We start from the raw sequence: 107,444 nt of genomic DNA, 5'->3' as shown, positions 1-107,444 counted from the left end.
ACTCCAGCTTACAGCTTTGGCTCTTTAGCCTTTTAGTAGTTTTTACCAAGTGGAAGCGACAGTCACATCAGTCTTCCCATCCACCTCCAATCAAAATATCAAACTCTTTAAACAATAATTTGCATAACCTGTGCTGTAGTGCAAGTCAATCCTGTTCCTTTAAATCAATAATACCAAGAAGGAAAATCCATTGTGTGAATATTTTCAGTGTTTGATGTAGGAAATTTAGAAAACAAATGACAAATACATGTATCTCTGCAATTACGTGTAGTTAATAAAAGAAATGCTTCAAGATCCAAATTGTCAAAGTTTGGCTGTGATAGAAAAACAAACCGAAGTTTAACACACTCTGTGTTTGACTTGTAGCTTCCTGACAGTAACTCTGCCATTCAGTCATTTAAATAGCTGATGTCTCTTTCTTCACTGGATAAAAAAATGATACTGTTAAGTTGAAAATGCTGCTGTACCTCGAGGGCCACTGCCAAGATGGCAAACACGAGTTCCTTCACTCCTCTTCTGACTGATACCTCAGGGAGGTGAAGCTGGCAGAGCTGTGTCTGTTTGACAAGCTGAGATTGGTGCGAGTTGTATGGAGTAAATAAGGCGATGCGGGAATGCAGAAACAAACAAAGTGTGCGTGCTTTATTTATTTATGCATCCTGTCAGTCTCATGAGCAGGCAGCTCCTCAAAAAACTACAATAAAACTACTCCAACTATTTACAAGAAGCAAATTCTTCTAAGCAGTACCAAACCATGAAACATTACATAGAACAGTTGATGAAAAAATAAAATCACAATATTTGCTCCAATAGTAGGGGTGGGGGAAAAAATCGATACTGTGTAGTATCGTGATATTTTGTTTGCTAATAATGTATCGATACAGGGACAGCAGAAATCGATATTTTGTTACAAACAATTTTTTCTCTGAAGTCAACATGCTCTGGAGTCAGAGCATGTTGACTTCAGAGCATGTTGATCCTTTTTCTGAGCAAGAATCCTGACATTCCTTCACTGTCCAAATGTGTTTAACTTTTTTTTGGCAGCAATAAACATGACAGTTTACTTATTTTAATTTAAGACATGTTTAATTTTAATTAAGTTTAGAACTTTTTTATTTAATGTAAAATTATATATTTTTTTAATTTACTTTCAAATTCTTCAGTTGCTGAATGGGCTGCATAGTTTTCATATTGCATAGTTCAGAATAGCTATAATTGTACCAGATGGTTGCATTCAGTTAAGTTGGACTAGACTGTAATACAAACCGTTCAGTTTGTCAACAATAAAACTGACTGAAATGAGAGAAAGACTGAGTGTGAGACTTTGATATTAGATAAAATGAATATTGATAAAGTTTACCTTTATGTGCAGAATTTAAATATCGCAAAATATTTTTAAAAATCGCAATAATATCGTATCGTGCGTTAAGTATTGTGATAATATCGTATCGCGAGTTGTATGGTGATTCCCACCTCTATCCAATAGTAGAGAAAGCAGTGACAGTTTGCTCAGCTAAATAACACAGAAACAAGATATCTCAAGAGGATGGAATTTTGTAGGGTCTATATTTTGAATTTACAAATTGTTTCTGTTTTTTCTAAGGTAGCCACAAAATATGTCAAACATGTCAGTCCAGACGGAACTGATATTCATGATCCTTATAGATCACTAACTTTTCTATGTGAGGCAGATTCTCCATTTACATGCACACATTGAAATCTTTGAGACTGATACAATTAAAACCACGGCGGCAGAGTTATTATTTGAATTTTGAATTTTTGCTTTTTTACTCTAAACTATTACTTTGTATGGCATGACTGTGCAGTCGTTACCTCTCTTTAGAGAAACATTCAAGCCTGATGATTGGCTGAGGCATTATGTGTCTACGTGTCCAATGCCGATGTTCCATGTTTGCTCCCAGAAGTAACCTAGAACAGGTGAGGTAACACTACGACGGGTCAGTTGTCACTGCCGCCACTCTGCGCCCTCTCGTGCTGTAATTTGATAGTATGAACAAAATACCACTGAAAAGAGTGACCACAAAAAGACACACAGAAACAATCCTGCTTCTTCAGATTCATAATGGGACCTTTATTCTTAGATACATATCTACTTCATCTGCATGAAACTGAACTATGTTTTTGTGTCTGTACTCACACAGTGGCCTACTTGTGAGTGGAAGAGGCTCATTGGTATGATGTAGATTATCTTCTGTTGTTAAACTCTGACCTAAGCGCACAATTATCCCCATGCATATTTCATAGACTGCCAGCAACAACATATCTGTTACTGGCCTGACTGCTGCAGCCTCGCCTGCTCTGTCTAGAGGAAAAACCTGAGTTGGAGAAGTAGGAAGAGGAGAGGAAGGAGAAGGAGAAAGGTGCTGAAGGGTGTGACACAATGAAAGGATTAAGTGGGAGGACGAGGTGAGCTGCAGAATCACAAGAGCGCGAGTGACAAACTGTAACCTGCCTGAGCTGAAGAGGATGGATTCACAGTAGGAGAGCAGATATCTTTGGATTAAAGATGCACAGGAGCCAGCAGGCACCTGAGTCTTGTCACTAACGGTGATGCATTTCTTTTCCTGGCTGTGGTACAAGCCGGTTTAATAAGTGGAGGAGGCGCGTGGATAAATAATCCCATGCATACAAATGAAGCCAATACATGCAAATCTCCATGGGTGACCTTCAGGTGAGCGCTCTTGAAAATGTTGATGAGACTGACACACAAGGAAGTCACAGAAGTTGTTGTGTTATGAACAATGCGGGTAACGGGTGTCTTTTCTTGCACACGTTTATCACAGAAAAGTTGTATCCACTCATATTTTTTAATATAACTAATTTTTGAGAGTGCTATTATCTTACTTTGCATTTTGAATAACTTTGAATAACTTTTCCATGGATTCATTAGTATTTTTCTCGCACCATGCCTGCATTTTGGTAGTTCTTAGGTCAATAATTGCCCATTGTAAACTTAATATACGTTATATTATGTGTCAATTCTAGCAGTCAAAATCCATCAGAATGTCAGAGTATTTCTTACAGATGCATTGTTGGAAGCTCACGTTTTGTCATAACTTTGTTAATTTTGCAGGTTCTAGCCAAGGTTTCTGTGTTTGTTGGCAACAAAACCTAAAAAGTATGGCTCAGAAAGACAGCACCAGCTCTTGTCATCAAGCAAACGCACCAAACTTTTTATCGCCTCAGCACTGGGCATCAACATCTTTTCAAAGTCCAATCAGTCATGATGTATTGAGTATATCGTCTTTGGTTCCTTCTACAGTCCTCACATTCATACCCCAGTATAAACCCACAACTAATGGAAACCCACATCCAGAAGATCTGCCCTTTTCTGATGAGACCCCAAAGCTGCAACCTCTTGAAGCATCACTTTCTAGTTCAGTGTCCTCAGAAGCCCAAGATCAAAAAAATGTGACGTCAGCGGCTCCTTGTAGTGATAATCCTCAAGAAGTTCAGCAGAGGATTCAAACAGATGGAGGTCCACTGCAGGACACATCAATAGGTATCATGTTTCCAAAAGAGCTACATGATGGAGTCCCAGGTATGGTAATAATTGAAGGTGTTACTTCAATGTACAGTTTTGATAATGTGCCAGGAAAAATCACACTTTGAAACATGGGGCCAACATGCTTTGCTCATAAATAACATTTCTATAAGTGCGAACCGTTGGAGTTACATGCAGTCTATAAACTTGGGGTGCAGCAGGCTTTATCTGTTGCTGTAACAGCCTCTCCTTTTCTGAGAAAGCATTTCATAAGATCTTTGAGCCCAGCTGACACAGGATCAGAAGTACACTTATAGTGAAATGTATGTGGTTGTATCAGGAATCGGGGTTCTGTGTAGGCCAGTGTATTCCTTCCACAAGCTTAAAAAAAATTACTTTATGGAGTTTCTTTTGTTCACAGGAGGCTGTAAATTGGCAACAAACTGTTCCAAAAATCCTGAAAGCATTTTAGAAAAATTTACACAAAGATTTTACAAAAATACCACCATGTCAGATACGGAAAGGTTTGGCATTTTAGAAGTACCCATTTATACTGTACCCATTTAGATTAGATGAAACTTTATTAATCCCTTCGGTGGGTTCCTCCGGGAAATTCAGTTTCCAGTAGCAGAAGTTGCATGTTACAGATACAATAAAGGGGAATGAGAGTAAGGATATAAGCATAAATATGCCATATATACACATATACACATATATAAATACAGAATATATAATAGGGATAAATAGGAATACCAGTGGATTGCACATTTGAGTGAGTCTATTGCAGGGTGATTATTGCACAGTCGAATATAAGAAAAAATATAGCGAATATTGCACAGTGAAAAAAAGCACTACAGCTCAGTTTCCCCTCCCTCTCTCCCCCCAACGAGGAGTTAAACAGTGTGATGGCATGTGGGACAAAGGAGTTTTTAGGTCTGTTGGTTCTTGACTTTGGGAGAAGCAACCTGTCCCTGAGTAGGCTCCTCTGATTATTTACGACCGTGTGCAGAGGATGTCCAGCATTGTCCATAACCTCCAGCAGTTAGCGTTAAACCTAAAAGTTAGATAAGCATATATTTTCAAAATGAAACTGAATGATCCAGCTTTACATTGATGCAATCAACAGTACTTGTGTTACAGGTGAGGTGTAACTTTTTGTTTTATGGGAGAAAACTGATTTAAATCAAATATTATTAGCAAAGTGTGTGAATCCCAAAAGATGACTTAGTCATTGTAATTGAGATATTTAATTACCAGTGCACTGGTAATTAATTAATGTTTAATCAATCTTCACTTATATTTCTGTGGTAAATAGTCAAATCTCTTAGCCTTTGAGGATTGATTGAAGACAAACACATCTGAAATTTCTTCTTGCATACTCTGAACCCCTCCTGAGGAAGCAGCCTTAATGTGATTTTGAAAAATAGCACATATGTTTCTCACTTCAGCACCCGCTTCTATCCACAGTCATTTGGCAATTTACTATAACTTTGATGAGATACATAGATTTTCTAACACACAGACTGCTGAGGCAGCTGTTTAGATCCTCAGTAATAACATGTGAGCTATTGCTCCTGTGCAATCTTTTTTCTTTATCACTTTTTGACCTCAAAGTTGCCTTGGTGCCGTTGTGCATGAAACAGTTTAAAGGTCTCCTACTGCGGTGACTGGAACTTTTCTCTTGGACTGCCTTTGGCAAATAGAAAGCAGGACAAGAAAAGAAAAGAAAAAAAAAAAGCAAAGAAAATAATAAAAGAAATAATAAGAATAAACATAAAAGAAAATTCATTTGTAATTTTAAATCTGCTTCATATTTGTCACTGATACTGTCAGTTGTATCGATGACTAATTATTTCTGCATCTATGCTATCTGTCATTAGCGTTTGGCAAGGCTGTAAATATATAATGCAACAAGTTCTTGCAATTAAACTTTAGAAATAAAAATGACATATCAGAGTACCATGCAGCATGTTAAACAGCTCGTTGCCTCTTTTTCCTACTCCATCAGCTGATCCTTTTATCTGATCATGATTCGCAAAGAATTATAAAGAATTCATCGCTTTGGTTTCAGTTTCTCATTTGTCTCACCTTCAGGCAGGCATAGTTGAAGATAAGCTCAGCTTATCAGCTTCTCCATTCTCTTCCATTTTAATTTAAGCGAAAAAACTTGTGGCAGACTTTTTCAGTCTCTATTTTTTACACTGTGCCGTCATCATAGTATTACAAATACACCACAGTAGGCAGCATTGCAGTGTTATATAGATGAAACAAGAAAATAGTTCCTTTGGAGAAAAAGCATAAATTATCTACTGGAGTTCATGATTTTGTTGCCAAAACGTTACCATTTGTTCCCCTGTCGATGCGAACGCAGCTTAGAGGTTTTCACATTTCACTAGTAGTAATCCATCTTGACTGTATCAGTGAAACACAAAATTGATTTCAAAGTTGTTGGGGTTTTTTTGCCTTACTTATATTTCATGCAACTCACGCTATACATATTATGGATGTGTTCTGTCCTCAGGATTTTGTCTGAGCAGAACTTTTGTCCCAGAGATGCATATTCACCTTCACACTGATCGCCCTTGACAACTGGTTTAAGGTTTATATCACACTTAAATAATAAACTATAAATAGTTTAACTGCTAAATACTGTAAATGTAGCCAAAACATATGGTTACACCACCTGTTTGCCGTATGTTCAAACCTATAATCACAGCTTTGAGCACAAGTGTTTTCTATCCTCGACCTTTATGCATCACTACATTAAGTTACACACAGAAGAATTTACACATGTAAGACAAGTAAAACAAATTCGACTGGCTGAACCAACATTTCAATAAATGTTTAATGATGATGGTTGTTTGTTCACAATAACAATACAACTCAAATTACAGAGAGTAGTTTTGCATAATAACCAAATGGCACCAGATAGCTTATTAACATATGGTGGCACTGTTGCCTCACAGCAAAAAGATCCTGCATTTGAATCCACTGGCAGGTTCTGGGTGGAGTTTGCGCGTTCTCCCTGTGGCTGCATGGGTTTCCTCCAGCTGCCTCTTACAGTCCAAACACTTCCAAAGCTAACTGGTGTTTCTTAAATCGTATTTCTGAGTTAACCCTGTGATAGACTGGTGGCCTGCCTTTCACCCTGTGATAGCTAATATAGACTCCAGCCCCCTACAGCTCTCATTTGGATAAATTGTTAAGAAAATGTGCACGGTTATCATCTTTGGCTTGTTCTCACCTAAACTGCACCTATCTAAAATCTAAAAGGGATCTCCAAAATTCACACATTTGTCAAAGTATGATGATATGATAAAACCTCACAGTTAGTTTGGTTTACTACAACTGTCCCAGTCAATTAATAAAGATGATGAAGACAGGATGTCTTGGAGCTCAGAGCTCCTTGCAAAGTTTTAATATTTCTTGTTATTTCTTGTTTGTTTGCAGATGCAAGATCCCATGCCTGTACATCTCGTGACCTGTTAATGTTTGTGGGAATCTTTGTCACTATAAAAGTGATTATCGCTTCTGCTCTTTTAGGTAACCCACTCTGAAAAGCAAGGTACCTCCAGTACATCAATAGCACGTTGAATTCTAGTGTTTAACCTCCTAGGACCTGACGTCCACATATGTGGACATCACATTTTGGGTTATTTAGACTAAAATACTCAATTTTGCTCTACAAGGGCCTGATATCCTTTTACGAGGACATTATACTGCTACTGTTCTATCAAAATTTTAAACGAATATCCTCATATGTGGCTCTTATTTTTCTTAAAAACAAAAATAAGATTGAAAAAAATCTGGTAATTTTTTGTTTTTACATTCATCGGGCTCCAATATACCCAAATATCAAAGAGAAATTAAAAATGCATGCAGTAGAATATTTTGGGTCTTAGGAGGTTAAGAAACAAACCTTCTCATCATGCAGTTACCACTAATATTGCAAAAAGAAAATCTAAGTCTGCAGACTTTTTGCCAGATGCAAAAAGAATCAAAAACTTAGAATGTTCTACATCATAATATGCCACTTTAGTATAATAATTGTAATAAAACACCCAGTTATGTCATTCAGCCTTACTGCTTTCTGTAACACATCAGTGAGCATACATAATAGGTGTCTCTGATTACGATTAAATACAAATGAAATGAGAAAAAAAACCCAAGTTAATTAGTTCTGAACATTCACTATGCCAGTTATTAAATCCTCTATGAAGCCTCCTTCTGGGAAATAAATTACATTGTTGGAAAAAGTGAAACCAAAATGCAAAGATAGAGTAAAATGGTTTGCTGAGGTTCCAAATTTGAAACCAGCAGCTATTAAGACTGATCTCAGTGTGAGGAGTTTTTAATGTTAATGTTTCACTACCCACTTGAGACATTGTACTGTGTCATCTGAATGTTTTTTCTCTCTCTTCAAATTAGTTAAGTTCTTGCTGTTTCCCTCTGAGGTGGGTGAATCACCTCCTCTCTGTGGTGGGAAAGGGAGCTGCACTGTCCCAACCCAGAGGCCCGTTCTGTCCAAGAATCCAGTGAACCAGACAGGAAATATGACTGCAGGTAAAGAATTTAAATTTCATAGTAACTAATGCATTTTGTCTCCAAAGCTCCAAGGATGGCAATCTTCACTGCCACTCCAATTTACTGCTCATCTCTCAAACAAAAGATGTTACTTACATATCCATCAAGCATCTGGCAATTATGGCTGTGCTTTTCTAAGTCTTTTCATGGAAAAGGTTTTAGTAGAATATTACCATAATAATTTCTCACATTAAACACCTTATATTCTTAAAATTAATTAAACCACCTTTATGGTCATCTTATTTTTTTTTCAAAAAGAGCTTTTGCATTTTTTTTTTGCACTCATTGTCTGTTTGCTTGATTTCGTGTTCTTCATCTCATATCCAGACTGCTCAGTTCTGGTCAGCAATGGTCAGCGTATTGTTGGAGGAACCTTAGCTACAAAGAACGAGTGGGCCTGGCAAGTCAGCATGCAGTGGAGGGGAAGACACGTCTGTGGTGGTGCCATCATCTCTCCTCGTTGGGTGATCACTGCAGCACACTGCTTTGTTGAGTAAGAGAGACACGAGGAATGACAAGAAAGAAGTGTTTACGAGTTCAGTTACTGGTACAGTCAGTTAGCAAAGGCTGTAGTCACGACCACCTGCTCAGTCCGAGGTAACACCGTGTTCCTGTTATGTTCAAGTCAAAAGCAGGTAAAGGGTGAAGTAAAATCTTTTTGCACCTTTTTGCACCTGATGTGATCACATCACAGATGGAGCTCTCTGTTCCCCGTGAGTGTTCATCTTGGATTATGAGCAATGGGTGCGGATTTTTTGAGCACAACTACAAACCAAAAGCAGCTCCTAATGTTTGCAAGGCTAAAGTGAAAATAGAAATACATGTAATTTGGCGATGGCTGAGGCCTAAACCGTGATTGTAATAATGCTGGAGGTTGTATGATATTATGAAAAACCATTGAAAAACAAAACTGTGAAAATTAGTGGGCACACACACCGCTTCTTAAACCGAACTCTATCTACTAACTTTTCTGTCACTCTTCTGCAGTAATAACATGCTTCAAGTAGCTGACTGGACGGTTGTGGCAGGCACTGTAAGCATTGCACACAACTCTCTGGGGCAACACTACAGGGCACTGCAGATCCTCTACCACCCTGGCTTTAAAGTTATGCACAATGACTATGACGTGGGACTGCTGCGCACCATAATTGACATGGACATGACGAGTAAGTAAGAGACGGATTGCGCTATCATTCATCAGGGCAACGAAAACCACATCATTTGTTTTTCTTTACGCTGAATGAATGCTGGAGTCTAGTAACTTGTTGAATGTATGTAAACTAGCCAAATTTATGTCACACAAGACAAACAGACAATGTTTCACTGTCTCTTTTTATAACTGTATTTACTTACATTTGAATCATGAAAAGAACTTAATGTGACTTGATGCACATTTAAATTTTATTATGATTAAGATCAGGACAGATCAAGAAGTGTAATCCCTTTTGGGCTTGAGGGGGAGATTAGGGGCACTTACATCACTGCACTAATCATTGCAATCGCTGTCATATTGCCAAAACAAATATTTAATTTTTACCAAAACTTAAAACAATAAAGAAAGAACGAACTAAACACCTAACAAAATCAAAATCGTCAGAAGTGAAACTTACTTTTAAGTCAAGAGAAAAACATGTATTACAATCATAAACGTGGGTGGGAGGAAAAAGGAAATATGTGATTTCATAACCACGAGAGAGAGCTAACCTTTATCACTTTACTGCTGCTCTTTGTAGGTGGGGTCCGACCGGTCTGTTTACCCAGTCCAACCGAGTCCTTTCCTGATGGATCAGACTGCTGGATCACAGGCTGGGGATACGTAAATGAAAACACAGGTGCACTGCACTGAAAGACAGATACTTTTGCTACAGTTTGTGATCTTAACAACTGAGCTAAAAGAAAGTGATTTGATAACGCAAGTATAATTTAAGTTGGAGCTTCAAATAGCTTCAAAAACTCACAATCATAGTTTCAGAGTTGGAAACTGTAGGGCAAAAACTTTTTAAAGAGCCATATTTGTCAGTACAGTATCCTCATTGAAGCTAAGACGTTAGACTTAATTACTAGATAAAAAAAAAAATATAAGTGTAATCATTCATTATCTTTTGAACTGTGTAACATTTCCACTAGTCACCTTCAAGTAACCCTTTCTACTTATTTTCATTCACTTTTTGCTGCTGATTTTTTCATTTCATTTTCTGTCAGGCTATGTGTCAGAAGAGTTAAGGCAGGCTCATGTTAAGGTAATAGCTCAATCCATCTGCTACGACTTGAGTGTCTATGGTCTCTTCATAACTCCTCGAATGATTTGCGCTGGGAGCATGGATGGAGGGGTTGACTCTTGCCAGGTACACACCCACAGAGATGAAATCTCCTCTCCACAAACCTAGCACAGGTTCATGAAGAATATAAAATATATTTTACAATCTATATACTTTTACAATATACTTTACAATCTATCAAGAGTTGTGTTTCTCCCATTTGATGTTCACAAATTTTGTTTGTGAAATGATTTTCTCTTAAGGGAGACAGTGGTGGACCACTTGTGTGTAAGACATCTAAAGGGGATTGGAAGCTGGCAGGCGTGGTGAGTTGGGGAGAGGGATGCGCACGGCCTAATAAACCAGGCGTCTACAGCAGAGTAACTGAATTGCTTCAGTGGATTGAACGTTACATAGACATACAGGTATGGGAAGCACTTTTCCTCACCGCTTGTAAATGTAAAACCTATCTTTATCTGTCGCTCTGTTTCGGAGTCAAAGTTCTGTTAGTTTATTTACTGCATCTGTGTCACAGTCTATCTAAAAATGCTTTTCTATTTTCATTTTGAACTACAACCCTTGACAGATAAGCAGTTTGGCTATATAGCAGATAATAAAACTTCAGCAGTAAAGAAGAAAAAAACTTAACGGTTAAATGTTAAATCCTGTTGAAGGTTATAGAACCAACATTTCAATACATATTAGTTCTTTAAAGGATGGAGGCAAACTAGATGCATTAGTAAAAGAATACATCAGTAAAATGCAGGAAATGTGATTACTTTTAATACCCTGCAGGACTTTTCATAGCCAAAATGCACTATAACACATTAATGTCATTTGCGAAATATACAATAAAGTTTTTAAATTGTCCTTGTTTTAATATTTTTTGTTGCAGTATAAAGCAGAGGATTCGGCCGAGACCACCACAGCTGTTTCTGCAACACCTTAAAATCTGACAATGAGATAACTGACAATAAAGATCGACTTGCATCTATCTGCCTATCAGTGTTGTTCATTCTACGATAGCGTGCACTGTCACTGTTGTCAGTTATAGAAATATAGAAACACTATTATCTGTAGTAGAAATTTTATCTGTAGTAGAAATTTACTGCCAGTAATGATACATTTGTAAACGTTTATCAGGACTGACATGAAAGTATAGCTGACAAAACAACAAATAAATCAAAGTGAAAATGGGATTGTATTCCTGTCTGATCGCGGCTGCTGACCACAAATTTTAACAGTTATTACAGCGCATGGCGCCTCTTTAGTGTCTAAGTGCGCCAATTTAAGTGCTGGTGTATAGATTACTGTGACTTGACAGGTTCAAGGTACACTAGATGAAAATGACCTGATAACCTATGTTAGCTAAATTTGAAGTACTGATAAACTGTGGAACCAAGCAGTTTCTGATATTTTTCCTTTGATTGTATAAAATAAATATTAGTACTAAATACTAGTATGACTAGTAAGACTAGATGAACAAGATATTATAAATAAAACCAATTATTCATTATTTCAAAACAAATGAATATTAATTAAGTTTTGAAAACCTATATTATGTTTTCAATGGGTTTCTCACACTCTTTAAGTGTGTTCAGTGGCCTTATAACAGGAGTCGCAAACTCATTAGAGTCTATGGGCCATATGTAGCCAACTACTTGCCAAAATTAATCCAAAAGTACATCAGCAGCTCGTTCGGGAGTTCAGGAGTTTGCCTCAGTTAAGGTCAATGATTGATCGTTCATCAAGTGGGAAAAAGAGTTCCGAGGCAAAAACCACAGCTGACCAAAAACCCTCCCAAAAAACATCTTGAATATCTCCAAGACTTTTGTGAAAATGTTCTGTCAACCGTTGAGACAAATTTGGAGTTTTTGGAAGGTTCAAATCCCATTACATCTGACAGAAACCTCAACAACATTTCATAAAAACAACATCATAGCAACAGTCATACGTGGTGGTGGTGGTGGTAGCTTGATGATATGGGACTGTTTTACTACTTTAGCACCTGGAGAACTTCCAGTATTCATGAACAATGAATTCTGCTCTCTCCCAAAAGATCCTAAAGGAATCATTTCGTGCCCTGAAGATCAAAGACATTTGAGTTATGATCGGGCAATAATCGGAAACAGCAAGTCTGATTGGCCTAGTCACTGTCTGGACTTTGATGCTTTGATATGACTTTGAACCAGCCCTTCATGCTTAAGCACTTTCTGCAGCAATTCTTTAAAGAGAGGGCCAAAACTCCTCTATGGTGATATAAAAGAGTCATTTCCAGTTATCATAAACGCTTGATTGCATTTCTTGCTGCCAATGAAATCATCAGTTAAACATGCATTTTGTATTTACTTGCATGGTCTTAGTATCAAAATGTGTTTGAGGATCTGAAACATGCAAGTTAGACTTTAAAAAAAACGACAAAGGGAGCAAATACTGTTTTCATGTAGCTCATCACAAAGCTTTTATTTGGTTGTTTGTTTTCCATCCGTATTACTCCACTAAAGCGGATGACTGAGCGTTTTATACAAGGTTGTGTTTGGACGATGTTTACTTGCCTGACAGCGTAAATGTCACGTAGGCCGCTGCTACGTTGTTGTGTACATTGCCAGGCCCCTCATTCCAGGGCGCATGCGTCTCACTGAGGACGGCGAAGACGGTACTCAGCTGTGCAGGAAGTTAGCCGGCAGCTTCACTTACCCATAAACCCATATTTACCGCTTAATAAGAAACAAGTTGGCACGGCTCCAGCCCGTAAAAGCAGCTGGTGACAGTGGAGCTTCCAAACGACACTGAAGTCCTTGTGTTGTTTTTTCCAAGGACTGATTGACAGTCAGTGTGATAAGCGGCAGGTAACACAGAGTTCATAGTGCTACTACCCACGGTCTCTCTTTGCGGAACCTACGCGTACGTGCGGTAGTGTTGTCCGCTATCAAGAGGTTCAAATCAGGACACATCGGCGACTATGTGTTCGGTAATAAGCAGAGTGAAGCCCGTTCAGCGGGCCCTGGCTTCGACGCTACGGCTCAGGACAAACGCTGACGGCTTGAATTACGCGGCAGCCCAGAGCAGGCGCTTCTGCCCCGGCTTTATCACTGGAGCTCAGCCGCTATGGGTAACCAGCAGATCCTACTGCGCCAGGATAGCAACGACGGATGGACTCCTCTTCAGACAGGTAGGTTATAGATGATTGCCATTTTGCGCCCGTTTGGATCCTCCTGCCTTCAGGAAGAAAACGACATTTTCTTTAGGATTTTTTGCAACCGTCTTTACGGCGTTAAGTAGGAAGTGAGTTAGCATTTAGCTCATTGTTATATTTCTGATAAGGAGCATTTAATTTTAGTTCTTTTAATGCGCAACCAAGTTAGGTTGTTGGATGAATTATGTGGATCATTTTCGAGTCAAACAACCCTTTAAGTTGATCTATGCGCAGTTTTGTTTCGGATACTAAAACTTGACAGCTAATCTTTCAGGGGCATTTGTATGACCCCTGAATGCTTCCTGACACAGTTGATAAGGATGTTTTTATATGATAACAAGTTGCCCTATATTATAATCTGTTCTTTCTTTCAGTTTTTTGGTCTCTTACAAACATTGTCTATGAATGAGTGTGTAACCCTTGTTACCCTTGCGCTATTGTTTTTATTTATTACTGAGTCACACCTGTGTACTCACCTTTTTTTTCCCTCCTCCCCCCTTTAGTTGTTTGAAGTGGAGAGCAGCACGTACACCTACCTGCTGGCAGACGCAGACACCAAGGAGGCTGTCATCATTGATCCTGTGCTGGAGACCATTGACAGGGACCTGAAATTCGTAAGCGAACTTGGACTCAAACTGACAGTGGCAGGTATCTACCTTCCCAAAGTTGAGTTAAAACATAACAACCTAAGAAAATGTGCTCCATCTTCCTAACCCTGACACTAAGATGCATTTTCAGATCAGCCCTACTTAAAGCTTGAATGAACTTTATGAAAACATACTTCATTATTACCCTTGGGGCCAAAATAAATATAGTACTGGACTTGTTTGTTTGTATTTCCCTTTTTAAACGTCTGTTTTCTGGGGGAAATTGAAATTGAGTCTCTGTCCCTGAGCCAATATACGTTAATGTGTATTTATATACATACATATATACATGCACGTATGTATGTATATATTATATTATATTATAATAATACCTAAGAGTAAATATTATGAAATGATTTTGCAGTGATCTGTGTTCCACTGACTCTTCTTATATGCAGATTAAAATATACAGTAATCTTGACTCGCATTCAAACTTTCTTTTTATTTTTTTAAGTTAACACCCACTGCCATGCAGACCACATAACAAGTACTGGCCTAATGAAGAAAAGACTTGCTGGTCTGAAGAGTGCCATCTCCAAATTCAGTGGTGCATCTGCTGATATCCACCTAAAAGAGGGAGACAAGATCCCCTTTGGAAGACACGTATGGTGAAAAAAAAGTTCTTTTTTTATGATGGAGTGTTTGTAAGTGTTGCATACCTGTTTGGTTATGTTTGCTTTATAAAACTAATTTAACATGACACTTGTCTTTTCTCTTCTTTAGTCTCTGACTGTGAGAGAGACACCAGGACACACTGATGGGTGTATAACGCTGGTAACTGGGGATCAGACTATGGCTTTCACTGGTGACGCTCTTCTCATTAGAGGCTGTGGCAGGACAGACTTCCAGCAGGGTACGCATGCTCTTTTGGCTTTATGCTTGTTTTTGTTCATTTTCATTTGTAGTGTTTCTGTATGAACACAAGGGGGCAGTATTACAGCCATTGCCTTTAGCAGTTTTCTAAGTTTTCTCTCATTTCTTAAGGTTGTGCCAAAAGGCTCTACCAGTCAATCCAGGAGAAAATCTACACCCTGCCTGACCACTGCCTCATCTACCCAGCACATGACTACTTAGGTTGGCTGAAACACATGCAGACACACATTTATGTATTTTATAGAGTCATTAGTGTGAATGTTTTTATGTAATACAGATTTTCAGCTTGTGCTTAAAAGCACTGAAAATGTAAAGCTATTAATTTCCCACTAATGGGAGCTGGAACAGATGTTGTATACATGTTGTTTTTATAGTGCATCTTTTGTGTGTCAGAAGCATGTTTCTGTATAAATGTTTTCATTGACCAGATTTAACATGTGACAAAAATCAGGACCACGAAGACTAAAGATGTCACACTGGTCTGCATCTGTTTTTGTGTTTCAGGTCAGACGGTTTCTACAGTGGGCGAGGAGCGCAAGTTTAACCCACGCTTGACTAAGAGCATGGAGGAGTTTGTGAAGATCATGAACAACCTGAACCTCCCTAAGCCTAATAAAATAGGTATTTAACAATAGTATCTACAGCCTTTCACTATCCATGTCATCTCCACATTTCTAGTTCTCGTGCCTATGAGACGTCACCACAGGTTTTACGTGCTGGGCGTCACATTTACTATAAACATTTTTTCCTTGTTCTGTTGCAGATATTTCAGTGCCTGCCAATCTGGTTTGTGGACTGCACCATGTTTGAATGTTCTGCACGAAAGACGATACTAATGACATCATTGCCCAGTGATAGACATTTTGTGTCTGTTTAGCAGAATTAATCAAACTACTTGCCATAAAGTGCTTTATTGTGGTTCTGTGTCTAAATCTAAATGGTATATTTTAATTGCTGTTATCATTTATAGTGCAGCTACTGATCAATTGTACTTGGAATAAATCTGCTTCTATTTTGGATATTCAAAATAATTGATATCTGTATTTGAGGAGAGAACAGTAATGGTACCCTTTGTTAACTGTGTAAAGTTAAAAGTAAGTTGACCTTATTCAGATTTGTTATTATGTGTAAATTTGGGGAGGAAGAGGAAAGCTTGGATAGGATTGTTACACTGAAGGTTCAGTTTAGTATTTGTGAATGCTTAAAAGGTACAATTGTGTCGTGTAGTCAAGGCCTCACACACTCACAGTACCACAAGCAGTGGCCTCTTTTAATAGCAGGAAAATAAAACTTATGCTGTTTGCATTTAAAATCAATAACAGCTAAGATGTTACTGCACAACATGTCATAGCATTATGAGCTCACATGTTCCTTTTATATGTTGAAAATGATGATTATTATTTACTCTCTAGCTCTAAAAGAAGGAATCAGACTGCAGTGACCCATGCATGCTGTTCTTGTATTTAACAGATCCTCAGCCAGTAAGACGGGTTTGTTTTAGAGTGCTTCCCTTTGACTCAGCCACACAAATTTGCAGCTGTGTGACAATTTGAGCCTGAGGTTTTTGGAGGCCAGAATCAAAATGTTCATAAGCAAGTGATTTCATGTGAATATAACTTTTTACTATTGCCTTTTATTAAGAGAGCACCACATCAGTTGCATGTATCAATTCTGGTTCTCTCCTCATGGGGGAACACTACCTGCCAGGTTAACTCAGACTTTTTATGTCTTTTGCTGCTATGGATGAAGCCCTGTGGTGATGATGGTTTGAGCCTGAAAACCCGAGTGAATATGGATGTCTCATGTTCACCAAAGACTGTCATTAAATAAATTCCAAGTTGAATGAACATGGTGTAGAGCTGTATTTCAATCCTCAAACAGCCTGCTCAGTAAACGCCTCTCTCTACTGTACATTCAAAGTGTCTTGAATGCAACATTGCACGTGCTTTTGAGTACCGGTAGCATATTGTAAAATCTAGGATTCAGTATTGTGTCTGTGTAATCTAAAATAAAAGTCACATTATCTCTGCTTGACCCAGAGCATGCTATTTGTGGTCAAGTTCACAATCAGTGAATAGCTAAAAAAAACAAGATGTACTGATACGAGCATTATTAAATGGATGGTTGTGGTTGTTCCCAATAAAACGGCGAGCCGCAGTGGTCTGTGACCTTGAGTGACTTTGCATTAAAATTAGTTTAATTAGAGAGCCATTATAAGGAGAAGTGTGACTGAAAAATGTATATGGGGAAAAAGCTGTAACAGCAAAGATACTTCTCTAAGTCTAACTTTTATAAAAGTAAAACACTTAAAAGTGTTTAAATTCTTCTTCATCTTATTATCAGTAATATTATTAACAATAATTTTATTGATGATGATCATAAAGATAGTGTGCAGTACGTGATGTTCTTCCTTTTTATCATGATGACTTCTGAAAATTATTCTAATTTGGGGGCGTTACCAAGGCAGGTAGGTGTGGTTAGGGTTTTAAATAGTCATGCTTTACACAGCAACCCAGAGTTTGTGTTTCTGTCCCGATTAAAACGCTGCCGGTTACCAGCTGCTCATACTGTGCAAGGATGGCAATGGTAAAGGGACTCCTCTTCAGACAGGTATGTTCACATCATATTTGGATGTTCTGCACTTGTTTAAAACGATCTGTCCTGAAAAAAGAAATATTGTTCAAAATTGTTGAGTTTAGATTAACCAGTTTACATAATGGTGGAAGATGTGTTTATATATTCTACTAAAGTGGAAGTAGGAGTGCAGAAAACAAAATATAAAAAGTTTGTTTGTCTAAAAAGCAATAGCATCACTATAAAGTACCTTAAGTGAAAGAAAACCTGCTCAAATTACCCACTTCAGAGATGCATATCATATTGTTAATATGTTTGATATTTTAAGTTGATGAAAGAACAAATCTGAATTACTTGATGCTCTGCATCTTAATCTAAAATAGAAATTATTTGTTGATTAATAATTTATATCCCTGCCATATAACTAATGCTAATAGCTTCTGAATAAATGTGGTGGAGTACAAAGTGCAATACTTTATTTCAAGCTTTGTATGAAAATGTCTCTCTTTGGCTACCGTAGACACACAAAGCACACGTTATCTATAAACACAAGTGAGGAGAAATGATAATAATGTAACCTTTACTACCGCTCCCATTTACTGTTAGTTATTGCTGTTTACTGCTTTGTGCTTCCCCTCCAACATTTAGCTGTTTGAGTCTGAGAGCTCCACATATACCTACCTGCTGGCAGACGCAGACACCAAGGAGGCTGTCATCATTGATCCTGTGCTGGAGACCATTGACAGGGACCTGAAATTCGTAAGCGAACTTGGACTCAAACTGACAGTGGCAGGTAACTACATAAATTAACACAGAATCCCATCTTTCTCAGCCTGTAAATACAAATTAGGAGCAGCATAAATATTTTACCTGGTTCAGAAATGATTGTTTATTTCTGACCCAAAAACGTTGTTAAGTGTAGGTAATGCTATTTGTATGAAAGGACTCCTGCTAGTGTAATACATATATCTTTCCGAATTGGAAATACACTTACCAGCCACTTCATTGGATACACCTATTTAATACACATATTTAAAAACAGTGCATTTACGCATGTAGACATCATTAAGATATCCTCCTGAAGTTCAGTCCAAGCATCAGAAAAGAGGAAAGGTGATTCAAAGAAACTTGACGCATATGGGCTTCGGCAGCAGACGAGCACACTGTGTGCCAGTCCTGTCAGCTAAGAACATAAACCAAGACTATAATTTGCACCAAAATTGGACAATGGAAAACTGGAACAAACCTTGCTGTGGCATTTGAGTGTTTAGTTCAGGATTCGGCATAAACGACATGAATCAAACGACCTATTATTATTATTATTATGAAAAGACCTGTTATTAAAAGTTCAGGCTGCTGGTGATGGTGGTATAGTAGTGTGGGTGATATTTTCTTGACACACTTTCGGCCCGTTACTACCAACTAAGCATCGTTTATACCCCACAGCCTACCTGAGTTACTGATGTCGATCTTTTTGTGATCACAGTGTACCTATTTTCTGATGGCTGCTTCAATCACCATAATAACGCAAGTCACAAAGTCTGGTTTCTGTACTCAAATGGCCTCCAGAGTCACACAGCCTTAATTCAATAGACTGTGGTGAAAGGGAGATTAGCGTCATGGATGTGTAGCTGACAAATCTGCAGTAACAGTGGGATGTTGTCATGCCTACATGCTACATGGACCAAAATCTCTAACACTTAGTTGAATCTGTGTGACGAGGAATCAAAGGTGTTCTGAAAAGGAAAAAAGTGTCCAACCCCCTACTCGCTAAACTGATTGGAGGGTGTACCACAAGTCTCAATTATATTCCAGCTTTATATTGACCTACATTATCTTTATTTTGCTGATAGTTAACACCCACTGCCATGCAGACCACATAACAAGCACAGGACCAATGAAGAAAAGAGTACCTGGACTGAAGAGTGCCATTTCCAAACTTAGTGGTGCATCTGCTGATATCCACTTAACAGAGGGAGACAAGATCCCCTTTGGAAGACACGTAAGAAGAAAAAAACATTATTTGTTCGCAATATCGTGTGCGTACAGTTATTTTGTAAATACCTAAAACCTTTTGTTGCATTTGCTTGATAAAACCTATTTAATTATCATGCCTTGACATTCTTCTTTTCCTTCCTTTAGTGCCTGATTGTGAGAGAGACACCAGGACACACTGATGGGTGTATAACGCTGGTAACTGGGGATCAGACTATGGCTTTCACTGGTGATGCTCTCCTCATTAGAGGCTGTGGCAGGACAGACTTCCAGCAGGGTACACATACTCTTTTGGCTTTATGCTTGTGTTTTTGTTCATTTTGCGTTTCTATGATTTTTATTCTTGTTGGAAAAGGGGGGAGTACAGTATCAGTTTTCCTTTGCAGTTGTCTAACCTTTGCCTTATTTTCTTAAGGTTGTGCCAAAAGGCTTTACAAGTCAGTCCATGAGAAGATCTTCACCCTGCCTGATGAGTGCCTCCTCTACCCAGCACATGACTACTTAGGTTGGCTGAAAACACATCCCCAAATATTTATACATGTTACAAAGTCACTGAAGGGAATGGTTTATATAGTACTATTGTGTAGCAGTATGCATTACATCATATATAAAAGCATAGCAAAATTAAATTCATTAGTTTTCTGCTGACAGGAGTCGGTACAGGTGCTCTGCAATCTGTATAGTATGTTCTGTTTTTAGGTTTTTACAGGGCAGTTGTTGTGCGCCAGCTCCATTTTTTCTAGCTCTGAAATGGACTGGAAACATGTCCAGGGTGTAGCATCTGGCTGATACACTGGTCTCCATCTGTTTTGTGTTTCAGGTCGGATGGCTTCGTCAGTCGGCGAGGAGCGCAAGTTTAATCCACGCCTAACAAAGACCATGGAGGAGTTTGCAGATATCATGAACAACCTGAACCTGCCCAATCCCAAAAAAATGGGTAAGAAAAAAATAAACTATCATATTTACAGTTCTGCAACCAACTATGTTTTCCAGTAAAAAGCACTTTATTTATGTTTTTATTTTTTTGCAGCAACTGCAGTGCCTGCTAATCTGGTTTGTGGACTGCAAGACTAAATGTGTAGACTGAATGTGCTCCACAAGAGGATAATAATGAAAACACATAATTGTAATAATTGTAGAGTAATTAACATTTGCATCTCTATTTTGTGGGACATTAGTCAAAATGTTTACTATAAAGTGATTTTTAATGATTCTGTATGGTATATATATAAGGTATATACTTGAATTGCTATTTCAATACATTTTAAATGTATCTATGTAAGAAAAAGTTTCTTGAATGTAAGCAAATTTTTCAGATGATTTGTTATGAATTACTTATGAGCAGGAAAGTTCATATACGAACATTCTCCTCAAGGTTAGGTTAGTAATCATGAAAGCTTCTGTGCAGGAAAAGGCTTTTTTGCATAGCAGGACATAAAAGCTTACTATAAAAACTTTGTAACTTGGTTTAGATTCTGTTAAATAAATAATGACACTGAATCAGTCGTGTTGTGTTGATCATCTGAGGTTATATTTCATCTACTTTCATGAACTGTTAGAGATCAGATAATTATAATGTGATATGTAAAAGCTTAGAATTGAAAGGTGGTGTACTTTTTCATGTATTTCAGTTGGATTCCAATCATTAAGTAATTTAGGAAAAAAAACTATATTAATGTTATTTTTTAGTTACTATCATTTTGTTTTTCATAGCAACCGTTCCCCACAGATATGTGGTGATGCCACACTTTCTCAGTTTAATGCTCATGATGGCTCATCCAATGGGTGTGTGTGAAGGAGTTTTAAAACAAAGTTGTTATTGTGTAAATGGCACCACATTTTATAGACCTTTAAAATAAAATCACATAAATATTAAAATCAGCCTTCAACAAATGTTTTAGAGTCTCTTTCATGCAAACTTGCTGATAGGCACACATATCTACAATACTAAAAGAAAACGACTCTCTTGGACTTTCTGGATTTAATGAACTATTCCGTGGCTACCTTACTGGTTCCTGTTATGACTACTATTGTGTCTATACTATTAACAGGGTCTGTTAAAGTCTTTTAAAATAAAATCCATTTAATTATTATTATTAATATTATTTCAGGGCAGCACGGTGGCTAGCACTGTTGCCGCACAGCAAGAGGTCCTGAGTTCAATTCAGTTTGCATGTTCTCCCCGTGTTTGCGTGGGTTCTCTCCGGGTACTCCGGTTTCCCCCCGCCGTCCCGCCCCTCTCCTTCCTGTGCAGCTGGCAGCAGCCGCACCTCGTAAATGGAGGGCACCTCGTCGCAAATGGGCAATGCAAGACCGATCGGTGCCCATGCAATCCCCAAAATGCGCTGACATAATGTCGGGGCAGCGTGGGTGCGAGCAACTTTTTTTTGCCGATGCTATGATGCCGCCCCCACCACGCTTCCGCCCTGGGCAATGGCCCATGTCGCCCATATCGAAACCAGCCAATGTTAGGGAAGTAGGTAAGTAGGTAGGTGGGTGTGGTCACTGATCCACGATTGTTGTTGGGTGTGGCTTGTTGACATTCCTGGGACGACTCAGGACAAATGCAGGGGACTCGAATTAGGAAACAAAACAGATGCGTCTGTCCCGGTTGAAGCACTGTTTTTCAGACGCTACGGGTTACCAGCAGATCGCACTGAGCCAGGATGGCAAAGACGGAAGGGCTCCTCTTCAGACAGGTAGTCTGTCGGCATATTTTGATGGCTTGCTCCTGTTTGTTTACAACCATACGTGGTAACGAAGAGGCAAGAGTACTTGTAGTTTTTTTGTACCACCGGTTGTGGGAAGTGAGCTCGGTAGCTTTAGCCGTTAGCATCTTGTTTTCTGTCTATGAAGTTCCTTTCTGCATTAGTTCCTTTAAAGTTCAGGTGGGTTTTTGTGCTCAGCTGTCTATCCAAACAAATTTTGGATTTTCAGACTCTTGTGTGGTGTCCTGCATCCTGATAAAAGTGGTATTACAAGGAAATGACGGCTGAGCAAAAGTCCCAAAAGTTTTGAAGTTTCTTTTTCATAATTGCTAAACGAAATGCGTTAGATGTACTTAAATAAAAGTAGCGCAGCTACAGTGTAAAGTATACATGAGATATATAAATCACTTAATGACCCCTTTAAAAACCACATTTACTATTGCTTTATGTTACTGTTTCTGGTCCTGCTTTGAAGCAGTGTGATCTGAATGACTTTATAAACCGCTTTTAATCTGTAGTAAGTGACAAAAATTAGTAGCAGGTTTATGATTCATATAGCTACACTATTACTACTACCTATATCTGCAAAACAGCAAAGTATGTGTCTTCAAAAAAGTAGCTTTGCATGGGAATGCTTAATGAAGTATACCTCATGTGCATGCATCATGTGATGAAAATTGCTGTGTTACATGACCCTACATTTTTTTCATTCTAATATTTGAAACCAGCTGATAAATTGATCACATGCCATCTTTAAAAAAAGGCATTTCAAGAAAGAAAACTCCTGCTTGTTTAACAATTGTTCAAGTTGTTGTGTGATATGCCCAGACACATCACAATGAGGAAGTATATCAGTAAGTGATTCTGTCGCCAACTGCAATTTCCTTTTGAGGTGGTCATAAACGCAGAATTAATGGGTAACTTGGTAAATGTTTAAGAAGTAAACATTTTGCATTGATTACTGAGATACTCACCAGACCCTATACGGAGGCCTGCTTGTTGAACAAACACAAATATCTAATTGGCTAATCACATGGCAGCAGCTCAGTGCATTTAGGTATGTAGATCGTCAAGATGACCTGCTTAAGTTAAAACCGAGCATTAAAATGTGGAAGAAAGGTGATTTAAGTGTCTTTAAATGTGGCAGACAAGCTTATGTGAAAGTTACAGAAACGGCTGATTTAAATGGATTGCCCTACAAAACCATCGATTAAAAGAATTTGTTAAACACCACAGCCTGCCTGAGTTATGTTGCTGATCATTATCCATCCATCTTTGACGACAGCATACCCATACTTGGATGGTTGCCTTCAGCAGGATAACGCTGCATGTCACAAAGTTCATATCATCTTAAACTGGTTTCTTGAACATGAAAATCAGCTTACTGTACTCAGGTAAACTCCATAGTCACCAGATGTCAATGCAGTAGAGCACCTTTGGGATAGGAGATTCGAATCTCAGATGTGCAGCCAACAAATCTGCAGTAATTATGTGATGATATCATGTCAGTGTGGTGCAATATATCTCTAACACCTTACTGAGTCTATGCCAGAAAGGATTCAGGCAGTTTTTAAGCCAAAAGGGGGTGTTACTAGCAAGATATACCTAATAAAGTGACTGTTGACTGTAGTTCATACCGTGATCTGTTCTGTCTCTTATTATCTTTTGTTGTGTCAGACACACCCTGTCTAAGTATGGTGAGGACACGATGTTTACTGTGCCTTTCCTGTTATTATTTATTGCTGAATCACACCTGTGCTTTGTTCACTGTTCTGTTTTCTTTTTCATTTAGCTGTTTGAGTCAGAGAGCAGCACGTACACCTACCTGCTTGCAGACACGAACACCAAGGAGGCTGTCATCATTGATCCTGTGCTGGAGACCATTGACCGGGACCTGAAGCTCATAAAGGAACTTGGACTCAGTCTAACAGTGGCAGGTATCTACCTTCCCAGGGTAGAGTTAAACGATAAATTATGACAGTTGTATGAAATGTTTGTCCTATCTTCTCCATGTTGTAAATACATTTACATTAGGGGCAACATAAATGTAATATTAGACTAATCTGTATGGCAGTGAGCAAGAAATAACTGTGTGTCCGTTCCTTGCCCCGTGACCGTTGTTTAGTGTAGACAATAGTAGACAAGGCTGCGGGGATATGTCTAAAAATAATAATTAAAAAAGGCCGAATTTAAAGCATACACTGACTGGACAGTTTATTAGATACACATTGCTAGTACTATGTCTGAATCCTTTTAGCTTTCAGAACTGCCTTAATTCTTCATGGGATAGATTCAACAAGGTGCTGAAAACATACCTCAGAGATGTTAATCTGTATTTACATGATAAGATCACGCAGTTGCTGCAGATTTGTCAGCGGTACATCCATGATCTCCACCACATCTTCCACATAACTTGCTTGTAATGAGTGGTGGACAAGCCCATGTGACACGATCAACCGTATTGCATTCAAAGTCACCTAAATCACCTTTGGTCGTCACTGTGATGCTCAGTCTGAATTCCAGTAAGTTGGCTTGAATATGCCTAGATATCGAAACACATTAATTTTCTACCATGTGATTGGCTGCTTGGGTATTAGCGATAACGAGCGATGAAACCAGTGTGCTTAATAAACTGGACATTGACTGTCTCGCCTATATACACATTGCATAAGTTTATACCAAGAATCAATATTAAATCTTTCAATTGGTGATAAATGCAGTGATTTTTCTGGTAGTTAACACCCACTGCCACGCAGACCACATAACAAGCACTGGCCTGATGAAGCAAAGAGTGGCTGGACTGAAGAGTGCCATCTCCAAGTTCAGTGGTGCCACTGCTGACATCCACTTAACAGAGGGAGACAATATCCCCTTTGGAAGACACGTAAGAAGAAAACCACTCTTTGTTTATAATAGTGTTTGTAGGTGTTGTATACAGTTGCTTGATAAAACTGATTTGACATGCTTTGATTTGATACCTGTTTGGTTTTGTTTGCTTGATAAAACTGATTTAACATGACACTTGTCTTTTCTCTTCTTTAGTCTCTGACTGTGAAAGAGACACCAGGACACACTGATGGGTGTATAACCCTGGTAACTGGGGATCAGAGCATGGCTTTCACTGGTGACGCTCTCCTCATTAGAGGCTGTGGAAGGACAGACTTCCAGCAGGGTATGCATGCACTCTTTTGTGGTTCTTCTAAATGAACACAAGGGGGCAGTGTTTCATATGTTTTCCATTGCAATTGTCTGATTTATAGCTATTCTTCTAAAGGTTGTGCCAAAAAGCTCTACCATTCAGTCCATGAGAAGATCTTCACCCTGCCTGATGAGTGCCTCATCTACCCAGCACATGATTACTTAGGTTGGCTAAAAACACACATTCACACGCAAATGTTTGTAAATGTGTATTGCGTATCTTAAGAGTCACTGATGTGAATAATTTCGAACAGCACAGATTTGAAGCTCAGCCACATCGGCCATTAGTTTCCCACTCATAGGAACTGGTACAGATGTAGTATATATATTGTTTTTACAGTGCATGTGTTGTGTGTCAGAAGCATGTTGTTTCTTTGTAAATATTTTAATTGTTCAGATTTAACATCTGGCAGAATTTAGAACTACAAAAACTAAAACTGTCATGCTGGTCTGTATCTAATTTTGCATTTTAGGTCAGACGGTTTCTACAGTGGGCGAGGAGCGCAAGTATAACCCACGCTTGACTAAGAGCATGGAGGAGTTTGTGGAGATCATGAACAACCTGAACCTCCCTAAGCCTAAAAAAATAGGTATGAAAGACAGTGGCATCAGGATTTCAGCCAACAACCACCTCTGTCTGCTAGTAAACACAATTCTTAAGTCATGTCCTAAAGAAGATGGTTTTGCACTGGTTTGGCTACATCAAATGTCACATTTACTAAAAACACATTTTCCATCTACTTTTGCAGATATTTCAGTGCCTGCTAATCTAGTTTGTGGAGTGCACAGCATTTGAATGGATGAAAAAGGCTTCTACTAAAGTCCTGAGCACCACCACAAAATGATTGATATTTACATTTTAATCGAAATTGCTTATCTCAGAGTGCTCTATTGTGGTTCCCTGTGTAAATGTAAAAGTTAATTTTTGAACTGTTGTGATCATTTTTTGTTAAGCTACTTACAGTATATTTAAAAATTTATATTTATATTTATTTTAGCTGTTTATGAATGCATTTTAAAAACGGTAATAGTATACTTTGTTAATGGTGTAAAGTTGTTTACATTTTTATGTAAGTAGTTCATTCAGCTGTGTTATTGTGAATTGGGAAGGAAATTTATGAGCAGGAAAACTGGGGTAGGAATGTTCCATTCAAGGTTTGATTTAGTATTCATGAATGCTTAACTGGGACAAATGAGTTCTTCCACATGGCCTTTTCAGTGGTTCCGGTCTCCCCTAGCCAAGGATACGCAGGCATGCACACACACTCTTTCAGTCTTGTGTAGGCAATGGCTTTTTTGCATAGCAGGGAACTAAAACTACACTATTTGCATTCACAATCAATAAAGGCAAGTTTTCCTTGCACAATGTGCCATTGCAATCTGTTTGTGATCTCATAAGTTCCTTTAGATGTCCAACAGGAATTTGATTTTTTTTTAATGTTTCTTATGATCAAAGGAAGGTACAAAAAAGTGAGCTCATGCCAGGATTCAGAACTGCTTCCAGATTTTCCAATGACTGTGCAAGCTGTTCTCACAGTTAACAGATCATCAGCCCGCAAGACAGGTTTGTTTGGGCGTGCTGCCCTCTGACTCAGTCACAGAAACTTCTACATGTGGGAGTTAGCTGTGTGATCATCTGAGGATTGATCCTGAGCCTCTGGGGGCCTGAGTCAAAATGTTTGTTTTCAAGTGCCCGCACTTGTTTGAGGAACTTCCACAATTAACAGATTATTTGTAAAGATGAATCATTATTGTTGATACATCTGGCATTTCTAAGTGGTTTGGCACTTTTAATCTCCAGTAGTCTGAAAAACATACGAATGCTCCATACTCAAAGACCGTCATTAAACAAAACAGAGTTCAAGATAAATGAAAATTGTGTTCTACTGTATTTGTATTCTCAAATAGCCTGCTAAAAAAAGACACAACCATCCTGGTAAAATGAACAATTGGAATCTACCATGTTTCCCAAGTCTCTTGTATACAACATTATACATGCTTTGAGTAGCATTATGGAAAATTTAGTCACATCTGCAGGGAATAATAGTCAAAATGTATGTCTGACCATTTTTAAATACCTCTACATTATGTAAGTGCAATTAAATCACATGAATAGCCCTTAAACTTTTCTTAATAATACAACAATAATATCCCAAAGAGCACTATTTCTAGTCCAGCATGATTCTGCAGAGCCATCTGTTTACAAAGAGATAACCTAAACAAGATGCACTGATATAGAATTATGAAGCATGTGTGATGTTTAAGGTTGTGCCATCAATCCAGATTAAATGCTATAGTAGCCTGTTACTAACACAGTAAAAACTATCTGATGAGTTGAACCAGAGACATATAGAGGTATAAGAAGAGGAGACATGGCACTCAAGTTAAATCTAAAAGAAGTTAAACTGCCACTTTTGTATAGTTTTCATGGTGATTAATGACATTAAGATGAATTTAAACCAGTGCTTCAAAATAAGCATCCAGGTAAGTTACTAAAAGTTCTTTGGTTGTACACAGTGAATTGCACAGGTCTAAAACATGAGGACAACAGTGCACTCCTATCAGCAGGAAACTGAAAAATCTAAACAGCAAATGGATTATTATTTATTAGGGGTGCAACAATACTCGTATCGATATTGAACCGTTTGATACAGTGCTTTCGGTTCGGTACGCATATGTATCGAACAATACAATTTTCTTTATTTATTTTATCAACTTTTCTTCTGACGATGCTGTCTGTGTTGAGCGCTCAGTGGATCTGCGTTTGACTACTCCGCCTAGGCTGCACTGTCGAGTGCAGAGCCACTCAGCGCAGTGCAAGCTAGCAAGACAGAAGCTAAGCTCGTTGCAACATGGTAACTACCTCAACGCTAGCCGAAATTGAACCTCTCCCACCCTCATTCAGATCTGGCCTTTGGGACTATCTTGGTTTTCATGTGAAGCATGACCCTGATGGTAAGCGTGTCATGGACAAAAGCAAAACAGTATATCGGATGTGCCACGCAATGCGCAATTGGTGGGAAGTAGTGCGTTAGCACAGTTAGCTTGTTAACATGTTGCCGTCCAGCCCCACGCACGGGGTGATCCGCGGTAACTTGTTAACGGAGATTTGCTGCGTTATGGCGTTAACGTCATTTCAACGAGATTAACGCTGACAGCACTAGTGGGAACACAAAGAATATGACTGCACATTTACACCGACATCATCCTAGTGCAAAGACAAGTGGAAGCAGACAAAAACAACAAGCACGCATGTTACAAACTTTACCGAGTCATTTAGACAGCCGTTAGCACATGATTCTCCTTATGGGGACCTGATATGTTTAATATGCTGCTGAGAATATAGCCCAGAAGAAGCATATGGTATAGCTTTTATTTTGGAAAGACCCATTTCTCTGTAATAAACTCTTTTCCAAAGATGAGTGATTTCTTGATCAGATAGATTTCTTTTTTTTGTTATTTTGTTGTTTCAGCAACATTAAATTTAAAAACTGTACTTTTGAGTTAAAATATATTTATAATTTTAATAAATGACAAATTGAAAAGGCATGAACATTTTTTTGTATCGAAAAAATATCGAACCGTGACACCAAAGTATCGAACTGAACCGTGATTTTTGTGTATCGTTGCAGTCCGATTATTTATAGAACAATTTTCTGATTTTACTAAGCAAACAAATACTTGTTAATGAAACAGTACTGGAATAGTGAGTTCTATCTAATGATAAGAGTCCAATATGGTCCTGTTACACTATACTGGTCTGACGTATATTGGATCCAATTCCTACTGATGTTCCTACTAATATTAAAGGAAAACATGTAAGTTACAGAAAACTTTGCTTTTGCTGGGTGTTGCTTTATTTCATGCAAGTTAACACTGTTAAGCACCATCTAGCAGCTGTCTCTGTCTGCCTTCCAGACAAACAGCATTATTATTATTCCACCTCACCTCGTATACTCGCTGACAGACACCTGCATTGTTCTTTATTCAAAGCAGGAGGTGTATGTGACTATTGTTGCCATCAGGCTGAAGATATGTTACTTTGCAACGTAAAATGTTGTCTTTGCTCTTTTACTGCTAGGAATCAATGTGCCAGCTGTCCTTTCACCCACTCTTTCTCACCCATCTGCCAGCCAGTGTTTTTTTTTTTAACCGCTCCCTCTCAATCCACTTACACTATGTCACTATTAACCTGCTGCCCATTCTTTCTCACACAGCCACATGTCACTGGAAAGAATCTATTACACTATCGGCTCATTCACAAGAAGATGTGTAAAGAGGCCAGTCAGGGTGATAAAGCCCTCAGAGTGAAGGGAGTGGATTTTGCCTCTGGGAAAAGTCACTATTTAACATGCGGAAGTAAATTTGTGGTCCAGAGTTCAGTGTGCTATTTTATGTTCTATAAGTAACTAGAGTTTTAGCATTTTCTGCTCACCAAGTAGCATACTGAATCACAGTAACATGTCAGAGATTTAATATTTCATGGTATTTCAGTCTCTACAAGGATGAGTAGAAATCTGCCAGAAAGCAGACATAGATATGCTCTTACAGTACTACATATGTTTTTGCATATGCACAGTGATTTAGGTCAATGGGTTATTTTTTGTAGCACAAGCTTAAGTTTCTGAGCCTTTGTGTCTTGATGGTCATCATTTGTATATGTATGACTATTTTCAGGAACCTTTTTAGGAATTTAAAGTGTGAACATGTAGTTTTAAACTGTTTATGTGTTAGTGTTTTATGATTCCTGTGTTCCACACACCCCAAAATCTGGTGAACATATTGGCATCCCAAGGCCCCTGTTTTTAATCAACTTTAATAAAAGAATAACTTTTACGAGATCATGTAGAACCCTGTGGTCTGTTGACATGCTTCTGATGACACTTTATGGAGGTTTTATGTCTTTGTTCTATATTATAACAAAACGAAGCCTTCCTTTCCTACCCTGCAAGGGTAGGCTACCAAAATGTAGAGATGACCAGAGACCCCTCCTTATGATTTGGGTTTAAATAATTTGATTAATTTTTTGGAAATATGTATCAAATGAAGCAAAATTACTTAGCTATCATACCCCATGAAGTATCTATTATCTGTGTGCAGGTTCAAGAAAGTCTCAAAACAATAATGGAAAAGCAATCTGTTTATTCGTGTACATGCACATAAACTGCCACTTTTATTTTTCATTACATTAAGCACAACTTTGAGACTAATGTACTTAAGTATGAAATGTCTTGCCTGCTGCAGTGGTCTAGTGTCACCCTGGCAACCAAGAAAATAAACCTTTCAAAAGAAAAAACTGCAACTGTTGCATTTTTACCCAAACCACGACCTCTTTTCTGAACCTAACCAAGTATCACAAGATCATACCGAGGTTTTTAAATGTACAAAACCCAACCATGTAGTTTTATTAAGAGGGTGTAAAAAATCTTTTCAAAAGGGGAAATTCTTCACCCTGTATACCTGGACACCATAGATATTAAACTTGTGTTCAGTTAAATTAAACTATGGGGGTCAAGTTTGGACAACTTTTGTTCAGAAGCACAAATTATTAGATTAAACTGGCTGTTTCATGAATTTGGTGACAAATTTGGACAAATCTGTCACAAAATTAGGCCCCCCCTAGGGAGTTAATCCGACCATGCTTCTCAGAACTAAATTGGAGCCTGTGCAGTTGTTTCAGCCTCTTCTGTATCAGTATATTATTATATTATTCCCACAGGAGCATGTCATCAAATGTATTTAAGTAGTCTCTTCGCAGAGTATGGCAGCATGCCCAGATCACTCCACAATGAGAAAACCCGGTCAGTTCCCAGAATAGAAATCCCATTTCAGTGCCAGACTTGAACGAAACTCTCCCTGAGGTCTCCACAGCGAAGAAACCGGGTGTGAGGTCTGTCGAGAAAAAAGGTATGCATACTGGTTTGTGACTACCGCTAGCCTTAACACTTTAATTAGTCGGCATCCGCCTTCTCTGTCGTCGCCCTCCTCCGCGTGCTTTCACCTGTTGGTGCCGACAAACCGCTCGCGCTCAACTGTCATTATTTTTCTTTTTGCTGGGAAGGGACTGAATCAAACCAGGTGAGGATTAAACACCAGAAAAAATGCGATAAAGTGAGCGTCGGTTTAACAGAGACAGCAGCTGGCGAGGTCAAAGTAACGCTGACAGTACCTGAAAGTGAAACAGCGTTCAAAAAAAGTTTACTGAAGTGACTCTTCGCTGTTTTTTTCCCCCCTCTCGTGTTTTCCCTTCTGACTTAGTCCGGCTTTGTCACTATGCTATGACTCGTCAGAGGACCCGCATGTCTTGCTGAAGTTGGACCACGTTTATCAGGTAAGAGCCGTATTTTTGTTTTTGAATCGGTTTTGTTGTTTAGCAGCAAGTCAGCAGACCTCTCCAGCACACAGTTTTTGCTCTTGGCAGAGAGCCTTAAGCAGGCTGTGTTTAAACCTCAATCTTGACATTACTGTGCTGTTACCAACTTACCAGCGACCATCTCTAGAGTATATAATCTCTCCACTCAGAACAAAAGAGAAATTAACACAGTTTCCTCAAAGCAAAACTGTCCTCTTGCTTGAAACCTGGGCTGCGTTAATAAAATGATAGTGTTTCGTAATGTTTCATCCCACGCTTTGACTCACGTCTTATCTTTAAAAATATCCAAAGCAATGTCCTCTGAGATAAATTTCACAGAGTTTATATAAATTTCCCCTTTTTGTTTACAACGACCCGGGGATACCTCCCCTTTTATCGTTCCATCAGCACTCAAAGTAAACAGTGGGTGGGAGAGCGGGCTGAGGTGGGATTGTGAGGATTTGTTGTCTGGAGTCTTCTGCCTTTGGCTTTTACTCCCCAGTCTCAATCACACATGTTTTGTCTGAATGCACATTTGACAAATCTGTGTCTGAGCCCAGTGTCCCGGGTAGTCATTAAAGGATAACTCCTTGCATCACAGTTCCCACAGGTTTACTCAGACCAAAGTACTGCTGTGAATACAGTTGAACTTGCCTTGATGCCAGGAACTGAAACACAGTAGCAGATAAATCACAAGGGCCTTGAGAGATTTTCTCACATTATACCTTAATGCCTGCATTTGCTTTATACTTTGACTTTCTAATGTGTGGGTCTTATTTAAGGCAACAGTTAGATGGCTGTGTGGCTAAGAGAAAGCGTGCTTTCTGTTTGTGATATACAGTATTTTAGTTTGAGTGCAGATGTGAACTTGCGACAAAGCTCAGGTGTTACTAGTAACGTCTTCTAATACACTGTGTGACAGTGATCACAAAATCAGGATTTTGAAAATGAGGATTCTTGCCATCATGACACGTGGGTTTCAAAATCCAAAATCTGTTTTTTTAAAGTCTGGCTAAAAGAAATGTAACATGACAATCATAATTTCATCAGTTTCTGCAGTAAAGTTTTAGTCTTACGAACACTCTAAAAACCGAGAAGAGTGGAAAATCCACATTTTGTTGGACACATGAGTTTTACTTTCCTTTTGTTTACTTATTGTAAATTATCAAAGCTTAGAACCAACTGATTGCCCAACTAACGGTTGCAGCACTACATTGAAGATGATGCATCAATATATTTTTCAACTTTTTATAATGTGCTCTCTCCTTCTCCTGATTTCAGCTGTTGTGTTTCAGTAAACAGAGGTTGACTTGTTGAAACTATCTTTAAGTGAGAAGAATAATGTTGACCTCTGAATAATATCCTGATTTAAAATAATTCACCATGTTTCTGCTCAGTTAGGGCTCATTACAAGCAGAAAAAACCCATATGAAAGTTCAGAAAACAAAACAATATTGGCTAAAAAAGCTAAATGGAAAGTTCATAATCTTGTCTGTTTATTTCTCATATTAGATAGATTCCTTTATTGTTTAGAGAGCTTATATTAGATATCTTTTATCCCTCAAACACAGTATTTGAAGTACTCGCAACAATACTTTGTCATAGTGTTGGCACTGGATTAAAGCATTTAAAATTGAGCCCATACTTGGCTACAGAAACCACTTATCTGTTTGTTCTACTTTGTTTTTTTCTGATCTCGAAGCCAAGTTCTGAAGAAGAGCCTTGCATTTTCATTCTCTAGGATGCCTCGCACAATCTGGAAAGTACGAATGACAACTGAAACTAATTTTAAAAAAGCTTCATCTTGTCAAGTTCCCATTGCCATCACTAAAAAATATCTAAACCTGACATTAGCTGGTCAAGAAATTTTCCACTGGAATGTGTAAACAACAGTGGTTCTGCAGTGAGATTTCCAGTAACAGTTGCTTTTCCCAGTTTTTTTTTCTTCTCTAGTCAGCCCATTTTTCATAAGTGAAATACATAATTCAGATGCAGAAGTCTATGTTGTTGTTTTTTTTTTTGCTGCATCACTGCTTTTGTTATATGCGTTGCCAACCCAGGTGTCAGGCAGGATAGACCGCTCCACACTTAACAGCTGGGTGACAGCCAGGACTGCTTTCACCTGCTCTTCCTGCTCAGAAACTTGTGTGGCGATGACAGCTTTCGGGTCCTCTGTGCTGAGCCAGCAGGAGCCATATGCAGCAGATCCAGAGATTGCTGCAGTCATCCACAGGATTCACTCTGTTAAATTTCAGTAGGCTTTTGGCCCAAATGTCCACAAATACTTTTTCCTCTGCTTCATGAAGGCTAATGAGTGTGCATAAACATTTAAAATGTGCATTGCACACATATAAAGCAGTACCTATTGCACTCTGGCTGAAGCCAGCACTGGAACACTAAACAAAAGATTTTCCAACCAAAATTCATTCTTCTAAAATGAGACCATCACTTTAAGTGTTTTTTTTGTTGTTGTTTTTTCCTTTGCTGCGAGCCAGAGAGTGTAGCAGGGCCAGTGCGAGTAAGTGGTAAAAAGTGGGACTTCTGTGCTTACATTTTTGACAATAAAATAGGAAATTTATTTTTGTTCTCTGGAAACCTTCTATGAATAAGATAGTGATGTAATGATGTCAGGCTTGCCATTGAGCAGAACCCTATAAGGTCTGGTGATTTGGACTGTGTGATCGAAGCCACAGCCTGTAATTGTGGCTAATAAAAAGAATATGTGACTTGTCCTAATAGGTCGCAAGGCTTAATGGCTGGTTTTGATGTTTTTCCTTCGAAAGATGAGAGACAGCAACTAACTGGAGAAGCCTTTTATGATGGCCATTGAACATGCACTTCTGATTTGTGTCATGCCAATGTACAAGACGCTACCATGCAGTGTAAAGTCACAGTGTATGTATATTTTGGAAAGCCAAACTGATTTTATAACTTACAGATCCTTTAAATGGACAGAATTAATGATGTTTTTGAGTTTAAATTTTAAAAGTATTGCTTCTTCTTAATTGTTCTGCTCTAAAAACTTGCACAGGTAGGTGTTTTGATCATACCCAGTTTAGTATATAAAATCCTATAAATTCCCTACAGTTGTTGTTTGCCTGGGCAAATATTAACTGCTGAAAATCAAACTGTCACTGTATAAGCTGGGTCAGCTCCTACTCATTCAAAAGGATCTGGCTTCTCAGTTTTTTTTAATTGTGTCTGTAAAATTAGTTTGAAGCTGATGCACTTTTATCGCTCAGACCTGCATTGTTATACTATTATGAATGAACTGAGTGAGTTCACCTCTAAGCCTTCCTCGTGTGGATTAATTTGGCATTGTAAGCTACCCTGCTCTATACGAGGCACTTTAGCTCACATGCTGCTCATGTGACGTTTTAAACTATAGTTCTCCTGCATTGAACACACAGTGACAGGCTGTAATCAGCATTCACACCCACACAGGGCATGCCATGGTCAGAGCTCTTTTGTCCTGAACAGCTAGTGGAATATTGCTCTTGTCAGTGTTGACTTTATGGTTTTGTGCACACTGTGGTTATCCCCATACTTTTCGTTAGCCACTTACTAATGAGGGGTCCGGATGAGGACAAGGTCATTTTGGATTGTTATTGGAATGAATTGTAAACCTGTCACAGGCAGCTCTGAGTTTAGAGTCAAAATGAACAAATGGTTTTCCTCCACACTATGTACTGTATTCAGTTCCTTAGAACCATCAAAAAGGAATCAAACTCCTATTACCTCTGTGCTCCGTGTTCCTCCTGCAGTTGATGGATGCACAGCTTTTGTGCTGTTCCTGGCCAGACTCCATAGGCTAAGGCCTGACAACCACTCCCCTGCAAGCACCCACCCTTGAACCAAGTCCATGAAGCTCTGGGGTGGAGCAATGATAACCCTATGGCAGGCCGATTAGTAGTTGACCTTGACTACTTCTTCCTAAGGTTGTTTTTTTTTTTCCCCCCCTGAATGCCTCTTAGTCTGGGCACATCTAAGACCAATTTAGACCTTACTGGGGGGCAAATTGCCCCAGAAAACATAGCTCCTGGGATCAAGCAAGTACGCCAACCCCTCCCCCACGATAAGATGGCAATTAACGGATGGAGCTTAATCATTAGGAAAGGGTAAAGTTGCTACTACTCCATGTCAAAAGGAGCTAGTTGAGGTAATTCAAACATCTGACTTGGATGCCTGCTGGACACCTCCTATATGTGGTGTTTTGGGCATGTGTCTGTTCCAGGCAGAAGGCCCTGGAACAGACACAGACATAATCTCTCCACACAAGATATGGTGGGGTAATTATGTGTCTCAGCATGCTTGGGAATGCCTCAGTGTACCCTAGAATGAGTTAAAGGAGGTGGCTGCTTATACACCTGAACCCCGATAAGGAGGAGAGGGAGGAATAGCGTCATTCAGTTTCTTTTCAATTGTTACATTCAGTTTTAACCATAAAGCTCCACTTCATAATGACAGTCACTTAGGGCACTTTACATGTCAGATAAATCTTACATTATTATTATGGAGAGAAATCCAGCAAACCTACTAAATATGATCCAAAGCTGAAACAGAAAACATACAAGCCAGTCATTTTGTTGCACTGACACATGCACATAGTAGAAGGTCTTACTGACAGACATAGCTCTCCCTGTTTTATTAAGCTGTTGGTATTACAGTTCTTAAAGGTTCAGTTTATGTCGTGACTCTGATTGAGCCAATAATAAAGTAGCACATGTGTGTAAAATGTGTGTATACGTAGTGAACGTGTAACTTCCAAGGGGAGGTGTGGGGATCTTTTCAGTCCCTGTTTTGGTGGTGGGGTTGGGAGGATCCCTTTACAGGAAGAAATCTTGAGCAGAACCCTGGGTGGCCTCCAGTCTCGGCTGAATTGAAGAATAAGCAAAAGAAAAAATATTCCAGTTTCAGGAACAGATTATTTGAATTTAGATAAGGTTAGCTTTTGTTTGTTAAACCAGTGGGTCAGAGGCATACATTTTATTCTTCAATTTACACGTCACGTGGAGCATTATTGATTTCAACATTATATAATATCAACTTTGACTCATTTACAGTTTGATTAAAACAGCACTTATGACATCATCAGGTTACCTTGGCTCCGGCTTTCAGACTTAATGAGAAACTCCACAGATTGTTACAAGCAAAGTCTCCTACAACTCGCTGGGAGTGCTTCTGCATACACGGACAAGTTGTATAAAAGCTTTTGTGGCTCCAGAGGGAGCTGTGCAAAGTCTGATAAATATCTTCAAGTAATGTGCTGTGAGTCAGCATTGGTTGGGATTGAAGGAGTGCAGGATTGGAAAGGTGTGAGCTCACCAGTTTTCCGTGACCTCCTTATCTCCGCTTAAGTCTTGTAGCTCAAGGCTGTGTTAGCTGCTTCCAGCATACAGGAGCACACACATACCAAAACTGCTATAAGTTCTTGAAATTACAGGCAGTGGCAGCAAATGAAATGTTCCAGAAAAAATCCAATTTGCTGGTTAGTCATGAATCGGGACACAAACCCACATACTGACTCACTTCTGTTTGGATAAGCTGGGATCAAACGAAGTGAGAAGCATCACAGTAAAAGAGCAAGATAAAACTTTTCTGAAGTGAACACACATGCTGTGTGAGATAAAGTGACACGAGTAGCATTTTTCTCATGTCTGCTTGATATGTTGTCGAACAGGCATAACCCCTTCACACTGTTTGTGTTGTGGTGAATCAGATATTGGCTATAAATGATCTGTGACTGATACTTTGCACCGATAGAAGTTAACGTATATGATCAGGCCGATTTCTGAGGGTTACGTTTTTGTTTTTGCTCTGGGGATTCCTTACATAACACGCACGCACACACACACTCACACATACACACACGATCCCACTTGATCCTGAACTGCATCTCCGGTCATTCTCTCTTTCTCTGGCATCTTATTCTCCAGAGGCGCTCCCCTCCCCGTAATCAAGTCCAATTATTTTGGGCACAAAACTCTGCTTTGTTCTTTGATCTGCCTTTCAGGCAGAGCTTTGCTCCCCCTTTTTTTTACTGTCTCGCTCCATCTTGTTTCATTAGTGTTTCTTTTGCCTTTTTGATTGTTTTATTTACACAAACCACCGTGTTAATATGGAGGCCTGGACTTTACTCCTGTATGTCTTGGCTCTAGCATTGATAGGGTATCTTGCTGGACTTTAGTTAGAGGTCAAACACTTGCACTAATGTTTGTTTGGATTATGATGTAATTCACTGTGACGCTCTCCCTGTCCTGTTTTCCCTGAAATTGACAGCTTTCACTGAATATCAGAGGATCAGAGAGCGAGGACCCAACTTTTTACACATTAACTTTCTCTCTTTGTGTGTTACTGTAATTGCCCGAACTATGATACAAAGCATACTGTCTTAATTCTTTTTGCTTGCATTTTTACTCCTGTTTACTCCTATTTAGTGGCCAAATAATTTATGTAGTCCAGTCTAATATAGGATACATATTTCTTTTATGGTGCCTCTAATGTTCAGGGTTTTGTTTTGTTTTTTTTACATTTAATCAATCTGGGGCCTGTTCTTCGTACCGCGCTAAGTGAGTTAGCTGGATGAGATTGTTGACGATTTCGCGTGATCCTGGATCGTTCGGTTCCCCGAAGCCCATCCGGGACTTGCTGTCATAGCAACAGAGCCGTAAGCGTAAACCTGCTGGGGAGCAGGTTTACTTTATGTAAACAGGATTAGATCGCGGCCATGCAGGTATGTCCGCGTCATTCATACGAAAGCAACAGCGATATTCCACCACTGTTTCACCATAAATAAATAACATCAATGTAACTAAAGATAATGCAGCACTTGATCCTTTTATTGATTTCACACAGATACATACAGGTCATTCCCTAAAAAAGGGAAATGTACTATTAATCATTCTATTACATGTATGTGATTATTACAGATGTAATTCATATTTCAGAGTAGTAATTGTAAATTACTTCGTGTAATCAAGATGAGAGACCACGGCTATAAAAGCGAAGGTGGATTTGGGAAGTCTGTCGCAGTCATATCCTGTCCGTTTACGCGAGCAACCCATTGCGGAAGGTGCAAGATTGATAAGGAGAGTCCTCAGAATTCAGCGCATATTGCGGGACAGACAGGATCCTTTAGCTCAGCGCGACAGTGTGCTCATAGAGAGATATCGATTTTCCCGTGAGGGTATTATTCACTTAACCAACTTGTTGACGAGGGGGTGCAGGACCACCACCTGTCTTTTTTTTTGCTCTGCCCTTTTCTTGGTTGCTGTTATGAACAAACAAACAGAGTATTCCAGGGTCTCTTTCCAAGAGACGACAAGCAATATAAGTGATAAATATTACCATTCTGTAGAATATTCTTATATTTCACTTTTACTTGTTCCCATGTTCTAGTGGGTCCTGTTGTGGCTCTAATGTGAAAGGGGATATATTATAATATAATATAATGTAATATAATATTGGATAATATGGTGTGATATGATAAATCTACCCTACCGCCTACTGGTGTTGGCCAGAGGGGCCGATGGCGCAATATGGCAGCCTGGCTTCTGTCAGTCTGCCCCAGGGCAGCTGTGGCTACAACCGTAGCTGCCTCCACCAGTGTGTGAATGTGAGAGTGAATGAATAGTGGCATTGTAAAGCGCTTTGGGTGCCTTGAAAAGCGCTATATCAATCCACTCCATTATTATTGTTATTATTGAATTACTTACGAGTTTGATTTGTCAGCAACTTTCTGCCAGCCCTCTCTCCTTGCTTTTGCAGCCTTTGCAGTGTTCCCTTGCGTTTTAATTAAACTCTGAAACTCCTGAAATCCCTCACTCAAGAGTTCTTGCTCTGCTGCCGAAGAATACTGAGCGCGCTCCTTCGACATTTTCGCCGACCAATCAAAGGGTTGCCGATCAATGTTTCTACTATCAATGCGTAGCCCCTGTTGGGCCACCCAGTGATCTCACATTACTTCATCCAGCTATACTAATCGTCAACAACAGGTGTGTTCGGGGAACCGGAATAGCGAGCTCAGAGTTAGCGCGATGATTTGGTCTTGGATGTTTCATTTGATCTTGGATGCGACGTACGAAGCACAGGGCCCAGGTCTTGAATGAGGTGTTGTGCAAGACTCATTATGGTGACAGGTGCTTGTAGGTATTCTAGGCTGATACGTATGTTTAAAGCAACAATTTGAACAAAATCTAAAACTAATATGTTTTTAAATTATTATTATATTTCTGTTATTTAATACTGTACCATTTCAGGAAATGTTTAAAATAACTTAAGTGTGTTAAATTGTTTTAGCTCTTCACAACAGCTAATTGTCAGCCACTGACACCAGCATATTCCGCCTGATTTGATTACAGACCAGTGTCAGCCAAAAAAGATATGTCGGTGGATCTTTGGGTGTTTGTAATACTCTTGCCCACCCTTGTCCTGGGGTTATCAGGACATAGTTATCCTGTCCTGACAAATGCTGAATCACTATCTTAATAGATGACTTCATTAGTGAATAAACTGTTTAATTATTCAATATTGTTACATAAAATTAATTAGAAATGTTTGTGTAATCAAGCATATGCACATAATATTACAAAAATATTAATATTAATTAACTTTCAATCTATGTCAAAGTTTTGTTACTTTGCTTAGTTGTCTGGACCTCCTTTCATTGGGCTGCTGGTTCTTGGTGTTTTTATTTGTTTGTTTTTCTGTTTTCATGTAAAATGTATGTTGTTATTATTATTTTTTAATAGCTTCTGTCTCGTGGGAGCCTATATATCAGTGTCATACTGTAAACTGTGACTGCACAGGAAAAATAACACACGTCACAGACCATTAATAGTCCTCAGTCACATTTCTCCTTTAGGTACCAGACGTGGTAAAATATCACTCCTGAAACGGAAAGTGCAGTTTCAGCTTGTTTTAGGGAAATACCCTGTATACATACCCCATCAAAAGATAACGCTCACATTTATTTGTGTTTCCTCCACAGACCACTCTACATTCTTAAAAAGGTAGATGAGTCACAGTGATCCAGTCTTTATTTTAAAGGTGCAAATTCTACTCTTTCACTGTCAAGACGTAACATGTTTGTTGTATGAACATTATTGTAATCTATAGCCACATGTAGGACACATCAGCTTTTTTCCCATCCATTATATCACTAGAAATGAGATGTGCCACCCCCTTGCTGTTCTCTGCTGCTCTCTGTCCATGCCTTTTCATCCCTCCCCAGTGCCCCCCCCCCCCCCCCCCCCCCCCCCCCCCCCCTCTCTGGATGTCAGTGTGCCAGTGGTTGTTTGGAAGCTCTCGCTCATATCTTGGCTTAAATTTATCTCTACTTTTGCTCAGCGTGCATTCCCTGCAACCTAATAAGGTCTGCATGGAGGGAAAGGAAGAGGGCACAGAGGGCGAGAGAAGATGGTGGGAAAAGGTTGGACAATAGTAATCAAAAGTATTTTCCCACAAATTTGTTTTGGCCTGTGCACACATGGGTGTTTCTGCTAGGGTTTGTTTGTGCGTGTGTGTAGAGAGAGAGAGACCACAAAGATGAGGGTGAAAGCACAAAACATAATGAAGAGATTAGGATATTGTAGGCTGACATGTTCCTAAGCTCTTTGATGTAGCACATCATATGCTCTGTACGTAACAATATTTTCTTCAGTAAATCCACATGAATGTGACAGAGAAGATAAAGTACAATATAACAGTACTTCAAAGCCTTTTCTGATCTTGCTCCTTTCAAATTGTAATTGATGACCATTGAAGCTACAGCAGAACATACTGTTGTTTATCACGCTTGTGTCTACACACGCTGATAGTCCTTCGCTAAGAGAGAGATCCTGAAACCCAACCACAAACCACCACGCATATAGGATATTAACTCCGCTCTTTCACTTCCACTCTTCAAAGCAAGGTGTTTTCACAGACTGTTTTCTGGAAGCTGGAGGGGATTTCTCTGCTTATGCTGCTTTATTCAACCATCCTATCCCCTCAGCAAACTGTCACCTGATCCCTCACACACCTTCAGCCATGCAGCATATTAGATTACTACAATACTCACTAAAGTCAACCAGACACCCCTCCAACCCCACACTCTCCAGCTCTCATTTACTCCCTCCTCTGTTTCAGACTATAGAAATGCCCCAACACAATATGGAAAACTCCAGGAGTCAGTGGCAGCAGGGTCTGCGGCCTCCGTGGATCACCAGAATGACTGATGGTCAGAGTCCCGCCTCCTCAGGGGCAGAGTCTGACACAGAAAGTAGCAGCGCAGAGAACGAGAAGGTGAGGGAGAGGAAGCTGTCTATGGTGGTGATGTAGTCATTTGTTAGACCTTTTAATTCTGGTTAAAACAATGAATCATCATTGCTGGTCTGAGCCCTTCCCAGCCTAACAGCCTGCATGTGGTCACTCTGTCTGCTCATTCTTTTTCCTGCTTTCTGTCAGACCTCCATTAAAAAGTTGGAGGTTTGTTCACTGAGGGTCCTGCCATCACCCTCCGTGCTCCAACAGCGAATCACAGAGATCGAACAGCAGAAGGAAGAGCTAAACATTGAGGTGAGCATGTCACATGATCTGGACAAAAACGTTATGTCACCGTGCAAAAAAAAACTGCTGGATAAAGTCGCTGAAGAGCTGATAGGGTTAACATGTTATTCCAGTTATTTGATTGAGAAAATTGACTTGGAATTATCAGATCAATTGCGAAACTTGTAAAAGTGGTTTTGATGTTTCTGCTGATGCATGCACATTGAAATTGCAGTGCCGTTTCCAAACTCCACTACAGTCACGATAAAGGAATGCTTAACTCTGACTTGCATAAGGTCAGGTCAGTATGATTCACCTCGGTCGCGTCTTCTACCCTCTTAGCTGCAGCTGGAGATTGCTTTGCTACAAGGAGAGCTGCAGACAGAGAAGGACCGGCTGCACAAACACACGCAGAAGCTGAAGGATCTACAGGAGGAGGCCGGGCAAAGAGAGAAGCACAAACACACAGACAGACAAAAGGTAAAAGATACATGTGATATTATCTAATACAGTTTTAGTATTTTTTTTTCTTTTTAAATACTTAAAACTTGGCAGATGTTATGGGGTTTTTTTTTAACCCCTAACCTCCAATGCCACACCTTCATATTTCAAGCCCTCCTAGACTTCGAGTGTCTTAGTGTAGGACTTACACCCCCAGAAGAAACTGGCATGTAGGCTCAGTAATGTGCAGCTAAAGTCAACACAAGATCGTGTCAGTGATAAGTCAGCTCCCATGCATTAACCGTTAGATGTCAAACATGTGACATGTTTTCAAGATAAATATATCCAGCCCTCATTGTAAACAAAGGTTAATAGACCTGTTGCTCTTGTTTCTTTTCAGGCAGAGTTTTTGTTTTGCATTTCAGTTTTTTGCTCGCTCTTTTCTAACTCTCTGTAAATGCAGGAACGAGAGAATCTGGAAGAGGAGCGACGCAGGGTGGAGGAGCTGAAGAGTAGGTGCAAAGAAAAAGAGAAACTGATCCCAAGTCAGCCAGAAAGTCAGCGAGAACAGCTAATGCTGCAGCTACAGAAGGCGAGTAGGACATTTTCAGCATGGGTGGAGGATGACAGTTACAGTTAGTCATTTGGGTGATCCACAGTGTTCTTTTTTTTTTTTTCTTTCTTCAATCAAAACATCTGCAAAACCAACAGAGCCAGCATCATTGTCATTTCATCTACAATGATGATTCTTCAAAATATGTTAAACACAAACACAAAACTGACCAGCGGGCTTTAGCCAGATAAGATTCCTTGAAGTTGTGGTAATCAAACGTCTGTTTCCTACTTTAGGGTGTGGGCTGTAAATCATTTTTAAAAACTGTATGCTCAAGATTTCCAGTACCACCCAAAAACACATCTGGGTCTTTTCTGTTTTCTGTTTTTAAACATCTAATCCTGCCTTTTTTTAAATATAGAGAGACACAAAAACATCCCAATGGTTGTGTCTCGATGGCAGTTATCTAGATAAAACATAACTGCAGCTAATGCTTGGTGTGCTGTTTTGATATATCACAGTGTCTCAGATACAAGGTGTGTTGACAGCGCTGAGTCTTGCACATAATATTGTCTTGAATACAGTGAGTGATTGTTCAGTACCTGTTCAACCTGAAGTGCTAATGTTTACCCACACCTAAACAAAACACAGGATGTGTGTTTTGCCTGTGAATGCAACAGAACAAGATGAGAAACCTTTTTGTTTAAATCGCATTGTTTAATGACAGGTTTAGTGTTGTCCGGTAGCTGGTTCCTTTCTGTGGTAACTTGTCGGATTTATTTGGAAAGGGCTTCTAGAAAACAGGTTTTTCACAAGTTGCTTCACAGAAAAAAAGCTGCATACATGCACACAAACAGGACCTAAGTACGTGTTGCACAGCACTAAGAGAGCAGGCATTCCAGTGAGGCCGTTGAGTGTTTCAATAGGCAGTGAAGCATTGAATTTTGTGCTTATACTGGAAGTGTGCCTCCGGTTGCCAAACCTTGAGAATAATGAACCTCTTAAGTTCACTTAACTTTTTGTCCACATAAGTACGTACTCAAGTCTTTTGATTGTACACTAAAAAGTTTGAGTCACAACAAGATGTTTGAGAAGTATTGTGAGATCATGATAATAAAGAAATACAAATAACCTGGAGATTATAAATAAGCTAATTTGGCATTTGTGAGTAGCAGCATTGTGCCAGCAATTGTCAGTTTGATATTACTAGCTGTGTAATAAAAGGTGTTAAACTACTTCTCAAAGGAAGTGTAGCATTGTCGATTGATTTCTCTCTAGTAAACTCTTTTGTCATGTAAAGTGACGATGGAACGAGGCTTGCCAAACTTTAAAAAGTTCTGCACAAAGTTAAAAATATCTCTGTAAGAGCATGAATCAACCTTTAAAGGTGACCATACTCATACATGGATCTGCACTAAAAAAATCCAGTAAAGAGTTCACTCTTATTTATGTTATTATTATTATTATAATCTTGATTGGTGTATTAAATAAGGGTGCTAACAGTGCTAACATCTGGATGTGTGGGGGGTTATTGTTTTAAGCATATAAGTAGAAAAACCAGTGATTGGACTGCATAAAACAGAACGATGGAATGTTTCCATCAATCAACCAGTCAATTCATTCAGTAGTTATTGTTGTACTAGAGTGCCAAAGGCATTGTTTTGTATCTTCCCTCCATCCATTCACTTTTGATTTTCCCACATAAATTTCTTGGGGATGTTACATTCATAAACCTTCTCTTAGGCTCCAGAACAAGACACATTTTAGCAAGCAGTTCACAATAAAAAAGCACCTTTATTTACACAATATTTTTTTTTTGTCTTCATTGCAGGAGAAGGAGGCGATGGAGGCATCAGTTCGGGCCTTTGAGGATTGGGAGTTTAATTTTCTGGAGCGAGAGACCGGCATTGTTGAAGAGGATGAGAGCAAATGCAAGGAGAGAGAGAGTGAAGGAGAGCTTGAAAAGGAAATCTCATGCCAGAAGCTTTTGGTCAACGTTGCACAGGTAAACAGCGCGTCTTTGAGATAGTTTTTGAGACAGTTACACAGCTGCTCCTTGAAGTGTTATCAGGGTCACATGCTTTTTTTTCAGTGTTTACTCTCACATAAATTCCGCATCAGTGCAGACATGTGATGTCATACTTGTGCATACAATAAGTGGATGAAATGATAGGAACAGCTAACACTTGAATATATACCAGTACAACAGTTTTCCAAAAGATCTATAGAAACAGGACCCAGTTCTTTTTGATCACAGTCTGGACAGTCTCCATGCTTCTTTTAGAGACACATAAAGATTGTGGGGTTTTTTTTCTAAAATGTGTTGCACCATGCTCCTAGCTTTTGCTGAAATCTGTTTTCCTCTTTTTGAGAGTTAAAATGAGGAGAAGACCGACCAGAAAGTGAACAGAAGAACCACAAACCTCCAACAATAATCACAGAGTTGTTGGCATCAAACAACAAAGTGATAAATCTGATTCGGATAGCATTTCAGGGCTGTTGCACTTTAAAAGTGAAATTAATCACATTAATCACCACATTAGATGGGTTGTTCTGCTGTTCTGTTGTTCAACTGACACGTTGGGTGTGCATACTCTTATTTATGGACTGGGGTGACCGTGGCTCAGGGGGATGGGAAGCGTCCTGCAGGTTTTAGAATCACATGATTAGTTCGTTACCAGGCCTCTGGAGAACTTCAGGACATGTCGAGGAGCTAATTTAGCCATTTAAATCAGCTGTGTTGGTTCAAGGACACATCTAAAACCTGCAGGGACACCGGCCCTCGAGGCCTGGAGTTGCCCACCCCTGCCTTAATTCCTAGTGCAATTTTTTTTCTGTGTTGTCAGGTCATTTTTCTATCATGGTTGGGTGCTGCTTATTCTGAGCTAAATGTTCAGACCCCAGTAATGATCTCATGCTGATTTTAGCAGGCAGCATGTGCTTCGTAATATAACCTGATGATGACACTAACTGAAAACTCATCCTGACTAGCCAAACTGTGTGCCAGAGTGGAGTTAACGTGATTAACGATCTTATGCCTCATTTAGAAGTCTTCTATACTCTGAATAGTCTCACTCTCTCACAGATTATGTCCAATATTTATTTTATAAAAGGAAAGAAACGCACCAATTACACAGAATGACACAAAAACAACATTGCTGACATTCTAAGTCAGAGGATCACCAAAGAGGGATTAATGCTCTTGGGAAATTTTTTTTTTTGCATGTCAGTAATTGCTGAGATATTTCAAAGTGAACCAACCAAACATGACATGCTAGGATAGCTAAAAGAACTAAACTTAAATTCTTAATAGTTTGTTACTTTGTACACCGGTAGTCTTGACTTACATTTCAATGCTGGCTGTTCCAAAAAGCTGTTCTTCCTTCCAACATTTACAATTCCATAAACATAGATGATGAAAATAATGTTCAGTTGTTTCTCAATTAGCTTCAGAATGTAGGAGGAGGAGCGCAGCCCCGGAGATGAAGGCTGGGATTGTGTGAGAGGGATGCTAGTTGACTCAGCTGCACTGTGGCCTCGATGCACATGACATCTCTCACTCTTACTGCCCTAAAGTGGTGATTTTATATCAGCCATATATTCATTGAAGTTGCTTCTCCAGTCCTGCTCTCCTGTGTCAGTCTTGTGCCTCTCATTAACTTGCAAAATGGCCATTTGATTTGCATTGTGTCTCGGCTGAAGAGATGGACTCAGCTTAGTGACCTGTATTTACTCACAGCGACATACGCACTGTCACATCGGGGGATATTTACTCAATATTACATCACAGCATAATGAAAAGATAAGGTAAACTCAGAACAGCTACATGAATCAGCTACAGCACGTGATATTATCTCGGAGGACAGGAAGCCATATCCAGTCCGCACTGATGGGAATGATTGTCTGAATTTTCAGGAGCAAGTCCAACGGTTAGAGAGACAGCTGCGGGACATGGAAAAGGAGAAAGAGAGAGAGATGAATGCCTTGAGGAAAGAGAAGAGGGAGCTCATACACACCCAAATGGTATGTGGGATTTGTCATACTGTGGGTTTTACTAACTTTTGGTCTTTATTTAACTGGTGTAGTTTCTATTGCGATGGCCACATTTGTTAGTTCTGTTACTTTTCTGTTTTACCAATCTGTTTATTTCTTTTTTGTGTTGTCTGTTCTTGATGTTTCATATGCTGGAAGCAGTATTTGATTATTTGGTTAAGGCACAGCAGGCAGCTAGCTCCTCCTAATGACGGTGGCTGTATTTGAATTTTTTACATTTGACATCGTCATGCCTCTAATTCTTGGTGGCATAGATTCCACAACGTGCTTGAAACACCCCATATAGAGATGGCATCATCATACAGCTACAGCAGATTTTACACTATTACAGTACCAGCAGCCTGAGCCACTGATACAATGCAGGATGGATCCATGCTTTCATGTTATTTACACCAAATTTTGATCCCACCATCCCACAATCTCAGCAGAAATCAAGACCCAGCAGGCCAGCAACAGTTTTCTAATTTTCTGAAATTTTCTAATTAAGAATCTTATGATGAGTGTTTGTTATACAAAGTATAGTGAACGAGGTAAACCGGGAAGTGAGTTCAGATATGAGTTAAATGGTTTTTTAAGCAGCACAGAATCTGTCTGCAGATTTCAGTTCATAGTGACAAACCTGCAGAGGGCTATCATATGACCCTACAGATCCCCTCATTGCTTTAATATCTTTCAACTGCTGCAAATGAACAGGTTATTCATTCTAACGTACTTGTCTACATAAAGCCAATAAGCATTATCTGTCTGAAAAGGTCTAAAAATAACTTTAAAACCTGTTCGGGGGGGAAGCCCTGAGCTGGTGTCCCACTACTACTACTGAATTTGTATAACATTTGTATAGGTTACCACATTGGCATTCACTTGACTTGTATGGATGGTGGGCCAACTGCCAAACCTCCCAGACTTGTTAAAGGGTAGAAATTCAAACCCACATCTACTCCTGACAGTTTCTACAAATTCACCTTAACAGTTGGGCTTCCACCTCGTACAGACAAAGCCTACACTTTTCAGGCAGTTTTTGGTTCACTTGCACCATTCTCATCAGCCTTATTTCAAGCCCCAGCAGGCACTAAATAAAGCCTAGGCAAACTGTGGATTAACTGCTTAGAACCAAGCAGCAGAGAAAGTTGGTGGCTAGTTAATGATTGAAGTAGAGCATTTAACAGATTAAAGAAAACATATTAACACCGTGAGGCAATAAAGAGAAAAACAAAGTTACACGAGAGTCAATATTATTGTACAGAGAAGATTGACTCCAGATAAATGCTGCTGTTGCAGTAGCATAAACCTATATATTAAGTTAGGTATTAAAAACCTGAAACAAATTAACCAACCTCTATTACTGGTTACAGTTCCTTAAGTGCATAAATATGTTTTTATTCAATCTGAGCACAACTTAACAAAGATCAAAAGAGTTGCACTGCTAGCAAAACTAAAGCTGGATCCAAATCTCTAAATCACTTGTGAGTAGTGAAAGATTTCCGAAAGTCTAACATGTGTCCATGACCCGTTTCTTTCTTTTCAGTTCAGTTTCGTGAAACATCTATCCAGCTCTGAGTATAGTCCACGCTGTCATGTGTTATGTGTTTTCATTGTCAGTCAGTGGCTTCCATTTAATCGGAGTTATGATTGCACCAGTAAAAAAAAAAAAAAAAAAAGAGCAGGAGACAAGATCTGGATGAGTAAAAGGGAAAATGAGACAAGCAGAGGGAGGAGGCGAGAGTGAGCGAGGAAGGGAGAGAGAAAGAGAGAGCGCAAGAGAGAGCGAGATTAACTCAGACTAAAAGGAGGGAGGGAAAGGGGTAGAGAGGGAGGAGTAAGCAACGTGAGGGATGGTGCTGCAGTTGTGAATGTGTGGATGTCTGAGAGAGAGAGAAGGCAAGCTGGGAGAAGTTTCACATCCTTGCAGCGATTGGTAAGTAAAATGACTGCACTCGAGTTGATTTGTGTGACTGAGGGTCTTTAAAATAGCGTCCGTCATGAAACTGGATTAATGTGAAGTTCATCAGCTGTTGTAAATAAGAGAGGGGACTGAAAAAGGGAGGGCAGAAGGGAGTGGCAGTACAGAGGAGGAGAGAGGGAGAAGCAGTGTCAGACAACATGGCCAAGTGTGTATGACTTTAATATGACTGCATGCAGGATGTGGTTTGCTTGTCACAGATGTGTTGGGAATTTTAGTGCTCTGAGCTGTTTGTGTATTTGTATATTTATTTGTGAAAACAGTTGGATTGTATTGTGTCAAGAAAGCTTTTGAATATTTATCAAATCCCTTAGAAAACAACACTGATGTATGTGCAGCAGATGTTTAACAGCCACACTTCTGCTGCCAGCATGTGCTGTTGTGCTGAGTAGTGAAAGAGGCGGACAAGGGTTAAACAGTGGACTGCATGTAGTGACTGAATTGCTCATGTGTTTGTGAGTCAAGCAGGGAGAGGGAGGGATAGAGGGGAAGATAGTGGAGCTGTGATAATTTTTTAACTCATTACAATCCCTCCTGGAAGTTTTAATTCTCAGGCAGATGTGGTATGTTGCGAATGTGTTTTGCTTTACGGTTACAGTTGGTGAAAATGAACAGATTGTATTTGTACCCTGTAGCCAGTGTTGATCACAGATGCTTTACTGAGGTTTGGAATTTAAACCTGGCTTTCAAACAGGTTCGCAAAGACAAGAAGCCGCTCACCGACTGGTCTGACATCACCAGCTCAGCTCCCTGCATGATGTCTCTTTCTCCTCTGACGGTTCACAAGCCTCCGCAGGTATGCAGCTTGTCACACAGGTTTGGTTTTTTGTTTCTGCAACAGTTAATGTCATCATTTGGTCTAATGTCATAATTGACATTTGTGCTTTAATTCAATTACTGATTTCCAAAACATGTGCTGATAGCTAACAGAAAGATCTGAGATGACAGTGTCTGTGTTTTGAATGTACTTTAAGCACACTGTCTTTTTATTTTTTAGGATCCAAGCAAAGAAGGTGTCAGTCTGCCCAGGAGACGAAGCTCGCATCGCAATAACAGACTAAACGACAGGCCGGTGTCAGCACAAGGTGAGTCCAATTTTTCTACCTCACTTTGTCCTCCTGATTGCTCAGGCTGAGATGTTTGTGATATAGAACAATAAACATGTTCTCTCTGCACCCTTGTGCTCATTTTGTCTGGTCTGTTTGCTCAGTTCCCTCCCTTTTAGTCAAATCAAAGGCGTGTCAGTAGAGTTGGCAGGTCGTTATTACATTGGTTTTGCCTGTGCGGACCAGATGAGCCTGAGAATCATCCATATACTTAAGCCTTAAATCTCCCCAGTAGTATCTGTTTTTCACATGCCCATCTATCTGTCATTAAATAGTAGCCGGATCTTCAGGGTCATGTCACGTCTTGTCAGGAGTTTGCTCTTCTTCTTAATCCTCTAAGTCTCTTCCTGAAAATCATATCTGACTCTTCTTGTATGTAAAATATAAAATGAGTGAGTTAACATTTTGATACCACATGACAGATTTCTCTCATGCCGAATCTTATAAAAAGCTATTTATGCTGACCAATGCATGTTGTTCTCACATGTCTCTTTTTATTTCCTTCCACTTTCAGTGCTGGTAAGGATGCATCCTGACAGCCAGGCCCCAGAGGCTTTCACATCCCCTGTCCTGTCCCATAGACTGAGCAATGGGCACAGCAGTGGGCACGGCAATGGGGACAGACCTGGGGCCAGCAATGGTGGTGGAGTCCTAACTCCATGTAATAGTACAACAAGCTCTCGTGCTGCCAGGTCAGTGTCTTCACTTTTTAAAAAGCAAATGGGGTTCTTTAATGCATTTTTCAACGTTCATGTACTAGGTAATTATATTCACATGCAACCAGAATGGATTTTAATTGCTATTCTTTTGGCCCACTGAGTGGAGAAATGTAGCATGTGAAGGGTTTTTGCGCCATAATTCACATTTTTAATACAAAAAATATGTATATATAATTTGACACTATTAATTAGTGGGTCCTGATTTGTGGTCATCAAGTATATTTTCAGACACACAAGGCACTATAACCACTTGGCATCAGGTTGCTCCATGACCACAGTTTCTGTTTGTTATGTCTTTACTATAGCAGATAAAACCATTTTTGATAAATTAGGATACTTTCAAACACATTGTGGCAGCAAAGTGCAACAAGAAACCCTCTTAATTAGGCCAAAATTGCACGAACACACAATATAAACCACGTTGGGTGTAAAATCAAAGTGGGAGCAACCACATTTTGCTATTAACTATTTTCCCACGGCTGTTGTTTTGTTTTCTATCCATATTAGATTCAGTAATTGGTTGAGCAGTTTTACTATATTGCATTATAAATTTTTCCAGTTGGAATAATGGTCAAAGGATGGATTTCAGATTGGGCCAAAATGACCAGATTATTTTATGTTTTTTGGCTTATTAACAAACGACGTTAGCAACACACGTTGTGAACTTGCATACAACAGCAGCAACAGTTGAAGGCGTACTTTGTTGTGTTACTGGAAGTAAACGGGTGTAGAGCTGTCTGTTAATGATAAAACATTTGCAAATGAACATGGGGCTTGCGCAGCAGGAGAAGATAAGGTTAGGTGTCGGTTGAGGTGATTGCACTGGTGTTACAAGTCTGTTCATTGAATAGTATTGGACATACTACATGATGGGTTTCAGGAATACTTCATGATGTAGCACATGTCATGATTTGGCCTTTTGCATTGTCGCATCCTGTTAAACACTAGCTCAATCTTTGCTGATGATAAGCTTGAGTCTGATTGATTATGCTTCATATGTCCATTTAATTCTACTGATAACTTGTTAAACAAATACAGCTAATTGGATTATTTTCTAAAGAATTTTTTTTTTCATTTAAACTAACTGTATAAAGCTTTTGTACTCAATTATATTATTACTTTTTTCTTACAGTCCATGCCTTTTGGATCTCATTGAGATTGAGAAGAAACTGAGGGAAGCCAAAGCAGAGAGAGAGAGGCTGCTCAGAGAGCGGGTGAGTCACCTGCTGTGGGAAACACTCGCTGACACCTCTAATCATCAGCGACACACTGAATTAGATACGCCTGTCTGATTACTGACACCCACTCAGCTCCAGGAAAGTAGACAGCAGATGTTTGGAGTTTTGTAATGCATGTTTGTAGCACTGGCAGTTGGAGAGACTAAAAAAATGTGCATGCATATGAGAGTTTCAGAGAATTTCAAAAAAGGAATGGGAGGATTTAGAGTGTAACTCTGATTTCAGTTTCCTTTATGCTTTTGCATGCATACCTCGAGCTGGGTTAAACCAGTGTCGCTTCCGTCTTACTGTGTTACCTTGGAAATGGTTTGGATAATAATTTGTTTTGATGTGCGTGTGAACTCAGGAAGATCAGCAACGGTTGCTGTTGGAGGAGAGAAGACAAAGAGAGCTTAATTCTTCCAGAACAGAACCACCAGAACCAGAGACCCCACAAAGACCAGAGCCAGAACCTGAAGAGCAACAACGGGTCATCTCTTCCCCAAACGCCTCTGAGGTATGAATGAAATTCAAACTACAAGTTAGTGAAAAATATTTTGTTTTCCTTGTAAAACGATTAAACCTAATGCAACAGACACGCATATGTAGTCCTTTTAATCCATGTATTCTCGATGTTCTTGTCGAGACCTGATGCTGACATTACCCACAATACAAGGAGTTTCCACGAAACTCTAACGCGGGATTGTTAGATTAGTTTTGGGAATTGTTGCCTCACAGTAAGAGGTTAGAATCCACCAGCTGGCTGCAGCCTTTCTGTGTGCAGTTTGAATGTTTTCCCCGTGTTTGCGTGTGTTCTCTCCGGGTACCCTGACTCCTTCCCTGATAAGGAGAAGCAGAAGCGAATGGATAAAATGTTTCTATGGCGGTACCAAAAGACAATGCAAGCTTTGACGCTTATGTCACCTGTTTTGTTGTTATTCTGTTTCATTTTTCATGATTTTATAACTAACTGACTTCCAGCATCTTTAACCAAGACATTCACATTTTTATCATCTCATCCTTGGGGTTTGGGGACCCAAAACAAGTGTAACCACTATAAACTCCAATAGGAACTGGTCAGTTTATCATGGTAAATTGACTGTTTGTTTTTTTCAAGCTTCTTTAAAGTCCATTTGTCTTCCAGCAGCGTAGCCTGCCCCTCTTCCTCTCTCCAAACTTTGACCTGAGGGCCCATGTGGAGTCTCTGGGTCATGGAGTGACTGGCTGCACGGAACTGCGGCTGACGTCTCGACGCTGTGCGGGCTTCCTGACCAAACGAGGGGGGAGGGTCAAAACCTGGAAGAAGAGATGGTTCCTGTTTGACATGGACCACAGACGACTAGCCTACTATACAGGTTAGACTGGTTGGAGGGGTGTGCTCGCTGACTCTGTGTTTGCCTCTTTGTTTGAATGAACCTTTCTCTGTCACGCTAGGAGGTGGTCAGACTTATTATAAGATTACATCACATCAAAGTTTTTATTCTAAACATTTTTTTAAATTTTTTTCTTACGTTTTATTGTGCTTTGAAGAAAGAACAAGGAATAATTTTTTTTTTTTAATTCACATTGACTTAAATATTCAATATTAATGTTCTAAAATTCCTTTTTTGCCTTTGCTGCAGACTGTGATGAAAGGAAGCTAAAGGGAGTCATTTATTTCCAAGCAATAGAGGAAGTTTACTACGACCATCTACGAACAGGCACCTCTGTGAGTTCTCATATTTTACACAACTGGACTTTAAATAAATCTGTGAAGTTTTTCATGTGTTCCTGAGCACAGACCTTGGATCAGAAGGGCAACAGTTTGTAAATGTAGCTTAAACTGCACTGGACTCATTTTGTAGAGGTTCTAAAGTCATTTCTTGACATGTCATCCAGTCATAAATCCACCAAAACACTTTCAAAAAATATTTCTAGAATCTCTTTACAGAATGTTTTCAGGACCAATATTTATAATGATTATTAAATATATTACAATAGCGCAGAGAGGAAGTCCAATAAATATTTTCTTTCTCCTGAAACGTACAGTTAACACAAACAAAACAACTCAAGTAGAATTAAGATGACTATCACAGGTACACACATGTGCGTTTGAGTTTATTGTAGTATGTAAACCAGTTACAAAATTTGTTTTGCTACCTTATATTTCCAAATAGTTTTGTTTATATGATATGACCTGATACATGTACCATCATATTTGAATAGACTAGAAATCAAAGGTAGGTTGTTGGTAACAGTACTGCTTAGTAAGACTTTTATTTGGTGCTCACAGGCATCTTCTAAGAAAGTAATAGTGTCAACCCTCTTACTTACAGTGACCTTATTCACCATGTAGGAATAAATGAGGAAAAGAAAATCCTCAGGGAAATAGTTTGTGGTCAGAAGATCCTGTTCTTTTCTTAGTTGTGTGAAACAGGTGATTATCAGTCTGCACTTATACAACAAATAGAGGCTAAGTTAATGCTGCAAGACAGAAATGAGAAAGATGGTTAAAAAGTACAAACATTATTGTAACATTAATCTCTTATTACCAGACTTTTGTTCTGCTGGGCAGCGGTTTTACTCGGATATACACTACCAGTGAAAAGTTTGGACACACCTTCTCATTTAATGGTATCTATCTATACAGATAGAGAGATAGATCTAGCAAAGAAAAAAAATGATAAATAACTCTAAATATACCTTGCATTTTAGATTCTTGATAGAAGCCACTGTTTGCTTTGTTGACAGTGCTGAAAACCCTTGACCTTCTCTCATTGAGCTTCATGATCACCTGGAATGGTTTTCAGTTCACAGGTGTGCCTTGTCAGGGTTCATTTGTGGAATTTCTTGCCTTCTTAATAGGCTTGTGTTGTGCAGAAATTAGGTTGGTACACAGCTGACAGCCCTATTTGGTTCTTGCCATGATTCTAATAGTTGTCAATCAGCTAAGTAAAGGGAAACAACAGGAAGATAGGAAGACTAAGAGTCACCTCTGCTGCTGAGGATAAATTCATCTGAGTCACCAGCCTCAGAAATCGCAAGTTAATGAAAAGCAATGAGCACAAGATATTTTTTTGGACCAAGAAACACAAGGAATGGACATTAGACCAGTGAAAATCTGTGCTTTGGTCTGATGAGTCCAAATTTGAGATCTTTGGTTCCACCCGCTGTGTCTTTGTGCAACGCAGAAAAGCTGAACGGATGTTCTCTACATGCATGGTTCCCACCATGAAGCTTGGAGGAGGTGGTGTGATGGTGTGGGTATGTTTTGCTGGTGGCACTGTTGGGAATTTATTCAAAATTGAAGGCACACTGAAACGGCATGGCAACCACAGCGTCCTGCAGTGACATGCCATCACATCCAGTCTGCGTTTAGTTGGACCATCATTTATTTTTCATCAGAACAATGACCCCAAAAACACCTTTGGGCTGTGTAAAGACTATTTGACAAAGAAGGAGAGTGATGGAGTGCTGCGCCACATGGCCTGGTCTCCACAGTCACCTGATATAAAGCCAATCGAGATGGTTCAGAATGAGATGTACCACAGAGTGAAAGCAAAATGACCAACAAGTGCTCAGCATGTCTGGGAACTCCTTCAAGACTGTTGGAAAATCATTTCAGATGACTTATGAAGCTCATCGAGAGAATGCCAAACATGTGCAAAGCAGCAATCAAAGCAAAGGGGGGCTGTTTTGGAGAATATATAATTCTTTTTTTGCTTGCTACATAATTCCACGTGTTCATTCATAGTTTTGATGCCTTCAGTGAGAATCTACAATGCAAATAGTCATGAAAATAAAGAAGAACGATTAAACTAGAAGGTGTGTCCAAAATGACTGGTATATCTTAACAAACAAAACAAAAAAAACATTACCACTAAGCAAAAAAAAGCTGCTTCTTCATCAGCTGATGACGGTTTCATTGTCTGTGCCTTCTTTTTAGTCACCACGGCCCAGTCTGACGTTCTGTGTGAAGACATATGACCGTCTGTTCTTTCTGGTGGCTTCCAGTGCAGTGTCCATGCGGATTTGGATGGATGTTATTGTCACAGCAACAGACGAGCATAGTCGTTATTAACTTTTGAATTTACAATCCTTGCTTCTAGGCAGGCAGCGCAAGAGGGCTGTGTTTCCCTCTCTGCTGTCTAAGGTCTGATTTTGTTGAAGATCCACCTCAGGAGCTCATTCTATACCTGGACTCATGAATATGTGAATAAAGTGCATGAGATACAGATGTGGTTAAACTGAGTTGTGGAAACTGTTACTGACAGAGTGATTGATGGCGACAGAGGTTCACCAGCTGCAATCCACAAGCAGCTTCACTCAGCAGCTTGCACAATGGGTGTCTGTTACTGGGAGGTGTTAAGCTGAGTTTTACCTCCCTCTCCTGGTCACAATCCAGCATTACAAGAATGATGTACACTACGCAATAATACACTACAGCAGGTGGTGAACATAATAACAACTCCTGTGCAATACTATGCATTCCACTGTAACAGTCCAAAAATAAGTGCACTTAAATTAGACTGTCAGAGGCACGTCGAGGTTAAACACTGTGACCGTTTTGTGTTGTAATATGTTTTGGATTGCTTTATATTGTCAGATGTTCCCATTAAAATGTCCAAATTTCTCTCAGTTTTTATTGAAGATGCATTGTAAATGACATTTTTTAAATTATTTATTATTCAGAAATTTTTATGGGTTTGATTTTCATATAAATGAAGACATACACTGTTATGCACTATTAAAATTTTATTCATAAAAAAAGTTTTATCTGCATTTATTCATAATAAACTTTTTATTGTAAGATGGTTGCAATAATAAATAATTCTGACGAATGAATGTGGAAGTTACAGATATGATCCAGTTTGTCATCTTCTTGTCATCATCTTCTTTCGGCTGCTCCCTTTAATGGCTGCCACAGCAGATCATCTGGCTCCATGTCACCCTGTCCCTGGCATCCTCCCGTGTTACTCCAACCCTCTGCATGTCCTCCTTCACTACATCAACAACATCCTTTGTCTGTTATCAACTGTTGCTTCTCTGCAAGATTGAAATGTCTATGCCAGGGGTGCCCAATCCCGGTCCTCGAGAGCTACCGTCCTGCAGCTTTTGGTGCATCCTTGTTCCCACACACCCAAATCAAATGAATGGCTTGTTATCAGGCCTTTGCCAAACATGATGGCATGCTGAAGAGGTAATCAAACCATTTGATTCAGCTGTGTTGGAGTAGGGATGCATCTAAAAGCTGCAGGATAGTAGCTCTCGAGGACTGGGATTGGGCAGCCCTGGTCTATGCTATCTCTAACTTTGTCCCCAAACTGCTCAACCTGAGTTGTCACTGATTTTTAGTTGTGTCCATTCTGGTCACTCCCAGTGAAAATCTTGGCATTTTCAATTCTGCCACCTCCAGCAAAGCCTGCTGTCTTTTCATCAGTGTCACCATCTCCAAACCACACAGCGGGTCTCGCTATCATCTTGTAAACCTTCCCTTTGCCTTGTCACCTGACACTGAACTCAACCAACTCCACCCCACCTTACCTTCACCCTCTCTTCTTCACCTCTCCTGTGCATTGTCAGTTACTTTGGATGGTTGACCCCAGATACTTAAAACTCATTCACCGTCATTACCTCGTACGTAACATGTTCAGCTTTCCACGTGTCTCCCTTGCCCACACACGTCTTGCTTCTGCTGACTTTTGTAGTTACTGCAGTTCTGTATATCACCCTTGCTCCTGAAAAACATAACATTGAAAATCAGTTTAGTGTCGAGCTATTTCCAAGTACATCACTGTGTACACTCACCAGGCACTTTATTAGGTACACGTTGCTGGTACAAGGTACCAGAACTGTCTTTATTCTGTCTTTATTGTGTCATAGAATATTAACATCAGCTCATAATTCACCTTTCTTTCCCATTTCAAGCTCTCAGTGGGATCAAATGCATTATACAAATAATGCATTATTATGCACAATTCTGCACTTGGTTAAAACAGCTGAAATACAGAGAGAGTATCAAAACCTTGTTGTTCTGCTACACGCCACTCCCCGGACACATCTGACAAGAGCTGTGTGCGACATCCAGACACACTACCAGTCTGACATGACTCACTTGTTGGATTACTACTACTGATGCTTTAATGCTTGTAAACCCTTCATTTTAACTTTATTAATATTATTTTTATGATTGTATACTTTAAAATGATCTCAGGATTTGTGACCTCAAATTATTTTTTTTAAAACTTTTTTTTTTCTTTCCAGAAAAGACACTGTATGCTGAACACTTCTGTTGGCTTTTAAGGTAAGACTGTTACCTTAATAAAAGTACTAAATATTATATGAAATACTGTTGAGGATAAAGAATAAGATCATGGATGATTTTTATATTGCTTCCTCTTTTTCATCATTTACCATTTACCATTTTAGTTAATTATTACCTTCAAAAAGGGGAATAATTACATAAACAATGAAGCAAACAAAGTCTCACAGGCTTAAAACAATATTTCAGTTATTTTCAGCAAAACATCAACATTTTGTAAAATGGAAATAGTGTGACTCTCAGCTTGTCCTAAAGACTATGTTTGAATGTTAGCCATACAATAACATTTATAGCAAGCAATAAAAGTGTCCTGTTTCCAGTACCTCACTCGGATCATCAGACGAATATGACGGTTGCAATAAAGGTTTTCTTTATATGCAGTCTACTTCAAGGTATGTTATTTTAATTTCAGTCATGTTGCTAGGGACTTATCTGTCTTTCCACATATGTAGATGCAAATGCAGAACCTTTACATTGGCAGTAATTAGAATGTTTACCATACCTAATGTCATGTTTCTGCTGCTTCAACTCAGGTAGCTTATGCCAAAACTGGGCAGTCTTCTTGCCTCAGACTGTAGAAGCACTGAGTGGATCCTGCGTGTTGATCCGCTGCAGATTCACCTTGCCCCCAGAATGGGAGGAATTCCTGGATGATTCATGTAAAGCTATCTGGAAGAAAGGCTGGAGTAGAACTCCGGTGTTTGATTCCAGCCTCACTGGTGCAAGTGGAAGCTTAAATATCCAGCAAGGAAACCTGACTGGAATCCTGCGTGACAAAGACTGCACCACCATCTTCAACAACATGCCACCACGCCATTATGACAACTATTACTTCAGACTGCAGTGTGACAATGATTTGAAGTTTAACTTTCCTTCAAGTGTCCTCATATCCACTCAAAGTTTGTCCCCTCCTCTTGCTATTCTACACATAAAGCCACATCTTTACTACATTTTAGGTCATTATGTCATTTTTGTATTGTTCTACTTTTCAGATTCACTGCCTAAACCTACCATAACTCCATTGAACCTGGAGGTAGAAGAAGGAACTGCAGTGACATTGACCTGCTCCGCTGTTTCTCACTGTCCCATTCTTCCTCCACTTCTGACATGGTCGCCCGCTTTAGGTGACACAGAGGAGGAAGTGGAAGCTAATCCTGCGACCTCTGTGATGAACTTCACTGCTTCTCACCTTCACAATGAACAAAAAGTTTCTTGCACTGCCGTCTATAACCGACAAGCTGGGAAAAGTGACCTTCTGTATGAAAAAATTCTGACGCTAAGTGTTCTTTGTGAGTATATTTTATCACCTTTTCTTTTATTGTTTGCATTCATACCATAACATGATTTTATTTATGGTCTGATATTATCTGATTTGGTCTTCTCCAGGATAATAAAAAACCTATAAAAGAACATCTAATCAGATGGTTTAGGTTTTTTTTTGTATAGTTTCAAAAGTCACTCTGTTTCAATGAGCTTCAGTTTTGCCATTCAGTCAAGTTGCAATCAAGCGCTACAGCTGGGATAGACCCTTGGTTACATTGTAAACATTTGGCAGGTCTCCAGAAACACAAATCCAGTTTTGCTGATGTGAAAAGACAAATGTTTATCATTCCAGTTGTAGGCTTGACACTGGTTATGAGTGGCCCAAAAAATCTGTCTGTGCAGATAGATTGTGTATTAACAATTTCATATTTCTCTTACAGATCCTCCAAATAACACATCCGTTAGTTACTCTGGTCCTGTAAAAGAAGGCAGCTCAGTGACCGTGACCTGCAACACTAATGCAAATCCAGCCGTGGACAGCTACAGCTGGTACAAAGTGAATGGAGATCAGGTGTCAGTGGTGGGATCAAAGAAGAGGTTTTCAGCCACAGTGTCAGAAGTTGACAGTCAGTTTTTTTGTGGAGTCAGTAACAGTTATGGAAGCCAGAATTCTTCTATCACTCAGATTGACGTACAGTGTAAGTGAGCCTGAAACAAAAAGACAGATTATAAATGTTGGATCACAGCATAGACTGAACCCATGCTTGTTTATTTTTCCAGTTTCCCCGAGGGAAACAACAGTAATCGTCGATCCCACTGGTCCAGTTCTGGAGGGCAGCTCTGTTTCTCTGATCTGTAAGAGCCGCTCTAACCCACCAGTGACCAACTACACCTGGTACAGAGATAATGAGATGGATAAGGAGCCCGGACCAGTCTTGGTCATAGACGGTGCCGACACCAGCCACAGCGGTGATTACCACTGTACAGCCAAAAATGATCTGGGAGAGGAAACGTCAGCAGCAATTCAGCTGGACATTCAGTGTGAGTTAATTTAACACAGTAAAGACATTGATTTACACCGAAAACAAACAACAGAACTGTATTTCTCCAGTGTGCTCACGTCCTGAACATGGCTCTACTGTATATCCAGCTGTGCTCAACCCAACATGATCTGGGGCCAAGACTTGTTAACAGGGCAACACTAGTGTCTGAGCTATGGACAGTAACACATTGTCATATTGCGTGACAACCTCAAAACCTTCTGAGTCCATCATGACTGAGCTCCACTGTGTCCACATGTGTGCCAGTGTCTGAATGTATGTGTAGCTGTTTTGTTTAATTTGTGTCCTCATCAAGCTGTAAGAGTACAGAAAAGTATGATTAAAGCCCCCCCAAAGCAAAACACATTTAATTCTATCAAAAAGGAATAATATGAATCACAATGAAAAAGAAAAAAGTATTATGCATATCAATTAATAACTTTCTGCCCTAAAACTTGCACCAGAACATCCTAATTTATATATTTTCTGAAAGGCTGAATATGCATTCCCAAACAAGTAAAAAAAAGTCTTTGGATGCAATACTAACAAGGAACATTATTTTCCTTTCAGATCCTCCTAAAAATACTTCAGTGTCTGTTGACCCTTCTGGTCCTGTGCTGGATGGCAGCTCTGTGACTCTGACTTGCACAAGCATCGCCAATCCAGCAGCGGTGAACTTCACCTGGTTCCAGGTGGCAGGAAGGAAAAAGGAAGCGGTGGGCTTTGAGCAACACTTCACCTTCAATGTGACCAAACTCTCAGATGATCAATATCATTGTGAAGCTCTTAATGTCCATGGAGCTGAATGCTCAGAGCCTGTCAGCATTGATGTCACATGTAAGACTCTTATTCTTGCTTTCATTCCTTTGAAGCCTTTATGTTTCCCCAAGAAAAAGCACCCATAAGCCTAGTTAACCCATTACCTTCTTTGTCTCAGTTGCTCCAGAGATCCTATTTTCTTCCCGCTGTGTGAAGATTTTGTCCCAGATCCGATGTACCTGTAACACTCAGGGGAACCCGCTTCCCTCCCTGGTTTGGCAGCTGGCTGGCGAGCTTGTCAATCACTCTGCTGATATCCCAATTCGGGAAGTAAATCTGGGGAGCACGAGCGTGAGGAGCATCATCACTCTGTACTACCTGGGCCAAGACATGCCCTCTCTGGTCTGTCTGAGCAGCAACTCCCTGGGGTCTGATAGTATAGCTTTCAATATATCCTCCAGTGAAACTCAGCTAGGTGAAGAAATCTCTAGGAAGCTTCATTTTATATCTGGCTTTTCTGTTGTGTCATTTGCATCTTTTAGTGATTGATATGACTGTTTTGTTTTTTTTAAGTCCTCCATACTCTTTCTTTGCTGATTGGTTCTGGAGTGGGAGCACTGGGGATGTTGCTGGTTTTCATACCGCTACTGATATGCCTTTACAGGTGAGGAACGCAGAACACTGGTACCAGATATTTTCAAAGTAGGTTACGATTATCATGTATAATCAAAAATGCATATAACAGACATATTTCAAGGTTCCTTTTGTAAGCTGACTAATTATAGAGCAACCACAGCTGCCACAAATCATTACTAACAAGGCAGCCTTCTGATGAAACTTTATCTGCCCACCTTGAAGCTGAAAACACACACGTGTAATACACGAATTGTGACAAAATCAAAACATTATCAGGGGGATAACGACTTTTAGAGTTTTTAACCTTGTGGCAAGGAATTTTCAAGGAGAAAGTATTTTTCCTAAAGCATATTTCAATGTAAAATTTTTAATGTGAATTAAACCTTTCACCTTTCTGTGATGGTTGCAGGAAAAGGAAGGGCAATGTTTCACTTGACAAGGGACTTGTGGATATTTCAGACTGTTTAGTCACCAATGAGGTGAGTTTATGTTGATGCATATATATGAGTTAGATGAAGAAAAAAATCCCACCTGTGGTAGAATGAGTTTGCCTCCAGCTCTTCCTGTGTACTTGCCAATGTGTTAGTGTGATTTAAACACCAAAACATATTGTCTGTGAAGGTTCTCAGTCATCCAGGTCATCGTAGTCTAAAGACCAAGTCTAAAGAGCTTGGAAAGAGGAAGAAGCTTCTCGGCTGAGAGAAGAAACGTCTTCAAGAAACTTCCAGACGTCTTTCTTTCCAAGCTCTTTAGATTCCAAAACATATTCTGACTCTCTGAGCTAATGGTGTGTCCTGTTTGAATGATAAAATGAACGTTTTCTTGCATAGTAAATGTGAATATAGTATGCCAAAACATATGCTCTTAAAAAAACACAGTTAAAGTGAACCTCATTATTGAAATAGAAAAAAACACATCTTTTCTGTGTTACTGAAACACACTGTTGTGGTTTCTCTGTAGACTAACTCTTCAAAGGCAGATGTGATTTATGTCAATAAAGCCATTCTTGAGGCAGAAGCAGCAGAATACAAGGATGACTCTCTCCATTATGCTGATGTGGACTTTGCTCAACTTCAGGCCAGGTCAGAGGGCAAGCTCGGGGAAGGTGAGATCAAAGGCCTGGTCTCTAAGACTGGTGTGGATTCTGAGATCCATCGAGAAGCACCAAGCAATGGAGGAGATGCAAAGTAGGAAGAAACACTTGCAGATGCTCATTTTGGAAGAAAGAAAGATGCTAAGGGACTTACATGAAGGGTTGATGAGAAAGTGGTCACTTAGCTTTAGAGGAATTGACAGCAGAAGCCCAGGAGTTTGGACATTCCCTCCGGCCCTGGTTTTGATCCTCGTCTGTAAATTCTTCTCCTGTCTTACTAGTAAAAATAGCATGACAGAAAAAAAAGACATATCTGTATGCTGAGGTTGAATCTTTAACTATATGCATATGACTAACCTTTGTCTAATTCTAAAAAAAGCTTTGTGGAGTGTGTAAGAAGCAGGTACAACCTAAAACTTGTTAGGCACTTGTTTTTATTGACAACTTTGTAATGCATAATTATTATGTGATTAAAAGAGTAACTGGCCCTGCAGCCAAGTTTGCCATCAAACAACAGCTTGTGTCAAAGCAGGTTATGAAATGGAACTATGCATACAGTAAAGTACTTTAATTTCAAGACAGATATATATACATTAAAAAACTCAGCAGGAGGATGGGAGCACAATTTTACAACAGCAGTCATTTCATTTTATCACTTATCCATATACACTTCCCCAACAGTCTTACATCTATGATAAAAAGATAGGTTTGTGTACTTGTGGGGACTTATTACTATACATAAAGGGAAGCTAAAATTATATCCCAGGAAGGAAAAAAGAAACAATGAGGTAATACAAGCCTTGTTCAGTATAGTTAGCCTGGCAAATATATTTCAGAACGTCCATGGCACAAACTGGCAGAGATGTCTGAATAGGATCAAAGCATTTTTAGTCAAATTTTGACCTGAGAGTACTGCGTTTCATCTTCGCTGCTGCTGCTGCTGCTGGAGTCTCGCTGGTGGCCAGACTTTGGCTTAATGTTCACATGAGCATAGTTGACCTCCACCTCATCTTCACTGGTATCTGTCTCTGAGTCAAAGTTATATGTATATGGAGGTTTGGGTGGAAGCTCTTCGCCGATGTTCTCATAGTCCTCCTGCACTTCTTGTTCTGTCTAGATGACAAAAAGTGACAAAACGGTGTCATAATTTCTGACAGTGTCTGGATTTGATGTACAAAAATAACCCTTGTTGAAGATCATTTTCATTCTTTACTTTGCCTTAACTTAATTTTCCTTGCTACAATGATTTTTATTTGTATTTGTATATCATATACAATGAGTATATGATATACAAATACAATGAAATAAGCTAATAAACTGAATGAGATACAGGGGGAAAAAGGCATTTTGAGCTTTCTTACCACTTTTGACTTCTTAGGCTTTGACACCACAGAGTACTCAGCATCCTCCTCTGAATCCCTGGGGAAAACATATAGTCATAAAAGAAGTCATGTAATAACATATCATTTAGGCTCCTTTTATATACAGAACTGAATTCTCACTTTTTTCTATTCTCAAAGAACACAGAAGCGTAGTTGAGAGAATCATTTCCCATGTTTCCACCATGTCCTTTGATTGGGTTTTGTGCAGAGGCAGCCTGAGCAAATGCAGAGAGAACTTGTCAATGAATGTAGAGTAGCAACTGAATCAGTTCATTCATGCCTTACATGAAGGATAATTAATAACTATACTGACAGATATATATTAACAGTAAGGGACAGCATAAGCACAAGGCTGGATTAGTGGAGATAAAACTTTACAAACTACTCTTGACTTTTATTATTTTCTACAGAGCCCCTAAAGTACTGAAACATTTTAAATGGATTTGTCTTTGTTGAGCTTGCACTGATATGATTGGATCACCTGTTTGCTTTTGGGCAGATTCACAGCAGAGTAAACAGTGTTCACGTTGGATGCAGTCCTGTGGAAAAATAATGATGTTAAAAATAAAAAATGCACATTCAGAATCAGAACCATTCAAAAGCTGAGCAGACTCTGGGTGTGCCATTCATAACTGAATGATGTTAAATGGGTGCTTTGACGAAAGAGTGAGCAGCAGCACCCAGCTCCCCTGCCAACAATGAGTCCCTTGTTCTGAGCTGGACAGTGCGAGCTGCTGCAGACTTACGTGCTGTCTGGATGACGCTGGGGTCGTTGGGCATTTGGTTGACATGGATGGTTTAGCAAGAGGTCATCTCTGCTCCTGAACGGCTCTGCCAAACCACTCTGATTCCCACTGCTCCTGCTGACTCCATTCCAGGAACCCTGATTCAGTTTACAGATGGAAATGCATCATTTTTGTTTCATTTCACTAACAATTCAAAAGATTTAACATATGAGTTAATACCAGAAAACTACTCCAGGACCACACATTTGTAGTTCTTTGTTGAATTAAATTGTTCCTTCTGCATCTGTAAACAAAGGGGCAGAAGAGCAGTCATACAGGCCAATCACCCGAACACGTTTCTCTAATGGAAACTATTTGTTATTTACTTTGTATATTACCTGTACAAAAAGATGAGTATGCATACAATTAGAAAAATAAGACAAAGCGAGAAGACCGCCACAATCTTCATAACTGTGTCTGTGGTTAGAAGAGAGAGAACATCAGTATATAGAGAGATTTGTGAACAGGTAGCACAGAAAAACAAAAAGCACCCAAAGAGCACAAACCTCCACCAAGACAGTTCAATGGGCAGTGTTACTTTTAAGGGCATACACACATTGTGTGTATGATTTTTTTTTTCTTTGTTCTGTTTAAATGTACTTTTCAAATAAGGGTAACCTGACACATGTTTACTTTGAGTACACAGACATTATGCAGGAGTAGGTGATGGATAATAGGCACTGAGTTGTAAATACCTGGACATGAATAAGTTGAGCTTATTAAATAATGTAATATTGTTAAAACAAATGTTGATGGCTTGTTAACATGACCCCACTCTACACTGCCACAAAGTTTTATGTACGTATTTAAAAAAGGAAAATATAATTTAAATGTATTATTATATAAAAACAATGCACAGTAGAGATAAAGGTCAATGCCTTTGGAATTCACTCACCGTCAAATAGCTTGATTGGCTCAGATGATTTTTCACCAATTTCGTTTTTTGCGACGCAGTAGTACTCCCCAGGCTGGTCTGATCTCACAAAAATATCCGTACCGTTTGCTACATTTTTGCTCTCTTTTTTGTTTATCCTCTGGTACCATGAATATTGCGTGACTTCAGGATAGCACTGACTGATGCACCTCAGTTTCACTCCTGTCAGTTCATCATGCTGCTCATCCTTTTCTTTTTCAATCTTTGTGAATTTTGGACCATCTAAACAGAGGAACAGAGAAGAAAAGGAAACGCAAAATAATGACTTCAAAAAAAGACAGAATAGCTAAATATGGAAAGTTTTAAAATGACAATGTACAGTTGCTCTATTCAAAGCTGTTTCATGTAGAGTTAGAAATGTTCCTTTCTCATATCCCTTAGTTGCTGGTCCAAAGTGCACATGCGGCACAACCTGAATGACCTTTCTAAAGCATTTTACTTATCCCAGAATGAAAAACTAAAACCAGTAAAATCAACCACTTGTTAGAGTCCATGTCATATTTGAAGTTTAGATGAAATGAGTAAATAATTACAAAGCAAAGTATTAGACGTGTGGATACTCTGTTGTTGGTGAGAAACAATGACTGAAATATTCAAGTGTACTCACGCTTAACTTTAACTTCAACTTGCACTGATTTCCCCGTTCCAATTTTATTTGTGGCCGTACAGCGGTACTTCCCGCTGTCAGAGACACTGGCAGAATCCACAATGAACGGTGTCCCAGTGCTTATAGTGGTTTCCATCGTCCCATCGATCATCTTCATCCAGGTGAAGGAGCTTACTGATGGGTACGAGTTGGCACTGCAATCCAGTGTTAATGACTCATTCTCTTTTACAATAAGATCAGGATGACCTGTTATTTTCACCTCTCTGGGGCTATCTGTATTTAACGCAAATTATAAACAAAGAAATGAGATGATATTTTTATTTGTTTGTTTTTAATCACAAGATCTTTCTGTAAAATCATAACCTTAATATTTAAATTATTTACAACTCAAATTCTATTATAGCTGAAATTCAGCAGTAAAATAATCTAATCTGTTAATCAAGAAAAACAACAGTAGTTAATATATTGCAACAATGCCTCATGTTTCTTGAACCTCGTTTCCTGAGCTGATGATGTGTCTTTTGTAAAAAAACAAAAAATAGGAGCTTGAAAGTATGGAACAGCTAAACTTTACTGCCTGAGAAATTGTACTAAAACCACATTTTAGTTTAAGATATTGTCTAGTTATTAGATGATTGAATATTATCAGAATATAATTGTGTTGGATGTAACATATATATGACAAAGACATGCATCACTCAATTGCTTACAATTCACCACCAGTTGCTTTTTTGAGCTCCACTGGTTTCCTTCGCTGTTTGAGGCCTTGCAGGTGTAAACGCCTGCGTCTGTTGAATTTGCCTTAAATTTGTAGGAGTTGTCTAAAGTTAAACTCCATTCTGGAGTCTGAGAATTTGATTTAGAATATCTTGCCAGAGTGAAAGTTGGCAGTGGGAAACTTTCAGCAGTGCAGTTGACTTCGACAGGGTCGCCTTCAGTGACCAACTCAGTCATGTACAGATTGGTATGATTGGGAGGAACTGTGGAGAGGAAGCACCTGTGAGCATCATTTTTAACATGCTGAATGATATTACAAGATCAGTCCTTAAACAGAATGTCAGCTCTATGCTGAACCAGCATTCACTAAATGACGCAGCATGTTTTTATTTTCTTTGTATAAAAGTTGCAGTTTAAGTCAAATTTGAGCTTTTACTTGGGTTAAAATATCTAATTTGACACAGACTAGTTTGCTTGACAGTTAACATACTAATTAATTATCATTAGGCAAGTGCAGCTTCATCTAACGCTATGCTACAACAGTAATAATCACATTAATCTGAAAAAGCATGAATGCATTTTTTTCTCTGTGATGGTACTGATTGATAAAGGGAATCAGTTCTAAAACAAAGTGCAGAGAAACTTTAATATGTCAGCAGAGTACTTACACAATACTTCTATGCACACTGGCTCACTAGTGTCCCCTGTGTCAATGCTGTTGCTCGCGTTGCATATGTAACATCCTTCATTTGCTCTTTTTACTTTTTCTAAGTGAAGAGTTTCTATGAAAACCATGAGCATCTTCTTCTGGGGGATGTCAGTCTGCTTATAATGGAACCAGGAATAGCTTGAAGGGGCTGGATATGCATCAGTTAAACAAGTGAATTTTGCGGTTGTATTAATTTTCACACTTGTTTGATGGATAGAAATGTTAGTTTTCCTTGGTTTGTCTGGAAAACAGTAAATAACTTTCAGAATACTTTTGATACTGAAACAGTCAATACAGCATCAACACTAATTTATTTTTATTTTCTCTGTTATGTTCATAGACATATGGAACACAGAGGTTTAAAACTTACATTGAACCGTAAGTTGAAGAGTTTTTGATCCAGAGCCCGCAGTGTTCTCGGCACTACATGTGTATTTACCTCTGTCTTCTGGCTGTATGTTTTCAACAACAATTCTCTGTTTTGAATCAATATGTGTTTTGTCTTTCTGCCAAGTAAAAGAGTCTGGTGGTGGGTTGCTTCTCTTTACAGAACATGTAAAAATGACTTTATCTCCTTGTATAATCGTTTTTGGACTTCTTTCAGACTTCTGTGAAATCTCTATGTCAACATCAGGGGCATCTATAACAGAAGATGTCAGTATTTGGTAAAGTTGATTCATTGTAATAATCAGCGCTGAAAATACTGGGCTGATGAATCAGAACTAAAAAAATGCTAAAATACAGGATTCTCATAAAAAATAAAGGCTTATGCCAAATACAACGACAATATCTTAAACTGCACCAACATAAGTTTAAACCACTGAGATACAAACCCATTAAAAGGCATTCAGACATTTGCTAAAAATTTGTAAGAATAGATCAATATAATTAATGTGAAACAATACTCACAAATAACCCCGACAGTCACCACTAATTCTTTACTCCCATATTTGTTTACAGCTTTACAGATATATGATCCATTCTGTGATGCAGTAATTGATGAAATCATCCAATTGGCCTTTGAGTCAAGATCTCGACCATCTTTAGTCCATGTAAAAGTGGGCTCAGGTTGTCCTTTAGCAGAGCAAGTGAAACTGACAGACTCTCCTTCCTTTACAACTTTAGAGCTTATATTTGCAGACATGTCTTTGGGAGCATCTGTTCAAAAGGCAAATCAATACAGATTAGCAAATAGTGTGCATACAGGTACACCGTGTGTTGATTGTTTACTCAAATGAAATAGACAGAATAGAACAAGTATTGGATTTCAGATACATCCATATATTTACAAATGCAGCAAGGTGAAAATAGCTAATCACATTTATTACAACGCAGGTGTCACACTGTACCAATTCAGGTTTTCTGAAATGAGTTAGAAAAAATAGAAACACACTACTTTTCTATTTTTCATCTTGCAGCAGAACAAGATCATTTTCTGGTGGCAGATCTGTTTAAATCAATTTTTTTTATCACTTTCTTCTAATCTGACTCTGACACAGTAGTAACAGATGTTTCACAGATTCATTTTTATCAGAGAAATAATGGCAGCTAACAAAATGTTCAAATTTTTATTATTTAATAATCTAATTTTTGTAATAAAGTAATGTAATAATTTTACTCCCTTAGTCCTCAGACTCTTTAACATCATTCATATCTTTTACAAAAGTAGTAATTAGGTCCACACTTCAGTAGAAATTACATTAATAAACTTTCAGTTATGAACTTACATCCTACAGTGAGGCTGATATTCCGAATCAAACATGGATCTGTATTGTTCTCTGTTTGGCATGAAAACATCCTCCCATCATCCTCCCAAGTGACTTTAAAACTCAGTGTGGTCTTTTTAGGGTTCTCTGGTTTGCTTTGGGAAAGTGATGCCGAAGGACCTTCAATTTTTAGGCCTGAAGTACAGGAGCTTAATGTGGAGCATGTAAGTGTTACATTGCCATTTTCAGTCACGTTTTTTGGTTCCTCAAAAGTGAGCAGACATGGATTTTCTGCAAATGTAAAGGTAGAGACAACAGGAATGTGATAAAATCTAAAAGTATAGCATACAAGCCCTACAAATATGTTTGTTTTAGGAACAAATAATATAAGGCTGCTCCCTGAAGATTTAAAAAACTGTTGCAGGATCATACATTGATGTTACTAGCTTAGTTAAAACTCATGAGGATTGGAATATCAGGTGTTAGCTAAATATGGCTAGTATGCATATAGCTGTATTGTTTATCTGTACTATGTTCCATTAAATGAAACCTAAGGGATCACTTTACTTATATTTCCAAGGGGAATGCAAATAAGGTGCCGAAAATGGAGTTCTCACACAAGAAATAGTTCATTATTATCATCTTAATGAAATAAAATATGTGAAATGACTTTTTTCTGACCAAATTTTATGTATGAATTCTATGTTGCAATTTCTTCAGTTTAAAAAAGGCATTGTTTTTTTTTTTTTATCTATCAAATTATTTTAACCAATCAGATTTTTTCTGTAACCACAGCAGCTCAGTTCAGTGTTTTGTACTCTAAAATATAAAACATGAAAACAGTATATCTTTCAGCACTCTGATCTTTGCTCTTACCTGTGACTGTGAGGTTCGTAAATGGTTGTGTAGTCCAAATATCACTTGAAGATGTTCCTACATATCTAAAAGAATAGTTTCCAGTGTCAGTTTTATTCAGGTCGCGAATTAATATACTACACAGTGAGGAAGGAGGATTTTTCCAACTTCTAGGTGGAGAGCCGACATATTTCACCCTTTTTGCAAAGTGTGCATTGACAGGATGTTTTGACTCAGAAGAACTGAAAATAGTAGTGGCACTAAAACTGCCATTTATCCAAACTGCATCCTTCATCCAAAACCAGGACGCCGGACCATCACTGACAGATTTTATGGTTTGACATTTGATTTCAATGCAGGACCCCTCTGTAGCTGTCAAGTTAGAGTCTTGTAATTTGAAGGGATTTTTAGGATGAATTTCACAAGAAAACCCTATAGCGATGACAAAAACCAGTGAGAAAGTTCGTTAATAAATGTGACCCTAATCAGATGTTAAAAGGAAACAATGCACTAATTATGGAGTAATGAAACACCTACTTTGTATTAGAAACAGCAAAATCAACCACCAAAGGGTGTGACCTGTCATTATCACATAGAACTAAAGCTTGATTTCTGCAACAAAAAACAAAGAATATTTTTTTATGGAACTGAGTCATACTGTAAGCTTTACAACTTATAACAAGGTAGCTTTTTGTTTTCAGTGCAAATACGTGACTGTCAGGATTTTCCTTCTTCCTGTTTGCTACAGCTTTCAGAAAGCTGTTGCTTCTTGAAACCTTATAGTTAATTAAATGGTTACACTTGGGTCATTTTTATCACACATCTACAGCAGTGCAATTTAAATTTTGTTCTTTGGAGAAAAAAATTGTTTTTAACGCATCACTATAGTGCTGTTGGTTTATTGATAGAGTACTTTTGCGTCACTTATGCATTTAACAATTCATTACACACACATAAGAAGAAAGAAGAATGAAAGAATACATTGTTCTGTGGATATAAGGGTAATGTTTCAAAGGAAAACTGGAATCCAGATCAGAAATAATTCAACTCAAAACTTCAGGTTTTCTATAAAAAAAAAAGAAGACAATAACCATTGCAGCGGTGATGAATCAGTACAGACAGAGATTACATACTTACTGACAACTTGAAATAGGCAGTAAAAGGAACAAGGAAGAGGTTTTCAGACCAAAGCTTATTCTTACCTTAGAGGATCCAGTTAGGGTATGTAGAATGCATGACCCCCTCCTAAAGTAGCAGAAAGGAAGTTTTCACAGTTGACTTAAAACCTTGAATATATTTGCATGCCCAGTCAAGCTAGAGGAGAATGTGAAGATGAAGTTTTCAACAAGCTTGTTACAGTACACATTCAGTTCCTCCCACTTCATCTATTTAAAGCATGGTTATTAAAAGTGAAAGCTTCTGTTTTGTGAGTATTTACAGTGGCTTGCAAAAGTATTCGGCCCCCTTGAACTTTTTCACATTTTGTCACATTACAGCCACAAACATGAATCAATTTTATTGAAATTCCACGTGAAAGACCAATACAAAGTGGTGTACACGTGAGAAGTGGAACAAAAATCATACATGATTCCAAACATTTTTTACAAATAAATAACTTCTCACGTGTACACCACTGTATTGACAAGCACAGAGAATCTTAAAGTGCTTGGCATTTATTTGCAGAATTTATGCTCACATGGTGTTAACAGTGTACTTTTGTATTATAAATGAAAAATATACACTTTTGAACATTACATGAAGAAAAAAAAATTGACTTCATTTCCCCTTTGCATGAGCAGCCGCTAGTATGTTTTGAGCATCAGCTGCCATCTCATCAATAGCACTGTTTAAAGCCTGCAGCATAGCAGCAAAGGAGCGGCTGACCGAACGGGCATTTCTAGGCATCGCCATCTCCAGCAGCTTCGACGAAACAGTGGCCAAGTCCTTCTCTGCTGCCGCCAACCTCCTTTTCACTTCACCCTTGCTAACCTCTACTGACAACACACAGTTTCGTAACTCTTTGAGTTTTGTAGGTTCCATGCCTCTCTGTCGGGCTAATCGCTCCACGGACTCATTATCCAGGCAAAGAGATAACCGTGCTTTGGTCAAGATTCGCACTCCTATACTTGAATCCACCATAGATGCAACAAGGGGAACAGGAATTGCGGATACCCCACCTGACAGTGAGGCAGCTGCCCATACTAGTGCTTTAAATGCTTCCTTTTTTTGAGTGACCAGAGCTGAGGTGAGTGTTGGTAGAGCTAAGACAAGGGCGTGTGCCTTGATCTCTGGAAGATCATTACTCATATCTGCTAACAGAGTAGGGAAGTCAAACCTCTCCAGGGTGGCTGGTGCAACCAGGTAGACTTTAGGCTGTGCCATACCATTTGATTTCAGCACTTCCAGACTGGCTTTCTTTTTTTCTTCCAGGATCTTTTCTGAATCTTTAACTGAAGCTAAGAGAATGAAATACACAGTTTGTCGCTGCAGGGAAAGGGCCTCCAAGAAAACATCTACACTGTTGGGTTGGACTGTCTGTGTGGATGTCATAAAGACTGCATTGTAGCGGAGGAACTTGTATCTATCCATGTATCCCTCTGGTTCAAATGGAGATATGTCTGGAACAGGTGGCAGGTCCCACAGGCGAAAGTCAGGGTGTTTGGGGTCAGGGTAGCCTGCTAAACCATCTGGAGGAACAGAGGCTGGAGAAGGAGCTGCTCCATCATCGCCAGCCCCAAGACCATGGAGGGAGTTCATGAAGGAGGCTTTTTCTTCCCCACGGTCCCCCACCACACCCAAATTGATCCTGCTGATAAGGAGGTCTTCCACTGCATCCTTAACATCTGATAACCTATTGCTCTCAATAGATTCCTTAAGGGTTTCAAGGAGGTTTAGGCCTCTGAAGACATCAGCCATCGCTAAGGAAAGACAAAAAGTACAATTATTTAAAAATGTCAAGGCTCTGTGTGCGGGCAGGCAGAGATGAGGATCCAAATGCAGGACTCGGAAAATGGAATGTAACTCAAAAAACCTCAGCTTTATTGCTGGCAGGAAAACAAACATAAAGTGAGGACGGAACACTGAGCCCAAGAACACACAGGCATAAACTGATGGTACGACGCGACACTGAGCATGGGAAAACACAGGGCTTATACACACAGGGTAGTAACGGGGAAATCGGCAACAGGAGGGAGACACAGCTGGGAGAGATCAGGGCTAACGAGACAGGGGGAACAAAGCTGCACATACTAACATCAGACAGGAACAAGAACCTTCAAAGTAAAACAGGAAACAAAACACACTTTACTAAGACACAGACTAGACAGAGACAGACTTGACACTGACCAAAGGCTACTAAATGATAATCATAATCACAACAGTATCAGATCATAAATCATAATATAGAAAAACTCCAAGATAACTGAAACACCAAGTACCAGAGAAACATAAAGGAAAATCCATGATGCAAAAGTACCAAAACATAATGAACTCAAAATACTGGGTCCAACGGACCCAGAACCGTGACAAAAAAGGCCTTAAAAATGTTTGGGATAGAAAGTTAATGTAAACCCCCCCAGCTCTAAAACACTTTATTATCTTTCTGAAGTATAAAAATAGAGATTATTACAGCTGGCAAATTGATAAAGGGTAGCTTTAAAAACAATAACTTTGGGCTAACAGAAAGGAGGAGAAAACGACTTACTAAAGAGCTGTACCCAGTACTTTTTCATGATTTAAAAACATCAGTTTTCTGTTTTCTTCTATCTGCTCTACAGTGTTAATTTAAGGTATAATCAATAAATAAATCTTCTGTTGTTTTCTGATGGTTCAATATACAAACATGCAGGAAATTGTTTTCACTGACAGGAAATGTCCTCTCTAATATTCTCATCTGTTTTTATAGATAGTTTGAAGCCCACAGAGGCAAAAAAAAAAGAAAAAAGATAAAGACTTAACACAATAAAATTGATGAAGACAAATGCTGAAATGTTAAAAAAAACATTGCTGTTAACTCCAGTCAACAATACTACACCTACCTGCACATCTGGAACAGAAATGATCCTATCGCTGAAATATTTTGCCGTCAAACAGCAATTCTCCCACAGCTCTGAAGCACTGACAGCTTCAGGTTGTTCTATTTAAGGCTCCATCCAGCTAGTGGAAAGTTCTAATCCTATAAACTCAGCCCTAATCCAAAATCACTTTAAGCACATACATGATTAAACAGAATGTGCAAAGCTAGTGGCTAACATGTTAGCCTGCTAGAAGACAAAGGCATTTGCCAGAATATAAATAAGATACAGCTGTAGAACTTACTTTGTAATAGCATTTTATTTAAGGTGTAATATATACTTTTTCAAAATAAGCAAAATGTCACAAACAGTTACTGTTATCTGGCCAAGAATTTCATTATTACATCTTAATATTTTATACATACATATATATATATGAGATATATCTATAGGAACTATTTCAGAATTCTTTTAAAAAAAAAAAGGATAAAACTTTCTACATACTAAAGAGGACAATCAACCTTGTTATTAGTGCTCATACCCATTAGTGGTATGGCGGTACATCATTGCCTGCGGAATTGGCAGCTTGTACATCTAGAAAAGTACCGCCAGTGCTGAAATGTATATACAGGTTTTAGAGCAATAAATGCTCCCATGTATGTAATGTTTTGTTCAGGGAAAGCTGTGCATATTTTAGCAAGACAATGCTAAACTACTAAAGACTCTGCCTACAGTCCAGATGTTTCACCAGCTACAAACATGTCAGCGTTCGACTTTGTCGAATTCACTCGCTCGCTCTTTGTCAACTGATCCTTTCCTTTCAGTTGTGCATCATAATATGAAAAAAAAAATCTAGCAAACAAGACCCAGCACTGTTGAGCAGCTATAATCCTATGTCAGGCAAAAATAGGACGACATTATACCACCAAAAGTTCAGTGATTGCCATAAATTTTAAAATGAGAAGCTTCAATTTACAACCTAACTATATATTTATATAGGGATTGTATCTTTTGCACTGTAACTGGGTTTATGACCTTCACTAAAGTAAATCATCATTATACAAAACACAGTTTGAACCTACACTTAGTAAACGAATAATAAAGATTATGAATATTCCCCGATAGCTGTCTATAATTCAGATTACAAGATCTGACTGGAAATTACACTTGAGGTTAAGCCCTAAACCAGCAGATTTATTTAGGGTATATAGAACAACACCTGAATGATATGGAGATGTCCTCATGGTAGTGCTACAATTCAGCATCTGTTTCTGTACCTCTGCTTCTTTCTTTATTAGTGCTGACACAGTGAAAGAGCAACCTGACAGTTTTGTTTTTCTTTCATTTATTAAATTCCTTTTTGGCATTACTAATAAAGAGGAACAACCATTAAAACTGTTAGAGCTATGCAGTACTGCATGTTCAAAAGTCATGAAAAATACAGAGTTTCCCCCTTCTTATTTTTAGAGGAACCCTGTATGCAAAATAACTAGCACCTGCTAAGCGTCAGATGTTATTTTAGGTTCCATCTGTGAGTAACTCCTCATCTATTTGACAGCAGGGGACAATTGTTTTACTTCTATACCAGATTTTCTCAACCATAGCTTACTGTCACAGCTGGGTGACACCTTGACATTAGAACCAAGTTGCTAGGAAACCTGTGGGCAAGATGTAGTTAATGTGTTACAGTTTGTTTTTTTGTTTTTTACATGTCTGTTTCTGTGTGGATCAAAAAAACAAAATGTATGGTTATAGTCCTGAACTTTGGGCAGACAGACAGAGCAATAGCTTTCGTCTTTGCAATACCACATGTAAGCTGCGAACCTGTGTCTGTGGTATTGATCGTATCTATTAAAAGCAAAGTTCTCAAAATAGCCCACCACACGAATAGTGCATGAACATGAACTTTGATGTTCACTTTAATTAAGCATACATTTCTTAGTCAAGCTTAAAGTCTTTTTAACCCTTTCATGCATGCATATGACAACCTCAATCAGGTTTTTTTAAAATTATTTTTATTCATCTTTAGGCATCCAAACAAGATTTTTGAACTTCATTTTTTTAAAAAATATTTAGTTATCTACATGTCCACTTAGGTGGACAACATATGTTTTGACTGGGTGGCAGGGTATGGAGTGACACATCAGTGTCCAATGTAGTGGTTTATATGCAAGTGTGCTGGAATACAAATCACTATGCGTGAAAGGGTTAAAGCCACAGTATGATCTTAGCTAGTTGTACATGCTACTTATTTCTTCACATGATATGCCAGCTCATGCAGCCCTGTACAGTATACACTAGTCCATCTTAATGCAAAAATCAGAACGGCAAATATGCAGCAAAATGAAATTCTACATTATATATTCACAGCTTTTTATTGTCTTTGTACTTGATCAAAAAGACGTACAGGGTGGTGCTGTCAGTAGCACTGTTGTCGCCCAGCAAAAACGTCCTAGGTTTGAAACCAGCCTGGGGCCTTTCTGTGTGGTGTTTGCACGTTCTCTGCTGGTTCCCTCTGAACATTCTGACTTCCTCCTACAGTCCAAAGTCATGCAGGGCTTTAGGTTAATTGGTGGTTCTAAATTGGTCATAGATGTGGAAGTAGAAGAAAATGGATTGCTGACTGATGTCTTCTCCATCTAAATTAAAAAATGTTCTGAAAATAGACTTTTAAATAGCTGGACACTTTCTTTTTCGCAACCACACAAGTCGCCCCCTGTTGCCCATTTGAAATAATTCAGGTTTAAGACATTTAACATGGACTTTGTGTGCTTTTTTTTTTATATAGACCCTGATAGAGTGTGACCATCCTGTGTAAACTGTGTAGGCAGAAACAGAATGAGATTTGAAATTGAAAGCTTTGAGGTGACTAACTTTGTCCTCACCTCACTTTACTGCTGCTTTTCTAAATTTCACCATTGCCCTTCTCTTTGGCCCATTTTCTTTTTCCTGTATGCTGCTTTGCTTATCAACAAGGAGACTCACTTTTTGAGAAGTCCGCAAATGATTTGTTCATTCACCTCTCATTTGAATCAGCCGTTCACCTGAGAGGTGACAAATAGTGAGCCATTCATCACCTGTACGGTACACCTGATACATTTAAAACCGCTCACATAGGCTCCTGCACTGCTGTAAACAACAGTTTCCTAATAAAACCACTAGATGTCAACATAGAGTAAAATACCACAGCAGCCTTTAATAACACGGAACACATTTTGCTGCACAAACTAGAATACTAGTCAATCTTCTTGACAAAAGTCATCAGTTTGTTTATTTCTGTCTTTACAGTTCATTCCTTTATTAAGCTACACTATAGCAACAACTGCTAAAATACAACATAGGTGTAACATTTCTTAATTATTGTCACACTTGACTTACGGAGCCCTTTTTTAATCACCCTCTTCCTCTTCGTTTGAAGTGCTTCTCCTTTTACGTACAATAGGTTTGTTACTCTATAAAGATATAGATTTTAAAAACTGTCAAACTAATGTCAAGAAACAGTGGTGGTAAAAAAAGAAGAAGAAGATATAATTAGAAATGATGATGAGGGACTGCCTTCTTCTACTTTTTTGTGGTGAGGTTCCCTTTTATTTCTCCCTTTTTCATTTCCACTCACACATGCAGCAGAAGTTCTGCTTTAATCTTTTACAGTAAGGATGACGGTGCTGTTGACCTCGTGGTTCATGGACAGAAATGACAGCAGATTTAGTGCAGTTCCTTAATAGTGGCATTTTGATGAAAAAGGTCAGGCCTTCGCAGTGCAAACACGCTGAATCACAACATCAACGGCAGAGGTAGCCATAAGTCTCCTTTCAAGAGACATTTCCATGCATAGATCTGGGTTGTGATATATTGCTTTAGAGCTACGTATGTTGTGCAGGTCACTATTAGAGTGACTGCTGAGGTTTCATTCTTCCAGTCAGTTTTATCTCCATTTGAAATCGTCCTTGTTCATAGTCTTTACTCTTACTGCATATCTCTAATGCAATATTTTGAATTATATGAATTTGAAAAACAGTTTTTCTGCTTTGAAAATTTTACTTTTATATAATGTTACGTAAACACCCTGGCTGCTTTCAGTGGGCTTGTAACAGATCAGATTAAATTGTTAAATACAGCTTGAAACCGAAGAAGGAAATAAAACCTCAAAAGCAGACCTGTGATGCTTTTCCTTGTTTTTGGTCATGTAGAATGACTGACAATGGTGAATGTTCAAAATAGATATCAGACATGATCAATATTAAATAATGAGGCCAGCTTATCTGCAAGCAATCCTTGTGAGCCGAAATGTCAGGCTAAACACACATTAGTTTTTTTTCTCTAGTCTTGATCATATATAATGATATAAATGCAACAGAGCTCTGTTGCTAAGAGTCCTGACGTACTATTAAAAGCTGTTGTTGATGAAAAGGTTACGGTAAATGGCAGGTAGTCTTAAAGGGAAAGGAGCTGAAAAGGTTTGCTCCAAAAACTGCATCAAAGCTCATTATATGACAAACAGTGATTATGTTATAGTATGATTCCTGCTAATAGACTGCAAGAATAAATATGTGGAGTTGTAATGGAGCAGAATAGGTGACCACAATATTATTTATTTAAAGTAAAAGTAACTTGTATATTTAAATGCGGCGCTAAGGCTACATGATGAAAAATATTAGGTTTTGCTGGCAGATGCACAGTCCAGACTACTTTTGCTGTCACATTGTGTAGCTGTTTGAGTGCCATTTGTGTTGTGTCAAAGCCATTAAAAGTCAGACCTGTTGTTCCAGAAAGCACGTTTAGGTCAAACTGAGTCAAACTGTGAAATAAGGTAACTGTGGGTTTTCTGACGCAGAAATAGAGCAAACGTCTGAGTCACTTGTTGGGGTGGCGCACTCTGTGAACTAAACGTGCTCGCTGACAGGTTTCCTCCGCAAGTTTGGCTTTTACTCCTCGTAAATAGAAATATAAAGACAGCATTAAGACAGTTGTAAGAATCATAGTTTTCTAGTTATGAGGCTTGTTATCAATTTTCATCCATGTTGAAGACAAATTTCAATTTATGGTTAACATAACCCCACCCTACACCCCTACAAAGTTATCTATCTTTATAATTTACTTATTCAGCATTTTTTTTTTAAAGGACGGTCCTGATTGAATTGTGCTATTTATAGTCTTTAATGTTTACAGAAAGATCTATGAAATTGGTCTCAAAAAGAGAAAATATCCAGAAAGTGGCTAAAAACGTCCTTGCCTGATGTCAGAGCTCAATGATTGCGCTCTTTTGAGCTAATAGAAAGGCAACAGAGGCTCAAATAACTGCTCTTTATACCCAGTATGCAGAAGAACATCTCTGAATGTACAACACTTCAAAATCAAAAGATTGATCCAAGGTGCAAAAGCAACGTGTACTTCATGAAGTGGCCAGTAATATCATAATGCAGTTCAACAACACTGCACACTGCTGCCTCCAGAGAAGCCATGCACTGAACTCAACAAAAAGGCCAATGTTCAAGAAGAAGGATACCTTAGGGACAGAAGACTTGAAAATGTTATTAATATATCATGAAATAGATTTACTATTGAAGACAGACTTCATCAAATCTAAGTTTGCAAGGCTTCTACCTAAGCCCTGAAAGAGGAAATGCTATTTGCAGCAGAGTTTAAGAAATATGTCATTCTTACATATGCTAAAGAGGAAAGTGTTGCACTTTAATGAACTGTATAACTAAATAGCAGTTAATTAAAGTGCTATAGTTAATAGAAAAAACAAGAAAAAGAAAATAAACACTGCAATTTTTAAGAAAATTTAGTGTGTTACATATTTCTGAAAACGGTGCTGATGAGGTTAAAATTATACTGAAAGATAAATAAACTTTCAAGTGAGGACCAACAACATAAACTCAGTTACTGTGTTGTTTGTTGCGCCTAATTTTAAAGAGGAGGCTCATCTGTATGTTGAGAAATCTTCTCAGGAAAGACAAGAGGCAGTTTTTTTTTTTTTGTTCTTTAAAAATTCAGTAGTTTTATTAACAGAAGAATGCTCAATAAAAATGTACAGGAAGCAAACTGCACAGGAAACAGGTTTAACACAGATGCCACTACAGGATGTTGCAAATTCATATTTTCCATACTCATGTGACTACATTTTACTACCGCAGTCCCCCTGGGAATCAATTTTGGATCCCCCAAACCCAAAACATGTTTAACGGCAGGTCTGAAAAAACTTATGAGCATTTGCTTCCATTTATTCAAACAAACAAAACAAAACAAAACCTGCACAACTTCTCCTCACACTACAGTAATTCCTCAATCTCAGGCTATCACAGTAGTAGTAAAATAAATGTAACAAAGAGCACAAAAAGGTATTTTCATTGTAGCAATGACTATAAGTGACATAAATCATAAAAAAAAGGAAGTACACAACAGTTGCTAAAAACAGGAGAAACAATGTGTTGTCATGCTAACCAACCAACCAACAACAACTTTATCTTCACTTATCTTGCCTCATCACCACTTTAAACTGTGAAATAGCTGACACAGTGCATACTGTTTAAAGTATGATGGTGTGCGATTACTGATATATGAAAACCATATTAAAAAATATATGATTAAAACAATATTATTTAAAAGATGCTTTAGATTCAAACACAAAGATTGAGCATGCATCTACTTACAACTGTCATCTGTACACATGCACAGTATTCATGAACTAGTTATTGTTCTCACAAGAGTCACAGACGAATATATATATATATATATATATATATATATATATATATATACTTCCTTATTAGGCATCACTCTATTATCGGTGGATCTAATCTTCCTGTTCTCACATTTTGACACAGTAAGATACTATAACGGTCAATTTTAAGCTGTAAAAGAAACCTGAAATCTAAATATTATGACCCCCTTAGTCCAGTGTTTGTGGAGCTGGGAAGTAGCCTGAAAGGTGGAGCTGGACTTTTGCAGTTGCACTATTTACAGCAGTTCAGCAGAACACAGACAACCCTCGTCTGAGAGGCGTCAAACTAGAAAATGCCATGCGTGGTCTGAATTTGTACAAAAGCTTTACCAGGGTGTGCTTTCCTTTAGCTTTTTATGGTTTAAAACAAAGCAAAGGTGTTCTCTCCCCTCCTGCATAAACTCAATAATGTAACTGAATAAATTCTCACTCTGAGCTTGAATTTGATTTCAGTTGCATTCACCTTATTTATGACTGAATTTTATTAACATGATGAAATGTTTGACTGCTACATGAAGCTGCTAATTCTACCTGATGTATCATACAGAGATATGCAAAATGTAAAGAATATTGTTTGCATACAAAAACTTTTTCACAAAGATTTAACATTTATATTCATGTTTTAAACCACAGGTGTCAAACTCCAGTCCTCGAGGGTCGGCGTTCTGAAACTTTTCTATGTGTCCCTGCTGCTACACACCTGAATAACATTAGTAGGTCATTAGCATGCTGAGATGGGGAATTCAGCCATTTGATTCACAGCAGCTCATACGTGAATGAACACAGTGCAATAAAAGTACTTTTACACGTACATTTTCCACTTCATTTATTTAAATTTACTTGACTTGGGTTAGGGGTTGCCATCTCAGCAGACAGTCAAACTCTACAGAATTTTGCAAATGACATACTAAGGTTATCTAGGTGTGTTGCAGCAGGGACACATGGAAACGTTTCAGGACACCGGCCCTTGAGGACTGGAGTTTGACACCCCTAATTTAAACAGTTTCACCTTATGTTCTTGTGGAACAGTCTTTTGAAGGTGAAGTAAATAAGAAGATTTATTACAATATTTACATAGTATGGCTGACATCTGAATATTTCCTTGTATTAAATAAGTGGAGTCTCCACTAATGACTGCCACTTACATACCAAAGAAAGAAGTTATAACATGAGAGGATATTTCATGAAAACCTTTTTGTCAGCACCTGGATCTGATTAGTCGACCCACTATTTTTCTGTTTAGACCACATTAAACACCACAGCCTGATATTTTTACCATTTTTGTAAGTCCTGTGGAAACGTGTTTATCCTTTTATATTACATACATGCTTATATTTTTCGTAATTGAAAAATCCCAGAAATTCTATCTCATCTAACAAAGCACACACAATTCTCAACGCACACGTTGATTGCAGCATGCATATATCTTCTGTTTGTAATGTTAATTTCTCCAAATGTGATATATCTCACAGCTCTCATAATTAACCCATTAATTCCTCCACACTGGAATACAGCGCCACATCCTCACCTTCCTCATTGTCCTTTTTACTCATGAACTCATTCTCTTCATTGGCCTCCAACATTTCACTGTCCCCTTGGGCATCTTCTTGTCTCACTTCTTCTCTTTTAATTTCAGCATACTCTGTGTCTCTGGCATCCTGTGTGTTTGCTGCCTCTTCAGGGTTCTTGGGTCTTAGTGCAGAGAAGTTAATGTCGGAGTACTCCACCTCTGTTGTGCAGTTTCCATTGGATGGTAATTGTGCAACAGACTCAGCTTCTCCTTCAGCGTCCTCTGGCTCACGGATCCCATCATATGTTGCTGCTTGATCAGCATCCATCTGTCAAGCACAAGGCAGCAATTACAGGTAATTTGACAGCTTATAAAAAACAATAATGACGTAATAACATGACAGAAACCAAACTAGCTTAATATTTGACCAAAAATATAATTAAAATCAAACTAATATCATAAAATAAATATCATATTCAGATATGTTATCAAAGGCTAAGTACTTATTTAAGTTACCATTAGACCAGCTTCAGTAGTCACCATCTCCAGGTTTTCAGACAGATTTTCTGACCTCTTCCACTTTTTTCTGGGAAGAAATTAATTAATAGAAATGAAGCTTAGTGAAGGTCTCACAGCAGACCAGAAGTGTTGTGTCGTGGCAAAAAAAACCCCCATATAGTTCACATAATCTGATTATTTTCTGTGCTCAATCTGGTTTTTCTCATGTTAAAAGCCGAAAAAATATCTTGGATCAAAAAATGCACTTTATCTTTACATATAAATATGATGGCATGTGTCTCAGTTTTAATTTTCGGAAGCTGATGACGTAAGATAAGCCAAAACTGCATGAAAACTCACAAAAAGTAAATAATGATTGCAGCATGATAATGGTGACAATACAATATCTGACAATTTTGATATTTTACAATATGTGTTTCAGTTCTTTCCCATATATAATGGTATTTATATGTGGAAAGTTCTGGTATAAAAATTTAAGTCACCATTTAGGACCTCTAACAGTATATAATAAACTTTATATAAAAATGACCTAATAGAAATTTACATGTGTGCAAACAGAAATCGTTCGAATATACCAGGAAGATGGTGAGCATTAATATGAACAATTCAGAAAATATAATATTCCTTTTTATAAAATAAAATATACAAAAACACTGATGTCAAAAATAGAATAGTAATATTACCTGCGACATTTTGTTACCAAACAAGAAATGGCTGTTGAAAGGATTATCCCAATCACAAACCCGGTCAACAATGCAATGTAGACTTTCTTCTCTAGAATAATCGTTAAAAACTCTGTGAATATATCTGAAATCAAATGAGATAAACCGTGCTGATTACCTAAAGCTGAAAACAGGTATTGAAATGTCTTAAATTTGAGTATAGGGGAAATGTTTAACTCGTAAATACTTACAGTTATTTCCTGTATTGTTTAATGATGATGAATTAGCATTGAACTCATTTATTATAAGGCTGACACTTGATGAGGTATTTCCAATACTATTACTGCTGACACATTCAATAGTGGAGTTGTGATAGTGATCTTGGGACACAGTGATGGTGCTGGTGACTCTGGTGTTTGACACATTGGTTGTTACAGAGTACTCAGTGTGGCTCTCCAAGTGTGGCCATTTGATGGTGGGTGAAGGAAACCCCTCACTGACACACACACAGGTCAAAACCTTTGACTGAGCGACACAAGCAGAGTTATTCAAGATTCTTGCTGCATCTGCAAAAACAGAATAAGAAGCTCAGCATCAAGATTACAGTAAACTCATAGGAACATAAATTGTCTTAACACATTGCTTCAATATAAGAATATCTGATACTGACGAACACAACAATGTAATTAATATTACATTTACTTTCCAGATTTGAATGAAAACTGCTTTTTTAGGTAAAAAATGCAAAAAATAAGAGCAGACAAAATATAATGTCAGTCATGAAAGTTTTACACTTACAGTAATTACAACATTATTATAATTACTGCTACTACTACTAATACTGTAATAATGATAAAATATACTTTTGCCAAGAGTAATACTCACACTTGACATTAAGAGTTTTTGTCTCATTTGTTTTGACATTTTTGAAGGTGACCTTACAGGTGACGTTACAGGTGACCTTACAGGTGACCTGACCACCGTTGTGTTTTGTTGAAGCGTTAAAGGTCAGAGTTGACTTGAAGGCAGGCATATTCTCAGACTGGAATTCAGTGTTGTTTTCTTTGATTTCATAGAGGTTTTGTCCTGATCCACTCCATATCCAGGTGATATTAGGAGTGGATCCAGAGCAGAGACCAGGAGCGCTGCAGGTCAGTGTAGTCTGCTCTCCCTCTGTTATTTCAGGAATCTCCAGTGTGGGCTTTTCACTCAGCTCTAATAGGAAAGTAAATGAAACAAGACATTATAATCAGCATAAAAACCACTACTAATTTAAAGTAGACGTATGATCACTCTGTTAAGTAACTTAAATTGTAAAAAGTACAAGATAAGGCTGAAAAGTTCCAAGACAGATGCAAGCTCTGTGAGGTATACCCAAACATCAGTTTATGTCTGACCAAAGGAATAGACTAAAGGACATTCAGCAGTTTCTGTTTTTGTTTTTCACTTTAGCTGACATATATGATGAATGGAGACACAGGACCTGCATTACAGGAAGTCGTTGTGCCTTTGTGTTAATCTGAGCATTATGTTTATTCACAAAAATCTTTGGAGTGGTAATGATTTAACAACTCTTAAACTCACGTTAAACAAACATGTGCTAGTGCCATAATGCAGCTGTAGTTAATACAACTCATTGTAATTTAGTTGAGCTAACTCATTTAAATCAAACATGATAACGTGGTCACTGTGCAGGGAGTATTTGTGGTAGGTTTTGATACCTGTAACTGTGACTGTGATGTTTGCAATCAGTGTGCAGTGAGTCTTTGTCTTAGCGACAGCGTGATATGATCCAGAGTCCGACTTGGTGAGGTCATTGATAATGATGCTGCAGTTCTTTTTCAGGTCAGCCTCCAACAGTGACACCCTCCCTTTAAACTCAGGTTCAGTTTTCGTATTGTTACTGGAGCCAAATATTGTTTTAGTTATGTTTCCATCATGTTTATACCAAGTTATATTTTCAACATGACCATCCTCTGTAGTAAAAGAACATGCTAGAAAAACACACAGTCCAGCCTGTGCTGATACATTTTTACCACTTTGTGTGATTCTGCTGTTGCTCTTTGGACGCTCAGGAGTCCCAGAACCTGAACATGCAAAAACAAAAGAGCACAAACCAGAAGAGAAGAAGCTGAGTTCATGAAAATAAAAAATGATGGTAACCAACACCATCAGTTTACATCATTTACAATGTTTATATTTAAAGATGCCTCTTTTACTTTACTTCTGCTGTTAACTGATATGACTTATATAAGCGATGCAGTTCACAGCTGTTGCTTCCCATTTTTAACTTAGTAAATGACATTTTCAAACACGGCTGTCTTTGAAACTGCAGTTTTCCTTCTTTTTGTAGTTTCCTTAAATTCATATATTGATGAAGATTTAAATAAAATTTCCTTCTGTACCTGTGTCAGCGAAGAGCAGAATCACCCAGATGAGAGTTAACATTCTGATTTGAATGACAGCACAGCTTCTCTCCACAGGATAGACGCTTTCTTTTCAAAGCACAAACACACAAAAGGTGCAGTAAAAATATAGAAAGTTCAGTGGCTGATAGAATCACATACGGGATATTACACTTACATATTTACTGTTTTAATATATTTTTTCATGTGACCAATAAACTTGGCTGAGATCTTGAAATATCAAAGTTTAAAGCATCATATTAAAGCATTTCTTGATATCTGTGCCATCGAGAAGCTAAAAATTATGAATGGAAATCTCTCAGCCTCAGACTTCTTCAGTTAGGTATTCACCAATCATTTACAATCATTTTTTATGAAATTACTGAAGCAAGAATACTACAGAGAAAAATGGATGAAAGTGTTTTACCCTCACTCTGTGTGAGCCTCCAGCTTTTGTTTCCACACACTGATCTCTGCAGACTGTCTGCTTTCAACTGACTCTTCTTCCTCCTCCTCCTCCTTTGTTACTTCTCTTTGCACTTCAGCAAGTTTACAGGAAGTTTAGCTTTACTCTGCTGGCCATTATTTCCTCTTAGACTGCCACCACACTTACAGCTAAAACCTCCTATCACATTATGATGTTAATGTGAAACTTTAACAGCAGTGAAATCAGAGATAATCTTGAACATGAGGTGCTAAGCTTTCAAATATTTGGATGTTCAAAACGGTTCAATTGTTTTAAAAACAATCGTCTGACAATTATGCATTGTAATGCATTGTAATATATAGATGCATGTTAATGCTCCGCTTTATGGTGTCACTTTGATCTTTGAAATAACTTCTGTATTTGCAAGAGGAAGATTTGCTGTTTTATAAAATGTTTGTACTAAAGAAGTCGTTTAGATGAGTGATGAAATGTTTCTCCTACTGAAAACTGAAGGAGAAGCTGAACAGAATAAACTCTCTGGGATTTACACATTCTTATTAACATTATTAATAATGTTAATAATGATCACTTTGTTCTCTCTAAGTTCCTGTTTAGACTTTACTGCTTTAAGGTTACAATAATTTCTGTCTAAATACAATTTGTCCTAATCAGTTACTGACAGCACAAACTAATGAAACCTTTAGACAGCACCACAGTGTGACAGAGGTAAGAAAGATGTTGTAACTAACATGCTTTCTGTTTCAAAGAGTGACATATTGCTCACTGCGATACTGTATGTCAAGAGTATTCATGCAGCACATTTCTAAAAGGGGAAGTAACCTCTGACATATAGAACAACATTAACAGAATCATAAAGGCAAACTCAACCTAAAACATTTATTATGCAAAAGAAATATCACTAAATACTATAAACTATTATATCTGAAGTGTTTTTTTTTTCATCATTACATTTGCATATCACCTCATCTTTCCACTGTAATAAAGAAAAAAAAAATAGGAAGATGGAAAGCCTAACTTTGAAAAATATAGTCCCTCAGCTTCTCCAGCTCATGTATTAGCTTTGGCAGGTTGTACAAGCCTGCACCTAAGAAATAACCCGACAGATAATTCGTGCAAGCAGCTACCTTTGACCTATGCAGTGGTGAAGTTTTGCAACCTCTAGTAAATGTGTGAATAGCTTAATGTACTATATGAGCTGGTGTCATCACGTTTAATTGGGTAGAATTTGTCAGCCTCTGATATTGAAAATTAAGCGAACATTTTGACAACGATAAATTGTCTATTTTAACACACAAGTATATTTTTCTCACTCATTGCCAATGTGGGTTCATTTATGCATAGTATTAACTCTTGTAATTGTATTACATGAGGTTGTATAATAGTATACAACCTGTCTGTGCAGACGCTCCAGGCTTGGACCACACCATATGACTACTGTGCTGTAGAGGGTTTACTCTGTCCCCTACAGGTGAGTGGAAGAATGTACATACGAAACAAAATAGTGCACTCCCTGTATTACTGTAATAAGTAATACAGGGAGTGCAGAATTATTAGGCAAGTTGTATTTTTGAGGAATAATTTTATTATTGAACAACAACCATGTTCTCAATGAACCCAAAAAACTCATTAATATCAAAGCTGAATGTAGTTGAAGTAGTTTTTAGTTTTAGCTATTTTAGGGGGACATCTGTGTGTGCAGGTGACTATTACTGTGCATAATTATTAGGCAACTTAACAAAAAACAAATATATACCCATTTCAATTATTTATTTTTACCAGTGAAACCAATATAACATCTCCACATTCACAAATATACATTTCTGACATTCAAAAACAAAACAAAAACAAATCAGCGACCAATATAGCCACCTTTCTTTGCAAGGACACTCAAAAGCCTGCCATCCATGGATTCTGTCAGTGTTTTGATCTGTTCACCATCAACATTGCGTGCAGCAGCAACCACAGCCTCCCAGACACTGTTCAGAGAGGTGTACTGTTTTCCCTCCTTGTAAATCTCACATTTGATGATGGACCACAGGTTCTCAATGGGGTTCAGATCAGGTGAACAAGGAGGCCATGTCATTAGTTTTTCTTCTTTTATACCCTTTCTTGCCAGCCACGCTGTGGAGTACTTGGACGCGTGTGATGGAGCATTGTCCTGCATGAAAATCATGTTTTTCTTGAAGGATGCAGACTTCTTCCTGTACCACTGCTTGAAGAAGGTGTCTTCCAGAAACTGGCAGTAGGACTGGGAGTTGAGCTTGACTCCATCCTCAACCCGAAAAAGCCCCACAAGCTCATCTTTGATGATACCAGCCCAAACCAGTACTCCACCTCCACCTTGCTGGCGTCTGAGTCGGACTGGAGCTCTCTGCCCTTTACCAATCCAGCCACGGGCCCATCCATCTGGCCCATCAAGACTCACTCTCATGTCACCAGTCCAAAAAACCTTAGAAAAACCAGTCTTGAGATATTTCTTGGCCCAGTCTTGACGTTTCAGCTTGTGTGTCTTGTTCAGTGGTGGTCGTCTTTCAGCCTTTCTTACCTTGGCCATGTCTCTGAGTATTGCACACCTTGTTCTTTTGGGCACTCCAGTGATGTTGCAGCTCTGAAATATGGCCAAACTGGTGGCAAGTGGCATCTTGGCAGCTGCAGGCTTGACTTTTCTCAGTTCATGGGCAGGTATTTTGCGCCTTGGTTTTTCCACACGCTTCTTGCGACGCTGTTGACTATTTTGAATGAAACGCTTGATTGTTCGATGATCACGCTTCAGAAGCTTTGCAATTTTGAGACTGCTGCATCCCTCTGCAAGATATCTCACTATTTTTGACTTTTCTGAGCCTGTCAAGTCCTTCTTTTGACCCATTTTGCCAAAGGAAAGGACGTTGCCTAATAATTATGCACACCTGATATAGGGTGTTGATGTCATTAGACCACACCCCTTCTCATTACAGAGATGCACATCACCTAATATGCTTAATTGGTAGTAGGCTTTCGAGCCTATACAGCTTGGAGTAAGACAACATGCATGAAGAGGATGATGTGGACAAAATACTCATTTGCCTAATAATTCTGCACTCCCTGTATAAACAAAGAGTAATATACAGGAAAATAAAGAAGATACCATTTTAAAAACATATGTGCCATACCTGTGCGAATGTATTGAACAAAAAGCTTTTGCTGCTTTTTCACTTTGTAATTAACTAATATCGCTTCTGACCACTCTTAAATGCTATTTGACAAAAAAGTCAAATATTGTGCACAATTAATGAGTATATTGTAAGTAAATTGTGGAAAACATAAAGCTGTTTATAACAGGAACGGAAAGGAAACACATTTCACAGCAATAACGGAATAGAGCAATCATCAACCACCTCTTCTACATGGATGACATCAACCAATCGGATATGGTAGTGGTGGACAAGCAGAGGAAGATGGCATGGAAGAGCTCCAACAACTTGCTGGGCACATTAAAGCAGCTGGGCTTCGTTAGAAAGTAGAATCTGCTCATCCCCTTATACACAGCATCATTTTTGTTCCTCCAGTCCATCGGTCAGGTGAATGTCCAAGTATAGTGGTGTGAAAAAGTGTTTGCCACTTTCCTGGTTTCCAATTTTATCTGTATTTTTGTCACACTTAAATGATTCAGATCATCAAACAAATTTAATAAGAGTTGTATTGTTCAATTCATGCTCCCACCGTCTCCGTGGAACGCAAAGACTGCTGTTCGCAGCCCAGAAAAATCTAATACTGTTTATTGTGAACCCGTGCTGGACTATCAGAAGAAGGTTCATTATCAGCCTGCTTCCATAACAATTGTTCCGTACTCTGAGGTTCTCATCAAGGACTTTTATGTTCCTGAAAATGATTTCTTTTTCTCGCTTGTGATCATCCGAGAACCTGTCTCTCTTCCCGCACCTGCTCCTGCTTCCAGGGCGGTTCAGACCCAGCATTCCTCTGCATTTGTTCCAGTTTTGAAGGTGGCTAGGGCCCCCTGTGAATCCTGCTCTGTCTAAGCCCCAGCATCCAGAGCCTGCTGCAAGGTTTCGGCACTGCTCTGCTGTTTTTCTGTATGTCAGGGATTACTTCCTCTTTCAGAAATGTACTATATGAATATTCTTGACTTACAGTGTTAGAATAAGCAATGTGTCACTCTTTGAAACAGAAAGCATGTTTGAGGGACATGTCAGTTACAACATCGTTCTTCTCTCTGTCACACTGTGGTGCTGTCTAAAGGTTACATTAGTTAGTGCTGTCAATGACTGATTAGGACAAATTGTATTTACACAGAAATAATTGTAATATTAAAATACTACAGTGTAAACAGGAACTTAGAGAGAACAAAGTGATCATTATTAACATTCTTAATAATGTTAATAAGAATGCGTAAATCCCAGAGAGTTTATTCTGTTCAGCTTCTCCTTCCATTTTCAGTAGGAGAAACATTTCATCACTCATCTAAATGACTTCTTTAGTACAAACATTTTACAAAGCAGCAAATCTTCCTCTTGCAAATACAGAAGTTATTTCAAAGATCAAAGTGACACCATAAAGCAGAGCATTAACATGCATCTATATATTACAATGCATTACAATGCATAATTGTCAGACGATTGTTTTTAAAACAATTGAACCGTTTTGAACATCCAAATATTTGAAAGCTTAGGACCTCATGTTCGAGATTATCTCCGATTTCACTGCTGTTAAAGTTTCACATTAACATCATAATGTGATAGGAGGTTTTAGCTGTAAGTGTGGTGGCAGTCTAAGAGGAAATAATGGCCAGCAGAGTAAAGCTAAACTTCCTGTAAACTTGCTGAAGTGCAAAGAGAAGTAACAAAGGAGGAGGAGGAGGAAGAAGAGTCAGTTGAAAGCAGACAGTCTGCAGAGATCAGTGTGTGGAAACAAAAGCTGGAGGCTCACACAGAGTGAGGGTAAAACACTTTCATCCATTTTTCTCTGTAGTATTCTTGCTTCAGTAATTTCATAAAAAATGATTGTAAATGATTGGTGAATACCTAACTGAAGAAGTCTGAGGCTGAGAGATTTCCATTCATAATTTTTAGCTTCTCGATGGCACAGATATCAAGAAATGCTTTAATATGATGCTTTAAACTTTGATATTTCAAGATCTCAGCCAAGTTTATTGGTCACATGAAAAAATATATTAAAACAGTAAATATGTAAGTGTAATATCCCGTATGTGATTCTATCAGCCACTGAACTTTCTATATTTTTACTGCACCTTTTGTGTGTTTGTGCTTTGAAAAGAAAGCGTCTATCCTGTGGAGAGAAGCCGTGCTGTCATTCAAATCAGAATGTTAACTCTCATCTGGGTGATTCTGCTCTTCGCTGACACAGGTACAGAAGGAAATTTTATTTAAATCTTCATCAATATATGAATTTAAGGAAACTACAAAAAGAAGGAAAACTGCAGTTTCAAAGACAGCCGTGTTTGAAAATGTCATTTACTAAGTTAAAAATGGGAAGCAACAGCTGTGAACTGCATCGCTTATATAAGTCATATCAGTTAACAGCAGAAGTAAAGTAAAAGAGGCATCTTTAAATATAAACATTGTAAATGATGTAAACTGATGGTGTTGGTTACCATCATTTTTTATTTTCATGAACTCAGCTTCTTCTCTTCTGGTTTGTGCTCTTTTGTTTTTGCATGTTCAGGTTCTGGGACTCCTGAGCGTCCAAAGAGCAACAGCATAATCACACAAAGTGGTAAAAATGTATCAGCACAGGCTGGACTGTGTGTTTTTCTAGCATGTTCTTTTACTACAGAGGATGGTCATGTTGAAAATATAACTTGGTATAAACATGATGGAAACATAACTAAAACAATATTTGGCTCCAGTAACAATACGAAAACTGAACCTGAGTTTAAAGGGAGGGTGTCACTGTTGGAGGCTGACCTGAAAAAGAACTGCAGCATCATTATCAATGACCTCACCAAGTCGGACTCTGGATCATATCACGCTGTCGCTAAGACAAAGACTCACTGCACACTGATTGCAAACATCACAGTCACAGTTACAGGTATCAAAACCTACCACAAATACTCCCTGCACAGTGACCACGTTATCATGTTTGATTTAAATGAGTTAGCTCAACTAAATTACAATGAGTTGTATTAACTACAGCTGCATTATGGCACTAGCACATGTTTGTTTAACGTGAGTTTAAGAGTTGTTAAATCATTACCACTCCAAAGATTTTTGTGAATAAACATAATGCTCAGATTAACACAAAGGCACAACGACTTCCTGTAATGCAGGTCCTGTGTCTCCATTCATCATATATGTCAGCTAAAGTGAAAAACAAAAACAGAAACTGCTGAATGTCCTTTAGTCTATTCCTTTGGTCAGACATAAACTGATGTTTGGGTATACCTCACAGAGCTTGCATCTGTCTTGGAACTTTTCAGCCTTATCTTGTACTTTTTACAATTTAAGTTACTTAACAGAGTGATCATACGTCTACTTTAAATTAGTAGTGGTTTTTATGCTGATTATAATGTCTTGTTTCATTTACTTTCCTATTAGAGCTGAGTGAAAAGCCCAAACTGGAGATTCCTGAAATAACAGAGGGAGAGCAGACTACACTGACCTGCAGCGCTCCTGGTCTCTGCTCTGGATCCACTCCTAATATCACCTGGATATGGAGTGGATCAGGACAAAACCTCTATGAAATCAAAAAAAACAACACTGAATTCAGGTCTGAGAATATGCCTGTCTTCAAGTCAACTCTGACCTTTAACGCTTCAACAAAACACAACGGTGGTCAGGTCACCTGTAAGGTCACCTGTAACGTCACCTGTAAGGTCACCTTCAAAAATGTCAAAACAAATGAGACAAAAACTCTTAATGTCAAGTGTGAGTATTACTCTTGGCAAAAGTATATTTTATCATTATTACAGTATTAGTAGTAGTAGCAGTAATTATAATAATGTTGTAATTACTGTAAGTGTAAAACTTTCATAACTGACATTATATTTTGTCTGCTCTCATTTTTTGCATTTTTTACTTAAAAAAGCAGTTTTCATTAAAATCTGGAAAGTAAATGTAATATTAATTACATTGTTGTGTTCTTCAGTATCAGATATTCTTATATTGAAGCAATGTGTTAAGACAATTTATGTTCCTATGAGTTTACTGTAATCTTGATGCTGAGCTTCTTATTCTGTTTTTGCAGATGCAGCAAGAATCTTGAATAACTCTGCTTGTGTCGCTCAGTCAAAGGTTTTGACCTGTGTGTGTATCAGTGAGGGGTTTCCTTCACCCACCATCAAATGGCCACACTTAGAGAGCCACACTGAGTACTCTGTAACAACCAATGTGTCAAACACCAGAGTCACCAGCACCATCACTGTGTCCCAAGATCACTATCACAACTCCACTATTGAATGTGTCAGCAGTAATAGTATTGGAAATACCTCATCAAGTGTCAGCCTTATAATAAACGAGTTCAATGCTAATTCATCACCATCAAACAATACAGGAAATAACTGTAAGTATTTACGAGTTAAATATCTCCCCTATACTCAAATTTAAGACAGCTCCACTATTGAATGTGTCAGCAGTAATAGTATTGGACAACTAAATCACAGCATTACAGTAAAGAAGTTAAACAGAGTTAGTAAGTATTTACAAGTAAAATATATCTCCTATACTAGAGCTATCAAAAAATGTAAGACATTCACTTCCTGTTTTTACATGTTTTATATAACATAAGCAAAAAACATTTTTCAACGTTGTGATTTCAGATCTTTACAAACAAGACCCGAAAGTTATTGCTGCAACATTGAGGGCCTTTCTGATTTGTCTTATTGGGATAATTTTTTCAGCAGTCGTTGCTTTTTTGGTAACAAAATCCAACAGGTACAGTTACATTTCAGAGTTTAATTTTGGAATGTGAAGATTATTTTTTTATTTTTGTAAATATATATAGATTATTTTAATCTAAGAATTTAATCTACTTCTAATATCAATTCTATTATATTACAAAAAAAATGTTCCTATATATTTGATGCAAATGACCTCTTTCATTGTATCACAATGCAGCTTTTTTAGCGATAAACATCCACACATTGGTTTATTTTAATACAATATAATAGCAAAACTGATGAGACAAAACATTTTGACAGTTGCTGCTTTTTATTGCTTTATATGCTGTTCTTTGCTTGCAGCTACAAGAAACAGGTTTTAAAATATCACACAATGTTCCACCAGCTATGGATGACATCTGTCAGTCACACATTTCCTAATATATGCCGATTTTTGATTTCACCATTGTTAGCATAATGTTTATATGCTTCATTTGGTCATAATGTTTGGGCTAATCATGTATAGTTAGTTTGACAATCTGTCATTTCCAATACCCTGTAATTCCTAGCTAATGGGACCAGTATACATAAGTAATGTACATATCATATTTACATATAAGGATAAATTGGAATTTATGATTCAAGATATAATTTTTTCCCTCAAAAAATGAAAAAAACAAAACAAAAAAACAGAGTGACCATAGAAAAAATTCAGTTTATGTAAATGCCCTGCTGTTGTTGCGAGCTGCTGTGGGACCTTCTGCAAGAAGGATTCATATTAATTGATTTGTTCTCAGAAAAAAATGGAGGAGGTCTGAAAACCTGGAGACTGTGACCACTGAAGCAGTTCCAATGGTAATGTATATCATTAGCTAGCCTTCTGTCATGTAGCTTAATTATACAGATGTTTAACTTTTATTAGCTGACAAATTATCCTGCAATGTGTCTGATAGCTGGATGCTGATCAAGCAACAGTATATGATGGGATCCATGAGCGAGAGGCAGCTGAAGGAGAAACTTAGTCATGTGAGAACGCATCACTGGTGACAATGATGACATTGCACCAAAGACGTGGACAACATTGACAATGACGTCAAAACCAGGAAGGAGAGGAGAAACAGAATATGTTGAAATAAAGACAGAAAAAAGGGACAATGATGATCATGTGTTGTTGCAGCACTTACAAAAAAGAAAAACCATTCAGATATTAGGCTAATGTGTTTAATGCAGTCTAAATAAAACAATAACAGGGTTTCTAATATAGATGTACATCCTGGCAAAGAGGTTTTCAGAAAACACACTCTCATGTGATGGCTTCTTGTAAGTGGCAGTCCTTAGTGGGGATTAGCTAAAGATATCAAGACATGCAATCTTAATCTAATGCTATGCTACTCCACTTCATTTAATACAAGGAAACTTTGAGGTGCCAACTATACTGTGTAAATAATGTAATAAATCTACTTATAAACTCCAACTTCAACAAAAGCATAACCAAAGTGAAACTGTGTGAATCTTTGTGGAGACGTTCTTGTATGCAAAAAAGCATCTGTACATTTCACATATGTCTGTATCAGGTAAAATCAGTAGCTTCGTGTAAGTTTTTGTTTTATCACTTCAATAAAATTCAAATCTAAGTTCAAAGTAAATGTGATCATTATTATGCGTGTAATAGCTGTTGTTCAGTTTTCTTCTATGGCTTAAAATCTTGTGAATTCACAGATAACTGTTATAGTCTACTACTGTGGTAAACTGTGAGAACAGGACATTTAGAAAATCTACTGGAGCTCACATTAGAAATTATTGTGAGTTGGGAGTATTTTACCCACACTGAGCTGCTAAAACAGATTGTGTGTTCCCCCACTTGCCAAATTTCACTTTAACCACTGACTGTTTTTTTCTGTTTTTTGGTGTGGAGACAAAGCCACCCAACATCATGCAGGCAACAGAAAATGTATATTTTAAATAACAGATTAAGTCTGAGTACATTCATTAGAATTGTAATTATAATTTAGATTAATTTGTTTTCTCATTTACTAATATTATATTCTGTAATATTACTAATTACAGAATTTCTGTACTCTTGCCTCCTCTGCCTTTGCCCCCGTGAGCGAGAACACCTTTACTGTTTTTGTTTTCAAGTTTCAGAAGCTGTCAAGGTCAAGGCTCAGGACTTGCTCCATATGTTGAGTGTTGTTCACCTCTTAAAACTGTTTCCTTTCTCCGTGTTCTGTCCACACTAGTAAACATGCTGTGTGCTTTGAGGCCACAGAAAATTTCAGCTATTTCTAGATTTGGTGCCTCTCAGTCGAGGGATGCCTGTGTTGTGCTGGACACCTGGAAATCCTGCTATTGCAAAAGTCCAGCTCAGGCTATTTCTCATCTCCACAAAAACAGAACCCTGGAGAGGTGCTTGCAGTAGTTTTAGTTTCTTTCAGTTTTCTTTTGCAACCTACAGAAAAATTGTGTGAATTTACAGATGACTGTTATAGTGTCTTACTGTGGTAAACTCTGAGAACATGTTTAGCCAGACTGAAATTATACCGATGTCTATTTAGGAAGTACATAAATATATACTTTAGTTCTCGCGAGAACAGTAACTGCAGATTATACTAATTCACACCACAATATACAGATCAAACATGAAACTGCATTTATGTAGAAGCTTTGTCTTTAAATCTACCGATATTTAAACAGTTTGAAACAATACCTCAACTGCTCACTGCTCTGGACATTCTCCAAATCATGTGGACGTGAAGAGAGCGAGTCAGAATGACACAGACATAAGAGAAAACATTTAGCGTCTCATTGCTAAATATGAGGTCAGTCTCTTGATCATTAATATGCAAATTGCCATGACCACCAGTCTGCAGTCAGCTGAGACTAAAGAAGTCACTTGGATGGGTGATGAAACGTTTCTCAGAATCAAATTTGTGGGAGTATTGCTGTAGGTTTTTGACACCTGTAACTGTGACGTTTGCATCAGAAATCAACATATAGACATTCTTCATCTTACTAACAATAACAACTCGATATGGTCTAGAGTCTGACTGGTCGAGGTCATTGAAGCTTTTTTTCAGATCTGACTTCAGCACTGACAACCTCCCTTGAAACTTAAATGCTGCTTTCTTAGAGCTTCCATGATGTTTGTGTCAAATGACATCAGAACCATCTTCTGTAATAACAGAACGTGACAAAACAACAAAGTCCAGCCTTTGCTTTTATTTATTTAATTTAATTCTCTTTGCATCTTTAACATGTTTCCAGGAAGTTCTTCTATACTCTGTCCGCCACTATTTCCTCTTAGACTGCAGCCACACTTAGAGCTAAAACCACCATTAATGTGACATTTTAACAGCAATGAAATCAGGGATTATTTTTAGTATCAAGTGTGAAGCTTTGAAATATTTGGGAGATTCAGGGAGTTCTGCATCTATGTTAATGATGTTTTTGGTACAACTTAAATAAATAAAATAATAGCCACATATTTAATTATGATTTTTATTAATATGAAAAGAGAAACTCCCACAGATATTTGAAAGAACTTCTGTCTTTGCTAGAGATGGATTTCAAGTTTGCTGGGTTGCAAAATGTCATTTAGGTGAGTGATGAAATTTTTCTCCCACTGAAAACATCCAGCTAAAAAGAATCAGCTTTTTGGGATTTACACTGTGTTCTAAAAGGTTTCTGGACAATTATTATGATTAGTATGTTGCCCCATATAGTATAATTTTATTCACTCTAAGTTCCTGTTGACACTTTACTATTTTAAGGTCACAGTTGTTTCAATCTAAATACAGTTTGTCCTCATCAGTAGTAAAGACTTCATACCAATGTGCATGTATAGAATAAGGCTGCTTTTGCTCCTTTATAGCTTTATGAAGTTAACTGATATGACTTCTGCCCACTCTCCGATGCTATCTAAAAACTTGTCTGATAAAGAAAGTTTTGTTTATGAGTATATTGTGAGTGTATTTTTGAAAATGCAAAACAGAACATAGTGAAACATAAGAGGTGGTGTCAATCTGGTGGAACCAGCACCCAATACAGGAAGCCTGAATTGTCTCTCTGCTAAAAGAGTCCTACCCTCTGACATATGAGTGTTACCCAACAGTCTGTACAGAGCTTAGATAGAACAAATGTGGATGAGGCGATTCACCCAGCTCTAACTGCCTCAAAACGATCAGAATTTCTACCCCGGTTGTCTCAGATAAAAACCAGGGACAGGACTGGCCTTGTAGGCCCAACCTCCATCAGCCATATCCATTAATGGCAGCTCCCTTCTAGACTGGTGTACTTAACTGGTAATTAACTGGGTTAAATTTAGGGGCCTGGACAGAAGGCCTCAAGAGTCTGTTATTTCTTTTTTTTTTTTTTTTTTTTGTCCCGTTTGGATCTTTAGCCATCAGAATTGTTGTCTTAAGGCCAAGATAGATGCCAAGCGGATTTATTTTACCAAATGGATCATCATGGCCTTGCCATATTGGTCCATTTGATTGACCTTTATTATAATTATGAATTTATTTTATTTACAGTTGCTACAAACGGGACAGACATGACTGGGGGATAGGACAGGGAGAAAGAATGAAAGAAAGAGAGGGAGAGAAAGAAAACCAAAGGGGAGAAGAGACGGTGAGAAGGGGGGGAAGAAAGAAAAAAAAAACAAACAAAAAAAACAAAAACAAACAAACAAACAAAACACCTGGGTCACCTGTATGGAGAAAAAAACAGAAGAGAAAGCAAACAACAAAGAGCAACATAATAAAAAAACAGCACCATCACAATAAACTAGCTAGCAGTAGATATCAGTAGATACTAAATAATAAACGATATTGTGCAGCACGCAAGATAGACAGCGCACAATGTGCTTTGAGGCAGCAGCCAAGAAAGCTGTAGTCCGCGTCTGTGAATACCCGTGTGTACACCTGTGTGCATACCTGTGTGGATCAGCATGCTTGCATTCCAAAGGTTTCTCCATGCAACGATCTGCTAGGGAGTGTGCGGAGCCATAGCCCCGTCCACCAGGGTATGAAGCAGGTATGGAGGAGATCAAAACTCCAGACATCCAGAGGCCCCCAGAACACAAGAGACCAAGGAAGACCAACAGAGGGGCAGCCGCGCCACTGTCCCAGTAAGAGCTGAGGAGAGTCCCAGATGAGGGCTCACTCAGCAGCCGCGGAGCAGAAGCCAGGGGGAGTTGCAGTGACTTGCCCGTGAGCTCCGCCGGCAGCCAGCTGTGCCTGAGTGACCGAGCCCCAGGCCGAGAGGCCAGGGGCACCCCACCTCCGAAGTGGCCCGAGCGAGCCCCAGGCTCCAGGCCCCGATAAGCGGCTGCCAAGGAGTGAGCCGGTGTGTACCCGGACGCCCACCCCCAGACACAAAGAACCACCAACGCACCGATACCTGAGGGAGTCCGCCACTGGCAGGGGAAGTGGTGGTGGGGGGAGATAGGCCTCCAAACCTTGGAGGGCCTGAGATGTCCCCAGAGAGGTGGCGTCTGATACCCAACCTGACATATAGACACAGACATACAGGCACACACAGATACAAACATCCATTCCCACCCTCATGCTCTCATATGCACTTACTCCACACTCAACCAACGTGGAGACAGAAATAAAGAGACGCTGTACACACGATCACACTCCCCAAGCGTACTCTACGAACCGGGTCTAGGTACCCTTGCCCCTGGAGGGGGGAACTGCACCCAGACCCAAGTGGTGTTACCCTTTTCCCTGCGGTGGGGAGAGGCAGACCGCCCCGACTCCGCAGCAGCAGGGAGGCCCCACACTCCAGACCGCAGTCGGATGGCCAACTCCTCCTCCTAGCCCCCCCCCCGCTCCAGCAGGTCGCAGAGAACGGGGGTGAGAGAAGACTCCAAACCTCCCTCCACCTCATTGTAGTGTTGATGCATGTGTGTTCTAAGGTGCAATTAAAACCCAGGAGGGCATGGAGCTACCTGCCAGAGAGCAGCAGGTAAGCGCATAGTCCCTCCTGCTAGCCCTCAATGTCTACGTGTATTTAAAATTGAGAGGTGGGCAACGACGCCAGGGGTGAGGTGTACACCCTGATGGTAATTTGGACTCCGTGTATTGTGCCCACCCCCAAGAGTCTGTTATTTCTAAAGGGCTAAAGTAACCTGTAAGAGCTATTCACACTAGAATGAATTGATACTTAGCATTTTACCTTTATTGTTTCACAAAGGGTTAAAAAGAGAATGTCCACAATTTAAACAGAATATTTTATTAAAGCAATTTAGCAGCAGCAAAGCAAAACCAAAATAAAATAATAAGATTAATCTGTGATACAAAGGACCCACATGTACAGGCTGTTCAAGGGCTGGTTACGGTTCATTTGCAAGGTTTTTTTTTAAATTGCTCTGTGCAGCTGTTCAGCTGACTTGTTCCTAGCGCAGCCTTCCTTTCTCTGGTCCTCGCTGGCAACTGAAATAGCAGGACTGATCACACCAATCAGTCCCAGCTCTTCTGCCAGCCTTCTGGCACTGTCCACCTGTTATGGCCCATCTAAGGGTTGCCAAACCACAACATTAGGGTGATCCATCTTCATCAGACCCCACTTACATCACACAATTGGTACAGTTTGATAATGATTTATTTATAATGTGTTAGTTTGTTGGGTAATTTGACACTAAAAAGGAGCTGGTGACTAAGAAAAACAGGAGAAAACTATAATCAAACAAAAAAGGCCACCCCTAAAAAACTTGTTTGCAAAGGTCTGCTGGTTGGGATGAGCTGAGGAGGAATGAATAGCAGTCCATGGTTGCATTAACATATAAGTCATTTCCAGCTAGTTAGCCAATCAGTATGGTCCATCCTCTGTATCCACCAATCACGGAAAGGTACCTGCACACTAAGATTTGCATATTAGACAACACTATGACAGCAGTCGACCATCATTTTCCCTTCTTTGTCTTAATTTTAGCGTATTACGTTTTTCTTGGAATTTAATGTTCCCTATAGTTTACCGAGAAGTTAATTAATGCAATACTAGTGTAATATTCAGATATTGTCCAACTATGAATTTACATTACCAATGGAACAGCTTCAATGGTCACCATATCCAGGTCTTCAGTTTTCAGAGCTCGTCTGTTTTTTTCTGGAATGAAATTAATTAATAGAAATGAAAATTACTGAAGACCCCACCAAAGCCCAGAAGTTCACATAATTTGGGTGTTTTCTGTGATAACTTTGGTTCCTCAAAGACAAAAAATTTATTAATTCTTACATGTAATTTTAAAAAATGCTTTATTTATGTATATTGTCCTGATTAGTTAGGAATCACAATTTATTAACAATTACTAACTTGCCTTTATAAGTTTTTATATAAGATGAGTTAAAACTTTATGAAAAAATTGAGCAAATAAAGATAAGCTTGTAACAATGGTGCTAATAATAGTAAAGGCAAAACTGGATACTGGGATATATTACAAGATATGTACGAAAATTCAGGTTAATTGATTAATGTTAAAACTAGCATAAATCTAGCATTGACACGTTGGTTGTTACATACTCAGTGTGGCTTTTCAAATGTGGCCACCATAAAATGGCCAACTCCTCACTGTTGCACATACAGCACAGAACCTCTGATTGAACCTCACACCCAGAGCTATTCAAAATTCTTGGACCAGCTGCAAATACTGAAAATGAATCTCAACATTAGGTCAAATCCACAGTAAACTCACATGAACAGAAATTTCCTCCATATGTGTAAGAGTAAGGAAGACAGGATTTTATTCATTATTAATAAATATGAAAAAATGTACTCACATTTTACATGAATGGTTTTCATAATGATTTTGTTCTTGTTTGTTGCTATACACTTGTACTGTCCAGAAAGTTCTGGTGTCATATTAGAAATGGTAAGAGAGGCTGACCCATTGCCTTTTGTGGTTTTACTTTCAATTTTTCTGTTCAAGTCTTTGTTGGTGTCAGATTTAATCCAGTTGATAGAAGATGCAGTGAAACTGCCAGCACTGCAAGTTAAGATTAAGGGAAGCACCCTTCTTCACAAATGTACTTCCACTGATTTTTAGTTCCTGAAGATCTAAAAAAAGTGCTAGAAAAATGAACAAACAAATGAATGATGACTTAAACAAGTCAGAATCTGATTTAGGGTTCCCTAGATGGCATTCTAGCACAGCATGTTAGAGGCCCCTGAGATTTGGAATAAAAGTGGTCGTATTAAGTACAAGATTTTCTGTGACAAATATAAGCTCTCTCCCCACCGAGGTATACTAAGACATCAGTTCATACCTGACAAAAAGCAGATTCAACAGTTACCATTTGTGTTTTACGTTAGTACATAGTTTTTTATTAGAACTGTCCAAAAAGAGAAAACAGGGTCTTTCCTTTGTGTTTAATCTGCATCTTTTTCACAAAAAACATTTTTTGTGTGGTAATGATTTAAACTCCTAAGACCCAAACTCTTCCATGGCATGCATTTTTTAATATCTCTTTGATATGTGGGCTGATTGGGACCTGATGAATATAAAAACAAAGAATTACCAGATTTTTTTTTTTTTTTTTTATCAAATTTTTGTTTCTGAGAAAAATGAGAGCCACATATGAGGATATTCATTTGAAATTTCGATAGAACAGTTGCAGTATAATGTCCTCGTAAGTGGATATCAGGCCCTTATTGAGCAAGATTTAGTATTTTGGTCTAAATAACCCAAAATGTGATGTCCACATATGTGGACGCCAGGTCCTAGGACAGGGGTGGGCAATTCCAGGCCTCGAGGGCCGGTGTCCTGCAGGTTTTACATTTCACCTTGGGTCAACACACCTGAATCACATGATTAGTTCATTACCAGGCCTCTGGAGAACTTCGGGACATGTTAAGGAGCTAATTTAGCCATTTAAATCAGCTGTGTTGGTTCAAGGACACATTTTATTTATTTTATTTATTTTTATTTATTTATTTTTTTGCCTGTCCCATTAGGTTCTTTAGCCGTCAGAACTGTTGTCTGAAGACCAACAAGGATACCCAATGGATTTATTTTGCCAAATGGATCATCGTGGCATTGCCGTATTGGTCCATTTGATCGACCTTTGTTTTTATTATTTATTTTATTTTATTTTCAGTTGTTACAGATGGGACAGACATGAGTGAGGGATAGGAAAGGGAGAAAGAAAGAGGAAGGAAAAGAAAAACAGAAGGGGAGAGGGACAGTGAGAAAGGGGGAAAAAAAAATCTCCTGGATCACCTGTTGAGAGAGAAAGAAGAGAAAACAAGCAAAAAAAAAAACAAAGCAACATACTAAACACAACACCATCGCATTAATCTAGCTAAGTGTAAACAGCAGTAAATACTAAATATTGAATGTTGTTGTGCAGCACGCAGGACAGACATTGCACAATATGCTTTGAAGTAGCAGCCAAGAAAGGTGTAATTTAAGTCTACGAGCAGTGAACACCTGTGTGCACACCTGTGTGGATCAGCGCGCTTGTATTCAAATGGTTTCCACATGTAATGGTCTGCAAGAGGATGTAGAGAGCCATAGCCCCGTCCCCCAGGGCATGAAGCAGGCATGGAGGAGATCCAGGCCCCAGACATCCAGAGGCCCCAGAGTGCGAGACCCCAAGGAGGACCACCGGAGGGGCATCCGTGCCACCCTCCTGGGAAGGGCTCCTCCTCTTTTGTTACCTCTCTTTGCACTTCAACACGTTCCCAGGAAGGTTTTTTTTGTACTCTGTTGGAGATTATTTTTTCTTGGTTTGGTACTAGATGCAGAGCTAAAACTTCTTCTCACATCACATTATGTCATTGTGTGAAACTTTAATTCGAGATGTTGGAGTATCAATAACTTTATTAACGTCGCCCTATTTCCTCTTAATACCAAGCAACTAATTTTTCTTCTCTGTCAGAGACATGAGTCTGAGAACACTACGTCAAACACCATTTCTTTTTCTATTGAGGTCACATTTGTACCACATGGGCTTTCTTTACAAAAAGAGTCTTAATTTTCATTTATTGGGATCTCATAAATGTACAGTTATTTTACCTCTTCCAAAACAAAACATTCACTCATTTACCTCACATTTTCAGCCATCGTCCATACTTCACGTTGTTGTTTAATAGGCTCTGAAACCTTTGGGCATTACAATATTTAAATTCAAATTCAAATTTTTATTTGTCACGTACACAGTCATACACAGTACGATATGTAGTGAAATGCTTGGACAACTGCTCGTGACCTAAAGAAAACAAAAAAGGAAAAGGCTATGAATAAGATAGGAAATAAATAGACATTTAGAATTTAGAAGACATAAACAATTTTTCAGTTGAATTTACACACATACACACACACACACACAATATATATGCTAAAGTACATTAAATTCTACTTCTCCTGTCTTTATTAATTCAATTTCAACATACTGAAATCGGGTTGTTTTTTTATTGATTTGTTTAGTTGAAAAATGAAAAGAGGACACCGCTGCCCACAACCACAACCACCAACATGTAGTTGTCTGATTACACCACACAGAAAACAGGCAACCAGGTTTTAGAAAAAAAATATATCAGAGCACACAAACCAGAGGGCGGTGCCCATTTCTGAAGTGAAAGTAGCATTAATGCCAGTCTTCAAATGACCTGAAATTTTATTTATTTATTCATTCATTTTATAAAACAGGAAAACAGGAAATGCGGCCCATGGCCATCAAATAAGTGGACCTCTGATCTCAAACATAAAACAAGCAACAATGGTTCCTGGTTATAACAGGTCAATAGGTTGAGACAGATTCTTCAGCATTTGGCAGCCTGTCAAAGTAACAAATGATCTTGACGTCTGTGATAAGGGGGGAAATAATAAAGCCCTCTGGAAAGTGAGAGCTCTCCTAAATAGATTTTAACAAAGCTGCCATGAAAAGATTCCCTTCACAGGCCGGTGTCCTGTATGGGCTTTACAAACCAAACCCCAGAACTTCAGAGAACTAGCTTACACAATTCCTTTTATCCATAATGGACTTCTCAGACTCATCAAAAGCTGCTTTTTCCTTTGTCTGAACTTTCATCTTCTTGCTCTAATATCTGGTGGTCATTTGCTGACATCTCTAAGTATGACTAAACTTCCACAAATATCTTCCTGCCTCACTCAGGCCTCATATCATTCCATAATCAAACAGGACTTAATTTCCACTAAAAAATAAATAAATTAAAAATTAAAAAATGAAGCAACATGATTTACCACAGGATTAAGACATAGATATAGACACAGACAAACAGGCACACACAGACACAAACATGCATTCCCACCCTCATGAACACATATACAAATACTCAGCACTCACCCAACGTGGAGACAAACAGAAATCGACACCTTACACACACTCACACTCCCCAAACATACTCTACACCCCAGGTCCAGATACCCTCAACCCCGGAGAGACAATCGGCTCCTAGACCCAGGAGATGTTACCCTTTTCCCTGGTGTGGGGTCACGCAAGTAGTCCCTACCTGGGACCAGCTCCCCTGCTGACTCCAATGAGTTCCACAAGCAGAGAAAGAGAGAGTAATGCATTGTGCTGAAAAATTATTAAATGATCTCAAGAGAAACTGCCTCTGCTTTCAAGGAGAAAACTTAAACAGGCACAAATTTTCAGCTCTAACTCCCATGTGCAGGAGTATTGCTACTGTGAATGAACGGAACGGAAACAAACCCATCCACCCAAACATGTGGTAATAATGAGTATGCGCCGTTTTGTGTGTGTGTGTGTGTGTGTGTGTGTGTGCAGTGCTTGTCTGTGCCACAGATAGCTTTTATCAAAATGTGACGATTAGCAAAAGAGTGGGTGAAGGTGTGTCACTGTGGAGACGGGTGTCAGATTATTTTTAATCCGTGATACAAGTCCTGCATAAATGCGTCAAAGTTCCGCAAAGCCTCGCTTTGCCCATCACTACCACTAACCCACAGTCAGCAGGCAATATGATTGCAATACTTTGTAGTATTAGAATTTGCAATGGTATTTGTGTCTTTACTACTTTTGCTTAGACCAGTGGATCACAGTGACAGTTGGACAGTTGGTCCTTGGTGGAGTGTTGTGCAGACACTATC

At 38.6% G+C, this 107,444-nt stretch overlaps 10 protein-coding genes across 20 annotated transcripts; 7 read left to right on the top strand and 3 right to left on the bottom strand.

The window, feature by feature from the left end:
• Positions 1-2,377: 2,377 nt before the first annotated feature.
• Positions 2,378-11,330, top strand: LOC146563961 (transmembrane protease serine 3). The gene is made up of 10 exons (XM_085291380.1): positions 2,378-2,692; positions 3,095-3,562; positions 6,956-7,048; positions 7,934-8,068; positions 8,417-8,582; positions 9,077-9,255; positions 9,823-9,921; positions 10,292-10,434; positions 10,611-10,772; positions 11,243-11,330. Exons 2-10 carry the CDS (start codon positions 3,142-3,144, stop codon positions 11,294-11,296), a joined length of 1,452 nt encoding a protein of 483 aa, XP_085147506.1. The 5' UTR covers positions 2,378-2,692; positions 3,095-3,141; the 3' UTR covers positions 11,297-11,330.
• Positions 11,331-12,973: 1,643 nt separating this feature from the next.
• On the top strand, positions 12,974-17,231 carry LOC146563960 (persulfide dioxygenase ETHE1, mitochondrial-like). Its single transcript, XM_085291386.1, has 7 exons — positions 12,974-13,519; positions 14,047-14,191; positions 14,645-14,793; positions 14,914-15,043; positions 15,175-15,264; positions 15,568-15,684; positions 15,827-17,231. Exons 1-7 carry the CDS (start codon positions 13,310-13,312, stop codon positions 15,871-15,873), a joined length of 888 nt encoding a protein of 295 aa, XP_085147512.1. The 5' UTR covers positions 12,974-13,309; the 3' UTR covers positions 15,874-17,231.
• Positions 17,232-17,583: 352 nt separating this feature from the next.
• LOC146563959 (persulfide dioxygenase ETHE1, mitochondrial-like) lies at positions 17,584-21,525 on the top strand. Its single transcript, XM_085291390.1, has 7 exons — positions 17,584-17,673; positions 18,286-18,430; positions 19,491-19,639; positions 19,780-19,909; positions 20,048-20,137; positions 20,453-20,569; positions 20,663-21,525. Exons 1-7 carry the CDS (start codon positions 17,641-17,643, stop codon positions 20,704-20,706), a joined length of 708 nt encoding a protein of 235 aa, XP_085147516.1. The 5' UTR covers positions 17,584-17,640; the 3' UTR covers positions 20,707-21,525.
• A 607-nt stretch (positions 21,526-22,132) lies between these two features.
• On the top strand, positions 22,133-27,414 carry ethe1 (ETHE1 persulfide dioxygenase). Its single transcript, XM_085291389.1, has 7 exons — positions 22,133-22,331; positions 24,133-24,277; positions 25,076-25,224; positions 25,383-25,512; positions 25,615-25,704; positions 26,012-26,128; positions 26,288-27,414. The coding sequence occupies exons 1-7, from the start codon at positions 22,299-22,301 to the stop codon at positions 26,332-26,334; spliced, it is 711 nt and encodes a 236-aa protein (XP_085147515.1). The 5' UTR covers positions 22,133-22,298; the 3' UTR covers positions 26,335-27,414.
• A 3,831-nt stretch (positions 27,415-31,245) lies between these two features.
• phldb3 (pleckstrin homology-like domain, family B, member 3) lies at positions 31,246-57,232 on the top strand. Of its 9 annotated transcripts, none has more exons than XM_085291366.1 (18): positions 31,246-31,445; positions 31,797-31,869; positions 40,880-40,901; positions 41,239-41,320; positions 42,019-42,174; positions 42,337-42,447; positions 42,760-42,897; positions 43,322-43,450; positions 45,243-45,416; positions 47,327-47,434; positions 50,119-50,220; positions 50,422-50,509; positions 51,045-51,222; positions 52,382-52,463; positions 52,834-52,983; positions 53,611-53,821; positions 54,089-54,174; positions 56,392-57,229. In XM_085291366.1, exons 4-18 carry the CDS (start codon positions 41,270-41,272, stop codon positions 56,524-56,526), a joined length of 1,899 nt encoding a protein of 632 aa, XP_085147492.1. In that variant the 5' UTR covers positions 31,246-31,445; positions 31,797-31,869; positions 40,880-40,901; positions 41,239-41,269; the 3' UTR covers positions 56,527-57,229. The 9 variants fall into 9 exon arrangements, with proteins under 9 accessions (XP_085147492.1, XP_085147491.1, XP_085147490.1 ...); XM_085291365.1 differs by having other exon boundaries at positions 40,880-40,938; XM_085291364.1 differs by lacking the exon at positions 40,880-40,901.
• Positions 57,233-58,487: 1,255 nt separating this feature from the next.
• LOC146563956 (myelin-associated glycoprotein-like) lies at positions 58,488-71,424 on the top strand. The gene is made up of 12 exons (XM_085291362.1): positions 58,488-58,594; positions 58,710-58,749; positions 59,088-59,159; positions 59,301-59,666; positions 59,760-60,056; positions 60,471-60,728; positions 60,811-61,071; positions 61,641-61,907; positions 62,008-62,304; positions 62,403-62,493; positions 62,875-62,944; positions 63,426-71,424. Exons 3-12 carry the CDS (start codon positions 59,114-59,116, stop codon positions 63,654-63,656), a joined length of 2,184 nt encoding a protein of 727 aa, XP_085147488.1. The 5' UTR covers positions 58,488-58,594; positions 58,710-58,749; positions 59,088-59,113; the 3' UTR covers positions 63,657-71,424.
• Positions 63,957-72,585, bottom strand: LOC146563955 (B-cell receptor CD22). The gene is made up of 17 exons (XM_085291353.1): positions 72,456-72,585; positions 71,791-71,865; positions 71,275-71,685; positions 70,420-70,689; positions 69,602-69,850; positions 69,063-69,332; positions 68,652-68,933; positions 67,977-68,246; positions 67,267-67,539; positions 66,621-66,881; positions 66,064-66,142; positions 65,906-65,969; positions 65,687-65,823; positions 65,422-65,479; positions 65,061-65,155; positions 64,920-64,977; positions 63,957-64,671 (listed from the first exon to the last, which is right to left on the bottom strand). The coding sequence occupies exons 2-17, from the start codon at positions 71,837-71,839 to the stop codon at positions 64,450-64,452; spliced, it is 3,048 nt and encodes a 1,015-aa protein (XP_085147479.1). The 5' UTR covers positions 71,840-71,865; positions 72,456-72,585; the 3' UTR covers positions 63,957-64,449.
• Positions 72,137-75,403, bottom strand: irgq2 (immunity-related GTPase family, q2). 2 transcript variants are annotated; one of them, XR_014894387.1, is made up of 3 exons: positions 75,291-75,403; positions 72,456-74,171; positions 72,137-72,318 (listed from the first exon to the last, which is right to left on the bottom strand). XR_014894387.1 is itself a non-coding variant. In XM_085291385.1 (2 exons), exon 2 carries the CDS (start codon positions 74,167-74,169, stop codon positions 73,030-73,032), a length of 1,140 nt encoding a protein of 379 aa, XP_085147511.1. In that variant the 5' UTR covers positions 74,170-74,171; positions 75,291-75,403; the 3' UTR covers positions 72,137-73,029. The 2 variants fall into 2 exon arrangements, 1 of the variants encoding a protein (XP_085147511.1); XM_085291385.1 differs by having other exon boundaries at positions 72,137-74,171.
• Positions 75,404-82,036: 6,633 nt separating this feature from the next.
• LOC146563953 (uncharacterized) lies at positions 82,037-87,574 on the bottom strand. 2 transcript variants are annotated; one of them, XM_085291378.1, is made up of 8 exons: positions 87,517-87,574; positions 87,090-87,175; positions 86,406-86,771; positions 85,570-85,899; positions 84,936-85,250; positions 84,706-84,829; positions 84,020-84,089; positions 82,037-83,831 (listed from the first exon to the last, which is right to left on the bottom strand). In XM_085291378.1, the coding sequence occupies exons 2-8, from the start codon at positions 87,130-87,132 to the stop codon at positions 83,475-83,477; spliced, it is 1,605 nt and encodes a 534-aa protein (XP_085147504.1). In that variant the 5' UTR covers positions 87,133-87,175; positions 87,517-87,574; the 3' UTR covers positions 82,037-83,474. The 2 variants fall into 2 exon arrangements, with proteins under 2 accessions (XP_085147504.1, XP_085147503.1); XM_085291377.1 differs by having other exon boundaries at positions 87,090-87,179; positions 87,517-87,570.
• Positions 87,575-92,399: 4,825 nt separating this feature from the next.
• LOC146563952 (sialic acid-binding Ig-like lectin 14) lies at positions 92,400-96,949 on the top strand. Its single transcript, XM_085291384.1, has 8 exons — positions 92,400-92,471; positions 92,809-92,898; positions 93,217-93,582; positions 94,089-94,418; positions 94,738-95,052; positions 95,309-95,423; positions 96,166-96,223; positions 96,322-96,949. The coding sequence occupies exons 2-8, from the start codon at positions 92,856-92,858 to the stop codon at positions 96,388-96,390; spliced, it is 1,296 nt and encodes a 431-aa protein (XP_085147510.1). The 5' UTR covers positions 92,400-92,471; positions 92,809-92,855; the 3' UTR covers positions 96,391-96,949.
• Positions 96,950-107,444: the final 10,495 nt, after the last annotated feature.

The sequence above is a fragment of the Mchenga conophoros genome, linkage group LG11 (genome assembly GCF_057382185.1).
Source record: "Mchenga conophoros isolate Kocher_MC1m ecotype Shallow Benthic linkage group LG11, M_conophoros_male_GT1.1, whole genome shotgun sequence".
In the NCBI taxonomy this organism is placed as follows: Eukaryota; Metazoa; Chordata; class Actinopteri; order Cichliformes; family Cichlidae; genus Mchenga; species Mchenga conophoros.
This window is presented reverse-complemented; position numbering and strand designations above follow the sequence as displayed.

Bases quoted from the DNA above. Each gene is read 5' to 3' on its own strand.
- LOC146563961 (XM_085291380.1), top strand. From the start codon at position 3,142: ATGGCTCAGAAAGACAGCACCAGCTCTTGTCATCAAGCAAACGCACCA. The intron at 3,563-6,955 runs GTATGGTAATAA...GTTTGTTTGCAG, and splicing joins GCTACATGATGGAGTCCCAG to ATGCAAGATCCCATGCCTGT. The intron at 7,049-7,933 runs GTAACCCACTCT...TCTTCAAATTAG, and splicing joins TATCGCTTCTGCTCTTTTAG to TTAAGTTCTTGCTGTTTCCC.
- LOC146563953 (XM_085291378.1), bottom strand. From the start codon at position 87,132: ATGTTAACTCTCATCTGGGTGATTCTGCTCTTCGCTGACACAG. The intron at 85,900-86,405 runs GTATCAAAACCT...CTTTCCTATTAG, and splicing joins CATCACAGTCACAGTTACAG to AGCTGAGTGAAAAGCCCACA. The intron at 83,832-84,019 runs GTAACTTAAATA...TGTGCTTGACAG, and splicing joins CTACTGAAGCTGGTCTAATG to ATGGATGCTGATCAAGCAGC.
- LOC146563955 (XM_085291353.1), bottom strand. From the start codon at position 71,839: ATGACAGGTCACACCCTTTGGTGGTTGATTTTGCTGTTTCTAATACAA. The intron at 67,540-67,976 runs GTAAGCAATTGA...CGTTAAATACAG, and splicing joins AAAGCAACTGGTGGTGAATT to ATAGCCCCAGAGAGGTGAAA. The intron at 64,672-64,919 runs GTAAGAAAGCTC...TTTGTCATCTAG, and splicing joins AGCCTAAGAAGTCAAAAGTG to ACAGAACAAGAAGTGCAGGA.
- phldb3 (XM_085291364.1), top strand. From the start codon at position 41,270: ATGGAGGGAAAGGAAGAGGGCACAGAGGGCGAGAGAAGATGGTGGGAA. The intron at 42,448-42,759 runs GTGAGCATGTCA...CTACCCTCTTAG, and splicing joins AGGAAGAGCTAAACATTGAG to CTGCAGCTGGAGATTGCTTT. The intron at 52,464-52,833 runs GTGAGTCACCTG...GTGTGAACTCAG, and splicing joins AGAGGCTGCTCAGAGAGCGG to GAAGATCAGCAACGGTTGCT.
- LOC146563952 (XM_085291384.1), top strand. From the start codon at position 92,856: ATGTTAACTCTCATCTGGGTGATTCTGCTCTTCGCTGACACAG. The intron at 95,424-96,165 runs GTACAGTTACAT...ATTTGTTCTCAG, and splicing joins TTGGTAACAAAATCCAACAG to AAAAAAATGGAGGAGGTCTG. The intron at 96,224-96,321 runs GTAATGTATATC...TGTGTCTGATAG, and splicing joins CCACTGAAGCAGTTCCAATG to CTGGATGCTGATCAAGCAAC.
- LOC146563960 (XM_085291386.1), top strand. From the start codon at position 13,310: ATGTGTTCGGTAATAAGCAGAGTGAAGCCCGTTCAGCGGGCCCTGGCT. The intron at 13,520-14,046 runs GTAGGTTATAGA...TCCCCCCTTTAG, and splicing joins ATGGACTCCTCTTCAGACAG to TTGTTTGAAGTGGAGAGCAG. The intron at 15,265-15,567 runs GTTGGCTGAAAC...TTTGTGTTTCAG, and splicing joins CCCAGCACATGACTACTTAG to GTCAGACGGTTTCTACAGTG.
- LOC146563959 (XM_085291390.1), top strand. From the start codon at position 17,641: ATGGCAATGGTAAAGGGACTCCTCTTCAGACAG. The intron at 20,138-20,452 runs GTTGGCTGAAAA...TTTGTGTTTCAG, and splicing joins CCCAGCACATGACTACTTAG to GTCGGATGGCTTCGTCAGTC. The intron at 20,570-20,662 runs GTAAGAAAAAAA...ATTTTTTTGCAG, and splicing joins GCCCAATCCCAAAAAAATGG to CAACTGCAGTGCCTGCTAAT.
- LOC146563956 (XM_085291362.1), top strand. From the start codon at position 59,114: ATGACGGTTGCAATAAAGGTTTTCTTTATATGCAGTCTACTTCAAG. The intron at 61,072-61,640 runs GTGAGTTAATTT...TTTTCCTTTCAG, and splicing joins AATTCAGCTGGACATTCAGT to ATCCTCCTAAAAATACTTCA. The intron at 62,494-62,874 runs GTGAGGAACGCA...TGATGGTTGCAG, and splicing joins CTACTGATATGCCTTTACAG to GAAAAGGAAGGGCAATGTTT.
- ethe1 (XM_085291389.1), top strand. From the start codon at position 22,299: ATGGCAAAGACGGAAGGGCTCCTCTTCAGACAG. The intron at 25,513-25,614 runs GTATGCATGCAC...ATTCTTCTAAAG, and splicing joins AAGGACAGACTTCCAGCAGG to GTTGTGCCAAAAAGCTCTAC. The intron at 26,129-26,287 runs GTATGAAAGACA...CTACTTTTGCAG, and splicing joins CCCTAAGCCTAAAAAAATAG to ATATTTCAGTGCCTGCTAAT.
- irgq2 (XM_085291385.1), bottom strand. From the start codon at position 74,169: ATGGCTGATGTCTTCAGAGGCCTAAACCTCCTTGAAACCCTTAAGGAA.